The sequence below is a fragment of the Varanus komodoensis genome, unplaced genomic scaffold (assembly GCF_004798865.1).
Source record: "Varanus komodoensis strain SLA01 unplaced genomic scaffold, ASM479886v1 scaffold45, whole genome shotgun sequence".
NCBI classification, from domain to species: Eukaryota; Metazoa; Chordata; class Lepidosauria; order Squamata; family Varanidae; genus Varanus; species Varanus komodoensis.
The window spans coordinates 1,946,136-2,089,822 of record NW_025336011.1 but is presented as its reverse complement, the minus strand read 5'-3'; the positions used below and the strand labels follow the sequence as shown (position 1 = coordinate 2,089,822).

Sequence of the window (143,687 nt, the reverse complement as noted above, 5' to 3'; positions counted from 1 at the left end):
GTCAAAATTCTAATTATAAGTGTAGATCCAAGTCACAATTGTGGCCACCAGATGTTGTTGGGCTCCAGTTCCCATTAACACTAGTCCTCAGGGGAAGTGGTAAAGAATGATGAGAACTAGAGTCCTACAATATCTGGTGGGCCGCAACTTCAGTGTAGGATAGGTTTGGAAAATTTTCTTTTTTGGACAGAGTTCTTCTGTGTTGACCTTGCTTTAAGCCTGTTACTCTGGCTATCCACAGTATTATGACGACATGTTTCCATCTATGAAAGAACAGAAATGCTTTGAGAAAAATGTCTTCAAGAAAACCCACAAGACTGACAGTGAGTATGTGGCCATCTCAAATGGAGGCGAACAGCAGGACTGTCTCAACTACCACCCTGAGTTTCTTCTTCTCTTTCTCATGCCAGAAAAAGTATGTGAAGCAGCCAGGAGTGCAGAAAGAGAAACACAGACTTAGTTTCTGTACACTGAGAAGCCCCTCTGGGCTTTTCGTCATTGTCGTGGCTGCAGTTCTGAATATTTGAACGGTGGGGATGCCGGGTTTTGTCATATGTGCACCCAGTGCAAGGGGGTTGCTGGTGTAGTTGACAAACCACGCAGAAGCCATGCATGATTTTAGGGCCGCTGGTGCTTTGGCAACCACTCCAACAACTCACCCTTGTCAGGTTTGCTATGGTGTGCCCTGAATATTCAAAATGGAATCCACCAGCACAATGAAAGGTTGCTGGGAAACTCACCCAAGATGGTCTCTCCATACATGGGAAATGGAGCACCTTGGTAAAGGGGCAGGCAAACATCAGTGCTGGGTAATGAAGTGTCAACAGGCTACCTTAAAAGGGGCCATTTTGGAGGGAGGTGAATTTGACCTGCCAGTTCTCAGATCCTTTGCAAAACAAATCTAGGTCTTGATAAAGGATGATGACCTAAATGTTTACCTAGGTCAGTCTTCCCCAACCCAGTGTCCTTCAAATGTAATGGACTGCAATTCTCATCATCTTCCAGATGGCATGGGTGATGATGGGGATTGTAATCAAACATTCCTGCAGGGGAAATGGTTTGCAGTTCCAATGTGTACCAGGGTAGAAATATTGGCTGTGATGCAGTGAGGCAGATATTTTTTACATTTGTCACCTAATCATAAGCTTGTAAGCTGAACACAAATCCCGTTTCCTGCTGCTGCTGGAAACATACTCGAGCTGAGTAAGTTCTTAATAAAATTTGCCAATGGAGTCTGCAGGAAAAGGCTGCCAGGCCCCCCTCTGCCTGCAAACCTTGGCCCTTAGAATTGCTCTGCCTGTGTTGCGGTTTGACCAGGAGCAGCCAAGTAAAGATGACAGGCGCAGCCTAGGTGTGCACCTCCAGGACAGCTTTGCAGGCATCACCACCACCACCACCATCTATACTGTCCAACAGCCAAAGTTCTCTGGGCAGTTTACAACTGCACATAAAGTATAATTAGAATACACTATAAAATACAGGCGGCAATAAAACACGATACAAATTATCATACAAAATTTAAAGCCTAATTTTGAAAACTCAGAAATTACATCACAAGGCTTATTAAGCAGCTGTTATAATGTCCTGATATAATGAGAAAGCTAATTAAATGGCATCTTAGGAAGGCAGTCTTGACTTGGTCCTGAAAAGTTGGTCCTACATAGGCTTCTATGGGAAGCTTGTTCCATCATGGGGGGCTACCACTAAGAAGACCCTTGTCCTTGTCACCACCAGGATGGTAGTCAGAGGCAGACCCCATACCTGGATCTTAGTGTCCAGGTAGATTGTAGTGGGGAGAGGGATCCCATCAGGTATGTGGTCCCAAGCTGCAATAAAGGCAAACAAGCCCTCCCCGCTCCCCTGTGCCTGCAGCCAGTCTGAAAAGATGTGGCTTACTCTACTTTTACCTGCTTATAGGCTTGGGTAGAGCTGAATAGTCAGAAATCACAAGGGCATCCAATGAGAAAAATGGTTATCAACCCAGCAGCTAGTTCATATGCAAAGGAGACAAGCTTGATGAGTTCTTCAAGACATGCCCCCCCTCCCCCCAATAATTCTACCTTTCTCTCTCTTCCTTTCTCCTCAGGCGAGATCGCTTTCTTGGAAGGCCTGACCATTGTCTATAAAAGCAGCATTGATCTTTTTTTTTACGTGGTGGGAAGTCCCCATGAAAATGAGGTAAGCCTTTCCCCTTTTCACCAACAGGTAAATGAGCAAAAGTGGAGCAGAAAGATATCACTACTTTGTGCTTTTGTTGCATTGGATTCCTGGTTGAACCTCGCTTGCACTTTTGGGAATTCAACAGTAAAGCCATGACCATGTTGAGCAGGAAGCTGTTCAAGGCAGAAACCACAAGGTTCCAGTTAACGTTGCCCACAATCTTTAGCAACCAGGACTAGAATAAGCATTACAAGAGCATCTGATACAGCAGGAGTGCAGAAGATCTTTTGGGCTGAATTCCCGGAGATGCTCCTGGGCGCGGCATCCACTGGTGAGAAGGGCAGAAAGGAAAAGGGTGAAGCCAAAATGGCAACGGTACCAGCATACTTCACTTAGAGTTCTTTCTGTCAGTCACTGGCATTTCTGTGTTTCCAAATGGGAAAAAATTGCACAAAAGCCAGGGAACCACCCAGGGAGTGTGGTTGAGGGAAAGGAGGTCAGGCCAGGTGAATGGGGTGGGCCCATTTGGGGAACCCCTGAAGGGCTGGATTTGGCTAGTAGACCGGAGGTTCTAAACCCCCCTTGTACAGAGAGATGCTTCCTGCCAAGTAATATACTGTAGCAGTGCATTCATTCTTTTGAGCCATTCTGATCGAGTTGCCAGCTGATTTCGGAAAAGCAGTTCCTCAGCAGGACTGTGTGGCTCTTGCATAAAAGCAATCTGTATCCCATCTGTTCGGCGCAAAGCAGTTAATTGCTGCTCTACATTTGGTTTTGTCACAGCACTGCATTCTGAGCTCTACCCAAAAAGCTCTTCTTTTCCTGTTTTTCCATGCTACAACCTCTAGCTGGATCTGTACTATTGAGGAATAGCAAAAGTACACCAGAAGCAAGAGCACGGTTTTCCCCATTTTAATTTAATACCTCATTTTCCCCATTCTAACGACAAGAAAAAAAGAGGTAGTGCTCTTAAGAAAACAGAAAAGTAAGGATGTCATCCAAAGAGCCCTTAAGCAACCATGAAGAAGGAAGCATGAGCATACAATAAATGCCTTGTGTAGCGTGCAGTCAAGGAGAAACACATTTTTAGCAGCAATAGAAGATGCCTTAATTTTGTCTTTGTTGATATTAACTTTCTTTTGTCACCTCCCTTTACTTCCAGCTGATGCTGATGTCAGTTCTCACCTGCCTCTTTGAAACCCTCAACCACATGCTGAGGTGAGTATCACTGCAAATCAGATCAAGGATCTCCTCACCCACATTCAAAATCACAGATTGGGAGGGTGGAGGAGGAGTCAACATTCGGCCTCCCTTGCCCAAAGGTAGGGTGTAATCCAGACTAGGGTGGGCATTTAATTGATTAACTAAATAAGTCTGCAAACAGAAATTGAGAAAAGGCTGCCTGGAGAACGAAGAATGTCAGATAGCTCAAGTAAGCAAGTCAAATTTCATGCATCAAAGGAAGGCAAAGCTGCTTGGGAAGCTGTGCTCTTCAGCAGCCCCCCTTCCCCAGATTTTTTTCAATGGGGTTGGCACAGGAGAATGTTTTGGGGAATTGTGCCTCTTGTGATAGCACATTATCTGCACCTCCAAACCTGCAGTGCCTCCTGCTGTCTTGAATAGCTTCCATTGCGGAGGTCACTTTGTGCAGCTCTCCAGATGTTTTAGCTCGCAACTCCATTATCCCTTGCCATTGCCTATGCCAGATAGGCCTGGAGGAAGTTGTGGGCCAACACATCTGGAGGGCCACTAGTTGTCCCCCTTCTGCCCTTTGTCGGCCAGACACCTTTTCCCTCTTCAAAACACTTTGCTCAATATACAAAGCTGCTGGACCAGCTTGTCTTTTATCATTCCGCCCATGCACAGGGATTTATGCCTGAATCTCCAGGTGCTCCCACTATCAGCAATATCAGGGCTTTTTTTTTGTCATCGAACACACTGGAACGATGTTCCGGCACCTTTTTTTCCAATGGATTTTACGAAGTGATTTTGAATCGCTTGTCAGCATAGCAGGTCAGCAGCAAACATCATTAACATAGTGCCTGCGGGCTGCTTTTGTTTCCACGCCGCCTGGCTTGGGATTGGTGTGTGTGGTCACATGCCAGCAGCAACGTGAGTTCCACCACCTTTTTTTTTTTTTTTTAAACAAAAAAAGCACTGAGCAATATTATCTGTTTATGCATTCAAATTAATATACCACTTCCTACAAAGATATCAGAGTGGGGAATGCAAACGCAATGACCTAAAAGGACAGTAAATGCAACAATAAAACCAAGACAGTGCATATGGATCTGGAATGAGACTGTTCACTCTGCTGTGGGCTACAAACCGTAGCTGGCGGGATCACACTTCGGGAAAAAGACGAGTTTTCCGGAGTTGTCTGAACTGTGCCGGCCTGCCTGTCTGCTTACCATTGGGAAAGCATTCCAGGGCTGGGGGCTGAAGCCCTAAATGTTTGACTGGAAATGTTCTGAGGCAAACCTCTAGAGCATGTGGGACCCACAGACGTGCTCCCTCTGAAGACTGTAGAGCACGGGTCCTCAAACTACGGCCCGTGGGACGGATCCGGCCCGCCGTGCCCATTCGCCATGCAGGCGGGAGGTGGTGGCTTGCTCACTGGGAGATCTCCCAGCAGGTTCAAAACCATCTCTGGGCGAGCAAGGCACTGCCTCCAGCCTGCGCTGCAAGGCAGTGGCGAGTGCGCGTGCACGGGGGGGGGGGGGGGGGCAGGCGGCAGTGGCTTGCTCACTTAGAGATGGTTTTGAACTCACTGGGAGATCTCCAAGTGAGCGAGCTGGGGCTGTGCACGCCCAACGCCACCTCACGTGCGCCCGACGACGCCTCACCGGCCCACATGCCCAGCCCCTGCATCTCACCGGCCCGCAACAGTCACCGCAGCCTTTCAACTGGCCCTCTATTGAAAAAGTTTGAGGACCCCTGCCGTAGAGAGTGGGCAGGCAGGGCTGGTCCCACCATGCATATGGTGGGCATGTCATGAGTGGAGCCAACTGGAGCCGGGGGTCAGACTAGATGGCCCGGGAGACCCCTTCTGACTCGCTCTGTTTCTATGAGGCCAAGTGAGGCAATTGCCTCAGGCAGCAGATCCTGGGAGTGGCAGGAAGGTATTGGGTCTCCAGGCCATGTAGCCTGCTGCCTTGAGGTATTGTGGAGGTTGCTGTTTCATTGATAAAATGAGAGAAGCTGCCATCTTGTCGTTCTTCTCAGGCAGCCAGATGTCTTGGCCTGGTCCAGTGGGCAGTGATAGAAGGGGTGAGGCAGCCCCTAAGGTAACCTGGCCCCAAGCTGTTTAGGGCTTTATGCATTAACAGCAACACCTTGAATGTGGTCCGGCAGGTTATTGGTAGCTGGTGCAGGTTTTGTTTTGTTTTTTAAGTAAGGATACAGTCCGAGATCAGAAGGAGGCCCACTTAGCAGCCTTGGCCCTGCATTCTGCCCTGGCTGCAGCTTCCAGACCATGTCCATCCAGGGTCTACAGATGGTGTACCATCTGACACTGGTAAATGGCACTCCTAGCCACCAAGGCACCCTGAACCTCACGTGAGAAGGGGAAATCCAAGTATATTCCCAAGCTAAGCACTTGCTCCTTCAGACAATCTATGCACCCATTTGAACAGGCAACTGACCTATTTCAAGCTTTATCGGCTCCTATCCAGCCACCCCAGCATCTGAAAACACTGGTCAAAATAAGGTTGGTGGCAACTGGGAAAAGAGTCTTTTTAGTGGTGGGCCCCCTGCCTGCAGAATGCCTTTCCCTGGGGCTTATTTTGCAATAATTTTGGTACCACATGAAGGTCTTTTAACTTTTTCTGAGCCTTTGAAATTCTAATTTAATTGTTTAAGCTGCTATGAGTTTTTATTGTTGCGGGGAGAGGGGGTATTTTTTTAACCAAAAAGGGCACAACAACAAAGCAGCGAGGAGGTCCTGGTTCTATTATGGATGCATTCAGCCTTCAGTTAATTATTTTATTTTATTTTTATTTAAACAACTTATATGCCGCCCCATCGCATAAGCCTCAGGGCAGCTTACAATCATAAAATCCCACATAAAATACAAAAAAAATCATCAAATAAATAAAATACATATACATACATACAAGATAGATAGATATTCTGTTGTAAGCTGTCATGACAATGCCAATTGGCCTTTAGAAGGTGGTGTATAAATTTAATACATACATAGTCTGGGAAGGCAGTTGATAGAAATTCAGCAATCCTACAGCAGCAGAATCTAGCGGACAGATCTCAGCCTTTTATGTCCCTCACTTTGAAGCAGCCCATTTCTTGACTGGGAGCTCCCAAGCCATCAAAGTCAAACCTCCTCCCACCCGCAGCCAAAATGTATCCTTCCTGGGTTAGAACATACAATACGTACAAGCAGAAATCAGGTGTGGTACCAAGCAGTAGCCCCAGCTGAGCCTAGGAAGGGAACCAGGACACACCTTCCCCACTCTCATCCTCTACATCAGGGCAGAAAATAGATCTCTAGAAATTGTGGACACCAGCTTCTGAGATTTCTGAGCATGGGCCAAGGGCAGAGGCTTCTCAAGATCTCCGTCTGCCTATCGCTGCCTTAAATGAGACTGCAATTTGTAATGCATCTTATGTTTAGAATAACATGTCTGTTGCATCCAACACACTTTAGTGTAGTCACTTCCCACCCAGGGTCTTTAAAAAAAAGCTGTGGCTTTCTCCTGGGGTGGGACCACACTACAAATGCATATGGTTTGTATTATCATGTTCCCCCCACCCCACAGAATCCTGGGAGTTGTGTTCTTGTGAGGTGTGGAGAGTGATCTGTTAGCAATCCATAGGCCCACTTGATCGCCTCCCCGAACTACAGTTCCCAAAGTCCTCCATAGAGAGAGATAAACTCTTAACCACTATATATTTGTAGGGCAGGTGAGACATCCTAGTGCTAATGGCTGCCATGTTTTGTCTTGTATTTAGAAAGAACGTGGAGAAGCGAACCTTGGTGGAGAACATGGATGCAGTGTTTCTTGTAGTGGATGAAATCGTTGATGGCGGGTGAGAGTCATGTGGAAGAGGGAAAACATGTCAAAGAGAAAGAGAGAGGGGAAGGGTTTAATACTAGCCACTGAGCCAAGGTTTTTTGTTGACCTACAAAGCTCTGAATTAGTTGAGATCAGGATATTTGATTGAATGCATGCCCTGTACAGATTCAGTGAGCTCCTGAAATCTTCTGAAAAGGCCTTAAGAGTTGTTCCACCATCACTGGAATATTGTCAGATAATACCACTGGTTGCAGCATGCCGGGAGTTGTAGGGCTTTTTTTCTGTCTATACTTGCATAGGATTGTGCCTTATGGTATATAAGCATTTTAAATCAGTAAATAAACAGGTGAAACTACTTACTCAGAGGAAATCATTCAAATCCAGTACATATCAGTGATGCCCAAGAGCCTTTTCTGCTCTGGAATGAGTTTGGTGAGCCTCAGCGGATTGCCCCCTCCTGCACTCTCAATGTTTAACCGACATTTAGAAGTGTTTGCCAGGGCGCCTCAGTTTCATGGGACAAAGACACTCCAGCAATTGCCCCATAAGTCCGTAACTCACACTAAATTCCAGTTAAAATGTTAACCCAGGTAATGAATCCAGCTTAAACTGTGAACACAATTAACTCATGTTTCAAAACACGTTGTTATTTAATCCAAATTGTTTCCCCCCCTACTTGCTGGGACAGTCACGGTGCAGTCCTAGATGAGTGTACTGCGTTCCTAAATCAGTGTGTGCCGTTGGGGTGACCTTTTTTCCTGCCACGGGCCACATTTCCCCCACAATATTTTTTCAGGGACCACATGCTGGCGGTAGGGAGGGCTCTAACCAGTGAAGGGCAGGGCCTGAGCAGAAGTGAGTGGGACCAGCCTTTTTCTATGTCTTCTCGCACTCTCTGTTCTCCCTAACCCTTCCTGCTGACCCAGTGGGTCACAGAAAATCACAGAGGGCTTGCAGAGGACAAGGATTGCATGTGTTGAAATGCTACAGGTCCAATTGCTGAACCTGAACTCAGGGGCAAAGAAAAATCCCCACTTACAGGTGGGAGAATTTCAGTGATGAGTTGCTTCCATGGTTGCAGAAAAAGAAACCAGTTTGTAAAAATAGTAGGATACTGCAGATACAAGAAAGGGGGAACTTTGTGGGGTTTGCTGCATTTGCTTTTAAGGGACATCCTAATTGTGTTCATGCTTCCACCAGGCAGAGCTCAGGTGTAACTTGAGAATAAGTCTTCAAAACTACAAATAAAATAAATGTCATATATAGCCCAAGGAGTACTGCAGTGATAGTCATCATTTCTGATGGCCTAGGCACAGCCCAATAGGTGACTGTGGCATTTCTCAATATAAATTTGTATTTTTAAAATAAGTGCTCTGGACAGAAGCAGGTATTACCTTAGATCATAAGGGAAAATACATTTTCTCTGCAGTTTTCCATATACCTCATAACAGCTGAATAACAACTGCATCATTACTGAGCACAAAAAACAACAAGCTAGTCATGAAGTCCTTTCTTCAGGGCATTTATGGACTGTCCATTACCAGATGTGCAGATTAGGAGACCCCTTCTCCAGGATGTTAATTTCTCTCTCTCTCTCTTTCAAATCTAGCGTGATTCTGGAAAGTGATCCCCAACAAGTCATCCAGAAGTTGAATTTTAGAGTGAGTTGTTACCCTCTCTTCTCTGTTATGCTTTAAAAAAAATTATTGGATCATCTCTGCTTTTAATCCACCTGCTCATGTTTCTCCTGAAACTCTTTCCACCCTCAGATGAACCCTGAGCCGGCAGCCTATGGCTTCGTTCTCTTTGATTACATCACGGGTAACTCAGAACACAGTGAAATTATGTCCGAGAGGTTCTACAAATAGCAGAATATTCTCAAAAATGGGAGGCAGGAGTAAGATATTGCTTATTTCTAAGCATGTTGGTTGCTCAAATGCAGCATGCTGGCAAGCCAGGTTGACACCTTTCCCCCTGGTCAGGGAGATTCCCTCTCCTTGTGGTGAAAAGCCCTCAGGGCAAATGTAGCTGCGAGCAGTCCCAAGAACAGCTAGAGAATTTAGGAACATGGAAAACTGCCTTAATCCGAATTAGAAGCTTGATCCGTCTAGCTCGGTTTCATTTAGGATTGTCCCCAAATGTGAGCAGCATGGGCAGAGGCTGTGTTAAGGGGCAGCCATCTAGGAGTAGAGTTCCATGTCTGTCATTTGGATCCCTGCATCTCAGGGAAACCGTCTGCCTCACACCCTGTTACCCATGGACACTCGCTGCATGAAAGCCCTTGTGATCTGTTGCATCTGATCTCCCTGGATTAGCTGTCTTTCCTCCACACATGCATCACCTCCACCTCTTGAATCTTTCTGGCAGAGGTTTTTTTTCCTGAAATCAGGTGCCTTCCTTTCCCTATGTCCATACATGTCTTTTTCACAAATAGGATTTCTCTTAGGAGTTAGAATCTTTTAATGACACACTCTGGAGATTTTGGAGCATCTTTAAATCAACACACTCGAATTTGTGCATTTTATTATGCTCTGTGGCCTGAGTCCCAGATACTTTTGACATCTAGCACCGCCCTGAGCATATGTTGTAGGTGGCTCACCGTGGTGTAGTGGCTGCAGGGCCAGACTGGATGCACTGCTGGGACTGTCCTGTTGGTGGGGATATGGATGCCACCTGCCTTCCCCCTCGGAACTCCCCGATTCCTCCGAAGTTAGCCGAGCCTTCCTCAACACAGCAGCCTGCATGCTTGACCTGTCCTTGGGGGTGCAACTTGGGGGACTGCTGTGATCAGTGCCTGCCGTTCAGAATTTACCATTACACCCGGGAGGCATGTTTGTGGTCTCTCTAAGTTTCCAAGCATGCTGTGTGAGTTGCAATTTTAAGGCGGAGAACTGAACAGCCAGCTATGACATAGCAAACTATGGGGTCCAGAATTTATCCTATTCAGATCAAACCCATTGAAATCCAAGGAACTTCAGTGAGCTTTGACTAATTTAAGTTCCACTCAGTGGCTTGACTGTGTCTATGACTCAATCCAGATCCAGCCCCATATTCCAATTTAATCAAGATATACAGAGGCTTTCTCTGCTTATAAGGTTGATATGAATGCCCTGCCCCTGACCAAGTATCCTCTTTATCAACAGTATTTGTGCAGGTTTGCTTCTCTGGTAGGGGATTGGAATGAGAGGAGATGGCAGAATTATCCCAGCAGGCTTTGTACCCACTTCCAGTGAGCATGGCGACACCATGTTTATGGTACATTTTAGACAGGACCCCATGTGACTGCAGAGCTCTTAGGGTGATTGCACGGTCTAGTGATCCAAAGCGCTACTAGAGAACTTGGGGACACAGGGAGCTGCCTGAACCCGAATCCTGCCTTTGGTCCACCAGCTCAATATTGCCCAGACCGGGTGTGGAAAATGGGTCCCACCTGACGGTGCTGGAGTACAGTTTGCATTATCCCTGATGCTTAGCTGCACTGCTGTGAACTGGAGTCTGGGAAGGGAGGGCAGGAAGGCTGAGTAAAGCCACCCAACCTCCCTGCAATGTAGACAGGGCACACTCTATCAGTAGTCTCCCCACACTCCTTAATCAGTCATTGCTGTTCAAGGAGGGCAGACCTCAGGCCTCACGGATCTATTGGAAGAATGGAAATAAGGGTTCAGACTGCAGCCCTCCATTACAACCTCCATAGCATGAAACAAATTAAGTAGCCAGTTGCTTGGTCTGTGGCACTGAAGTTAGTGCTGAGTTGAATTGGAAGAAGCCGCACTCAACTGAGCTAATTTAAAAAGTAAAAGATGGGAAGAGAAGAGAGAAGGGATAAAAATACAACGAAAGCTTACACAGATATATTTGGTACAACCCCATCAAGAAAACAACAAAATTACCAATTTACTTACCCAAGCAAGAGGAGCTCTCACAGGATAGATATCCAGCCAGAGTTTAGTTCAGCCTGCAGTTGCAATTAGTTGGCATCACCAGGAAGAGAAACAAAAGACCCCACTCTGGGACCACTCTTGGTAACAGGGCAGATTTGCCTTAGCTAAGCAACTCCCCACCCACCATCAGCCTTGCCTTCTCAGATGTGGGCAGCTTCTGTCTTATTAGGGCCAATTTGGCTGGCTGGCCACACAACCTTGAGCCTGGAACTGCCCAGCACTAACTTGATGAAAAGGTGGTAAAACACCTCCACCTGTTCAGACCCTCCCAAGACAGGTGGCCCAGGACAGGAAAAGACCTTTTGGAGCTTAACCCCTCCTTACCCTCAGGCAGGACTGCACAGAATTCAACAACACTGGGATGGTCGCAGTTTCCCTATAATGGATCCACACTGCGTAGCTGCAGCTCTCTGGGATCAGAGACAAGATTCTTTCTCACACCTCCCTGGAGATGCGGACTGAACCTGGGGGCTTTGCATGCAAATCAGGTGCCTTGCTGCTAAGCAAAAAGCTGCCTTTCTACCCCCCACCACCTGCCTTCTTGCTCAGGCATCGCTGGAGCAAGAATAATCAAGTAGGCAATGTGGTTGAATGTGCATCACTTCAGTCTTAGACTGAACTGTATTTGTCATTTTGTTGCCCATTTGGAGGCATCCTGGTAGAATCCTTCATTGCCTGTTTGCTTGGAGTTCTGCCTTCCTCAGTAATTTGGGCTTGTTTGTCAGTGCTGACAATCTCACTGCTTCCTCCTTCCTCCAGATAATGCATGGATGTTAAATAGCACTCTTCTCAACACAGATGGAGAAATTATATTACCTTGCTTCTCTCCAATGTGAAATCAGTCATTTTATTACCTTGTAGCTCATGTTCTTTTACTAGTTCATGGCTTAAAAAAGAACCTCTTCTATAATTCAACTGGCTCACCACAGCTACATGTTCAATAGCACACTTAAAATAATTCTAAATAGCTCGTGAGGCAGGATTTTTTTTTTTTTTTGCAAAAGCCATGCTGATCTTTTATTAGCAAGGCTTGTTCTTCCATATGTTTAATTATACTAGCTTTAATAATGCTTTCCATCATTTTACCAGGGGCAAACAGACTGGTGGATCTGTAATTTCCTCCCTACCCCAGATCCTCTCTTTAAAATGTATATTACATTGGTTAGAGACCATAAGGAGCCTATGGCTGCATTGCATATTACTGTTATAAGATCCAAATATTTCACATCTAAGTTATTTAGGTCATGGTCTGGGAGGCCACAGGATTTTGCAGAGTCCTGGCTCCAAGCCAGTACCCTGGCCAACTTGCAGCCAATGCAGAAATACTGTGCTAGCGGTCACTGCAAGACTACAACTAGGTTTTGGAGGAGGGAAACAGGAGGTAGACATGGGAGGAGCATGGAGCCAAGGACTGTGCTGATTTCCGTTGGCATCCTAGCTTCCTTCCCTCACCCTCCCCAGTGCTAATGCAGATGGCCAAAAATGGCTGTCCAGATGAAATACCCATTGGGACAGTGTGCATAGGATACACACAGACCTCTGGATTCAGAGGCTTATGTGCATGAAGGGCACAGGACATAGGATTTCATGATTAAAAACTCTTACATAGATGCAAGCCTTGAGGATTTGCTGATTTACAATTTGTCAATTAGCTTTGAAATCCTATCTATTATTATTCCATTTGCCATAGTTCAGTAGGTCCCACCTCCCCCTCGCAAAAAAAAAAAAAAAAAAAAAAAAATCATTTGGCTGTATCTCTGCATTATTTTCATAACTTTTGTCCTCACTCAATCACTGCCTAGTTTCCTGCTTCTCACATTTCTGAAGGAAATTTTGCTGGCTTTATGTTTCAGTAGCTTGCTCCTTGAACACTTTCTTTGCTTGGTTTAATGTCAACTTACATTACTTGTGTTGTTTTAATTATCCCTATTTGACTAAGATTTAACCCCCTTAAGGAAACTTCCCTACTTTTTATGGTTTGACTTAGCCATGGTCCTTCCTCTTCTACTCCTCTCTCCCCCAAGTTATCTTCATCTCCCCTTAGCTATCCTAAGCACTTTCCCCTCTCTTTGTAGGTGGATGACAACTCTTTATCAGAACACACTGTCACTCAGGTAAGTCTGTTCAAATTCTCGAGAGTTTGTCTCAGACTCTCTCAGTCAGTGGCACAATCTTGTTTTTGTGGTCTAGATGACAACATTCCACAGTGTGAGAAGCTGATCTAGTTCAGAGTTTCAGCCTGCCAATAATATTTTTTCTTGAAAGTTCTCCCTTCAGATCCCACCACCCCCTCAGTGTTCTCTCCCCTGCCCCAGCTCAGCATACTGTGGTCACAGGGCATTATCAGTCCAAACTGGATGCTTTTGGGATCCTTCCAGTTGGGTATTTTTCGTGAACCATTTTGTCTGCTATTGCAAACTCTGAGATTCGTAGGGCCTGCTGATATCTTAAGCTTTTGAGCAGGCATAGCTCTATGTTGTTGTTGTTAGTCGCGAAGTCGTGTCCGACCCTTCGCGACCCCATGGACAACACTCCTCCAGGCCTTCTTGTCCTCCACCATCCCCTGGAGTCCACTCAAGCTCACACCAACTGCTTCAGTGACTCCATCTAGCCACTTCATCCCCTGCTGTCCCCTTCTTCTTTTGCCATTTATTGTTTCCACCACATATGAACTATTTGTTTGCCCTTGTAAATATGCAGTTGAAACCCTGGAAAAGACAAAAGTGGGAAAGAGGCTGCAAGAAAAGGGTTGGTTCCCCCTCCCTCTCCTCTTACTTGAAAGCAGATCTTTAAAAACAAGCATGGCATAAGGATTTAAAGGGCCCAATGCCATAACTATTCAGTCAGAAAAAAGGCCTGCAACTCACAGCTTGCTCCAGCCAGTCTTTTGCTGGGAGTTGCAGGCCTTTTTCCTGCCTTCCCAGTTCATAGGATTGAGGCCCCTTCGGTGTATCTGCACAGCAAGTATCCATGAGGGTAAATGCACTCCAGCGCGTGTATAAACAACCTATAGACCGAAGGATACAGAGTGCAAAACAAGCTGTTTGTAACCAGATGCCGTTCAACCAAACAGAGGCTGGAAAGCACTGGGAGTGTTGACAGTGACATAAACGCAGCCAAGGTCTCGTTCTCCAGTTTACCAGCTGCTTTCTTACAAACAAGCTTCTCCGAGTTAATCTTGATGGTCTGTAGCTCAAACAGTGGCTGGCACAGGCCATGATTTCCCTAGCAGGGCCTACTAACAGTCTCCTTTTATCTGTCGCCTTAAGAGTAAGTCGGTGACAATATAAAACTTCTCTGCCTGAGGAGTTGCTGTTAGCCCTGTCCACAAAAGTATTTCCCTCCTGTCTTATTTGAGTTGCCCTGATCTGAATGAGATCTTTCTCTGGAAACAAATTCCCACCTGGGATCAGTTTAATCACCTGTGCAAAAGCCTAACCCCTTATGGTGGGAAAAGAGTGCCTCAGTAATGTGTACCTCACCCCTTGAGCTGACAGACGCAATTCTGAGCGTGGCAAAAAGTACCTAAAATTGCTGCAAGGGCTGATGCAGGAATGTCCAGGCTGATGCATGTCCGGTTGCTGTGTGCAACATACTCATCCCTGGCAAAACATTTTGTCATTGAGGGTGAGCGTACAGCCAGACCTTTTGTCTAAAATCATGAGGTCTGACATGTGGCTGGTTCGGGTTGGATGCCCCTGCGGATAAGCTCCCTCTTCCCCATCCTTGCCAGGGTCACTTTTGGATGAGGTGCAGGTGGTCTCTTCTGAGTGCATCAGTCAACTGTAGGGTGGCCGCTTATGCCTCGGCAAAAAGGTCATACATTGCATGTATAGACAGACCTTTGGAAGCAATTGCTATTTAAAATTTTTTAAATAGGAATACAGTACATATCATAGGGAGGGAGTCTGTGATTTGTGTGCTGGCTCAATCCAAGTCCTCTGGATGCTTTCTCCCATCTTTAAATGGGAATTGGACTGGGAAGGCTTCAAATGGAGGATGACATCAGAGGACTGTCCTCTATCTGAAGGTCTGCCAGAGGACTGTCCTTTATACTGGAGGACACATTGTTACCCAGCTCAACAGGTGAAGGATTTAAAGGTTTGTTTTCAGTGTGTTTTTAAATGAATAAGTAGAGATAGAAGTCATATTTTCTTTAGCATGGGGTGGAGAGTAAACATTTGCTATCTAACCTCAGAGACCTTCCAAATAGGTCAGGATAATATATAATTAGGTAAAGAATTAAAGTAACTAAATTTGAAGAGGGACTCTTGCAGTGAATTAGCTTAGAGAATTGGTTGGAGAATTTTTTTCTATCTGAATATACACCTAAAGTTACCACACAGGTAAACCTGCATTCCATCATCAAGATTTCATGATGAAATTCCCATTCCGAATTCCAAAGGGTGGAGTTGGAGGGCACTTGGCTTTCTTTTGCCCAGTGCCCCACAAACCGCCCCCCCCCACTGCCCCCTCCACTGCCCTCCTCCTAATTTTGCCTTCAGTGAGCTTTCCCCCACCAAATATCTTTCCTTGTCTAAGCCACACATGCCACCTAGTGTCCACTCTGCTGCTCAGTCTTTTTGAGTGTCTCCAAGTATCTTCCCTTTCTGTAAGGCTAATTCAAGGGCTTCATTTGAGCCAGAAGTTCCTAAATTTGGTCCCTGTGCCAAAACTGGTGGCCTGTAGGGAAGTTTGAGCCACAGCAGTTGCAGGTTGCGTGAGCGTCATCTCCATTGCACTGTTGCTGGGATGAATTGTTCTGCAGGCATAATCTGCAGTATGGCTGATTTCTGCTTGGGGAATACCAGTTTGGGCCCTGTGGGACAGGGTGGTAGAACCTCAGGCCCAGGGGACAAAATCCGGTCCTCCAGGCAACACTAGCTGATGCCTCCAGCGGGGCAGTGTAGCCACTCCAGGTTTCAGTCTGAATGTTAAAGAAACTGAACCTATTTTGGGGGGACAGTTCAACACCACGGATAGTCCACAAAACACCATCCTGAAACCAATAGTGGATTCACTGCTCCACTCACATTGGAGCACATTGGCTTCTTGGCTTTTGAGCAGCTGGGGCTTCCTATCAGTTCCAAAAGGCTGAAATGCCTCTTCCAAGGCTTAACTACTGAGAGGAAGAGCTTGAGGCTACACTATGCTGGCATTCTTGGCCCCACTGCTGTTTTCTTCTGCTCCCACTGGAATGCAGCTCTGAAGAGCTTCTTGGAAATGAAGTTCAGGCTCTGCGCTCTTGCTGTAAGATGATCAGTAGGGTGGAGGTAATGCTGGATGGGTCTGAACAGGAAGATCTTTTTGTTGCAAGGAAGTGAACACGTTGGGTGAGGGTCAGTTATAGTTACATAAAACGAGCTGAAATCAGCATAAGAAACAAAGCCCATTGAGTTCAGTAGGTTTACTCTAAGCATGACTAAGTCTGAATCCAACCCACTGGTTCATTTTTATGCTGACCCATCAGCCAACAGGACCTCAAGGCAGAATGAGATTTAAAAAGAATTTCAACAAACATGAGCATGGGTCCATTAGTCAGTTCCTCATACGCACTCCCTGAATGTTGAACTGAACTGCTTTTTTCCAAGTAGATTTTGCAAAGTGGCAATTGTTTTGTAATGCTTCGGCATGAATCTAAAGTCTTGGGCAAAAGAATGGGGAAGAGAAAGAAAAATCGTCCAAAAGTGGGCTGAACCAAAATATTAGGAATTCTTTTTCTGTCTGGACCATCAAAGTAAATGTGTCAGGATGCACTGAAATAAAAAAATCGCATGGTGGTTGGTGCCCACGGGGGTTGGAAGGGTGGAAGACAGGACAGATGCTCAATATTCTGTTGAAGCTGCAAGAGGAGGACAGGAGAAGACCGTGTGTGACATTCAGCAGCTGCGCATGTACCTGACTGCAGTACATCTGCCTCCTGCAAATGAATGGGAGGCAGGTCCCTGCCCACACCTGTGCCCAAGCAGAACTGCCTCTGGTTCAACATGAAGTTGCTTGGGATGAGACTGGAAGGGAAGTCAGTAATCTGTTGACAGGAGGTGGAAGGAATTAACTGTCTAATTTCTTTCTCTCCTTTTTTCTTTCTTCATAGGTTCTGCAATCTGCCAAAGAACAAATTAAGTGGTCCTTACTAAAATAAACACTCAAAACCAATGGCATCACATTAGATCAATGTTGCCTTAACTATTTTTTACGCTGCCCGATTTAAGCCTTTCCCATGTAGGACTAGAACCTGTACAGTGCAGATGTAGAAGACTCCAAAAGGCCAGGCAGCTGTGCTGAGCTCTGTCAAGCAAACCACTTCCAGACAGTTCCATCTCTCCCAGCAGCCATTCTTTTGTAAAGCTAATGTGTCTTAATAGCCCATTGAAAACCAAACCCCAAAACAGGGAGCAATAATATATCATTGCTGGGAAAATTCATTTTTCCCCAGCTACTGTGGGGACTTGCAGCTAAGCTAAGCTCAGAGGGGTGGGCTGGTGGGTGAGGTTTCTCCACAAGTCTGGACTACCCTGACCCAGCTGGGAAAAGACCAGCCTGCCAAAAGCACATCTGTGAACGTTCTTCAAAGTCCGCTATTCTGCAGGGCACTGCTTTTGGGCTGCAGCTATCTCTGGCTGTGCACATATTCTCTGGGGCAGCCTCCCCATGACCTGGTGCCTTCCAGATGTGTAGACAACTCCCATCCTCCCTAGCCAGCATGGCCATTTGGGTGATATTCCAGAATGCCAAATGCCCCTTCCCCAAATTCACAAAAACAGCTGAAAGAAAGATGCTTGTTTGCGTCAGTTACTCCATTTCTAGAAGGATGTGTTTGTTTTCTGCAAGATGTTCTACTGTTGCAATGGAATAAAGGCAAAACATTTTTAAAAAGCCTTCAAGTCTAAAGAGCAACATTTCAAAAATGCCCAATGACTTCAACGGCACCCCATCACCAACAAAACACTTTCTTAGCCTGACCTCTTTTGGGGTAAAATGGCATTGCAGTCTCAAGATAAGCCTGTCTCTTCTTGTTTCCCATTTATTCATATGACACAGAGAGCTTTGCTTTAATAATGTATCCTTGTGTTGAGTGCTGTACGCGAACCCTTGCTTGTAAGCAAGAAGCCACTTGTCCAAAGCAGGACACTGGCTCAGGTCACCCTGTCCTAGCTACCAAACCCTTATACTATAGGGGACTGTGCTGTAGTTAGGGATGTCAAAGAAATTCATAATGGATGCGAATGAATTGGAACTTCTGTAAGTCTAACCCACATATTCCACAGCAGATTCCACTGGCTTCTCCTGAGTTGCACAGTTTTCACTTGCTGAAGTTTCACTCTAAAAAGCATTTTTTTAAAAGCCAGAGTTATGCAAATCTAGTGGAAGGAAAATGCAAAAAAATCCCAAACACTGAAAGAAAATGTACCTCCCCCTGCCCCAAAACTAAAGCATGAAAAAATGCCATTTAGGAAGGATTTGTGCATTTTTGGATGTGCAAGTTAGCACAATTGTGAATGAATGCGAGTCTGAGTAACTGAAAAGAACTGATTCTATCAGTGAGTGGAAGGAACCTGACAATCCATGACACTCAGAACACAATCCATACATCTCTAGTTGCAGTCAATATGATGGTGGGTCATGGTACCAAACTATTGTGAGGCAAGGGATGGGTAATGGAGGATTGACTTACTCACTCTATAATTCTGGCATAACCAGATGCTAATCCTGAGTCCGAAGTTAAGGATTACTTACCAATATGATACTTCTTAGCATATTAGACTATAATGTCCTTTCTCTTTCACCTGCCTGTCTGGTGCAAGCATCACAGTATTTTTATGAATGGGGTGGTGGTGGTCATGGAGATAGACGGCACCTTCACAGTCATCTCAGCAGACAGCACTTCAAAGGCTCACAGGAGCGCATCTGCTTCCCCATAAGGTCAAGCATTCCCTGTGCATCTAGTTCTCCTGCAGCAACCCTGCATTTTCAGCTGCCACAGCAAAATCAGCAGGGCTCACCAAAAAAAAAGAAAAAGCGGGGGGGGGTGGCTGTGGTCTGCATGTTGACCACCCCTGCACTAAATACAGCAGGTCCATTTGGAGAAAGCCGCTTTTCCATGTGGGGAATGTGTTAATTGAGACAATGAATTTATGGCAGGCTTCACCCTCCAGATGTCTTGCTCCACAAATCCTACCATCCCCAGTGAGCACGGCCAATAGGAGGACAGAAATTGTAGCCCTATGCATCTGGAAGACACCTGTCGGTGACGGCTGATTTAAGCCACCCTGTAATCATCTGTTTCACTTTCCAGAAGCTTCAGAGAATTATATTAGACAACCTCCTTCTTGAGCCTGGTGCCCTGCAGATGTGTTGACCACTACTCCCATCGTTCCTGGCTAGTGTGGCCAGTAGCCATTGGCGAGGGGCGAGGGGAGTTTTACACAAACACATCTTGAAGGGACTGAGCTGGAGAATGTCTGCGACGGATCTGAAGCACATCCCTCATGATTAGCTGGCTAGCTTGGTGGAACGGTGGCTCCAGTCTTGCACTGCAGAGATTGCAAAGCATGGTAGCTGCTCAGGCCTGCCACTTTCCTTCCATCAATACTACCTGCCAGGGTTGTGTGAAAGAGGATAAAAAAGATGCCACCTATGTATGTTGCATGCTGGTATCCTCGGAAAATTGACTGTGATTAATAATACCCATATTCAAACATTTGGAAAATGTCCCTCATTATCAATACAACTCAAATTTGCTTTGCTGGAACTGGAATGGATTTTTCTCTTGCTCCTGATTTTTCTCTGCTGTTAAACCAACACTTGGCTTCCTGCCTGCCTGTGGCAGCTTCTTTTTTTAGCTCTTTCAAAACAGTTCTGTCCAGCTTAATCCCTGAGCCTTCAGCCTTGAATTCTGCACACTTACATCACAGTCCTATGTCTATCTAGTAGAAATGGCCCATTAAATTCACTGTGGCTTAATCCTGGCTCAAGTATTGCAGCTTTAATAGCTTTCATTGTTCACCTGGCCTGTGTCCCTCTATTATTTTTTAACTCAGCAAATGCTTCATTCATCCCTTACACACCCCTCCTATAAGGTAGGCGAGTATGGAAAGCAGGGAGTGGAACTGGAGAACTGGAGACTCACTTAAGAGCCCGTGACTTCATCAACCACGTATGATTTGAGCCAAGACCTCCCCAGCTCACAGCTTGCTCTCTTAACCACAATGCCAGACCACCAGTCATGACTTCTACTGCACAGACCACTTTCAGCCCGCCTCAGATCCTGCAGAATGCGATAGACAGAGTCCCATAAGCAGGCTGGGCCACCTCTGCCAGGCTCTCTGTCCAGTTGCTTCCCGCCTTGACTCTGCGGGGGTTGCACCAAGGAAGGCCTCCAAAGAAGAGCGCAGTTCCCACGAAGGCAAGGTCCCCCTTGCTTAACTCCTATGGCTGCAGTGAAGGAAGGAAGATCAGGCTGCATCGCGACCCTAACCAGGCCCCCATCTACTTTTGGCCTTGCACCTCAGACCATTGGACCAGTTTGTAAAGCCGAGCAGAACAGCGGTATTCATCTTGCCCGAGCCACAGGGAATTGTAAGTGAAATCACCATTTCCGCCCCTCCCCGTTAAAAGGCCTGATTTTGGAAAGGTTTATAAGTCATCCAGAAATGATTCCCCAGCTACAGGCTGTGATGCATTTTATTGCACTGAAGTATTTTTCTTTCAGGGGCCGCCATGTGCCCAGCGTGCAGCAAAGGGCCCCGCTTTGTTGTTTTTACAGTAAGATGTGGCCTTGCTCTTTTATTTATAACACTGGTGGTTGCGGATTGAGGTGGGGGAAGGAAATCTAGCATTTGTTTTACATTAGGACCAGAGAGAGAGAGAGTTCACGGCCTGACAGATGTGGAAACTTCCTTATGCATGACTACATGGCTAATGTATGTAAATACACCAGAAGGGGGTCAAGGGGTGCCAGAAATGTCTTTTGATTTGAGAATCACAGGGAACTTAAATGGAGCCATCAAAAGACGCTGGCGAGGGGGGAGGGAATCACAGATGTTAAAATCTGCATCTGTTTTGGCTTTTTGAACATCTGGGTGGCATAATTTATAACAAAAACAGGTGCTAAAACAAAAACTTTTCTAGAAAGCACTCTCTCATCACAGATGTGCAAGGACCATGGGAAGGTGCATAAAACACGGTATCTTTGCACTCTTCTCCAACCAAACCTGCAACTTTCCAAGCATTAAAATAAGTTAAATTTTAGATCTCTGCTGTTTAGTCTAGGGATGGGCACCCAGGTGCCTTCCATATCTTTTGGACCCCAGGCCCCAGAATCCCTCATCACTGGCTTGCTGGGATAATGAGATGTGCAGTGCAATGCATCTTCTTGGATTATAAATTGTCCATCCTTGATCTATTCCATAGATCAGACTGACTGGTTAAAAACGTTTAAACTACAGATTAAACTTTTAAAAAGGAAAGAAACATTAACTGTTACAAACTCCAAACAAGCGCCTCTTTTAAGATGCTGGCTGCTGCTGTGGTTAACCTCCTTCAGATTCAATTTTAGAAAAGTATCATAGAAAAAGCATGGTCTAAGAACACAGGATGTATCCGCCTTACTAACCTAAGCAGTTCTGGGGGTGGTGAATTCCTGGATGGGCAAATGCTGTGGGAAACTCATTTCTGTTCCCCTGGTTTCCATGATGGAAGAAAGGTGGGTTATAAATGTAATTAAGCAGAAAGAATAGCAAGGGTTGGACCCAGATTTATGCTGGATGAATCACACTAACAGAAATGGATTTCACTGCCCCCTCCTTCCCATGACAGCTTCTCCAGCCCCCTGAAAATGTTATACAGAGAGTTAAGAGGCCCTGCTGAAGGGGGTGAGCTGTGGTGAGTAAATGATACTGGAGCCCCCAAAGCATGAAGGGACTTTCCAAGAGTGGGGTCCTTCTTGAAGGCAGATCCCCAACTACCTTAAAAAAGGGATAAAGCCTATAGAATAGATCCAGAGCTTTGAGTTTACAAGAGCTGAGCAAGGCTATGAAGGACAGGGCACTTTGGAGAACATTCATTCATCCGGTAGCCATACGAGTAAATCAGGGAAGACTTGATGGCATGTAACAACAACACAGACACATACCTCATCTCAAAATGAAGTGTGATCTTTTCCCTTGAAAATAGGTTCATACATATGCAAAAACATTAATCATTCAAAACTCAAAGAATTAGGGAGTGATTCTAGGAGAGTGAACGGAGCAGCTTCTCCCCACCCCACCCCCACCTCCTTTAGAATAGAATAGAATAAAAAGTAGAATAGTTGGAAGGGACATATAAGACCATCAAGTCCAACCCACTGCTTGGCTTACATATGTGGTCACCCATCCAGCTACAGGCCTGCACCTTTCCAGCTTAGCAAAACTCAACATGCTACACAGGAGGATCTGTTTTCTTCCTAACCCTCTTCTTCCTTTGCCTTTTCTGCCACCCAGCTTTTTCTTTTGCTTTCAGTGGGACAAAAAATGAGTACCCGGCAGAACTGGCATACTTCCCACCCTTGCCCTTCCTGCCAGTGTCTCAGACTGAGTTGAGGGGGATGTCTTTGGATTGGGTGGGTGCAAACCCTCCCCTGCACCCCTTCTGACATGCCCCTTTTGACTGCCTCCAGCAGGTGGTCCAGGACAGACAGACTCACTCTCCACAGCTAGAACAGGAGCTCAGTATCCTCTGGTGGCCTGCCAGATGCCCAGGCTGGGAGCTTCGGAGTAGTTCACAGGCCAGTTCCTGTGCCCTAGCACTGAGTCTGGGTGCTCAAATGAACCTCTGGGAAGGATTTTAATGAAAAAAATACCACTTGCCTGCTGGAAGGAAGGAGTAAGTAGGGAGTGAGTAGGAAGGAGCTGGATGGGAGAGGAAAGATACTGTAAGACCACAAATGCAGCTGCACTTGATAGATCAGAGGCCCACCTAGTCCAGCTTCCTGTGCCTGATGCCTATGAGAAGACCACAATCCAGAGCACCCTCTGCCTCATGGTTCCCCCTTAGAGTTAGAGGAGGCAACATGGGAGGCGGAGAATGTCAGGAAATGACAAGAAGGACACGAGTGACCCCCAGAGGGGAATGTCATTGTGGACTACGAAGCCAAGATGGGGCAAACAGAGGCGGTGTCACTCCATGAGTCCCAGTCTTGCCTTCTCTTTGTAATTGCCTTTGGAGACAATCTTGTGCCGTGCCTATTTTTCCTAATGCTCTAGGAATTTTTCCTCTTTTGAAGTGCACATGCACTTTTTAGGTGGCTTTTTGCACGTAGTGCTAGTTTCTCTGTCCTTCGTCCAACAAGACTCCCTCTTTCTTAAGTTATGTCCCTTTTACAGAAATGTGCCCACCTAATTTTTCTAAAAGGGCCTCAATCGCATCAGGGAGGCTCATTTGTGATCCTGCATCTCCACCTACTGGCTCTTTTTGGTATTGCATCCACTTTATAGCCACAAAAAATCCACTGGGCTAAACTGAAGGCAGCATTTAGTCCAGGGTTCTGTCTTCAATGCCAGGTCTCACTCTTGGAGCAAATAAATAAGAGTAGCTTTGAGCATGTGCAGAGTGTCTTTCCCTCACCACTGAGCCAGCATTGCAGGCAGCCACACATCTGGGTTTAAGGGAGTAGCAGGGTAGCATCTGAGAAAATGGAATCCAGGCAGATTTTGGCTGTAGCAATTCTCTTTGGAGGAATTATCCAACAGCAGGTTAGGTGGATGGGGATGATGGGATCTGTATATTTCTGGAGGGGATCACACTGAAGAGGGCTTACTAAGGTAAAGTTGTGTGTGGTGGTACATGACAAGTAAAACACTCCAACAGTTGTTTTTCATGAGACACAGTCCATTCCCCAGGCCTTGTGCACTTTCGGTCCTTGGAGAAAGATTGTCCTATCTGATTTATTTACAAATGGAGCAGCATAGAGGCAAACAGGCACTGCGCTCCCATTGATTTCAGTGGAACAAATTAGGCATAGCTTACCTCCCACTGAGTTCAATGGGAACTAAGAATGACTAAGGCTGCACTCCTGGCAGTGCACCCCAAGGCCCTTGGATGGGAAAAATCTTCTCTGCCCAAGGAAAGGAAGATTAAGGAACAAAGAGTTATCCAACCTTACAAGAGTTCTTCTTGTGGGGATAGGACCTTCTACTATGCTCGCTACCCTGCTTCACTGCTTTAGTGACAGGAACAGCAAAAAGGAGGTCTTCTGCAGGTGGAACCCAGGTGGCTTTGGATTCAGAGCCCCCCTTTTCCTGACCACCCCTTCAGTCATATGCTGAGCATATTTCTTTACCTTCCAGTTGGTATGTCCCACCCAATAGATTCTATTTTGCCACCCTGAGCCTGGCAATGCTTTGTCTGAACCCATCCATGCTAACAAACAATGGTTTGCTAACCATGAACAACCCACAGCTCACAATGCAATAACATACTTTTGGTTTATTTAGGGTACAGTCCTATGCATATCGGGGTATGAAAAATATCCTCAAACTCCCAACATTCCCCAACCAGCCATGCTAGATCAGATATGCTGGGATTTTTTTGCCTAAAAATCCTATAGCACAGTTGAATAATGGTGCATAACACAATCCTATGCATGTTTGCATAGAAAGAAATATCTGTCTGAGACTTGATTTTCTGCTTAGAAATTAAGGGTTTTGCAGTCCAACAGTCTGGAGGACAATGAGATGGCGAAAACTGACATAGGTGGAGGCACCACTTATATGGTTCAACAACCAAAGCTCACTGTTTCCCCATCAGATCTCTCAGGAGACTGCCAGGTTCCTAAGATGCTCATGGAGCACAGACTCAGATCTCTGGGATCTGGTTTGCATATAATGTAGCAAGGAACTGACTCACCACATCACATCAGTTTCTACTACCTCTGAATTGCACACCCTTTCCCTGGTAACCTTCTGTTACTCTTTGCTGCCGTGTATCAACTCTGAGCACAGTGCCATGGTGGAAGACAAGGGAAGTGGTGGCTGGCTACTAGCTACTGCAAAGAGGCCACCAGTCACTCTCTTGCGGCAAATGCCATTGTGGGAGAATGGCTGGGCAGGGCACTCCAGAGTGCCAAGTGGAAGCAGGAGCAGAGAAGGAGCAGCGCAATCCATTTTCCCTCCCACAATGCCTCCTGTTCCAGGTGCCTCACACTGCTTTGTAGGAAGGGTGGACTTAGTGCTCACTCATTCCTGCATGACTCAACAGCCCACAAGTTAAACAAGCCATGCTTCATTACATGTGCACCAGTCAGTGGCCCCATTGGCATGATACACTGGGCTCACTGTGGGTTATTTGACCCACAATGACTCACACCATGTGCCAGGCACATTATGAATATGCAACCCCCAATGTGGTTGCAATATATGGTCTGAAGCTAGCCACTGTGGCTTATTTGAAGGCTAACAACCCTTGCATAGCCCTCAGTTTCTTGTAGGGTTATGCAGTGGGTATTAAACCTTCAGACAATCCTGAGAAATGGTCTGGATGACACTGCAATCCTGCTGAGGGTTGTCTTTTCATAATGCAGGCTGCATAAACTTGGCACATGGTATAGATAGAGCCTCATGGGTTAACTAGCCTGCAATAACCAGGATGTGTTATGTGTCTCTGTCTCCGTGTAAACTGTGGCATTTCCCTCCATAGTCATCTCCTGTAACCCAACTGCTGTAGCTGACTAAGGCCATACTAACTCTTAGGAAGGCACATCACCTGGGTTTTATGGGTCACTCTTATCTTAAGTCCTCAGGGCAATTGATATCACACCCACAGAAAACTGATAGGAACATTCCTCTTGCTTTCTCCTGCTGGAGGTTGGACATCATCGCAGCTGGACTGTCTTCAGAGGTACATTTAGTCATGACAAGTATACTCAGAAAATATATTACCATGGTTTTCCATTACCTTCCACATTACAGTATTATGGCCAATTACAATCTTGCCATCAGATTTTCATATGAAAGCCCCATCAGCATCCCTTGCCTTGATTTCTGATTGGTGCTGATACTACTGCTGCCCAAGGTCACATGGAATTTAGAAGGTCCCACGTGTCCTTCATAAACAGAACAGCAGGAAAGGAAATGCTTCTTCTGGGGCACTCAGTTCTCAATTCTTTGGTGAAACCAAAGTCAGTACCACTTTCTCTAGAAGAACACTTAAGGCAGCTTCCTCAGGTGGTGGATGCAGGAAGGGGGGAAGGACAGCTGCAAAGGGTTGGAGGACAGAGCGGTGTGGGCTTCACGACTTGCCCTGTGTTGGTCCCTAAGCTAGATGGCTCCCCTTGGAGACTTTGGAGGAAGTTGTTCATAGGGGAGGGTGGTGGGCCCTACGTCACAGGGACTCCCCATCCAGCACCGCTTTTCCTCGGCGCTTTATAGGAGCTATCCAGGGTGATGATCCTCGGGGTGGGATTTCAGTACCATGGACAGCTCATATAAAGCGTCGAAGGAAGGGCTGCAATGGAGGAAAAACTCCACGGACAGAGGAGTCACCAGCCTCGTTCCAGAATCAGCTGCCTGTTGGGTTAGCTTCTGTATGCAGAATTTAGCAGCACTGAGGTACCACCTCAGGCAGGAAAATCTCTTTGCCAGCAGAAATAGTGAATCGTCATCAATTCTGACTGGCTTTCCAAAAAAGTGAATTTGGCTGCAACTGTGCCTCGCCCTCACAAGGGGGTGGTATTTTAATGGATTAATTGGGGGGTAACAGAAGCATGTGGCATGAACTTGGTGCCTTCCAGATGTGTTAGACAACAACCTCCCACGTGTCTATTATCCTGGGGTGATAGGAGTTTTCCCTGACATACCTAGAAGGCGCCAGGTTGGGAGGAAGCCTGCCAAATAAGTTTAAAAAAAAAAAAAAACGCTTATTGCAAGAGGTTAAAATTCTGGATAAAGCTATTTTTGCTTCCTTCTGGATCTCAGCCTACATCCTCTCACACAGAGGGCAGAACTGTCAGGCAGCCCTACAGGCAACCCAAGTCCCCTCACCTACACAAAGAATTTATAAAATACAGCGCTACTGTTTTCTCAAGCCCAGCTTGCATGTTAAACAGCGCCCCACAGTGTCGGTTTGCGGCACCTACAGGCATTCCATCGTTCTGTTTTAAAATGAGTTTGTTGCATTTTAGAACCTTGCAGTGATGTTGTTCTCTTCTGCTGTCGATTTTGCTCTTTGGTTGTTTTAGTAGGCTTTAGATTAACCAAAAATACATTGGGTTGGTGTATTTATGGCTATAGCATTAATTTGTGAACCACCCAGAGAGATTTGGCTCTTGAGTCACATAGAAATGCAATCCATCAAGACATCAGTGGCAAACGTATTCCATTCCCTGACAACATCTATCATTTGGGGTTGTAGGCACTACCAGCATTCTCTGAAGAAACAATTTCTGGTTAATTTTGGCAGGTACTAGGTCAGGGGCTGGCAGCCTTCAGCAAGAAATGCTGATCTCCAGTTTCTGATAGCTACACTGGGCCTTCTCGCACCTCACAACAGCACACCAGGGGTTAATTTACCCATGGGGCTATACCGTGTGCCGGGAACCTGCAGGCAGTCTGCTGTACAAACCCAGATGGCAGGGGTTGTTTAAGCGATACACAGCTGCAATGAACCCTAAAGTAAGCCCTATCGAAGGGCAAACCAGAGAAACTGAGTACCCAGGAGTACCATGCAAAAATAGTGCTTGCAGGTACTCAGTACAATGCAACAGAGCTCACAGGTGAGGTCCATGACAGTTCACCCAATCTTGGGCATCTGGGAGCTGCAGTCCAAAACATCTGGAGGGCAGGAATTTGGGGAAGGTCGAATTATTATTTGAAAAAGCTATTGCAGCTTCTTGATCCTTTCCCCCTGTCCATTTTAAATTGGTATAATAGATACATACCACACTCAAAAATTTTATATCAGATTGGTACCCCAACTTTAAAACGAAAAAGCTCTCATGAGAACACCATACTACAACCACCAAATAATAGAGCATCAAGAAGATAAGAACTTACTATGTGACCCACACTTACATAATAGGAGAGAGAGAGCTGAATTTACATTTATGTGGGGTAGGGAAAGGCCCTCTTTCCTCATTACTCCCCCAATCTCTGTTGAACCTCATGTCTTTGATGTTAAATTGTTGCAATGCATGCAAGTGAAATCTTTCAGAAATACATTTTCAAAATTTGTGTCATTCATGAGTTTACATCAAATTGTTCAGTTGTATCCAGGAAAGGATTTTAATGTGTATCTTTTCTTTGAAAGGCTGTTTTGGATTTTGTGGATAGAAGGCCTCCCTACTTTCCAGAAAATATTCCAGATTTATGTTCATTGTTCTGGAAACACCTTTACAGTTCTGTCTTGTACATGTCTTATTGATAGGAAGCTCTTCTGAATTTAATAAGGCTGACACCCAGGTAGGAGGATATAATCTTGCAGTCCAAATGTATTTTTATTCAATTAACTCTAAATTTTTTAGAGTTTTTTAGAAAATCCCCCAAACTTGAATATATGAAGAAAATGGCCCCCTTCTGTGAAGTCCTCACCTGCTGCTGTTGGCATTAGAGCTATAAACTGTATAGCATTACATGTGCTACTCTAAAAGAAGCCCCATTTAGTTCAACAGGAAAATGTGCATAGGTCTGAAGCCTTAATGCACATTAAAGTTTGATATTTCTATACTGCCTTTTATTCAAAAGGTTCTCATGGCCATTAAAAATACATATTATGGCGTAAAATGTATAGCAAATGCACACATATTTGACAAAGCTTTGACATTTCAGCTTTGCAAGCCCCTGATTTCCAAATACCCATATGCAGGCATGAGAATATGTGCAAGAAATTCCACTTTTTAAAATCTACACAAACTTTGTTCTCTTCCATCTAATTCATTTTAGAAATTCCAGGAATGGAACTGGAAAGAACTGAAACTTAAGTACCATCAGTCTCTGTTTTTATAATGTCTGACTTGAATCAAGCCTCTGCCATTGGCTAGTCAACTCAGCCACCTTTCACTGATTGGCCCTTGATTTAGACAATGATGGATGACCGGCATTTTGATTGGCTTGCATCACAGCTGGGCTGCTCCTATTGAAGGAGGAACTGATGATTAATTAAGCAGTTTGAAGCCCCTTGAGGAAACCAATAGCCTCATTAGAAAGTTCCCCCTTCCTCCCACCTCATTGGTTTCTGATTCGTGTTCACAAGACAAGGCAACCAGAATGGTATTAAATCAATGGATGGAGTTCTCTAAAGAATAAAGTGTTGGCGGCTGGGCGGGGGGAGATGACCTCTAGTCCCCTTCCTATCTTCAGATCTGAAGCAAATTAGCCTTCCCCAGTTCTCATCCCCAGTGGTTTCTCATTATGTACCTCCTCATCAAAACCAGCACTCCAGAACCCTTTTGTTTCTTAGAGATGATTGCAGTGCATACTCCAAACCAGCAAATCTGGCAAACTTGTGCAGAAAGAGGTTTCTACATCTGGTACTGCTGCCATGGGTGCACACAAAGCTGCAACATGGGAGTAGGTTGCAATTTGATAATATCCACATAATCACACTTTATTTTTCATGTGGAAGTTGTATGAAGGGAAATCACAGTCTTTTGCAGATCAGTTAATATGAAAAAGTTAAATTTTTTGGTTAAGACTTAACTATACCACAGCAATGCATTTTTGGTTCAGTTCTGTGTTCAATTTGGGCCCCCAGTTCCCCAAACTGGATCATGTTATTCTTCATACCAGTTTGCTGTTCTCATACACTTCTCTGCAAGTAATAATGCTCAACTCTGGGTACTAAGCAGTTGTGGTTGCGGGGGGTGGAGTGGGGGTTTAAAATTTCTGTTGCGCAGGGAGCAGAAAGAAGAAGAATTTTCAGTTTGGGTTGGGAGAATTCTTAGCACAGGATTTAAAGGCTTGGTTGCCTCCGATATTAAACATAACATCCTACCCCTTCAAAGTCAATTTATTTGAAGAGCATTTTTGTGGCTACATTCCAATACTTCATGACAGTGAGAGCATCATTCCTTAAGCAAAGGGGTATGTTCTGCACACAGACTAATTGCACTCTTCATAAAAATGATGCATCTAGTGTATAGCTGCAATGACTTGGACAGAGATATAGGTGCCGGGGAGGGGATAATCATTTATGATCAGGGATATAGGACAGTTTCCTCCCCAGACTGTATCCCCTGTATCATGAGCCTTCTCGAATTCCCACAATGTCTGGGTCAGGATCCCAGTGCATCTGGACCTTCTGTGACAGAAGTCAGCTATAATGGAGGACTATTCACTGAGGGATGCAGAGTGAGGGAGTCTTCAGTGGTTTGCCAGATTTTGGGGTGGGGGTGGCATCACCTCAGAACAATCTCTAGTTCTTACAGACTGATACATTCTATTTTATTTGCATGACATTATTTAGAGGTCACCTTTAAAGATAGCTCCTCGTTCTAAAACAAAGCCAGCCCCATCCCAATAAATTCTTTGTAAGCATCATGTAAAAAATAAAAACACTCTGGATTGAATCAAAGCTTATCACACTTTAGCCCCATTGAAACAAATGATACTTAAACTAATCATGACTGAGTTGTCACACTGAATGCAGTGGCATGAAAATGTGATTAATGTAATTGGGATGGAAATGCTGGCCCACAGCACATGAAAGTAGAAATAAAGGACTGGATGTAGATTTAGATTCATGGAGTTGGGCTGGTGGAAACGGAGCTCCCTGCTCTCACTGCCCCAAAGCAGCCCATCCGCCCTGCTGAAGTAGCTTGTAAGAGAGTTGAAAACAATGTGCCGGGTGTCGCCTTCCACAGGGCACTTGTGTATTTCGGCCATCTCACTGTCTCGTCTGATCAAACAGCTTGTGCAGGTTTTTAAAATAATAATAATAATAATAAAAATAATAATAGTAATAATAGTAATAATAGTAATAACTGCTAGTCCTCTCTACCAGAGGCATCTCAGTCCTGTTCGTGGAAACTAAATCAGGGGCTACTACTTAAATGGCTATATGCAAGCATTGTGATCAGAGGCAGTATTTTTCTCTGTCTGAACATGCTTAGGATTGTGCCTTAAGTCTGAAACCAACCACTAGTTCTGCTGTTCCATTGTTACCTCGGATCATGCAGGTTGAATGTGTTTTTGAAACAGTACAGGAACCTGCTTAGTGGAAGCAAACATGAGATGAGTGTTCACACATCAGTAGCAGGCGCACCTCTTTCCAATCACCCTTCAGTCTTCTGAAAAGACCTGTGGCCTATTTCCAGTTGTCCCCTGCATTTCGACTGGACAGATCCCTCTCCAGTTGTGCACCCATGTCCTTAACAGCCACCCATCATGCAGAAATTATGCAACTGGAAGCTTTTTCCTGGCATAGGAGGTGAGCAGCAATAAAAGCTTTACCTAATACAGTTTAGGAGCAGGAACAGTAAAAAAGAAAGAAAAGGGGGAAAGTGGCAATCCACTAGCATGCATTGAATAATATTCCCATCTTTATTTCTAATTCATCTATTCCTTAACTAGGTCCTAGCTAGTATAAAGCCCCAAGGTCTGTGTTTTCCCAGAAACACAACAACAGAACAACACTGTCAATAAAGCATTGGCATTTAGCTTCAATGGCATCTCTGGGTGAGTGATAGTGTTTCCCAGCAGAGGGCAGCAGAAGATAACTACTATCACATCATATTTCTTCAAAACACCCAAATACATGTATAGCAATACAAACAATAAAATGTAGAAACACGGAAACATGATGCGAACAGTAACAACAGAGAAGGATCTGGAATGGGGCAGGAGGAGGCAATAGTCTGAGGTCCTCTGACAACATGGTTCTTATCCAGCTTAGTGTTCCTTGGCCACTATGTGCTTACACACAGATGTGTGCACACACTCACACGCGCGCACACACTCACACAATTGCTAATTTATGTGAATAAAAATAATGTCCAGTCTGGCAGCAGGGGTGCTTCTGGGAAATTTCTAGCATTACCACTTACAAGAAATTTTCTGGTTTTACTTTCGCTCATTGAGTGGTAAGAAATAAGACAGCATGGTAAGAAAGGAGTTTTCACAGTGGTAACAGCCCCCACCCCATCAACACTGCAAAACAAAAGGAGAAGGGAAAGGCTTTTCCAGCCAGTAATAAAAGACAAGATTGATCCAGATTTAGGTGCATGGAACTGGACTGGTGAAAGTGGATTTCCCCACTTTGTCCACAACATGGCAGCCCTTCCAGACTCTGGAACACGCTATATAGAGGGCAACTGATTGGGTCCAATGTTCATGAAATGCTGTTTCCATCACAGGTTAGGTTAGAACCTGAAAGGAGCTATCCATGGTGTCAAAAAGGGTGATGGGGGGGGGGGAGTCCAGAACCAGGGACAGCTCTTTAAAAGTTCTGACTGGTGGATATGCCATCCTGCTGACTCCAGTTTTCAGTCTCTGTGGGCAAGGAACCATACTTAATGGAGTGAATTGGGGTGTGGGGGACGGAGAGAGGGGGCTCCTTTGCCCGATTTGGAATGCCCATCCTTCAGCCATTTGCAGTACAGTTTACCCCATTCGGCAAGAACTCCCACACATTAAGAAGTACTGTACTCCCCAAAGTGGGAAAAGTCTATTTCAATTCTACATGCATGTTAGAAAGAAAAAGCAGTGAACGGATAGCAGGGGTGCAGGAGAAGGTTGTTTCCCTCCCCACATTGACTGAATGTACCTGTATGCAATCCCAGACATAAACATAAGTACACTTTTAAAAATGTTGACATGCTGCCAAATTTACAATCACATTCACAAATGCATATTTTTTAAATGCACATTTTGGAATAGGATTTAAAAAATACTAATTTTCATGCTTTAGTTGGTGGGGAGAAGTGCACAGCTCTGAGAAATAGGCAGAGAAATGCAAATTTTCCTTCTCGGATGGGCTGAAAATAGGCCAAAATGACAATGGGAGCGAACTGAAACAAGCTTCAAAATTATTCTCTGAGAGCTTGAAAATGGATGATTTTCTGTCTCCATTAGGTAGTGCTAGAAGTACCCCCAGATTTCCAGAATCTAGTTATTATTACTCTACTAGTGATCAAAGATTCCCCTATGAGCCTTGGATTGCTTTATTATTGTTATTATTTCAAATATCTTATTAAAATTACCAGAGGTCTCCCAGGTAACAAAAGATCTCATATATTCTCATAATATATTATTGTAATATATTTTACAATTCCTTTAAATCTTTTAACCTTCAGGTAGTTCCACTGAGAGCGGAAAAATGTACCAAGTAGTTAACAGTCTCTTCATAAAAAAATATTAGAATTTTTATGAAATATGCAACTCTTGATTAAGCCAAGGACCATCTAAACTTCAGCTTTCCTGATCCCTGACCTTCCTCCAGATGTTTTGGACTAGAAGGTCTGTAAGCCCCTGCCAGTACGACCTATGGCCAGGTGTGATGGGAGTTTGGAAGATATCCAAAGTGATCCAAAAGGCCAATCTGAACATTGCTACTTAGCAATGTCAAAGCTTGGAAAACCCCATCTGAGTTCAGAGAAAGCACTCCAACCTTGGAAGGGCAAGTCAGAGATTTGCCTCCTTTCCCTGCCACTCACAGCTGGGGGTGGGGACATGCCAGCTAGCCTTCTTGAAAGAAAACAGGGGCTTCCCAGTGGGCACAGAGGGTTGGAAAAAGGAGAGACCAGAATGTGAGATACGAGGATATGAGCTCTACATGTAGGAAATGAACCTGCAACCCACCTTTCCAGATTGCCCTCACTCAATGGGCTGAAAACCCCTCTAACAAAAATTGCTGAAGGTGGAGGAGGGGGAAGCATGGTTGCTTTTGGTATTTCCCCTGCTCTGTTGGTGTCCAAGCAGCAATGACTCAACCAATAGGATTCCATCCTAGTAGTATTAATTTGCACTACTTATTTACCTTCCTACCCCACTGATCCTCTGAGAAGAGGATCAACCTGTCTAGTATGTGCATGCATAAACTTAATGAGTCCTACAAGAGCTTAACAGAACAGATATTGCACATGACTTTTTTTCACTGCCAAGACTATGTCTGCAGCATCAGAAAAAATGACCTAAGGCAATGCCTCCGTACATCTCAGTGTGAGCAAAAATATATTGCTGTACTGCCAGGATTGCTGGGAGGCAAGTCTTCTTGGTGAGGCTGACAGGTGTGAGCCACAAGGCCTCTTTGTGTGCTGAGTCTTCAGAAAAATTTAGAAATTTAACTCAACTGTGAATATTATTTCATGTTCTTGGAGCACACTAAGCCTAATAGTTATGAGTGGAGAATTATCTTTATTAATGAAGTTAATAAATGAAATGCTATTACTTGAAGAAAAGAGTCTTTCTTACCAACTTGGGCTATGCTCTCATTAAGGTATGGTTATGTTAGGAGAGATAATGACTCCAGAGTGATAACTATAGTAAAAACTTTGTATTGGTTGTATGCCAAATTGTCAGGACTCTTCCTAAAGTATTGTAAGAACTGTAGCTGGGGAGGGGGTTATCCAAGGCTGGCCCAAGACAATTAGTCCCTGAGGAAGCAAAAGTAAATTCCATTTAAGAGTGGACAACTTGGGGGGCGGGGGGACTGCAGGGAGCAACCTTGGGAAGCCTAGGGCCAGTGTTTCCTCAAAGTGTTTCCTTTGACACTTTTCTGTCCAGCTGTGCTGCATCTTCAAATGATCCAAATGGCCAAACAGATAGTATTGGTTAACAGCTGGATAGTTGAATATGGAAGGGAAGCTTCAATTGCATAGACTTCATCTGCCTGTTCCAGTGAACTGACAAATCTGGGAGGTAGGTCCACCATCCAGCCCCAAGGTGGAGATGAAGCTGGAAGTAATCACAGCCTAAGATGCCATGTATTGCCTAAATAACACATCTGTTGAGGCCTCAACAGCTGCAGATTCCCAGCATTTTGAGCTTGAGTGAACATGGAAAGCCATTAGCTCAGTATGTTAAAATAAAAGGTTTTTTTTTTTGTTTATTGAATATGGTGCATTATGCTAGCTAATGGAAAAATAATGCACTAATATGCTAAAATGGCTAGTGGTGCAACTGGAGATATTGATAATAGGAGCAGATGACCTGGGTAGTTTGCACAGAGATGCAACATGGCCATCAAATGCCATGTAACTTCCTGGCAATTATTTAGCAACATTAGATGAATATAAGGCTTTGAACATGAAATAATTCAATTTGTTTTCAAAGCCATGGTGCATGGATGGGAAAGATCTGGCTCACATATACCTGTGGGAGGTCTCCATCCAGCCCCCCCCCCCCCAATGGCTTTATCACTGAGTGGAGATCAGGAATTTCCCCTTTCTCTTCCATAGTGCAAGTAAGGTGGGAGATTTCTGATTAGATTATGGAGGGGTCAGCTGCTGAACTTTCCCCTGAAAAATCACCCTTCCCCATTGTATTTAAACTTTAATGTTGTTGCTTTGCAACTATAAACCATTGCAGGGGCATCATTCATGCCACCCACAGAAGCTGTTTAAAAGTCTCAGTGAAGTCTTGTGAGCATGAAGGGGCACAGCTGGGGAGATTAGTTCTATCCCTCCCCTCCACAACATTTAAAATCCTCCACAGTCACCAGTGGAGGATTTTAAAAACCCTGATGCATCTTGGGAGGAGTGATGCCTTGAGTGTAAGGGACTGTTTATCAAAGAACGTGTGTGTGAGTGACTAAACCTGGAGAATCATATTGTAGCTCCATGCCAGAAGTGGGGAGACCTGCCTGGTTTGGAAAGTGGTCCCAACCACTGCTAGCAGAGGGTCCCAGATGTGCTTGCACAGAACCAATGTGGTCCTTGGGCTTTACAATGCCCCCCCCACCCTTTGTGGAGAAAAAGCAGTTATCCGTTTGCCCAGGGCAGGAACAGCATGCTTGTGGGTCTGCACTGGTTCTGCAGCCATGGCCTAGCACTGGCATATCCAGCCACTAAATAATGCTAACAAGAGACAAGCTGAAAACATGCATATTTGCCCATGTGTTGCTGCCTGGGCAGTGGCAACCTCCGAGGGTATTTTCGGACCGAAGACTCCTAGCACTACCCAATCATAGTTCTACTGATGCATGGCAGAAGCATTCATACCCATCCCCCCTTGACTTCTCCACATTTTCCTGTGTTGCAACCTGGAATTAATTGGCTCTGTTACCAAAGTATACTGTATTTATTTATTTTTCTGTCACAAAAGTTAAGTAAACAAAAGCAAAACAAGACGCTGTTGGACTTTGTCCTGAAAAATCACTTTTGTTGGTTGCATAAGTATTCACTCTCCTGAGTCGATACTTGGTACAAGCACCTTACAGCTGCAAGTCTTCTTCTTGGGTAAGTCTCTATCAGCTTTGTGCAATCTTTGCTCATTCTTCCTGGAAAAATTGGTCCAGCTCTGTCAGGTTGAATGGGAACTTTTGGTGAACAGCAACTCTCAAGACCTGCCACAGATTCTCAATAAGACTGAGGTCTAAGCTTTGTCTGGGCCATGCTCAGACGTGCAGGTCCTTCTTTTTAAACCACCTCAGTGTTGCTGGGTGTTTAGGGTCATCGTCCTCCTGGAATGTGAAGCTATGCCCAAGCCCCAGGTGCCTTACAGACTGAAACAGGGCTTCCTCCAGAATTGCTTGATATTTGGCTTCCTCTATCTTATCCTCAATCCTAACCAATTTCCTGTTCACTGCCAAGGAAAAGCATCCCCACAGCATAATGCTGCCACCACTGTACTTCATCATGGGGGTGGTATTCTCAGAGCAATGAGCACTGTTGTCTTTGCAATGCACAAAATGCTTTGCAACAAAGCCAAAATGTCCATTTTTCCCCACATCAGATTTCCACGTGTTTGCTGGGTCTCCAAATGTGCTTTGCTTCAGCAGCAGCTTGCTTCTCACCATTCTTCCATAAAGCCCAGCTTTGTGCAGCACCTGGGTGTTAGCTGTGCCAAACATGGTTTCCCCCATCTTAGCTGCAGCTCTTTCCAGCTTCTTCAGAATTACCATTGGCTTCAAGGTTGCTTCTCTGACTAATACACTCCTTTCCCAGTTACTGAGTTCTAGTGGACAGACTTCACTAGCAGACTCATGGTTGTATTTCCATACTTTCCATTTTGTAATAAAAGATTTAATGGTGCTCTGGGGGATATTTGGGATTTAAAAAATAATCTAACCCTTACTGGTGCATCTGCCTAGCTCTCTCCCAGGGTTACTTTGATAGCTCTTGGGCTTCACAATGTGGTATGTTTAGATATGCTCACCAAGAAATTCTGGGCCTTCCAGAAATAGATATATTTAATCTGAGATCATGTGCACCAGAATTTCACAGAAGCAGACTTAGTCCTCTGGAGGCAGGGGCTTGTACCAGTTTATTCAAGCATGTTGCAGCAGGGGGATGAATTCAACCAACATGTGCTAGTTTTTGTTTACTTAGCTTTTGTGCCACAATAAAATATTTTGCACCTGCATAGTGCTGCATATCTTGCGTACATCTCACAGTAATGGTGACAGTGAAATCTATGTCAATCCTGGTTGTAACACAACAAAATATGGACAAGTCAAAAGGGGGTGAATACTTCTGCAAGACAAAGTATGTGGAAGCTGTAAAAACTCTCAAGCTGCAAGCAAGCAATAATAGCAGAATAGGCTAGACTCGCTTTCTTCACATGGGACAACCCAACATGCTTTTGATGCAAAGTTTTTTTCTGCATGCATCTGTAGGGTTGTGTGTTGCACCCTTCTAGAAACTACAACAAAAGAGAAGCCTGATAACAGAGTATGGAAAGAGGCTTCCACTTTTCCTTTCTGGAAGAAATTCCTTCTCTGGGATACACAAAAACCTTCTCTACCCAGGGACTTCAATGAGGCATCTGTCAGCAATGCTTAAGAGACTTCCCATATAAAAAGCATGTGAAGAACAAAGACTGAACAGGAGCAGGGGGCAGATACCCCAGGGCAATCTCTGTGTAGCTGAAACTTTTTGCTGCTAGCACTGTAACCCAATGTGTGCCTGTCTTTCTCTTGCATCTCATCCTGCCATGCCCTGAGAGCAAGTCCCCCACCCTTTCCTCGACCTCCTCCGCATGACAGGCTGACAAAGACAAAGCTACAGTCAATGGACTCAAGAAAGAGCTATACAAAAGTTGCATCCGACCCATGTGAAACCAAAGAGGGCCTTGGGATAGCAGGGACCCCTTTCTGTCATGTTGAGAGGGACATCATGTTGAGAGGCTTTAATGTATCAAGATGTTAGCTTCCCATGCTTCTGCTTTTGCTCCGCACTCTGCTTTGGGGTATGCAAAGCATCCCCAGATACATTGGATAACTTGGAACATAACAATGGAAATGTTGGATAAAAAAGAAAAAGTCTTGGACTGCAGTAAGGATGAGTTTCCAGCACCACTCAATAACCGGTATCAATACAGGATGCAAAAGCAATACAGAATGTTTGAGCCTTCCCCAGGGGACTGAAGGCTGAGCAAAAAAAAGGAGGAAACTGGACCATTTTAGAAACCAATTTGTCTCCTTTTTTCAAGGGGAATAAATGGGTGTAAATAGTTGTCCTGGCATCTCTTTTTTTAGAAATTATGTCCTGCCATTGCATGATGTTCACCTCTCAGCAATAAATTGCATATTATGTTGACTCTCCCAATATAAATTTTGTAAAAGCAGTCATAGGCCATCCCTCTAACTCAGTTTGGTGAGGTCTGCTGTCTAGACCTGCTAGTATACATGGAGGGGAGCATTTAAGAATTTAAGCCCATACACTTTTCTTCCATGGATAATAACACCTTGAGAGAAATCTGTTTGATTTGACTAGGCATAGGGGTACCCAGTCCAAATCAAGGGGTCCCGGATCTGCTTTTACAAAAAGAAATTACACTGGGAGCTCCAACAGCCCATGTAGTTTGGACCTGAAAGAACAGAGCTAGTTCTTACAAACAGCAGATGAAGTGGTCAGGGCCAGCATCAAGGATAGGAGGAAGTGGACACTTGCTGAGGACCTGCATCCCAGCAAGAGTCCATGGATAAGAGCCCTCCAGACCTCTTTCTCCTCTTCACCTGCCTTGTTCACCTGCCTTGTTCACCTGCCTCTCACTTTGACCCAAACAACAGTGGCAGCGAAAAAGAGCAATAGTAGATGCTACTGGCTGCTTGCTCCCTAGCTCCTGACCTGCTAAGTAAGCAAGTGGTAGTAAAGATGAGGAGGAGGAAGAGGAGTAGTAAAAGCTGGTGGCAATAGTGGAGAGCAGGTAGACTCATTGAGATAGGGGGCCATTGAGGGTGTCTTGCTCAAGAGCCCTCAGAATTCTGGAGCTGGCACTGGAGGCAATAAATTACATCTAAACAGTACTGCTTCAAAAAGTAAATAGGGTAATACAGTTGGATGTCTTCCAAACAAAATGAAATGATTATACATAGACATTCAGGGTTGGTTTTTGTTTTGTTTTGTTTTTACACGAAGCATTTATTTACTTTCATTGTTCCCTACTCATATTTGTTTATTGGTTCTTTAAGTGATGTTGTGATCCTCCAGGTTTGTTTCTGTGCCTTTTGGGGGGGTGTTTTGTTTCCCTTTGTTTTTTGTTTTGTTTTGAGAACAGTAGGGAAAAATGCTACATTTAATCATGAAAGTAAAAGAAGGTGCTATTTTGTCTTGTATATTTGCACTATTCCACAATACCACACTGTCCCCCAAGAGGTTATTTAGCCTGTTATTTAAACATGAGAATGATGAAAATAGATAATAAATTCATCAAATCTTGTTTTCCATGCCTGCCATGTAGTAGCTGTGTGAATCTTCATTTCTGTTACACAGGGGCTGTGATGCAAATTGCCTTCATTTAAGTGGACTCTTGTTTCATACAAATTGCTGGACGTGACATCTGGTGCCACAATGTGCAATTTCAGGTAGCAAGCATCACCTGGACAGCATTTGTGTAGGTCTGAGCCTTAAATAAAAAGAAAGGCAGGCGGGCAGGCGGCCTATTGAGTCATGTTAAATATTCAAAAAACTATTGGTAACCCAACTTTGCACACCTTAATACACATTTGACAGATACAGATCACAAGGTAAGTCATATTAAAGTGCTACAGTAAACACATTTTTCTCTTAGCAGATTCTCAGACTGCCTTTCATAGATTACTGTTGGTCTATAGGCTCCATTCAGGTGATCCACAGAAAGGCTATGAAACATTTGAAAATGTCTGTACTTACTCTTGCACTTGATTATTTTTTCTGATGAAGAAGATAGAAACTGCTTTAACTGGTTTTGGCAATAATATCAGGTCTGGAGAAAAATGTTATATTAAACTATGGTTAATGTTTGTGCCTGACTTGTAGGCAAAAGGAAGTTAGCTGAAATCACCAGCAATTTTCAAGAGGTTTATGAAAAAACAAATTTGTCAATCACTCTCCTCTTCAGTCTTTTCTCATCTGGAAATCTCCATGCACCCACACTTTTCTCTTTATAGGAGAGTGGTTGACAAACTTATTTGTTTATTTAATAAGTACCCCACACAAACACATGAAATGTACATTATGTACATTAATATATCATTTATATAAAAGAAATGTCAAAAGTGATGTACAAAAGCAAGATTTCACACAGAGGACAACATTCCCAGAGATTTTTGAGAATAACTGCTGGAAATGTTTTGTTTGCAGTTACCACCAAAAGTCTAGAAGAAGCTTTGCAAATACCAACAGAAAGACAATCAAGTGGGTCCTACATCAAATCAAGCAGAGCTTTCCCTAGAAGCAAAATGACAGAACTGAGGCTGTCATACTTGGGACACATTATGAGAAGGCAAGACTCACTGGAGAAGACAATCTTGTTAGGGAAAGTTGAAGGCAGAAGATGAAGAGCAAAAAGGAGATGGATTGGATCTATAAAGAAGCCACAGCCTTGAGCTTGGGAGAGTTGAATGGAGCTGTCGGGGATGGGACATTTTGGAGGGCTTTCATTCATAGGGTTTCCATAGGTCAAAGTCTACTTGATGTCACAGAACAACAACTATTTGTGGTTAGGAGTTCCAGAGAGGACACTAAAGGCAGTATTTCAAGCTATGATGTACTGAACTGCCAAAATCTTGGATGCGGTGAGAAGCATATCTCAGGAGTGCAGTATGTTTAGCCTGGAAAAGAGATGAATTAACAGACAAAAGAATATCCATTCTCGAATAGCTTGGAGCTCATAGGTGGAGCAAGCCTTTTTCCCTTGCTCCAGAGTACAGGACCCAAACCAATGGGTTCAATTACAAGAAAAACAATTTTGACTGAAGAATTTCTTAACAGCACAAGCTGTTTCACAATGGAAGAGGTTGCCTCAGTGGGCTCTTCATTAAGCAGAAGCTAGATGGCCACCTATTAGATTTCCAGCATCAGCAGGGGATTGGACTAGTGACAGTTCATATCCCTTTCAACTGTATGAGTCTATAAACCATTGTTCTTGTTTTAAGGGGGGTAAACTATCTGAACCTCTGTGGAAAGACATTGTGCATCATTGCACACTGGCCACTATAGGCACCCAGCAGGGATAGACCATCAGTTTTCTACTTTGAGTGTGAACATCCAAAGATAATCTGCCTATCTTCTACTGGAAACAGAACAGAGAGCTACACGGATCTCATTTTGACTCAGCAAGACAAATCTTATGTATTCGTTCTTCGATGTTCTTTTTTCCAGTTGGATCAGCACTGGGCAAAATAAGAACATGTTGAGCAGTGCTAAATATATGGACTTGCTCTTATAGTTTGCTCCCCACCTCCCTCCCTCCCTACCCACCCTTAGCCCTTTCCTCTCCAAGTCAAATGGAAACTCAAGAGAGGGCCTCAGTAACGTCTCCTAATGAATGCTTGCTCCACATATATGCATTCTGATCATGGGGGCACGAGGGAGGCACGGATGTTGGTGTGTGGCTCTCCGGAGGGGATGAACAGGGGGGATTTGATTATAGCCCAGACCGTATGGCGAGGGCTGCTGAGATGGAGATAATCACTGAGCCAGCGAGACGAGGCACAACGCTGACAGCAGGCGGTCTTGGCAGTCGCTATGGCAACCCGGGCCTACTGGGCCACTCCAGCCTCGGCCTGGCTCCATTTCGGCAACCTAACATCTGCTTTCTCAAGGGCTGCTGGGAGTTGGCGGGGGTGGCGGCAAGGGGGAAATGGGCAAGCATTTCACTTTTGGGAAGGGAGGGGGAATCCAGAGGAGAAACAAATTAGGACACGCATCCAATAAAGGGGAGGGAAATGTATTTATTATCACTAGGGAGAGGTTGTTCCACCAGCTGCATTGATTGATGGGCTGGACTTCATCTTGTCAGACTTTTTTTTGGTCTGGTGGGGGTTGGGGGGAAGAAGAAAGAGTGAGGCAGAGTGGGAAAGCATCGGGGCTGTTTATGCAAGCAGAACGCTTCTTCCCACCCCACCCCTCCACGTTTCCTCCGGCTGCCACACTTGATTGATAGTTTAGACAACAATTGGATGGCGCAAGGGAATGGTTGCTTTATCCAGAGCATCTTCAGCTAGACCTCAACGCACTCAGACAGGAAAGAAAAAAGAAATTATTATAGAGCATGGCGGCTGAGCAGGGAGGAGAAGCAATTAAAGAACAATTATTGTGCAGTGGTGCCGTCTCTACCTGCTGCTTACCTGAATAGCTCTGTGGAGGGAGAGGCAGCTGCAGGGGGAAACACACTCACTGTCCTAATATGAGTCAGTTTTAGTCTTTGCTGGTGGGTCACCTGGGCAAGGTGATAGAAGAAGAAAGGTGCCCCTTTTCCCAACTGAAATATGGTGTAATTCAGAATATGGTATACCATCACCCCACAATCATCCTTCTCGCTCAATCTCTCTCTCTCACACACACACTTGCTCATTCTCTGGTTGGGTTCACACAGTGGCTTCTTTTCCCTGCTCACCACTCACACACTGCATGATTTGCCTAATTGCCCTCACAGGGGATGACTTCTCACATTGTCCTAACCCAGTGAAGTGTGTGGCAGAGCACAACAAGCCATGATTTCTGGGGTGGTTTCTAAACAAGCCCTGCTGCATACCTCGTCTCGCTAGGTTTGGACAACACAGGAAACCACATACCGGGAGGGTAGGTAGGGAAGAAAAGCCACAATGGTTTCCTTTCCTCAAACATTTCTCAGTTTTATTTTTTAAAGTAAGTTTTCAAGGCCCGAGCGCTGCAGGGAAAAGTTTCTGGAAGGACCAGCTTCTATCTGTAATACCGATGCTCCTTTTTCTATGGAAATAATGGGGAGTTGGAAAAGACCAGGAGCAGAGGAGTTGGAGCTCAGTGCTTCCCACACCTATCAGCTCCTTGCTCTGGACTCTCCTTCTGCCACTTGAGAGGCATATGAAATGAATGCAAACTTTGGCCCCAAAGTGGTCCTAGCAATGCAAAAAAAAAGGGTGGGGGGATATCCCCTGGCATTGATTTTCAGGCCAAGAAAATCATCAAGGCCTGGGAGTGCCTGGAGTTTGGTCATTCTTAAGACTTAATTAGAATTACAATTCAGGCCTTGAGCCTGCGTTAAAAATCAGAGCTCAGTCCAGAAGATATGAAAACATAACAAGCACAGCAGCATTCCTGATCTTTTCCAATGTGAATTCTTCACATCATAAACTACCCAGAGCCAGGACAGTCATGTGTTTTTTTCATGGAAGACCTCCTTTATTTATTGACCTAAAGGAACTTGGACTTTGATCCACTTGAAAGGCAAAGAAGCATCAGAAGTAAGCGCTGGGCCTTTACATTGCCCATCAACAGTGAGCAAGTAAACAGCAGACTGAGCAAGCCACACCAGGCACCTGGTCACAGTCGTCCTACTGTGGTGAGAGGTACTTACTAGGTTTGCACATCACTGTAGCATGTCATGGTTTATTTAAGCCATGGTGGGTTACCTTTCAGCCAGCAGCCATTCTGATTATTCAGACCCAGAGGGGGTTTGCTATGGTTTATCTTGTCATCTGAAGTAGGGATTGTTTGAGAATTAAACAACTGCAAATAACCCTACAACAGACCATTTAAAACTAGCTACTCCATCTTTTTTCCTCTTGGTGTTACGAAGAGAGTTTGGCCAGGAATATAAACCTTATGATTTTTATAGATGCTTAAAGCTACCATAGACCTCTCCACTCAAAGCTGACATTTCCCTGCTTTGCAAAATGGTACTAAAGTTACTCACAATTCTCTGCAAAGCAGTTTCTTAGTCATTAGAAGAGGAAACATGCTTTTGATTTTTAAAACAACAACAACAACAACAAGAAACAGGGCTGAATTCACATGCAGTTAGCATCAAGTCCTTTTGTAGAAATAGGTTGCCATTTAGGAGTGTATTTCCATAACAGCCCCCCCCCCCCAATGTCTGTCACACGCACACACAGACACACACACATTTTTTATGAGAGAAATGACATAGAACAATTCCAGGTTCTAGTCGCCACTTGGCTATGAAGCTTACTGGGTTACTCTGGGCCAGTCATTCATTCCACACAGGCTTGTTGAGGATAAAATTATTCGGGTGGGTTTCTCAAAAGAAGGGAAAAGGCAGGATACAAATGCAATGTAGTAACAACTTCTGTAATGTGTAAATAAACAGCTTGAAGGTAAAAGTTCTTGTTCTTTGCCAACAGAGGAATTTGTGCTCCTGCTACGTAACTTATCTCTTGATAACAGAAGTATAGGAGTCAAAGCATTTACAAAGCATAAATGTAAATGTATCTTGTTTGTGTAAACACAAGTCTAATTTTGCTTCTTGGTTAGGCCAGTCTGCCAACATGCTCTTAAATTAGCATTTGGGAAGTGGAAGGCTGAATACATTCTAGCAGAAACTTTCCAAAGTGATGTTGATTTCTACTGTTTATACAGCAATGAATGTTTCTTATAATACATTTGTCCCAAGGTATACCGGGGCATCTGTCGTGCAGTTAAATATTGTTTAACTGAGAGATTTAGAGGCCTTTAAGCAGCTGTATTGTATATGCTTAAGAAAACAAAGGCAGAGAAAATGTTACCGGAGGATGCAAAACAATGGAAATAAACTATGAAAGGTGGGGAAAAGAGGAGATTTGCTCCCCATAAGTGATAGAAGTGCTACAGGAATGGATGTGCCCCTCAGCAGCCTTGCCAACTAGATATGAGTAACTTAATTTTCCAAACAAGGAAATAAATGCACAGAAAACAACCATTTGTAATAACTGGAAACTATTTGTGACATCTACCCATTCTGATAGTTTGTTGGTATTGAAGCTAATTGCTATATATTTTTACCATCCCTTTCTCTTCCATCAACATTGCAGCAAATGCAATGTATCAAAAATAAATCCATTTTAAAAGCGTTTCTAACAAGGACAGAGAATAATGAAGGGAACCTTGCTTTTACGAACATAATTTTCCTGGCATGAGGAAGAGACACATTTATGCAAATAATCAGTTAATGCAGTCCAGAAAACCCTGTGCATTTGTGCACATGCATGCTTGTATGCATGCACATTTGTGTGAGTGTTGGACTTTTTACTCTTTCGAAATATGAGTGGGTCTTCTTGCAAAAACATCATTAAAATGTTGAATAACAGAAACTTCTAAGGGGCAGATCAAGCTTGACAAGGGTTAACTTTACTGGTTATTCTTTGACTTAGCCTAGTAGGGTCAATTGTTGACATCAGAATGGGTGAAGAGAGCTGAAACTGAGGATATTGGACAATATAACAAGTCAAGATAAGGTGGAAGTGTGGTTTTACAACAGAGGTTTAAGAAGATTTGGGGGGACATATCCCAGTGGTGGGTGGGGCAAAAAATGCCTGCATGCTGTGTCTTGAAGCTTTACTCCAATAACTAAACCTTAGGAGAGGCAGTTCAGCCTCAGGGGAAAGAGGTGAGAAGCTGGGAAGGGTGTGTGGTTTTCTTGGGAATTTCAGAGAGATTGTCTTAGAAAGCTAAGTAGGATCCCAAGCCTGATGTTCTGCACCCCTCTTCTTTGGAGGTAGGATGTCTGAGAACCACTGATGTATACAGTACTTACAGAAAGGTACCCCACACCATTGTGACCAAGTCCCTCCCCTAATAAATTGGTAACCATCATGTAGTATATTCTCCATGCAGGGCAAGGAGTGGATGTGCTCCCTTAGAACCCCCAGAATGTACATGCCCACTGAGTAGCAACTCATCCACTGCCCATCTGTACCCAGAGCTGTCCAAGTCTCTTTCTGCTATTGCTTGGTTTTACCTGTTTTATGTTTCTAAACCTTTCATGCTTGTTTTACTTCATATAGTTTATTGTATTTTAATATGTCTGTATTTTGATATTGTATGAATATTAGTATTTTAATATCTATTTTACAGACTGTTGTAAGCTGCCCAGAGAGCTTCAGCTGTGGAACAGTATAGAATAATTATTATTATTATTATTATAATTATAATAATACTGTGCTTCATATACTTCAATAATGCCAATGGCTAACCAATGTTTCAGAGAGAGATTTTTTTTCCAGCCTTGATATGTAAGATCTTTAGTTGGAGGTAATCAGGGACTAAACATGTAAAGCAGAGACTTACTTTTCAGCTAGGCTCAAGAAAAGGCTTGGTAACCCACCTTGGACTGGTTTCTATGCACAGATCTGCTGCAAGCATTTTAAATGTGTGTCACAGCTACCTGCACAGCTTTCTAATGTCGTGACAGTTCTGTGGCTCAAATCCATAGTTAGGAATGCTGTAGACTGGCACTAGCCAATTTTTAGGTGGAAAAGTGATCTGATATAGCAGAGTTGCACTTTAAATTGCCAACACACACAAAAGGTCTCTCTGCATGAGGCATTTAGTGTGAGCCTGTAATTCTTCATTCACAGTAGTTTGCAAATACTTTACACAATGTCATCCTCCTCTAGAAGGAAAGTGTAGCAATATCTGAAAATGGAATGAATCAGAATGAGAAGCTTGTGTATGTTTGTAATTCTGCTATACCACAGAGCCATCTTGTGTGTATAATGGAACATACAGAAAGTCTGAGGGGAGAAAACAAGCAGGGGGAACATGTAAAGGTGCCAAACTTAATCTTGCAAAGAACCCAGAAGCAGAAGGCTCAGTAAAGAAGCTGGTTAAAAGCCTCATGCAGAGAAGCTTATCGAGTGGTGCAGGCATGGGGTGAGGAAGAATTGTATCATTCATTGATAATTAGACCATCAGTACTATCAAGTAGAGTCCTGTGATGTTGGCTCAGTCACATTCCACACAATGTATACAATATTAATGTCCACTTGAACATGGGCATGCATGCGCATTGCATTACCCCAGTGACAAAATATTGCAGTCCAAGGTCTGGAATAATCCCAGCAAAGGCATAACACTACAGGGAGTTACCTGGATTTCTTACAACAACTGACCATTTAATGCATTAAAAAAGAAGATTGTTTGGAAGGCTACCAAGACATAAAGCACTTCCCTTTGAGAGCAGGCTCAAACTTTCAGTTTAGCAGCATGATAGCCCTCCAGGTTTAGCCTTGATCCAGTTTAGCGAGTCTGCTTCTGAGTTTAATGCAAAGTCTGCTTGTGAGGTTTTTTTTTTTTTTAATTAAACAGCTTTTAAAAATCTATTTTAGTTGTCCTGAATAGACATGATCAAGCACTGCCAGTTCTTCTAAGCTAAATGATCAAGGATAAAAGCTATTTCTTTTGAATACAAAACCCTGAGACAAAGATGGAAGAGCACTACACATCTTTCACTCACCCACACAGTGTCAGAGGAAAGGGTAAAAGTAGATACTGCTAGGCGACATTGCATTGAATATCAAGACGGTCAGCTTGAAGGGGGATCTCAATCCCATTGTATTCTGCTGTGTTTAGGCAGCTAATTGTGTGAATTGTTGCTGGGAATGCAATTAGAGGGTTGTGCATGCTCCTTGGCAGGCCTCAACTGAATGGAAAGCCCTTAATTGGTAATTTAATTGCTTCCTAGCAGGTGAAGTTTTACTCTCCTCTGGGGCTGGCAATGTATAGCTACCCATCTCAGAACAGAGGAGAGCCCATTCTTGTTAGCACAGAAAGGAAGAGAAAGTATGTCACTCCTTTTTTTAAAGAAAGATGTACCTGATCCTTAAGCCTATGCAAAGATAAAGACAGTTGCAATAGTTTAGGAGCACTGAAGTTGTTTGGATAATGCCTCTGCTGTCCCATAAAAAACATGCTTTTTTGTCCTTAGGGGGAATTAAATCAAAATCGGTTATACAGGGTTCACAATGGTTCAGTTTCAATGGGAAAATCTGCTTGGGGAGAACATCAGTTGGTTAGTGCTGCTAATATCTCCATCACACATATATCCAAATGGTAGGAGCAGTTTTGCAAGCATCTTTTTTAATGCGTGTGAATTCCTTTTGAAATGTTAACTATGAATGTATCAGGAATACCTGCAGATGTGCTACTGAAAAAAATCAGACGAACTGCTTGATGCATGAGGTAGGACAAGACAGAAGGCTTGTGCTATCTTTGACTTGCTGGCATGTCTGTAATGTAAGTTGCAAAGCGAGACACATGGTATTGTATATGTAAGGACTGCAGCGTGTAGCAGACATCTTCTGAAATATCCACTGTTTATTGGGACAATTCATTGAGAAAACCCAGGACATAAGCCAGGGATGACCAGATGCAAAAGAAAACAATACTTCTTCTGCATTAGCAGTCCTGTAGTTTCAGCAGATGTAGCTTGAGACTGCATAATCTCCTTGAAAACAGAATAATCCTGGACCTAGCTGGACCAATATTAACTCTGAATTAAACTGCATAGGTTTATTTTCCTCCAGGGTAACCAGATGCATAAGAGGAGATGACTTCTGCATCTTTAACAGTTATACAGCATGGGGAATTTAAATAGGTTTAAGTTTGTATGATAAACTACTCCTTTGAGCTTCTGTAGCAAAAGTAAAACCTTTTCTTCCAGTTCATTCATATGACCATTTCATGTGGAGGCCTTCTGGGCTTGCTTCTTAAAAGGGAAGTACATATTAGACACGGGAGAATAAAAACGGTTTTTAGACTCTTATATCTGCTTGAAATCTCATCATCATACTCTTCACCACAGAGTGCATCATTAATGCACTGGAGCTCTTTATGTGGATGAGCGTATTATTCTTTAGCTACTGAAGGTAACCAGAATGAAACATTCATAGAGCAGTGGGAAAACTGTCTGATCCACGCATATAAATCATGTACTATGTAGAGTGGGGTACAGAACCTCTTTTAGCCCAAGGGAGAAGTTCTGGAAGGCTGTGCTGGGTGAGGGTTAAGGCAAAAGTGGCAAGGCCACCAATATCAAAATCGCTAGCCTACAGAGGCTGTGTTTGGAAACTGCCGACTAGGGATGGAGCCAGAACATTTTCATTTGGAGCCCTGAATCTTTCTGGGAGGCCATCTGCCACCCTGCTATCCATGGACACTTGTTGAAATAAGGTACATCAGCCCTGAGGATCTCTGTTGCATCTGATCCTCCTGGATTAGCCTTTTTTGCCACAGGTGCTTCTCTTCCTGTGCCTCCTCTTGAATTTTTCTGCTTATATTTTTGTCCTGAAATAAAATGCTCTCCTCTCCTTCATCCAGTTATCCTTTTTTACAAATAAGGATGTCCTTTGGGGGAAAGGGCCTTTAAAGACACACACACACTTAAGAGCACAGGTAATTAGTATATGCAATTTATCTATACACCTTGGATAGATATTAATGGATTATAATTAGTTTGATATTGTGCTTAGCATGTAATTCCATGCATGTGTAGGCAGCAAAAAGTCTAGAAAACAGAAAACTATTCACCAGGGTTAAACCTTGGAAGATGTTTCCAGTGCCAGCATTGTTCCCTGAAAAGTGTTTCTGAACATGTGCAGAATGCTTTTCTCTCACTCTTTAATAATCACCATTAGTGTTCATACACCCAGAATGAGAAAGAAGGATTCCAGGATAATGGTCATAGCTTCCAGGTAGCCTTGATCCTAAGCCTATTCCTATTTTAGAAGCAGTAAGCCACTGTGACTAGCAGATTTTTTCCCCAAACTTTGTCCATACCTGAAGTCTGGCTGATCCTTGATTCTAAACAGGAACAGTCCCTTCCCTCTCCTGTTCTGTTTCTAAGCTAATGCAGATACCCCAGGAGGCTGCTGGCAATGCCTCTTCCACTTTCTCTTCCATCTTAAATGCTGCTCTTTTACAAAAAGACATGACTGTGTCTTGCATGACTCAGTCACTTATGCCTGAAATTAAATTGAACGCTGGCACATGCTAGCTAGGTGCTTAACAAACCACATTGCTGATCATCCTTCCTCAGAAGCCAATCCATCAGCCAAATCTTGGAAGGGTTGGCCCACTGAAAGGCAATCACCAGAGGCCAGTCCTCCCAGTTGTAAGTTTTAAGCACTCTTCTAGCACATGCTAATGACTCTGAAATGCCTAACACCCCATCACCTCAGCTCCATATTTACAGAATGCATCTCATACAAAAGCGTCCACTTGAGGGGACAGACAAAAATGTCATCTTTTATTATAGATGTTTAGAATTGGAAAGGATCTTCAGAGCTAGCTAGTCCAAACCCTACTCAATGCAGGAAGCTTGCAACTACAAGAGTCTTTAACACATGCATGTACACACTTGTGATATCTCAATAGTTTAAAGGGGTAGCTTAATCCATTCCTAAAAAGTGAGTTTCCAGGTCTCATTTTTACCTTGCGGCCAGGCTCACTGCCCTTGAAATTTGTCCCATAATCCCTGACATGTGGGGGGAGGGATGGTTACTCAGTGACAGGAAATTATCTCTGAACATGTTGAGATGCGTTCTCTTTTTATCATTTTACATGATCCAGCACCAGCAACAAGCACTGAAAACAGGTTTCTGGGCTGAGCCCTGTTACGCCGTGTTGAGATGACATGCTGTCTGTCTGTCTGTGCATGTGCAGAGGTTTGTCCATCTGTCTAAGAGTCCCCCTCACCCTCATGTAAGACATTCTTCCCAGCCATCATCTGTCACTTGCTGCTGGATGTCCCCGGATCAGTCAGCCTTCCGTCCTTGCTGCCCTTTAATGAGATCTCTGCTCAAGAGGGTCAGGTATTTTATTCTGGTTTATCAGGAAGCCACAGCAGTGGCTGGCTGATAACAGTCTGCTGTTCAGACATGCAACTACACCATTCAGATCCTTCAGGACAAAAGCAAAGGGAGGGTCACAGAGAGACAGGATGGGTAAGTGGCCCTGAGCTGTGGGGTGCAGGGAAAGAGAGAGAGCCAGCCAGGCACTGTTCCTGTTCATTTCAAAGAGTTTGGCCAGGGGAATGTCCTGTTGGATACCCGGCCCTGGGTCAGAGCTCTTGGTCCCCCACTCTGTTGCTCCAGTGGTACCCCAAATCCACAGGCCAGGCACAGAAATGCTCTGAAGTTACACCCACAAAACAAACCATTCACACATCATTTATAGGTGTGCTAAAATGTCCCTATGTGTAGGTATGTCTTTAAAGGATCTTGACTCTTATGGTGGCCCCTATTTTTAAAAAAGAATGTATGGAAGGGGAGAGGAGATCATTCGATTTCAGGGGGGAAAACTCAGGGAGCAAAATTCAAGTGAGGTTGGGGTGGCCAGATGGAGGTGAATCACAGGTAGACAAAAAGTTGGTTAATCCAGGGAGATAAGATGCAACAGGGATCATCAAGGCACCTGCACCTTTTTCCCCCGCAGGTGCGCATGGATAGCAGGGTGGTAAGGAAGATGCCCACCCCACAAGATTCAAGATTCAGGGCTCTAAGCGTAGAGGGTTATTCACTAACCCAGCCTTTGCCAAAATCCACTGTGCTTTGCTTCATAAAACAGTTCTGCAGAGACAGAGTAACTAAATGATAATCAGAAGATGGGCTTGACAAATTAGAGAGTTTGTAATGACCTGGAGGAGTAGAATGAAGCAGTCTCTTTAAGGCAAGATTGGCAAATTTCTATATTCTTTATAAACTGCTATTTTAGTCTCAAAACTCTGGAAGTGTATTTCTTTCTCATGCAAACTGATATAGTGTAGTGCTTAAAAGCATAAGCTATGGACGTGGAATTTCCTGATTCAGATCACAAATCAGAGATGCCCTCATTGGGCAGCCTTAGCTAGCCACAAACTCCCCCCCCCCCCGCACACACACACGCACACACTTCCTTCTTGCTCAGAGAAGGCTGGCCCACCTTACAGAAACATTGTTGGGATGTTTCAGATAATGTGTGAGCTTTTAGAAGTGCACATGCACACACATGATAAAAAATATTATGAACCCGAGCCTCTCATTAATTGTCAGGCCATCTTAAGCAAATTGAAGTCACCTAGCAGCAAGGACATTGTAGTTATACATAGCACTTGTATGTTCAGTGATGGGGAAGGGATGTAGAACAACATCCCCTCAGTTCTTCCAGCTGAACATCCAGCTTGTTAGAGCAGCATGACAATGAACCAATTATCTAGGGAAGTTGTGGGCTCTCCCATACTAGAGGCATTCAAGATGTAACTGGACAGCCATCTGAGAGGTCTGTTTAACCTGGAGTCCTGCACTGAGCAGGAGGTTGGACCGGGTGGCTTTCTTGCCCCCTTCCAACTCTTCTAATCCATGATTCTATGATAAGTTGCAGATTGACAGTGTTCCTTTTCAGAACACATCAAAGACTGCAAACCTCAGAGACTGAAAAGTGATATGAAACAAACATGGTATCTCATGGTTTCTAGGTGCAGCTGTCAGCCTGGGCATTATGTGGAAAGGCCAAACAGAAATCATATTAAAGTGTTTAATATTTATCTCACGTAACTTTTAAAAGCAATATCTTTTCCTGGTAAGTGATACTGTTACGGATCACAATTGGACCACACCTTGGGGGAAAAAACCCAACACGGGGACTTGTAACCAAAGTGGTTGCTGAATGGATTACTGTGGTGTCCAATTGCCACACTCAGGGTGGCTTGCTTGCAAACACACACAACACACATTTCCAGTGCGGGTTGTTTAAAATGGTGCCACACCACCAAAATCTTGGCCAACCATTCATCATGATCTTGCGAATGATATCCCCTCTAATTGCACCTTGAAATGACACTAATCAACATAGTCCTCCATTTCATCACCTCCTTAAACAGTGATACTGTTTTCCACATTGTGGACAGTTTGCACAAATGTAATTTTGTTTTTCACCTTTGGGGAGATTTGAACAAATTCGATGTGTTTTTTCAAACCCTCCTTTTCTTGAGATTTTTACAAATAACATCTTTTCAACTTTTCAGAAGGCCTTGCCTTTTTGGATTTCCAGCTAGGATTTCCGACTTGCAGCTGGTGATGCGCACACAGATCTCCCTTCCCCTCTCAGAGCCAGCACAGAAAGAACCATGCCAGATGCTTCTGGGGGCTTTGGGGAGGGGAGGAGACAGGTGCTGCCAGGATACCTGGTATCCTGGTGACCCCTCATCTTTTCATCATGCTCCAAAGCACTGCACTTAGATGGCCAAAATTGGCTGTCTAGGTCCTTGTAGGGCAGGAGAAGCACTGAGACAACCTCCAAGTCTGCACTTCTCCAACCCTCTGTAGGATGCTTGTAATCCTCTGAGTTCAGAGGGTTACCGGCATCCTGACTAGGTTGCACCTGAACTTACTTAATTTTATTTTTTCGGGGAGATTTGTGCAAATCCTCCACTTCCTGTGGAGTAGTCTGCGGAAGTTGGGATAAGATGCCAGGAGCAAGCATGAGAAACAAGCCATGGTAAGTCCCAAAGCACCTGACTGCCTGTCAGGAGGAATGTGGGTTAGTGAGCAAACAACCATCTTTCAGGATGGTGTGTTGTGATGTATCAACTGGCCCATTGTTACATCACAGGTCAGTTCCTGCTAGTGGGTTGCCACATCCTTTGCTGCTCAGGCCTAACTTGTTTGGATTTTCAAATAGGTACACCAGCACTTTGAAGTGTGTGCAGAAGCCACTAGGGAATAGATAGTGCAGGCAAAGTAAACAGCTGTGAGATGCTGCCAGCTTGTGTGGTGCAGGGGAACTACAGAGGACTGTGAGTTGCCTAAAATTTGCATATGCTAATTCACAGGTATAGATACAAATGAAGGAATAATAACAATAATTAAGTAGAACCCAACACATCTCACTATGGAGAGGAAGAATGTGACTGAAGAATGAGCCTGCATAAGCAGTTGTCTAGGTGCCCACTGGAGAAGTAGAACTTCCAGAACCCTGCTTCTTTCTCTTCTTTATAGTTCTTTATATTTAAACCAGGTAAGGACTGGACATCCCTTCAAATAGAGGATGCCTTCAAATAGAGATCTGTCCTCTCTAAAGTAGGCCACTGAGCCCCCTTGGTAACAGAAGTGAAAGAGGTACTTCCAAGTAGAAAGAGAACACTTGATTCGTTATGTGAATAAGGTAGGGAAAGTCTCCATCATTTTTCCTGACTGCATACCAGTTATATAAAGCTTCTCATGATCAGAGTGGCAAGGAGGGGTCTGATAACCCTGGGATGGCATCAGCGCAGCTCCACTTCCCAGGCTATGCCTCCTAAGGCCCCAGGGCCCACCAAGGGTTGGGAGAGTTCGTCATTCTGGCCTATGTAGTCAAGGGACCAAAAACCTACTCCCAGCCAGAGTGAAGGGAGAGAAGATACCCACTCCCCAGAGGAAATGCAGACAGATCAGCTTCTCCCAGGTCTTCTGAGGGGGAGTTTTTGCTTTGCTGGGCGGCGATCTTCTCCATTAGCTCCTCAATCTTGCGAAGATAATGCATTGCCGGCATGCGGCTGTGCGGTTCATTTGGGGAAAGAAGGGAGGGGGGGAGAAGCTGAGAAATGAGGATGGAATGCTAGGTGCTTTGCCGAATGCAAATGAGGACCCAGCAAACAGTGGACCCAGCTGTGGAGAGGCAAAGAGCAGCACCCGTCTTCTCCATGGGTAGCCTGAGGCCTGTGCAAAGGGAGGCTGGGTGGAAAAGCAGGCAGATCCAGGGGTCTGAGTCCCACAGGGCCCACAAATCCCCTCTCCTGTGCATAGCTTGAGAAGTGAAGCCAGAACCTTTCATGTTGGACGCCTTCCTTACAGTGAAAAAATATGTACCTTTGCTTTTTAGTCATATGAAGAGTCTGTTCCAAACTATAAGAAGGAAGGAAGGAAGGAAGGAAGGAAGGAAGGAAGGAAGGAAGGAAGGAAGATTCATCAGAAAGATGCACTTTGGGGAACTGCAAGAGAGTGTCTATTAGTAACAGAAAACAAGGAGAAAAAAACATAAAACTGTGTAGAATTTGAGGGAGGGTGATGATTTATATATACCCCAATTTTCCCTACAAAATACAACTAGAGAAAAATTAGACAAATGGGGCACAAATTATTTGAGGCTTACCAGCACAGCATGTTGGAAATTCTCCTCCTCTGTTGTCTGTTTCCAGGAACTGTTAATCTAAGGTATTCTACCTCTGAACATGCAGGTTCTGTTCATAGTTATCCTGGTTAGTAGACACTGATAGACTTATCTCTACAATAAACATAACTAACACTTTAAAAAAATCTAACACTGGGCACAACTTCATCATTTACTGAGCATGTCAATTCCTCCATTCAAACAACCACTATACAAGTCATTTCTCTCTCCCTCCCTCATATTTCTGAGTCCAGTTCAGAACCATAATTACAGCAAGCTGGAGAAGATACTTATGGATTTATTGTCATTATTGCCCAGTCATGTTTGAGATAATGTTAACGGTGACTGGCATGAGAGCTTGATATTTCACGAGATCGTATCTCATGAGCACAGCTCAGTTATTTTGATAACAGAACCAAACAACATAGTAATAAAATATTTCTTTTCCATCACCCTCCACACCCACCCTCAGTGACAAGTTTGAAGAAAGGAAGAGGGCTAGCAAGTGTGTGCTTTTAGAGTGTATTATGCAAGTAGATAATAATTAGCACTAATAAGACTGTTGAAGAGACATACAGCTTCTTTACATGAGGCAATTAATCTGCTTTTCCAAAACTTCTTCCATTTTCTTTGTGGAAAGAAGAATGTCCTTTTATACGGGGTTGTTTTTTCCAGGGATTTTCCTCGGTCTTTATCTTCCTCAATGTTCCATAACAGAACACAAGGTGGGGCTACAGGTATACAGTGGAGTATAGACTTTATGTGAGGCTTCTGTAGCAAATAATGACATCCAGGAAAATTCTGCATTATCCTTGCTCTAAAATAAGCTGTGGGAAATGTGGGAAAATGGGAGGTGCCCTGGGTGGAGAAGGATGTCCTGTAAAGGACTCACAAAATTTTGTGAGTGAGGGATCACAAGTACATAATAAATATTTCATGTAAAAGAAGCCCGTAAATGGACAGCTCCTACCACCACTGTGTATAGAAAGGCACAGAGAGATGGAATCAGAGACAGAATAGGAAGAATGGACTAGAAAATAGGGATGAGTAGATAAGAAGCATGAGGAAAGGACCAATAAGTGGTTGAAGCCCCATCGGTGAGGGTGTTCAAGGATAGGCTAGACATGCACATGGTAGGTATGTCATGAGCGGAGCTGGTTGGAGCCGGGGGTCAGACTAGATGGCCTGGGAGGCCCCTCCTGACTTGCTTAGTTTCTATGTTTCTAAGGAAAGTTAGGGATAGAAAAACACAAAAGCAGAATGAAGAGTAAATGGGGAGAGAGAAGGAGAAATGTGTAGATAGATAAAAGAGAGAAAGAGAAAGAGAGAGAGATAAAGGGACCATGAGGTGGAATAGGCAGATATACAAAGAGAACAATAATGAAGAGAAAGAAGAAGGAATTTCAGAACAGAAAATGGGATGGCTAGATCCTTTTAAACACAAAGGTAATAAAGAATGGATGGACAAAGATGAGTTGATGTAGGATCAAACTAAATAAGCAGATGAAAAGACTAGAAATGGGATAGTGATAGTTTGTCTGCTGGTGTGCGGATAACAAACGGAAAAGTACAGGTGGGACAGACAAACCATGCAAGGCAAGAAATGCATGGAAGTGGTGGAGGAAGGAAACTTCTCACAAAATATTGGGAGACAGATAAGAGAATAGGTATGAATGGAAAGCAAGCCAAGATAGAAGGTCAGACAGAGGCCCTGATCTGTCACCCTTGGCTCTCACCAACCTATGCCAGTGCACAAAGAGCCTTTTAATTCCCCATTACCACAACACACACAACTCAGCCACCCCCCTTCCTTTTTGGCTGTCGTTTTTCTCCTTGTCAGTCACAGGGCTGACTGACCCTTGTCAGGAAAGCCCTGACCCCTGCCCACCCTGCTCCTCTGAGGTCGCCGCTTGACCTCGTGACTCAAGGAAGAGGCCCAGGTGGAGCAGCTGCAGCACCTCAGGGGCTGGCAATGGCGGCACTGGGTCACAGGAGGTGGCATGCGGGGCTGTGTGAAATTTCCTCTTCACTGTCCCTTTCACAAGCCCAGCAGCTGGGGCTACATTAGTTCCACTGCATGTGAGGAGAAAGGACCTATTATCGATGGGGATGAAACAGTCTTCTAGATTCATGCTTCTTTGGGTTACCATGGAGACCAGGAGGCTCTCCAACCTCACGAAAGGCATTGGGAAAGGGACGAGATGCAACAATGAAACTCCACTCTGTTCTTTGCCCTTTCCAGCACCCTTTAATAGACAATCCAAGCCAGACATGTCGGTCAACCTGTACTGTTATAAAAGCAAAAATCTCAGGCTGGGGCTTATATTTTAAACTAAACAAAATTAATTTGTTTTAAACTGAGTGAACGGGGATTCATAACATGATGCTGAGCCAAGCTGCTTCTATGAGATCCAGCAACATGTCTCATCTATTCTAGCTGTGATGTGGGGCCTTACATTTGTGGTTGAAGGCAATTTATTCTTGGACCTACTGCAAGTTGTTCCAAGAGGTGGGCTGCCTGTTGACTAGAGATACTTTGGTGTTATATTGCTAGAGTTTATCATTGTTTCCTCTGAGAGGCTTAAGAGAGACTGACTGACTGTTTATTGATTTATTACATTTCTATACTGCCCAATAGTTGAAGTTCTCTGGGCAGTTCACAACAATAAAAACCATAAACTGCAATGTGATAAAATGCAGTCTAAAAGTTGAACATCACAGGATAGAAGAAATAAGAAGCAAAACCTAGCAGCAAATTGAAGATTCCAAGAGACATAAACTGTAAAATCTCTTTTGTCTTTCCAGGAATATTCTTAGGGTACAAACCTGGCCACAGAATTCTCCAGAGTGGGAGTCCAGAGGCCAAGCCCCTTTCTGACCCATTGTAGATGGTAGAGAGAGATCCGTGCTGGCCCACCCCAGTCATAACTGGGCCTCAGAAAGTTAAAAAAGGTTATGCCATGGGCCAGGGAGTGGGGGAGATGGGACTGTGGATTCATAATGGTTCCAATTGACATCCCATCCTCCTTTTCTGTCCCTTGCTTTCATTAAATCTAGATCTTTGAAACAGCTGCCTACAGAGAATACCTACTACAGCTTGCACTGGGCATAGGATGCACATAACCCTTCAGGTTGAGAAGCTTGTGCCTTCCATTACGTTTCTGTCCTGCCCTTTCTTGAAAGAGCTCTGGGCAATGTACATGTTGCTCTGCTCCTTTGATCTTCAAAATAATACTGTCGGGTAAGTTAGTATGAGAGACAAATGGTCGGCCAGAGTAGGGATATGGGAAGAAACAGTTGGGAGGGGGGAACTTGTCAAATTCCCTGGGCTCAACTCTCTAGACGCCAGTCCACTTTGCAGTCCAAGTTCCTGCAGCATTCACGGGACACTTGCCAGGAATCAGTCCCCACATGCTGCCCAAGCAGCTTCCCCTTTGTGCCATGTGCAGTCACCATCTGGGCTGCTGCACCTGACGCAGAAGAAAGTTGGTCCTGCTGGGCTCAGGACCTTGCGTGAGCAGCATCTCTCTCCCATGTCACCTGCAGCAGCCTTTCGTTCTATTGCACCAGACACAGATGAAGGTTGCTGATAGCACAACCTTCATTCCACAGACATTTGTGGGCTTCCTCTTGGCTCAGCATACTTTGCAAGTCTGGGCTGAGCATCAGAGAAAGTCCACATATGCTAGAGGGATGGATTCGACTAGGGTTTATCCCAGTCCTAGGCCAGAGGCTCCCAATGAGCGTAAGGTTTTCCATGTCCTAGACCCATGCTGTGATCATGTTGATTCTCAAATAGTTGGGTACCTTTTCAAAAGCCGTATTCTTTCTTGCCCAGTGTGAGGCAGACATTGGCTATCTTCACACATCACAACAAGCAACCTTCCAACATTATCACAGTTCTCAGTTTTTTGCCTGGATGTTCCTGACAGATGATCAGACTCATAGTAGTACCTCTGCTGTATCCCAGGAGACCTTGCAAGAAAGAATGAGGCTCCACTCTTTGATATCTCCGATCATGAGCCATGTTTGACTTACTCACTGCTGCTGTCAAGTACTCTCTGTTGCAGGGACAAGGCTCATGCTGTGAGGGCAGCAAAGAGGAGTTGGGAGGTGATCAGCCACCCTTGCCCCCTGCTCCAGAAAGGACTGCTGGAGCAGAGGCAGGTGTGCCTGATCCACACTTTGGTGAAAGAGGGAGAAGTCAGCTGGGAGATGCTGTAGAAGGGAACGGTCCGTATCCCCTCTTCATCCCCGTTTCCCTCTCCTGCTTACGAGAGAGGCATCCCCAACCCAGCACCATCCTGAGCATGTTTCCTGCAAGCGACAGCAAGGAGAGGCAGGTGGCACAATGTACAGGGTTGGGGACACCTCTCTGGCAGATGGGAGCAAGAGTAGCCCCCAGGTGGGTACCACCACCAAGCTAATTCTCTCCCCTCCAACCCACATGTGTGAAGAGCTTCCCTTAGGCATGCATGCGGCTCAGCAGGAGCCTTAGCTGGATCAGCCCCTAACCAGTCACTGCTGCCCAACTGATTCTCCCCTCCCCAGATGCCTGTGCGAGCAGCTTCCCTCAGGTGTGCATGGAGGGCAGTGGAGGAACCCATTGAGCAGTGCTGCTCCTTTTTATACCACTATCCAGGTGTTACCTACTCCTGCTCCAAAGAAGATGGAGGGCAGCGGGCAGGCGGCGACTGGGAGCAGGGATGCTTCTGACACACAGAACAGCTGCAGTCAGTGGCCCTCCCTGGAAGCTACTTGGCAAGAGCTGCAACAGGCACTCCAGTTCTGGTCCTGGGAGCAGGACGAGTTGTACTTTCTGGGTTCAGATGACACAATAAGACATCACAGTGCTGAGGAACCATAGAGCAGGCCATTGTTTCTGTTGATGCCATGCTGAAATACCACGACAAGATGTGGATGACATGACAGACCAACACCTGTGAAAAACCACTGTGGCTTGTTGTGTCATTTTAACCCGCTTATCAGCAGAGGAGTGAAACAGGAAGGAAAGGTGGTACTTTATTCCCACTAAAATAAGAGGTGAACATTGCAGACACGAAGCACTATCTCAACCAACTTGGTAAGGGAGAAGAATACTACAGTTTGAAAGGGTTGAAGTCATTGCCTTCTGGGTGTTTTACACTTAGCCATGTTTATTACACTTGCCCAATACTAATATTTCAGGCAGTATCGTGGCTTGCACATAACAATAACTCAGGGGTTGCTGGATTCAGGGGTGGCATGATGTGCAAACCAGATGCACTAACAAATGATGGTTTGTAGGCACAGTTGGACCTGAAAGAAAACCTATGATTTATTGCTGGGTTGGTGTATTCTGGGTTGTTTCAATCATAGGTTGTCTGTATGTGTAAACCCAGAACTATGAGATGTATATGGGTTGTTTTGCCAGGCTAAACAGAGGGTAGGCAAGAACCATGCATACTTGCACCCATTCCACATGCTAGTTACAGCACTGCAAATACATTTACGATACAAGGAAGAAGTGGGCAAAGGAGAGATCCAGAGATCGAGAAGGCAAGCTTTGCTTTGTTTGATTGCCTGCCACACAAATACTGGATAGAACAACAAACACAGATTAAATAAGTCATGCATTATTGTTATGACAAACTAGAACAGTCTTGAACCAACCACAATACTTTACTTGTCAAAAAGCATCCAGAATTATGAATTGTTTTAAATATATTTATTTTTATAGGTAATAAGTATATAAATGTTAATAAGTAAGTAAGTAAATAAATAAATAAATAGTTTACCCCAGTGGTTTTCAACCTTTCCACAGCTGGGGTCTGGCGAAAACGGAAATTACCTCTGGGACTGCTGAGGCAGAAACCAAAAGCACCATACACATAACAGTATTCTGTGAATTAGTTTCCAAACACAATACCAAAAAAAAGAAAATTCTCCAAAGCAACCAGAAACTTGGGAAACCAAAAATGCCAACAGAAGAACAAAATACCAAAATTGGTACAGTGTGGCTCCCACCAAGTCGTCTCTCCCCTCCCTGGATCCCCCCCCCCCCATTGGCGCTGGTGCACCCTTCGCGAACACAATGCCAACTGAGCAAGACGTGGTGGAGCACAGCCAGCCAGCCCCTGCGCTGGTCTGCAGCAAGTGGGATGCAGCCCCCAACATACTGGCAGGAAATCTTCCGTGGAACAGCACCAATGCATAGACCAATGTTTGAAAACCACTGGTTTACCCTATTCCTATAAGACAAATTAAAAACATCAAAATTCTGCACCAAAGTAGCCCAAATTCTAAAACAACAAAGCTGGATTTTATCAACTGGCACATTTGCTACATTTCTTGTGTTATCTTTCCACTGTGGAGGCCTAAATGCTGTACATGGCACTGAACCCACCACCTGGAAATCTTTGAGTGCAATTCTACGTATGTCCACCCTAAGTAAAGCCCATTGAATTCAGTGGGGCTTGCTCCCAGGTAAGTGGGTGGTATAGAATTGCAGCTTTTTCATCAACTTCTCTGGCTCCTGATTTAACTAGGCATTCTCCAAAGAGGTTCAGAATTTATCTTCATAAACATAAGGACTAGAAAGTTGCTTTGCTTTGCTTTGCTTTGCTTTGCTTTTTAATGACAACTCAGTTTTGTAGGAAGCTGAAGAATGCATACAGTAGCAAATTCTGTGGCTTCTCTGGGATCTGGCAGGATCATGGCAGAGAAGCTGTTTAGCACTGCATAGGTGCAGCTGGACAAAGCATGCTTTCTTGCAGAGCTCTCCTGCAATATATCATCTACATGCACAGGTGGAAGTTTGCAAATTTGAATACTCCTACATAAAATATAAGGCTTACATACAGGCTTATTCTCACCAAGGTGGACATTTTACTTTGCAGGCAAGTACTTGCATTACTTTTTTGTACCTCTCCCTCCTGCAAATTTTCTACATAAAGAACACGAACAGTAGACTAAAACTTTATTAGGCTCCCTGACATCCTAGTTTGATATATTCTTCACCCTGAGATTGTATATTGTCATACAGAAATGCAGAGTGTACATGCTCAAAGGAATTTTTATTTCTATAGTACTTAGGGTTACATGTTGCAGCACTGAAAACATCTTGCAGCACTGAGTCTTGGTACTGAAAACAGGTCCCAAGGATAAGAACTGCTGCTGAGCGCTAGAACCTTGCATCACAAATGAGTTCACATTAAGAAAGACAAAGAAAAAAAACTTGCCCCATGTGCAAATACACTCTCACCAAAGACCAAAAATATTCCTTAGCAGGCTTTGGTGATAACAACCCTTATCCCCCAGTGGAGAAAGAAAGAAGCGGTGAACCATTGTCCAAATCTGGCGTTTGCGATCTTGGCCGCAAGACAAGTCCTTGGCAGCAGGCCGAGATCAGCAGAGGCACCTGCAGCCTCGCTCCTCCACCTCCTGCCGAAACCACTCGGTATCCAATGGGTATTTATGAGTGTTTTAAGGAGGAGTGACAAGGCCTTTTAATATCCCTGACAGCCGAGTATGTTTAATAGATTGGGGAGATGGAGAAGAGGAGGGAAAACTGAACTGTCAAAGTCTGCTTTCTCTTACAGTTGCTCCAATCGACAATATGACACAATAAAAGATGGGACACAATCCTTTCTTTTCCTCTTCAGTTTGATGGACTGTCTGTCATCTCTCACTCCCAAACCAGCTCTTTGCCCACCAAGCGCTCCCACCTCTCTTGGTCCAATGAGAGATGCCTGTGGCTTGGCTGAGGGGGAACTCCTTTCTCACACAAATGTGCTTCCTTCACATGGGATTCCCTAACCTTAGTCTAAGAACCTGTCAGTGTGAACTGGCATGTACAACTGACGAATCAGACATTCTGCATAAATATCTGTATCCACGTGTTTTACATAACACTGTGTCAAAAATGCCCTCAGTGCACCAGTTTGCCACTGTCTCTTGCTGAAACCATCCTAGATTTTCCGGTCCTTTTCACTCCCTCCTGTCAAGGGTTTGGGTGGCTTTGAAAGAGCCACCAAGCCTCATGCAGTGACGACCACGTTCCTCGCCATTGTACAGCATCACTTCCAAATATGCATCTGTATTTTGACAGCATTTATGGAAGAAAGGCATAACCCACCTGAAAGTTCTCTGCATGCTCCACTGAACTCAGTGAGAACACACACAAACACACATTTCTTTTGGCAAGGAGACATCCAAACTGGGCCTGAAGTCACCAAGGTCTAGTTCTCACAGAGATGGTAAGCTTGCTTCCAGGCAATATCATGTATTACTATAGAGGGACTCACAAGACCAAATACTTCTTCATGCAGTCTGCCCTGAGCATAAAAAGCAAGCATGCCAGGGAGAGAATTCTAGCCTAGTGTCCCCTAACATACCAGTTTTCTATTTCAAATCCTGCAATTCTGCTCCTTTTTCAATAATTTACGGAGACAATTACACTTTGAGAAACAATCAGCACACTGGGCCTTGGCTACTGAACAGAGAAGGCACCACAGCATAGCACCTGTGTGGGCACCCCCGGCACCCCTCCTGGTGTCTGGATTAAAAGATGTTCTGGAGGATGCGAAGAGCAAAAATAAGCCACAGACTGATCTTACCCATGTGGGGGTCCCTGAGCTTTGTTTTAGCCTCCAGAAAGGGAAAACTCAAGTCAGGGTTGTAGACCTCAGGCCAGGGGGGTAATTCTACACCTGTGGGGTACTCTAAAAGATCATGCCTCTTTCCCTTGACCCCATCCCTTTTCCCCAGCTTCCAATGGTGTGGTGGCTTCCAGGTATTGGACAGTTCTACTCCCCCCATTCTAAAAGCTTGAAATACCTTTTCTAAAGTTTCATTAGTGGCAATAAGAATATCAAGTGAAAATATGCTGGTATTGGGAGTGGGGACCACCCCACTTGCCTTTTGGCACTCCACTTGAATGCAGCCCCCAAAATAGAATGGGGGGGTCTGCACCCCTGACCCAAGATGCTGAAAGGATGTTGTCATCTGCATTTACTGCTGTTGTTTGCGTGCATTTAGCTCATCACAGATTATAGTTCTTGCAATTCTTTCCCATTTCATCCCATCATGTATCATTTCTTTTTCTGTAGCAATGTCTGTGTATCATATGTTCCTTATCCATCTATCTATCCATCCTGTGAACCAAGGATAACACATCATGCCACTAATGAAGTGAGCTCTTTGAAAACTTAGGTCAGAATAAATTTGGGCTCTTTAAGATGCTGTAAGATTCTTCGTTGAGGACACAGAGTGCAACCTTTAAATGGCATCATTTTGCTTATGTGTGCTTCAGGGTGCTAGCTAGGGATTTGTGATCTAGATTTTCCCACAATGGGGTCTCTAGATTAACAGCTTTTGTTTAACAGCTTTTGTTAAAACTTTTCTATCTGTGTTTCATGGATTGTCAGGTGTCTTTTGTTCCTTCATCCATCCATAGATAGAACTGGATTTATTTTACCAAAAGTTTGCTTTAGTTATGCCAATTCACAAGTGCATATCACCACTAATGCACACTTGTGTGATTGCAAATTAGTGCACATCTTTCCCTTAGAAGTGAAAAACCACCTCTCAAGCCTGCAGAATCTGTATAACTTGGAAAAAGCTGGTCCACCACAGAATCTGCAGGTTAGAGTCACAGAAGTCTGAATTCATTTGCATCCATTGCTGATTTCTCTAACATCCTATTCTTCACTGGCATGCTAACGTTGCATATGCAGAGCAAGCTGCTGCTGGCCATGCAGAATCTTAAGTAGCAGACTGAGTGAGTATGCAGGTTGTCTTGTAACAGTCCCTCCAAAAAGTTAAACGTATTTCTAGTTGAATTTTAGTAATGTGTTGCAATTTTCCATATAAGTTAGCATATACAAATTTGCATCAATCCATGCCATCTTGAGCGGTTATGAAACCTGGGTCTCCCATATCCCCAGTTCAACACCCCAAAAATTCTGCCACAGCAGGGCTGTGGAATGGCACATTTAGTGCAGCCCAAGAGCCATGCTGGATCTCTGTTTGACTCTAAGGGCAAGGGGTGCCTGAATAGGGCTAATGCCCTTGAGGAAATGTGGAAATTATGACCTCCCTTAGTTAGCAACAAGCCACAGTAACTTCTCTCTGCTACCTCTTGAAACTTGGTGAAAACCAAAACCTGCACACAATGGCAGATCCATAGGAATGGTTTGGCTCATGCTGAGAGGGAGAACAAACAAACTTTCCCCAAGGTCCCATCTGTGTCCAGATGGTTGTGTGAACAGGCCCTTACTAGGCGCTGCAAGGTTCTCTGTTGCGGATCTTGCAGCCTGTGAAGAAAGCGTTAAAGGTGCTGCTTAATTCATCCGTTAATCACAGTTAAGAGGAGTGATGAGTAGCTCTCTGGAGCCTGGGTGTTTCTCCGCAGATTAAACACCAATTTACATAGTGCCTTTATTCATGTTCACCTTCCCCTGCAGTGGCACCATGTCCTTTCAGACACAGCCAAGCAGAGCTCGCGGGAATGTTTGACAAATGGCTTTGCGGTGCTGGAGCTTTTTTCTTTTTCTTTGGGAAGCAGGGGGAGGACGCAAAGGTGTGGACGGTGCACTTGGGAGAAATGGGACGTTTCAGAGACATTTTAATGGATAGCTGAGGTTGGTAAATTGCAGGAAGTTTTCCTCCCCATTTTTTCCACGACACAGCTAAGTTATTCCGCATTCAAACAAATTAGTGCTTCATCTTCCATTACGGTATAAGCAGTACAGAGAAGAAGACTCGCCAACAACAAAATATACAACAGGAACGATTGCCATTTTAATATATGCATTTGCTCACAGCCCTTTGTATGTGTTATCCTTATGCAATCCTTCCCACAACCTCTTCTTATTATTTCCCACCCACCCCCCAAAAAGAGAGAATTGGGGGTTAGGATAGGAAAAAATGGCCTGCATAAGGTCATCTGGTGAGCTTATGGCAGAAGCAAGGTTTGAAGCAGGAACCTCTTGATTTTTAGCTCGGTCTCTTAACTGTATCTAGAACAGAATGTCTTTCTGTGGACAGCTGTATGGGCCCAGCAACTTCCCACCACTGGCTCTACTGCCCACTTGCCAAGGCCACCCAAGACATCAAGATGCCTGAAGCAAGGGCAGTTTGACTGGCAGCTGAAGCTTACTTCACTATTGCCAATGGGACAGGCTCCTACACCACACTTGGGGCAACGGAATAGCTTAGGTGGCCCAGGAGAGGTCCACCCCTCAACTTAGAGGAATTGCTGGCAAGTCCAGGAGGAACTTTCAGGAGACGGTCCCTGCCACTTCTGGCAGTGTTTGTTGCCTCAAGCAATGGCATCAGTCTGCCGAATGCCAAGGCTGGTCCTGCAATTTTCTTCTCTTCTCTCCATGGACTTACGTAGCCCAGCTATCCAGAGCAAAGGCTAGTGGAGGGTGCTGATCCTGAATGCAGGCATTCCTCTGACTCTCTGTGCTGATTGTGTGCTTTCCTTGGGCTTCCCTTTTCAGATGGGGAACAATTGTCATATTCTTTGAACAGAACACAGGTTGTGGTCTTTGTGATTTGTGAACAAAGAGGCTTTCCCAGCCACAAATTCATACACTAGGACGGCTGGCAGCCTTTCACAGCTCTGTGATGAGCACACTTATGTAGGAGCGGCTTGCAAAACCCATGTGTGCTGGATTTGCTCTTCACATTTCAGGGTGTTTGTGTCAAGTATATCAATTGCACATGTAAAATCTTCAAAAGACACAGTATGTGAATTGAGCAAATAATAGCAGTTATTTCTGAGTAGTCATGCATAATATTCTGATATAATGTTATTTAACCATAAAGCAGCATGGCATAGTGGTTAGAGTGTTGCACTAAAAGACTGGGAAGATATGGGCTTTAGTCCTCACTGGGCAAATCTGGACTGGGCACAGACTCTTAAGCTAACCTACTTCACAGAGGATAACATGGAGAGAGTCAGGGACTATGTAAATAGCTTTGAATTCCTTACAAGGAATAGGTGGCATAGAAATATAATAAAGAACAAAAGACAAGGAGCGCAATTCTCAGAAACAAAAATCTCATCTATACATTTCCTTGAAATGAATGGGAAGCATGCAAGAACACCAGAAGGCAGAATGACCCCTGAGGTGCAGGAGCCATAATGGCAACCCTATGAAGGAAAGCCCTCCAAAACATCCTGTCCGTGACAGCCCTGCTCAGCCCTCGGCAGGAACCATCCACCCTGGCCAGTAGCTTACTGTGCAAATGAAGGTAGACCATCAGCATATACTGCCCATCATGGTTATGTGTATTCGTAGCACCGATGCTTCTGGATGGAGGCACTGCCACTCAAAAGATACCATAATTCCTGGCAGTAAGAAAAAAGAAGATGACAGAAGAAGTGGAAGGAAGGCATGGGCAGGTTTCAAATGGGATGCGACACCATCTGGACTCCTGTATGACTCTGTGACTGAGGCACGGCAATAGCGCAACAAAAGCCTCATTGGGAAGCTGCCTGCGTTTTGGTGACTGATGTTCATCAGAGGCTGATGAACTGGTACTGAGTGCTGATCCTTCTCAACTGTCTTTAGAGAACTCCAGCAGTTGGGCAGTATGGACAGGAAGTAAAGAAAGCAAAGCTTTCAATTTTTATAGTGTGCATATGATTGTATGATATCCGTATCATCGAATGATTTACTAAATATCATTCAAAAACTGGATTTTGGAGAGCATAGCTGGAGGGCTGTGCCCACATTATCTTCTCTGTTAAAACATTTGTAGACGTGTCTATCCAATGAAATAATTTCATGTCAAAGAGAGCAGGGGTGTTTTGACCATCTGTGTCACTCATTGCTACAAAGATGCAGCAATGCCCTCTAGAACAAATGACCCTAAAGATGAATTAGATAAACTGACAGAGAATAAAGGATGGTATAAATGAGGGGTGCACATCATCAGTCCAAGGGACCAAATCCAGCTCTCTGGGTGCCCCCACAAGGCTTTGCCCTGGCCGCACCCCTTTCCCCACAACTACTGGACATTTGGTGGTTTCCTGGTTTTTGTGCCGTCATTTCCCCATCTACGCGTAAAAGAGTGAGCTGGCTTCGGCGAATGGGGCGGCATAAAAATGTTTTAATAAATAAATAAATAAATAAACTCTTGTTGAGGTCCTAGCAGTAAGAGTTTTAGGCTAAAAGACAGTGTGGTTTTCGTCGCTGCTGCTGTTGCTGCTGCCCATTTTGCCGCACTGGCACAGGGCTCCCAAAAAGCCTCTCCAAAATGGAATTCATAGCTTGGACTGAAAGAGGCTCTGGTGAGTTGAGATCAAGTGAAGTGAATGTCTGTGTGCCAGGCTTAACCTGTGATGGCACTTCCATCTGTAGGCTTGAAGAATTAGGAAACAAAATATTAGTTTGGGTGCCATCCTATGCCTGCCCACCATTGCCTGGGGGCAGGCACGGGGTTCTTCAGAGTTCCAGCACCAGGGCTGCGTGGCCTCAGAGGTGGGGCAGCCGACCACCACCCTGCCTCCTTGCAGCTGGCAAGGAGAACCCCGTGCTGATTGTGTTTCCATGCCTGCAACTGCATGTTGGAGAGAAGAAAAGGGTGTGGGAGAAAGGGAAGCAGTTGGGGCCTTCGCTGTACTACGCTAATTGCAATCAGTGTCTCAGCCTTCTTTCCTCCCCAGTGCTTAACTAGTTGGCCCAAAATGGGCTAGATGGCTACTGAATGCATACCTCTCCAGCCTCAGAAGCTTACATACACTGAGTGTGGGAGAACTTGTATTTTGCCCTTAAAGGTTTCCAACTGTTTTAATTTGTTAAAATGTCCAGGATGGGTGTGGGTATAGACTGGGTATGAAATCAGATAGGCTGCCTGCAAATCTTTAATGTGAAAGACCTTCTCAGGATTCATAGATAAGTTCCCTTATTATGGATTAGTTGGCCTGTTTTAACATACCCTAACCCTTGATTTGAAATGTCTTAATCACTGGATACAAGAAGATTCTAATTAGTGATTCTGAGTACTAGACCAGAGGGTACTAATTACTCCAAATTAGTTTAGAAAAGTTTAGAAAAAACTGAGTTTAGAAAAGTGGGTGTGATAATGAATGCATTCCCCTAGCCTACTGCTTTTGTTCAAGCAGAGCAACAGCTTCCTGCTGAATAGATGGAAATAAGAATGAGGAAGGGGTGGTTTGGATACTCAGAATGGATAGCCATACCATGGGGATAACTAAGGTCCACATCAAAGCATTAGGAACATGCACAGTTACAGTTGATGAAGCCACCTTCCTAAGGATGTTCTCCAAAACCTGAGCTGGAGCCTTTTTCAGAACTGGTGTAAATCTGTATGCATGCATGCGGGACCAGTGCCAAGTTTAGGTAGGGCCAGGCATCTGCTGATGGCCCAAAGACTAGCTGGGGCTTGTAGCCAAGAGCTGCAGTGCCTCCCCTTCAGCACTGCAACCTGCTTGTTCACCTGCCTCTCACTTTGATCCAGACACTGGTGTTGGTGAGAAAAAGCAGCAGCACGTGGGGGAATGATGAAATGTTATTAACATTCAACAGGCAGTGTAGCAAATGTCACCTGTACTCAAAAGCCAGGAAAGTTTTCTGGACCCTTCTGGCCTTCAGTCTTTTAGGAAGAGCACCAAATAGAATTGCCTTGAAGCTGCTTTCCCCAGGCATATTACTTAGGTAACAAACTCCAAAGCAAGGAGCCTTGGCTGGGCCATACCCCTAGGGATTGCTGCTACATCCCATGGCCTACCAGCTCATTGGCTTTCTGCCTGTCAATCAATCAGGTGGGAGTGGTGATGAGAAAGAGGAGGAGGAGCAATCACAGCAAGTGACAAGGCGTCTCGCTCAAGGGCTCTTAGGCCCTGAAGCTAGTTGGCACAATATGCGTGACTCTAAAAATATTTATATGCCACTGTTTGGTATGACACCTCCCAAGCTAGCTTCCAAAAGTCACAAAAGCAATAAAAACAAATTGTCCATAGAATGCAGTTGGTAAAGATAGCTGTTGTTTGGGGTGCCTAGAGATAAGCAGAAATAAAAATAAGATGACAATGTAGAGGGCTATAATTTGTATTACCTTAGAGGAGAGAGACCATCTGCAGCTGCTGTAAAGGATAATGGTGATGTACCTGTTAGGCTGTTGCGAGGATTATGAGACAATTGGCTGGTTTCAGACATAGAAAGCCACTTTAAAATGGATGGGACCTAAGTTAGTCATGACTCTACTTGGGTTGGATCCAGGATTTGTCCTCTGCAAAAGGATGGGATCCATTCGTGGGAGGTTTCCCTGTCTCCCCCACACTGCAACTCACCCCATTCCCCCAGAGTCAAGAACTCCTTGTGTAGCACTTTTGAGGGACTATGGTGAGAAGGAGGGAATGAAAACTCTACTTTCAACAGTGCAGTTGAGCCAGCAAAAATCTAGATCCAACCCAGAACTAAATCTGGAGCTGTTAAGCATGTATAGTTTTAGATTATTAATAACAGCCACTGTGACAAGCATTTGTTTTCTAGTGCAGCCATTTATAATGTTATTACATGGTGCATTCCCGTGACTCTTCCGCCTTCATATATCACCTCTCATTTGATGATTCTGTAATGAATAATTGCAGCCATGTAAGCATTAAATGTATGTGCTGCTGGGGGTATCTTCTCAATGCAGCATTTCTGAGGTGGAGTTCAAAAAGGCTTGTTGATTTAACGCAGGTTGGACAAGAGAAATAACAGGATGGCTTTGGATGGGAGTTACATTTTTAGTGAGATGTCCAAAGTGATGGAAGACCACCAAGAATGAATGATTAGCATTTTAACTTTAACCAAGATAGAAGTTGGTTCACGATGCAAGAAATCTCAATCCAAATGGAAATATGGAAGAGTTAATAAAACTAACAAATCTGGTGAGAGTTATGACTGATCCTTAATATTTGAAATAGATTGATAGGAGATACACACATGTACACACACACACAATTTGTATCCTTCTGTAAAAATAGTTTCATTGTAGAAATCAAAGAGCTTGAATAACGAAATATATGTGACTCCTACACAAATTTTATTGCTTTATATAATCATTGTAGTAATGCAAAATGATAGAGATGCTAGTATATTTCAAAGTCTGATTTCCTCGTACTTTGAGTTCAGCAGGACATCAACATTTAATGCTCTCTGCATCACATCTTACATTTTTTTGTTTTGCGACTGGCCAAGCTGAGGAGCCAAACGTGTTACCTGAACCCCTTCTTCTGCTTCCCCACAGGAATGTTCATCATCATGGACTCCCCAAAACACTGACATATCTATCCAAGATGGAAGAGCCTTTTTCAGTAGTAGCATTGATGGTGAAACTCCTTCCTGGTGGGGATTCACCTGGTTTCCCCTCTGCCTGTATTTAGACAATTAATATGTCTTTATTCCAGTCATCTTTTAAGATAGGATTTATTATTTATTTAGCTTGCCCTTTCGCGTTAACTTTGGCTTGTCCCTTTTGCTTTTGGCCCCAACCCACTTCCCCAAGCTTCTGCAAAATTGAACTCAGCCCTCAGGAGAAAAGAGGCTTTACGCCCCCTGCTCAGAAACAAAGAGTAGAGGGAAGGGAGTGTGGTTTGTCCAGCTAATCCTCTCCTTCCCACACCTTCTATTAAAGAAGAAAGGCTGACCTACACTGAAATGATGCATTTGTATCATGTCCAGTTTGGCTCTGAGTGTTCTCAACCATCATTATTTTAATGTTTTTGTTTACAATTTTAGTGTTTTCATGGTGTTTGATGTGCATTTAGACTTTCTGCCAGATGCTACTGGTAGTTCTGACAGGAAAAAAAAACCCGAGATTAGTAAAATAAAGCAAACTTTAGGGAGCAGAGGCCTACTGTAAGGTCTGCCGTGAAGTAAACATGGATGTATACCTAAGCCTAGAAGTGCAAACTCAAGGGTGCTTCCAGAGCGAGGGCTCTTACACAGCTATTCCATCTTTTATCTTAGTGGTTTTTCCTTCTGACAGGCAAAAGATGGAAGACACAGCAAAACATGGGAGGGGAAATACTGATGAAAGGTGTCAAAATTCTGTGAGCAGGGCAGTGTGATTGCACAGCAAAAGCTTTGTTTGGAAGCACTGCACACACGGCTTGGTTTTCATCTTTTTCAAGCTTGGTGTTAACCACACAAATCTACACACCATAAACTTGTTTAAAAGTCCTTCTTTTTCTCTCAGGGAGCTCTGGGAGTTATAGTTTCATGAAAGCAGGACTAGTTAAGAGATTGTACTCAGCCACTTCACAGAAGTAAAATTCACAGGATTCTTTTGGAGAGAATGCCTAAGAAATGGTGCCCCAGATACAAAACATCACAGCTAATAAGCTAGCCAGCAGGTGGGTCATAAGGGATTTCACCAGGCTTTGAAGGGCTGGAATATGTCTGCAGTTGTCCAATAGATTTACAGAGAGGGCGTGTCAGAAAGAATGCAACTGGGGGGGATGACAGAATTGACAGACACCTCCTTTTTTGGAGGTGGCGTGAGAGCAGCAATCCCATTAGAAGCTTTGGCTCAAAAATTCTCCCAACCCAGAAGACTTGGCTTTGATGGAAGGGACCAGGGGTCTTCCAACAAACCGTCCAAGTGGGCAGTGCTCTCGCTTGCCTTTTCTCTCCCAGCACCCCACCTCACCCTGAGATGTCCACCTCCATAACCACAAGAGGGTGAAAGCAGGCAGCGTGGGAGGGGCGGCAGAGTCCCGCTTGACATTAATTGATTGGAGCGGCTGTTGGTGCCTTATCTCTCTCCCCTTCTCTGCCGGGTAGCGTGTGTCCGCCAGAGTCCGCGGGGTCGGTGATTAATAGGGCCCATCACTCACTGTCCAGGATGGCTGAAAGGCGGCGTGGGGGGGAGGGGACAGCCCTCCCCCCGCCGCTGAGATAACAAGCAGCAGGAATAATGAACGCTGTCATTCCACTTTTCATTTTGATGGAAAGTCATTACGAGAGTCAACACCACCGACAAAGAGCAATGAATCAACTGCTCTCCTATGAAATTAAAATCGAATCACCTCCCCCCCCAACTGATCACCCTTCTCTTTGCCTCCTCCCCAAATAATTGGAAAAGGGGGGTGGTACGGACTCTTTTGGTATCCTCTGCCAGGATAAGAGACAATGGGTACAGATCTGAGGCCAGACAAGGAACTGCTCATTGGCACCGCTGCCCTCTGTCTTTCATCCACAGCTTCAGGATGCTTTGATCCAACAGCTTCCTGGATGCTAACTGTGGGAGGGACGGACGGACAGACAGACAGACTGGCTCACCACATACCTGGCTACCTTTCTGCTTGTCATTCAAACCCTGGGTTGCTGGTGGGACAAAGTGGAAATGGGATCTCCAACAGTAGCACGTTGGCCCTATTTGCCTAGGAGAGAACAGTGCTAACATTTCACTATTGAGGAAAGGGAGGTCTCTATGCAGGGAACTCTTGCTCCGAGCTACGTAAAGGGTAATTCAGGGAACTCAACAGCCTGCAAAGCTGAAAGTTTATCTTCAGCCTACAGGACAGAGCTAGCATCGCACCAGACAAGTGGGAGTCACTCGAGTCTCCCTGGGAATCTTTCTCACAGCGGAGGTTTTAACCACAGTACTAGAAACCAGTGTAAGAGGAGGCAGAATCAGTGGGCTGGCGCCAGATAAGTCCCACTCATTTAAATGAGTCTAAGTTGGCTTCACATCAAATATAAGGATGAGCAATTCTGGATCAAAACCACTGCTGAACCGGAGATAAGCACGAGACGTCTGTGCTAGAAGTTTCTTCTTCAGGAAAATGGGGGTCAAATAAGTATCCCAAAGAGAGTAGGTGCATTTGTCTGCTAGATGAAACCACAGAATGTGGCCCAACAGTAACAGTGGTATTTCTACCCTAGTTCAAACATCTTCCCCAAAGCAAAAGTAGTACTAATATCTTAGTGGCACTAAGATGTTAAGTCCCCAGCAAGAAACCAGGAAGGAGCCATGTTATACCTTCCACAGTCAAAGGAGATACAAGATGAAGAGAGGACCTCACAAAGGGACAACAGCTTTATTCAACCGTGTGGGGCCTGCTCATTGCTCCACAGAGAATGCAGACAAGGAAGCCCAAAGTCCTGCAGCCTTCTCAGATGGTATCCCTTCTTGTTTCTAAAGCTGCTTCATTCTTCTCCCTCCTCCTCCTTGGCACTGCTCCTCTCCGACTGAGGTCGTGGTTCATACCTTCCTACTCCAACCCCACAAAGGGTGCTTGAGGCAAGCATGATGAGGGGGAGTCAGAGGGAGGTACCCATTAGGTTCACAGGCCGGCCACTGTACCGTTTAGAGATGTCCGCTTCAATCTGAAAGACAGAAGGCTCTCTGTCAGAAGTCCTCTGAAGCCGAATGGCAAGGTTCCTACCTCAAGGATCCTACAGCAAGTTTCCCAGGACAGGCATGTGCCTAGCTGAGCTTTTAAAGACTCTGAGTGGCCCTTACAGCAAGGCCTTGCGAATGGCCAGAGGTCCGTCTAGAAGCTTCTTGTTCTCCACATATTTTTTACTCCATCTGGAAAACCCAAATGGAATCTGCTGATTAAAACAATGCACAGTTCACCAAGAAATGCTCTTGCAGAAGCCACAGCCTAATCTACAGAGAGGACAAGAGAGCCTGGAGGAATGTTGTCCATGGGGTCGTGATGGGTCAGGCATGACTTTGTGACTAAACAAACAAACAAACAAAATCTACAGAGGCTGTGCAACTATTCCCTTGCCTTTTCCCTCAGCATCCTTCTCCCTCCTCCAGCCTTCACCATACTTAAGTGTATGTCTTGAGGCCAGTGGTGGAAAGTAGTTTCCAATCCTGGTTAACCAAAACAAGGAGAATTTGAACATGGGAGCAGCGAGGATCATGCAATTCTGCAGTTTGTTCCTAATCTCTTAACTATGATGAAGGGGCAAGACCATGTTGCATTTACACCAGCCCCAAGGAAAACTGAGCTACAGCTGTAAGGGGCTATCTTAAGTAATGCCACTGGTCCATTTAACACATCTCTTACTGCTGAAACGAGAAGATCTCAGGCAGCGATTTTTCCCAGCCTGGCTCTCTGAGGCCCTTTAACTGTCACAGGCCCTGCTTGCACACAGTAATACTACTATGGCCTGTATGCACTGCCACTAAATTTGCATAGTCTTTAGTAAAAGCAGAATAAATTGTGCAGTGTAGTAACGGGGAAAGGCAAACTCCTATTTAAAATCTTAATGACTCCCCGCGCCCCCCAAAAAAATTTCAAATCTTTATACATTTTGGACTGAGGGGGGAATCAATTTCTGAGGTATCACCAGATATTGCCCATATATAGCTTCAAGCTTATATCCATAGCCATTACAGCCGGAATCTTGCCTTACTTTTACTAAATAGGAACACAGAGATTTTCAAGAACTGGTAACTGATTACTGAAATTTCACTTGCATGGCACCATGAAACATAGAGCCCTAGCCAAAATGTGGACCCCCCGCTGCAGCATCAGCCCCCTCCCTACACCTAAGAAAGGCACAACTTGTATTTTGTGTGTATCTTCAACCCCACCAGGCCTTTCCTGGTTTATTAAATAGAAAAGTTTGAAGTTATACTACATATAAAAGCACATGTAGTAACTATGGGACCTGAAGTGCAGAGAGAGCTTTAGCTTCGGACACTGTGCAGAAGCAGACACCAGAAATTGTGGGAGACCAGAGGTCAAAGTTTTCAGTTTGGTCACTCCCTAGCAAACCAGGAGGGAGTGACATGCTGGAGAATGATGTGGCTTCTTTCTCCCACAGCTGGACGACTCTACCCAGGGGAAGGTTCTGGGTTATCAGCCAAGCAGGAGGAGGCGTCTGCTGGAAAGGGTGTCTCCTTGGCTCCCCATCAGCAGAAGAGGGCAGGGCAGAAATGGCCAGTCAGGTATTTGGGCAGGAGAACAGCAAACTAGAACAGGAAAGGGCTCTGCCTTAACATTTTTCAAGGTTTTTCTTAAAACCTATTTTTTGAAGGGGCAAAAAGAGGAGAGTTTCAGAGATGACACTGGAGACCCCTGTTCCACCGCCCTCTATTTTGGCCTGGCTTGTCAACCTAGGGGTTAATATAATGTATTTCTGGAAAAAGCTATTTAACATGTATCTTCTATTCATTATTTATGTATTTATATACAACACAGCTTCTGAAGCTGCAGCTTGAAGCAGAAATCTGATGCAAGATGAATAATATCTTTTTTGACCTGTTGCCATTGTAGCTTTTTCCTTGAAAATTGCCACTGCCCTTCCTCACAATTGTTTTTTTAGCCTGGCAAAATGGTCAGAGGGGAAATAACCTGATTTACAGCAAATTCTGATTACTAAAGAAAGCTAAGGGAATTTGTGAATTGAAAGGGAAGAATGGGGGAAGGGGAAGGATGAGTGAAGGTAATTCTGCAGCATCTTTCCAATCTTTTGAGTAAAGGATATATTTTCCCCAATAGAGGTAAGAACAGCATTAGGGGGCAATATTCAGTTTAAAAAAAAACCACAGCAGAAAGGAAAGCCCAGCTCTTCTCCTGCCCCCAAGTGATCTTTAACTTCAAGCTAATGAAACATTTTCTTAAGAAAAGACTGTAAGAAAATAATCCAGAACTACAGACACACAGTTCCAACCTGAAATTTCATCTTTCAGTTAATGACTCATTTGCAGTCGAATAACCATTAACCTTCCCTGCCTTTCAGATTCACTTACTGGCTCACCAGTCCAACTACTAGGCAGGCCTGGCAGAACATCATCCGGTTTGCAGAGCTTTCCCTATTTTCCCCAGGCATTCCACCATGGGTGGTAGTCTCCTGGGAGGAAAACACAGTTTATGATCACACTGGATCATATTGGAGAACATCTGAAATGGAACTATAAAGATCTTTGCACAGTTGAACTCAGAGGTTGGATGTCCCCAATCTTTGCAGTTTTGACTGCACCCACCAGTTTCTGCAGATCCCTGGTTTTTTGCAGGAGGAGGTCTAGCTTTGGCTCCAGGCTGGCTTGCTCTTCCAATGCCTCCTGCCGCTTCTGAATCATCAGCTCCTTCTTTAGGAGTAGCAGGTCGGCTTGTTTCAATTTCTGGCGGAGGAGCTCAGTCACACGGTCCACATACCTGAATCACAAGTGCATCCATGAGAGACCTGCAAGCAAACTTTGGTCCAAGCACTTGAACCACAAGAGCACCCATGCAAGACCCAGAGATCCTAGGACCACAGCATTAGAAGTGACAGAGATGACTATCTGGTCCAGCCTCCAGCACCATTACTACCTATTAAGGCAGCCATGGGGAACCTTTGGCCTCTGTTCTGCCAACTACTTCCCCCAGGCCTTTGCCTAGCAGGGGAAAGCTCATCCCCAGTAAGGAGAAGGGGCAGGCCTGCAGAGAAAGCTCTGAATGATTCAATCCTGCTTACTTCTGAGTAGACATGCCAAGATTTTCCCTGCTTACATGCTGAGTAGACATGCTCGCTTTCGAATGGTGTCACTGAGCCAGTGTGGTGTAGTGGTTAAGAGCATGGGACTGGGACTCAGAGGATCTGGGTTCTAGTCCCCGCTCAGCCATGGAACCAACTGGGTGACTTTGGGCCAGTCACAGACTCTCAGCCCAACCTACCTCACAGGGTGGTTGTTGTGGGGATAAGGTGGAGGAGGAGAATGATGTGAGCTGCCTTGAGCCCTTTGTAGGAAAAAGGCAGGATATAAATCAAAATAAATAAATCCTAGAAGCCTTGCAAGTTGTTCCGACATGGTCTAATTACAACTTTCACTCAGGCCATAAAATTGTGTCTATTCTCATACAGCAAGGTCCTCCAGAAATCCAATCTATGTGTTGAATTCCAGACTCTAGAAGGCCCCTGCACTGCCAAAGCCTGTGAGCCATGCCACCAGTTCTTCTGACCAATCCTTCCTGTATCTCTCCTCCATTTCAACCAAGTGTGAGATTAATCCTGGGCCCTGCACTGTTAATTGAAACCATCAGAACCTGGCTTGCAAAAGGGACAGTGCCTGCCTCCTCCCTAGCCCTTCTTCACTTGTGCCTCCAAAGGAAAGTGGGGCAGAAGAGGTGAAAAGGAAAACGTCACCAACCTTGGGGAGGCGAGGATCATGAAAAGATGCTGCATTCTCAAGCTGGTCAGCCGGCCAATAAGGTCCTGGATGGTGGCCACCATGGCCTCCAACTTCTCTTTGGTCTGGTCTTGCAGGATGGGTGGCGCCAGCTGGAACTGCGTCACTGAGAGGATGTCTGCTTCTTCACCTGTCTCAACGATGCGCTGGGAGAGGAAGATCTCCAGCTGGGAGAGACAGGACAGTGGTAGGCAGTGGGAAGGCAGAGCAAAGGTGCCTGCCAGGCTCCGCCTCCCCCCTCAGCTGTCACCGCTGCACTGAGAAAGATGGGAAGAGGATGCAGAGCCATTCCACCAGCCCTTAACTTTCTCCTCTTCCCTCTCCTTTCTTTTTCCTCACATGTTGTGCTCTTTAGATTGTAAACCTGTGTGTTGTTTTACTGAATATACTCAAGGAGCTTTGCCGTTTTGGAGCTGGCATCAGACTGAACTCTGAGAGGTTAGATGCTGAGAAACAGGTGCAGATCTGGTGTTATTGTCCTGTCCTGACTAGAAGAGGAAGTCTATGGTGCACAAAAGATGCTTGAAGCAGCACAGCTGGTATGGCCATTCACCATGCTGCCTGGGGATGATGGGCCTTGTGGTTCAACACGTCACTTGTCTAAACTAATTAATTAAGTCTTCCAAGAGCTTGTGAATGCACCCTTCAAACTGCAGGCACAGGCTCCTTCCACAAGGGAAACAAGCTATCATGGGAGGCTCAGCTGAGACCCAGTTTTACCACCTCTGTCAGAACTAGTTCTGTTGTTAGCCCATACAAAAGAAAAAGCAATGATTTTTCTGAGATTGGAGATTGGGGATTGGGGTGAGGGGGGATTTGCTGGCTTTAAGCAGAAAAAATGAGGAATCAGGATTTCTAAGTTTTCTCTAAAGCTGTGCAAGGAAAGAAAACAGTTGGTGAGTTAAATTTGAGAACCAAGACCATCATGTTGTATCTCAAAAGACACTTCACATGATGGAATATGGGTCTCTTCCAATCTGTCACAAGGGGACTGGAGAGAAGGATAAGCTAATGGTTTTAGGTCACAGGGAGAGGAAAGATCTAGTAGAGAGAAAGGGATTAACCTATAGCACCTTTCTCCAACCTAGTGCCCTCCAGATTTTTAAGTCTAAAACAGCCAGCATACCCCAGCCAGTTAGTTATTGATTGTTAAATCAATGTTCTATGTGACCCCTACAGCAACAATAAATAAGACAAAAAAACCAGCTGCACAAGAATAAAATCCATTAATAAAAAAATCTGATGTTCAAGCCAAACAGTCACAATGAAGATACAGCAATAAATTAAAAACCAAATCGGCTACTAAAAACACCTGTTAAATTAAAAAAGTGATGGCACCAGGTGCATTTCCTTGAGGAGGGTGTTCCATAAATGAGGGGCAATCACAGAGAAGGGCCTCCCCTAGCCATTTTCCCCTTCACTTCCCTGGGGGGTGACTCTCAGAAAAGGACCTCCATTGAAGATCTTAGTGGTCTGGTAGGAATATTTGGAGACAGGAGTTCCCTCAGATATCCTGTCCCCAAGCTGTTTAGGGTCTTGTTAGTGCCAGTACTCTGAACTGGGCCCAGACTACAACAGGCAGCCAGCCAACGGAGCTGGCAAAAGCTGTGGTGCAACATACTCAGGGAGCTTTAGTTCAGCACAGCTGAGGGCTGCAGGTTGGGGGAGGCTGAGCTGGTGCATAAAAGTAGCACTGCAGAAGCCGCTCTTACTTCCATGAGCTCATCAATGAATTGGTTCCGGCTCTCTGAGTTCTCCAGGATACTGAGTGCATCAGGTCCTCGCGCGATTCCCTCTGAGGCTAGGGGTGGAGAGGAGAGTAGGGGGAAAGCAGACTTGATTTACGACAAAACACTACAAGTTCTGAGACTCACACTTTCTCCTTCACCTTTTTACTCCCCACCAGACACACAGTCTGTAAAGCCCCCACAATGAAGAGTTCCTGCAAGGTCACAGATCAGTAACAGTCCCACTGGCAGATGGGAACAACTGCATAAGGAGGGGTCTTGGTACCATACAGACCCCCACCCCCAGTGTGTAGCCCTTCTGTCTATTAACATGAGCTGGAATTTATAAGAGAAGTATCTAGTGAATTGAGGAAACCACAGAGTAGGGGAGATGAGAAGGATTTCAGTGGACCAAAGCTCTTCCAACTCCTCTCTACAAGGAGAAACAGAATAAATGATACAACTTAAAGCAAACAGTATGCACAAATGTGCATAATTCTGCATCATGTATACAGGACACAGGATTTAGTTTTACACGACTTAGGATTTAGCCTGATGATGCAGAATTCTGATTTGTTTGTTATTTCAAAGGATGTTTGAAACAGGTTGCTAAAGCAAGGCTGTTTAAAGAGAGCACAATTCATATATAGCAGTGAGGCGATATCACAGAGACATGGTGCTTCCTCCATGCCTTAGTTTCTAAAATTTAGCAATATAAGCCAGGAGCTTTAGCTGTTGCAACTTTCAAGGACTCAAATATGTATTTTTGAGCACTGCATCTTAAAAGGCAGTCACTGTTGGTGCCAATGAGTTTTCTGTATTTTCTGCCCTAAATAGCTCCCTACCCTACTGCCTCATGTGTCAGAGGATGTCAGAGAAAACTTTGGCCTGGAAGTGCAGAATATGGGGACTTCGAGCAAATCCCAGGACCATCTAGAAAGGCTTACAGAGGTCTAAAAATGGGCAGCCTCACCTGGGTCATGTGCTGCAGGTACCAGCCTTGGACACTAACCCTGAGAGGGTATAGACTGCCTTTTCCCCTTTGCTTTCATTTGACAGCTGTCAGAAGGCAAACTGTCAAGTCAAGTCAAAGTCACAAGCAAGCTGCATTTGTGAAAAGGGGACAGGGGGATTTACTCCATTTTGTGATAAAATTTGTTTTGCTTTGTATTTTAGGACTACACTGTCCTAAAAATGCTCTCACTTTTCCACTTGTTCCTAAGACTGTAGGTGCCTGGGAACATGGGAAAAGATGAACTACTCCTTTTTCTAAGGAACTGAAGTTTTGACAGTTAGTTGTTAAACACCAGGGCTTTGTTTGTTTGTATCAGGGATCCACATGTTTTATTACCCATTGGATATATGCAGATGTGAAAGCAGGCATCCCCCTGAAAAATCCACAAGGAGATTTGTCAAGAAAAGCCTTCCCAAAAGGCAAGGAAAATTTGCCACTCCTTCTAAGTTGCTCACTTGCTGGTTCCTGAACCCACAATGGGGTCACCTGGGGTTGGATGGCATGACAACCCATTGTGAGTACAACAATCCCTATAACAATCCATGTGCTGTCAAGGTGGTTTGTTGCCCTCAAGCAAGCCAGCCTGCAAGAATTGGTCTGGGGTTCATATGGCATGACAACCCATTGTGGATAGCAACACATGGTGGGTTGTCATGTTGTGCAAATCCCCTTCTGAGCACTACTGTGCAGCATTGGCTCAGGAAGCCTTCAGTCAAACTCAAGTTCATATCTGCCCGAAGGAAAATTTATGAACCGGCAACAGACTCCAGTTTGCTGTTTTGAAGCCAGCAGCCTGGGAATACTGCAGTTTTTTTCTGGCACACGTATGAGCCACTGATGCACAAAGAGCAAAACTACCAGGACAACAACTGGAAAGGAAATCAAGCAAATGCACCAGGGAACGCAGATTGGGCATGGTACTGATCTGTGGATAAGGATCCCCTGCGAGAGGAAGAAACTCACATCCAACAGCTCCCTCTTGTGTCTGCTCCCTTCCCATTTCTTAGCCAAATAGTCAGATTCTGGACAAATTTACTTATGACATTGCTAAGGAAACACTGATCAGAGAGTAGGGGAAGCTTTAGTGGAGGCAAATCAGGGGAGAGAGAGGCACATAACCCCTTCCACTCCTGCCAATTTTGACATACAAATCACCTTGCCTGGGCAGCTTTTCCCTCAATCAGGCTTGATACTAATTTTAGAGTCCAGCCAGGGTAAACAGTAATTAATATGTATTACTACAGAAGAATCGGTGTGTCCACACATGCATATGTGTGGTGCTGGGAAGAGTAAAACACTTGCATCTTTGGCACTGCATTTAACTACACAAGGAAATTACAGATTTGGAAGCTACATGTTCTTCCTCAGGCCTAGCAGAAAAGCTATTTCTCTACCTTTCAGCATCTCCAGCATCAGATCTTTGCCAATTCAGAATCTCAATGTTGGGCTGAAACAATTTCAGTTCATTCCACCACAGAAATAAATCTGCAGTCTATATAAATAGGCTATTTCTAAGTTATTTAGAGGCTGTACTTTTCTCCCAGAATATTGAGAGAGTTCAGAGAAGGGAAGAAAGTAATAGCAGGATACAAGATTTGGGTAAACGGTAAGAGAAAGCAACAAGAGGCTGGTGGGGGGTGGAGTGGGGAAAGAGACAAAACTGTAAATGGCCCCTCTCAAAAAGATGTAGCCTTGTACAAATATTACACGTAGTTTTTTAATCATAACAGCCCAGACTAAGAGGGCTGGATACTTACTTTCATTTTGATAACAGGATTGAGAAATCATGCAGCAGCAAGCATTTTAAGCTAATTTTCACCTAATTTAAGAAAAATTTTAACCTAAGTAAGTTAATTTTTTAATCTAACTCCAGATTTCACCCTTTTCCCAGTTGCTGGTCCAGGCTTTTCAGCCTCTCTTTGCTGCCCAGAGTTCTTGCACCACACGGTTCCTTCTACTACTAGTCTCTGCTGCACCTCATAGGAACATAACATGATTTTTCACTGGGATAGGTTGTTCCTGCCATCTTCCTGCACAAGTCCCTTAGGAAAGGGCCTATTTGTGGCTGTGCTTGACTCTTTTATCCCAAATGCATATCCTTGAGTAGTTAGTATCAGTAAGACTAGTCAGTAGTTCGTCTTACTGATAAAGTCCACCATAAAATGGTGGCCTACATTTATTACAAGGAATAAGCTGAACACATCTGAGATTAGAAAGCATGCAGCCAGGCCATAATTTGAGCTGGGACTCCTTGCAGCATAGCCACAAATTGCAGAAAGAAGAACACAGTCTGTGCCTGTACAACGTGTATCCAAGGGCTCGCTTCTGTGTCAGAAGACATGGACCCCCCAAATACCCAAGCCCCACAACCTTTCTTTTTGTTAACAGCGTAAGGGGATCACTTCTCTGCTAAAAGCCTGGGATCTCTTCTTTTTTTGCCATTGTCTTGGGTTCACTTGTAGAGTTTATTGTTAACTTTCCAGTGTTGTTGCCCAAAGGATTTTACCCCAGCTCTGTATCACGAGTGTAGCACTTCTTCCCAGAAACAGGGTGTGAAAGCTCTTACCTTCACTGCCAGCCTCCAACAGTGTGATCTGAGATGCATCATCCTTCCCGTCTCCCCAGTCTATGCCTGCAGCACTGCTCTCCTGTGGAAAAGGAAACCCAGGCTACTTCAGAGACTGGCACCTGCAAGCACGGTGAGTCACATGATGGTGGATCTGTGCAGCTGGACTGCATTGTGTGACACGTTGTCCCAGGATCTTAAACTTTATTCCATGCCTATCCAAGTTTCTACTTCATACATTTGCAAAGAAAAAGCCTAGCATTCTTTTGACTGATAAAATGTATGAAATGTTATGACACTGTGACTTTGCATAGGCCACAGCCTAAGACATAGTTTAAATGACCTGGGACAGGGCCTGAAGCTCATACAAGCACTGGCTGAACAGAGGGGCAGGCAGATGTAGAAGACACTCACCTGCATTTCTGACTCCACAGAAATGCCCCAGTCTATCTCCTCACTTGCCTCTTCAACCGAGATACCATAATCTACCTCAGGAGCCGATGCTGACTCTGCTCCAAAGTCACCCCAGTCAATCTGCAACCCAGAAGACAAGCATGGGCCCAGTAACCAACATTTCATTGGAGAATTTTGCAGTTCACGTCTAGGCTGAATCAAAGTAACTTTGCATAGTATTTTCTTCTTCCAAAGAAACACTCCATAATTGGATTCCCATAATCATCCCATTCCTATTTTTATGAACACACCCACATTCCATCTAGTTAGTCCACAGCTTGGATGGGATTTGAACTCAGACCTCAGATCTATGTCCAGCACCCAATCCACCAGACCTCAATGCCTGCAGAACATTTAGGGATCTGAGTTTGTCTAACAGGCCAGGGCTATTCCGCAATTAGGAGCATGCGCCCTGCAAAAGCACAGCAGCACTGCACTTTGGCGGTTCTAAGCAAATACTAGGGCCAAGCAATGGCTTGGATAAAGCCCAGCATTATTCTCCCCACCTCTCCCACTGCAAGTTGTATAAAAACCATGTATATTTCACTGCACCCAATTCGACTCCTTTCGCCACGGGGACATACCACATCCTCCCCCGCTGCTTCCACCGCTTCCTCAGTCTTCGGTCGCTCCACCGAGGTCGGCTTGATGCCCCGCCTCCACTCATAGATGGTCGTGTTGCCCTGAGCCTGCACATGTCGCAATAACGGGACTACCTGCTCTGTGGAGCTAGAATGAAAGGGAAGACGACAGATCAGCAAGCTAAGGCAGACGCATCAAGAAGATGGTTCCTTGTTCAAACGGCCTTCTTGATTGATTGCACCTTGCCAGTTAGTAAATCAAGATTACCTGCTCAGGTCCATAGCATCTGCTACCTAAGTTCTTTGGGGTGCAATCTTACACATGCTTAGAGTGAAACCAAGTCCTACAACTGAGGTGTGCCCCAGCCGACATGGAGTTGTGCAACTTCCTCCTGTCAAACATGCACAGGATTGCACTTTTAGATACCCAAATATGCCTGTGAACCTCCAAGTAATGGAGACCATTTCTTAGGCAGTCGTGTGCACACTTCTGAGTAAGCATATATATAAGATTGCATAGGAAATCCCACTGAAATCAGTGGGACATATGAATAAATATGCCTAGGATCAGGCTGTCAATGATTTTCCCTATTGTAACAGACATGATGTCTAAACAACAACAAAGAAACACAGCGAGTCAGAAGGGGTCTCCCGGGCCATCTAGTCTGACCCCTGGCTCTAGCTGGCTCCGCTCATGACATGCCCACCATGTGCATGTCCAGCTTATCCTTGAACACCCTCACCAATGGGGCTTCAACCACCTCCCATGGAAGCCCATTCCATACCCTAGGAGTCCTAACTGTCAGCAAGTACAAGTCCAAAATTAGTAAAAATATATGTAAACAAAATATAGCACACTATTTTCAAGAAGCATACTAAAAAGCAGCAAGAGCAAAAAACCACATACAAAACACACCTCTGCAAACAAGAAAAGCTATTTGTAATAAAATATCTTGACTTGCCAGCAGAAAGAACTAAGAAATGGAGTCTGGTGGATCTCCATGGGAGCAAGTTCTAGTCCCCAGTGCTGGGTCTCAGCCTTTCAAGCGAGATCCAACATACCTGGGGCTCCTGATCCAGCCTTCCCTACCCCATTTTCCTGACCACAGATCATCCAGTGGTCTCCCAGCTTTGGAGCACTTTTCTCCCCATTCTAAAAGCTGGAAATACTTCTGTTAATGGCTTAGTCGCAGGCAGGAAATGCTTTACACTGAAATATGCTTTTTTAAAAAAATTGGCCATGCCCCTTTGGCCCCAACCAAAGCCCCAACCAAAGGGAGACCCCCCCCCCCCAAGAGCTTCTCCAAAATGGAATTCATCCCTCAAAAGAAAGAGATTCAGTATCCCTGTGCAGGCACCAGAATACATGAAATGACTGTGCTGATCAAGTCATTGGTCCATCCAGCCCTAAGGTGGCTACAGCAACAGTTCTCCAAGGCCAGGGCCTTCCTCAGGGTCTGTTAGCAGTCCCTCTTGTAAGCAGAGATCCTGGAGATCGTACCTGGGATCTCTGGTGTGCAGATTCTGTGCTGTACCACTGAGCAATGCAGAACCAAACTAATGGAAAAGAGGAGCCAGATTCCAGAGCCTTTCCAGCTTATGAGCACCTACCCATCACACACAAACTGGACGCAGGCCTGGTACAGGTCAATGGCTTCCAAAAGCCCCTTGGCACCAGCTCCAATATCATCAAGCTGGGATGGCAAGTCCTTCACCAAGGCCAGCAGTTCCCGGCGGACATCATCCCCCTGAGAAGATTAGAGACAGGGCCTTCTAAGACTGGGCTGGCACTGTTCACATTTCCCAAGAATCTTGAAGAGCTTTCTCTTGGAAGTACCTCTGCACCCTCAGAATGCCCTCCACAATATATAGAAAACTGTAGAATAAAACCAATGAATGTTTACACCCTTGGTAACATAGATTAAGAGAAGTCTGACAAGCAAAAGGTCAATAAGGCAGACATTTATGTTGAACACATTTTATGCACATAAAATTAAAATAAGGTGGGCTTGATAACACTGGGAGAGAATGAAAGGCAGTACTGTCAATCTTCTGAGATTCTGTGCATGCACATTTCTGCACTCTGCTATGTTTAGATTTCTAAAAAGTGAAATCATTCCTTAATTTGTCCTTCTGAAACAGCTGTTCCTCACCAGCGGGTGAACATTCTGTCTGAAACACAGGCAATGTCTACCAGAAGCTTTGGCACCTGAGGGCTGGAGTTGATATGCCTATGACCTATTGACCACCCCTTCCAACTCCAAATGGTGAATTTGTAGCCTTGAAAATGTTGGACTCCAGCTCCCAACAGCCCCAACCAGCACAGATAATAGTCAGGGAGGGTGGTAGGTGCAGCCGGCAACACTTGCAGAGCCAAAGGTTCCCCAACGCTGGTGCACTGAAACACATGACTTTGATTGCTATGTTTGCATTTTCAGCAACTGCTTAGTTTATAATAATATTACACTTGCTTCTTCTATGAGAGAGAAAGAGAAAGCGAGGACACGTGCGTATACAGGTGCATGAAAAGAAAGAGCAAGAGAGAGAGGTGAGCCCGTTTGCACATAACAGTGGCACATCTTAAGTAAATTTGATTTGTAAAGTAAATTTGCCATGATTTGCCATAGCATGTTCCACCATTATGTTGAATATGCAAGTTCCAATAGATTATTTCATGATGTGTGAGCCCAGCGACAAATTGTAGTTAATCTACCATTAGTTCTGATTACCCCAGAGTGTCTGGGTGGAGTCACAAAAGGTTGTGGGTGACAAATTATTTAGGTGATTTAAAAAATAAGCTGAGGATGACAGCTTGAGAATGCAAGGTTTCCCCAAGAGATTGGGGGGTGGGGGGCAGAGCAGCTCAAAGAGACTGAGCAAAGAGTAAAAGGCAGTCACACTTGGTACCGTAATTCCATACTGTTTGCAGGAGGCATAGAAACGCTCTCTCATTTCAGTGGCTGCCAGCTGGTACTCTTCCTCCTTACGGGTGTATTCCTGTTGCAGTTGCTGACACTTGCTAATCTGCTTCTTGAGAGAAGGGATCTCGTAGCTGACATTCCGTACCAGAAGGCTGGCCAATTCCACTGTGGGAGGAAAGAATTTTCAACTTACCCTGCTATATTGCAACAGGCAAGCTACACGCAACATGAAAAGCAGTGGGAAACTGCCCCTGCCCCGCTATATAGGTGATACATTAGCCAATGGTTTTTTTAAGCTAAATGCCCCTTCTAAAATTGGATCTGATGGGTATTTTAAAAGCAACAACTCTTGTTGATAAATTTTACAAGTCATCCTTTCACAAAGGGCCAGCAAAGCATGCAGCTACATTTCCTTGTAGCTGATATTTCCTGACACTGGAATGACAAAAGGATAAGCTCATTACCTTCCTTTCTTGCTATTTCCAAACTCCTAAGAGTCACCTGAAATGTCTATCTCACATCAGAAAAAGGCAATCATGGGGAAGAAAATAATGTTAGGGAAAGTTAAAGGCAGAAAAAAAGGAAGACCAAACAAGAGATGGATTGACTGCATAAGGGAAGCCACAACCTTGAATTTAAAACAGCTAAGCAGGCATGTTATGAACAGGATATTTTGGAGGGCTTCCATTCAAAGGTCTGCCATAAATTGGAGATGATTTGATGATGCATAACAACAACATACGCTACCTTGGGTTGCTGACCTCCTGTGCTTAATTATATTAACCTATAATTAGTTAACTTTTAGAGAGATGCTGCCTAGGTATCCTTGGCCTATTCAGAGATTTGGTCTGGATTATTTTAGTGATGTCTATGATAGTTGCCAACGTATTGCATTTATGGAGTGTGTCACAGAACCAATTTATTTCTTCCTAAAATACATGTGGTAGCCTCTTTGGAGTGTACCACTTTAGAATGCAAGTGGGGGAGTACACGTTTGAATGCTATCACATAGTCTGTGTGTAGAAAAACAGTACACTGAAGAGAACCCTTTTCTCTGACATGCTTGCTTTCCACAGGCAGGGAATCTCTGATGTGGAGAAGTATCCAGTCTTAATATCTATTCACATAGGAAGAATTTACAGCTCAAGTCCCAGAATGTGGAGATCACTGCTAGAGCAGATGGAATAAACACATTAACCAAAAATAGGCTACTAACCATCACAGCTAACCCCCCCACCCCATTTCAGGAGCTCGAAATCTGCCGTTTCAGGCCTTTACTGTGCCTCCCCAAGGGGTGCCTTGAGCAATTTCCCCTGCTGTCTGCATTCTCCATGCCCATCCCTTATGAGCCACTCTTTCCCTGCCAGCATCAAGCAGCAAGGAAAGAACAAACTGGTCCAGGACTTCTGAAGGGAGTGTCCACATGGCCCTGACTCCTGAGACAGCATCAAAATGGATCCTTGGTCAGATCCAGGAATGTGATTCCCATGAGTCAAGATGAGAAAGCTGCGTTCCGGGCGGGGGCCATTGCAGGATATCTGGTGGTTCTGGAGCTGTCAAGCACTGAGTACAAGAACCTGCCCACAAAAATTAGCCATCCTTGTTTCACTGTTACACCTGTGTGGCGTCTCTGAGCCACATGCCAAGATTGCCTCACCCAAGAAAGTGTTGTCCTTTTCATACAGCAATACAATTTCTTGCCAGTCCTGGGAAGGGAGACAGAAGAGAGAGCAGGTGAGAACATTACAAAGCTCAACAGCTCTAAAGGTTGCAGGCTGGGAGTCAGTGGAAGGGGGAAAAAACCTTCAGGGTGAGGAGGAAGATATCCTGGAATGGCTTACACCCAGTCCCACTTCATGACCCTGTGTGTGAAAGAGAATCACACACATGGAAGGAAGCATCTACAGCAGAAAATAGGGCAGCAAGAAAAACTTAGTTTCCAGAATGAAAAAATGCAGCAGAATTGTGAAAATGAAAGATGCTTGTATTCCGTCATTTTTCCCCAAAGTGGAGACCAGACCAGACCGAGCTCTATGCAACTTGTGGTCCTCCAGATGTTGCGGCCTACAGACTACCCACCCCTGCTCTGGGGGTGTATTGGTCCATCTGTTTATTTTGCTCTAGGCAGGCCGGCTATCAGTGAAACTTCAATTTTCTTCCCTTCTTCAGGGATCACATTGCCAGTCATGTGCTTTAAGATTATCTGATGCCCTGGAAAGAAAAAGTGAAACGCTCTCCAGGTTTACTTATCATTCAAACCTGGAGGAATCTTTGCTCCTGATCTTCAGACATGGTACCATCAGGACTCTTCCTATGAGCGATGGTAGGGTCAAAATCCACACTAGATGGCACCTTGGTCTCTTAGTATAGCAGCCTCTGGAGGACCAGTAATGGAAGGGACTGTGATCCTTAGAAAAGAGGCTTGGACCAAATATGGGCTTTACCTTACATTTTGAAATGCTAGAGATGAACCTCTTCCTCTCCATGTTCACCCACCTTCATACGCTGAGAAGAGTAGCGGCCAAAGATGTTTTTAGTGGAAGCTTCTGTCCCTTTAAGGAGCTCCACAATCCGGAGGCAGTGAAAATAGTGAATATCTAGAATCAGAGAGAGATTCTTAGATTTTGATCAGCTCTGTTTCTTTCTGCAAGTCCCATTTCTTTTCCCCATTAAGGCTGGTTAAAATCTCAGGTATCTGGATAGGTTAGTGAAAAGAAGAACACTGGGATGCATCCAAAATGCATTCAGGAATTATCCAATCGCTAGATTTTGGAAAAATAGCTTAGTCTTTTAAAAAGCTTAATGTGTTTTGGTCTGATATATTATTTAGTGTCTTCAGGGGAATTCTTAAGTTTTCAAAGAACTCTGTCAGGTCTGTCTCATATTTGAGATATTGTCCTATTTTCAATTATATGAGACAGTCCTGCAGAGTTTTCTGAAGACCTTTCAAGATTTCCCTTAAGAATGGAACGACCTTAAATAATACACTGGACTGAAACTCCTATTTTTCCAGCAATCTTGAGACTGGCTCTCTCCTGTATCAGGTTGGGCACATCAGGCACCTAGCAATATGATCCGAAATATCTCCAGTTACGAGCCTCTAGAAACACTCACAGGAACCAGCAAGAAGCTGCTTGATCTCCTCATTCTCAGGCATGTCTTGGATGGCTGTGGCAATCTTTTCACGGACAGCGTGGACCTGGCCCTTCCATTTCAGGCTACAATGTCGTCTGTCCACAAGCCAGTCTGCAAAAGGAAGGTACCTACATTAAACATATGCCAGAAGGAGCACTTCCTATCCCAAAAGATATTTAGACTTGGGGGTTGTGGGAACATTTTCACTCAACAGTGAAAGCTATAAAATAAAGCTCCATCCTTAAGGTGATTCCCAGCCAGCCTAATATGCAACTACATTCCCATCTGCCTGGAAAAAAAGAGACACATACCAAGCAGCTTGCTGGTCTGTATGTCAATCGGCAAGTTCTGATACTCCTGTTGAAATAAAAACAGAGACTGAGAAGCCCCAAGGAAGACAAACCTGACCCAGTCATTTCATTATTAATTTGTTTCCCTTACTTGCTCATACCACACCTGGAAACTACCACTACTGCTTAATTCTGGCTCCTGTTATGAAAGATCAGGGATAAGATCATGGCTGCAAAGAGCTGTACTCTAAGTATGAAAAGACTGGAATATCTAATTAAAATGGCTTATGGATTTAAGAAGTTACAGTGGGACAGAGGATATGAGTTGTCAGGTCTGTCATGCCCAAGTAAGTTAGGGCTTGACTAGTCAAAACCAAGAGGCCTTCTGCTGATTCTGGACAAGGTGTAGGGAACCTGTGGCCGTCCTGCTGCTGTTGGACTCTGTGACAAACCAGTACATTTCTTTCCAGACCTCAGATTCCCTCAGTCCCATCCAGTATCTCCAGTGGTCAGGGATAATGGGAATTGTACTCCAACAACAGCTGAAAGTCCATTGATTGGTCTGTTCTACACGGCTGAAGATGTAATTGTTCACCCATGACTCTTAGCATCTGGAATTCATCTGAGATATTGGTAAGAGATTCCATAGAAATGGGCACATTTGACATGCTCTGGAGAACTGCAGTTGCCTGTGACCATTGCATATTTACTTATCTCATCATCTCTTTCACATATTGCCATGTTTACTATGTGAACATGCTAAAAGCACATCAGCAGCACAAAATGTGAAGCATCCCTTAAAACAGGCAATTCTGACTGACACAATCTTTTTACAATGGGAAGGATACAATGTTTACTTATTAATTTTAAAAAATAAAAACAAAAAGAACTACATTTAGAATACAAACATAAAAATACAATAAAAATATTTATTACATTACTGTGTACCCTCCCCCCAAACAAAAATGCATCTCATGATTAAAAGAAAAAATAAACCTTAAAATACTTCAGGAAATTCCCCCCTTCCATAATTGTAATGATTCCTTTGACAACTCAAATCCTTTTCTTTTCCTTAAAACATAATCAATGAATATACCCCAAATCTCATTAAACTTATTTTTCTTTATGTGACCTTTTCTCAATTTAATATTGCTTGTTAATTTGACATAAGTATAGAGAAGTCCAGAATATAGCTATCAGACAATTGGTAATCATATTTTGTTTTGCAAGTCTTAGCTATAATTGATCTTGCTGCAATCATCAAATTTGTTAGTAATTCTTTGTTATTCCAATTCCATTGTTGTTGTTTTTTAATCAAGCCTTGAAAGTAATGCAATCTCGGGGCATATAACCATATTTAGACTTAATATTTTACTGCACTCTTTATAAACCTCTTTCCAAAATTTTATTATATATTCACATTCCTACCACATATGAAAATACATATCCACTTCATGATTACATCTGCAACATACATTGGAGTATTTGTTATCTATACCATGCAGCTTCGCTGGGATTAGATACTGCTTCTATAAAATTTTGCAGAATTTTTCCTTTTTTCTTACTGGCATAGATCTTAATATCCTCTTCAGGGATGTAATGTTTACAGTACACAGAACAACCCACTATATAGCCAAATTCCTCTCTTACAGAAGGAAAACATGCATTGGCATGAAGTTACCAATTACATTGGGGTGAGGGTGAAAACAAAACATCATTAAGTGGCTTGGAATACACCTAAGGAAGCCTCCAAGGGCTTGGAGAGGCAGCTGTCACCCTCATCAGAGAGATCTTCCTTTTGAAGTCAGCACCTTACTTAATTTGAAATGGAATTCAACTACCAAGACTTTGAAGGGTTTTTGAAAAGGAAGACAGTGCTCCAAGCATGGGCAGAGTCTGCCAATCCGCACATGCCCAGAGACACTCTTCTTTTTTCTCCTCCCTTCCTCCCCCTCTTTAGCATTAAATAACTACATCCTGATTTTCTATAGAATGGAGACTGGATAGAAGAAAGGACTTCCAGGAAAGAGAGCACGGGGGGTGGGGGTGGCATTCCGAAAAGAAGCCTCTCCTAGGAAGAAAGGGGGCAGAGACGCCCTAGCCTAGGACTGCCAAAATCTGCTGAACGACGCAAGAAGCGCATCCGCCCAACCGGCTCCCCAGATTATTAAAAAATCTCCCCCACCTGCATGGTCCCACTGCGCCCGACGTTAAAACAACTTGCTCCTCTTCGAGACTCCGCCCTTCCGCCTCAGCAGCCAATCAGAGTAGACGCAGGCCCAAGCTCTTTCACTGCAGCCAATCAAAACCGTGCGTCCCACCATTCCTTACCCACCCATTTTGCGAAGTGAAACGAGGGAGCTGCAAAAGTCCACGCATCCTTTTGTCTGATTGGCCGAAGACAATTCACCAATAAGAGGGAAAGAGGCAGTGACAGCTATCGGCCGGCAGGTGGAGCCCGAAAACTGCCAGCTTCGTTTCTTCTGAAGTGCGATTTTCTGCAGGCGAGTATTAGTTATGCACGTATGAATCTGCGTGTACAATTAGAGTACAATCAAGAGTCAAATAGAATCGTTTTAGGGCAAGGTCAAAGAGGAATGGATTGGATACAGGTGGACGTTTGAAGTCAAACTTCAATCATTATATTTTTATATAGTAAAAAATCGAATTTCGGTCCTATGTGTAAGGGAGAAATACAACCGTGAAACTTTTGCAATGGAGGAATTTTGCACAAAGTCGTTATTTTGCACACTTTAAAATACGATTTTTGAAAACTTTAAACATTTGTTTGAGAAATGTGACTGAGTGTTACTACTTTGGAGTAGGGGACGAAACCTTAGGGTTTATTGATGAATTGCATGGCAAGACAATGTTAGAGCATTAGTTTTCCATTCAGTTCATTTATTTGTTCAAACCTCAAATCATTACAAAACAAAGGTCGTTCTGAATTATACATACTGAGCAATATCAAAGCTTTACTCAGAAACACTGATTGCATATGTGGGGTTTAAAGACTAAGTGCATTTTAGCTGTCCCAAGTTATTTCAAAAACTCGCCATTCCTTCCCCATCAGGCTATCACCATAGAAAGAAAGGGAGAATTGCTTAAATACCTTGGTGCGTAAAATTCCAGGGAGCTGTTGTGAATAATGCTAAGGAATAAGAAATATATTGGTATAAATTTTAGACTCTAGAAGAGGATTAAAAAAACTTTTCAGAACCACACATTACAACATATGTATGACAATCTGACAAATTCTTTGGGCTAGATCCAAACTTAGCCATATTTGGAGCAGACTCATTGAAATCAGTGGGGAGCATGAGCCAGTGTGGTGCAATGGTGAGAGTATTGGACTGATACACATGCTCTCACTCAGCCACGAAGCTTGCCAGCTGAATTTGAACCACTTACGGACTAATCTACTTCACAGGGTTGTTTTTTGTGAGGATATTATGGAGAGAAGAAGAATCATGTAAGCTACACTGGATTCCTTGAAGGGAGAAAGTGAGCTATAAATGTAATAATAAATAGGCTTATTTGTCACTTTGCAGTGGGCCTGCCCTAAGTATGACTAACTCATTACATTAGATCCAATTCATTACGTCTACTCATTGACTTAAGTCAAGAGAATGTTATGCTTGTGATGAATTTAAGTATGGCTGATATCAACAGAACAGTTGTGTAACTATATTTCTCTGCAACAGGGTATGTTGTGCTTTAAGTGTGAAGGATTTGAGTAACAACCATAATTAGAAATACTGGAATAAAATTCAGACTGGGAGACTATAATTCAGTGCTCAACTTATTTGGGGAAGCTGCCCCTTAACGAATGATCGTACCTTTAGCAACTGTTTTTAGAAATTACAGTGTACAGTGTCGTGGTTTGATAAAACTGTGGAAAGGGGAGAGGATTAAGGGGCTTGTGGATTTTTTTAAGCACATACATTCTCACCCCTGATTCAGTTCCAGAGAATGTGAGAATCTACCACCCACACACTTAATCCCAGTTCCTGTTAGCTCTGCAAAGCATGTTGTCTTTCACTGAGGACAGTGCAATATAATTTGGGTTCACAGATTCCCCCCCCCCCCCAACCACTCCTGTGCCTTCCGGAAGTTTGGGACCACAGCTCCCAACATTTTTTACTGTTGGCTATGTTGGCTGCAGATGGGAGCTGAAGTCCAAAGCATCTGGGGGTTACCAGGTTAGGGAGGCAGGTCTAGAAACAAAGCTGTATTGTCTCTACTTTGAAATGGAAAGGCTAGGTCACCCGGAAAGTAAAAAAGCAACTGGGGAGAAGAACCGGTCTGGCAAGTGGCTGAGCCAGAGTCTAGTCCCACTAATCCTCTCAAAGGAAAGGATAGATTTAAAGGACAATAGTCCAACCTGGCAACTGGAAGCTTGGAGGCTTTAACTCTTTAGTGGCGAAGTCAGAGCAGCAAAGAGATGAATGCGGGCAAGTGCACAGCACCCCATATTCCCACTGGTGGAAACAGTCCAAATATATATGTTAACATATATATATATTATATGTTATATGTTACATACATATATATGTATGTATGTATGTTAACATATATATATGTGTGTGTGTGTGTGTTAAACCCTGAAAGCATAGGTTTGGGCACTATTTCATATTTTTTTTACAGAAATCAAGCAAGTTTGTGTATGATTTATGCAATCCTTCCTTTCCCTCAAGGAGCTCATCTGAAGGTAGTTTAGTTACATGGTTCTCTTCTTTTTCTGCTTTTAACTTTACATGGCTCCCTTTGATCCTCGCAACAATCCTGCAAAGTAGATTAGACTGAAGTTGGTGAATGGCCCACAGTCGCTCAGAAGGTTCTTGGCTGAATGGGGATGGGAATACTGCACTGCCCTAAACTTATCTTTTACACTGTCTTTCTGACCACCACTGTTTTTGCTTTATCAGGGTCCTGGACAGAAATCAAACCTTCCTATAAATTGTTATGCATTTGGGCTACTTTCAGCCAGATGCAGCTAGCTGGGACTCCTCACAGTACAGGAAAAGGTTGTGGTTTCTCTGATTTAAATGGCACAGGATATATAATACAAAATCAGAGCAATTTGTCTGAAATGCTGTCTGATCAGTCCCAGACATTTAGGAAACCTTTTGTGGCACCCTGGTTCAAATTGTTCCCAAACCATGTGGGGCAGAAAGAGCACAAATGTTGTCTAAAGAGGTTGTGATGCAAGCAGCAAGTTTTCTGTCACCAGCAAAGAGGTAATCGAGAGCTGTAAATCTTCAGAAATTAAACTGAAGCCCCATGGCAAGGAAACTTGGATTCTGTGGCCAGAAAAGCTGGCTTTGACATTCTGCACAAAGGAGCCCGACAGTGCAAATGGATGCGGTTTTGCAGAGTTTATTTGGCTTCTGCTCTTCAAGGAAGGGACTACTACTGAGAGATAGGAAACCCCTTCCCTTTCTAGAAATCTCAGCGATGCTTTTGAGGGGTCCAGTGGCTGCTTCCTCATATGTAGAACATAAGCATTTTGGAGAAAAGAGTAGTAAAGATCTATGGTTCTTTGCCGATTTAAGGGTCGTGTACACTGTCTAAACCATAGATAAGCACTCAGGGCTTTTTTACATGAGGCATGGCCTACCTTACTCATGGCTGTTTATGGGTTCCTTAAATGATGTTATGGCCTTCCAGTTTCAGTTCTGTCTCTACCCAGCACAGAACTGGGCTTTTTAGGGCAGGGAATAGGGGTACTTTATTGTGAAAGCAAAGGAAATGGCCATTTCCTCTTGTGTATTTGCACTCTTCTGAAATACCACACTGCCACCTGGAGGTTTAAAGAGGAAAGGAAATGCTCTTTGTGTAAATGCTTGGATCTGCATTAGGATGAAACTGAAAGCAGATGTAAGAGGCCAAGGGATGAGCAACAGCCACCTGTAGAAAAGTTCTAAGGATTGGTCCAGTTATGCAAACATGGGGCTGAGCAGTTTGTTGCCTAAATACAAAAACTTTCATTTTGCCCTGCCCAGGATGAATTGGAAGTGTGACAATCAGACAGGCATGGCGCTTGCTAGCAAAGAGCCCCTAGAGTTAAGGCCTCCAGGGCAAAAAATAAATAAAAATGCAAATTTGCCTATGCTGATTTATATATGCTCTAAAGTCTCTGTGTGTGTCTTTAAAGGACCCCGGCTCCTAAGAACACCCCGATTTTTAAAACTTTAAAATTCCATATGGACAGGGGAAAGGATTTCAGAGAAAACCTCAGGAAGAAAGATTCAAATGCAGGAGCCTGCATAGCAGTGATGCACACATGGACAAAAAGCCAGCTGATCCAGTGGGATTAGATGCCACTGAGAGCCATGCAGTCCTGGCAGCTTTATTGCAGCCAGGACCCACGACAGACCGGAGGGGAGGTGGCATTCCAGGGATTCAGGCTGCAAATGGAGTGCCAGCCCTAGCAGGCTGCTCTCTGATCTGCCATCAGGAAGGCTTCTGGCCTCCTTTTCAAGGCCTGGAGGCGGAGAGGTGCCATTCCAGAAGAAAACAAGTAATAAATATTATCTCTCCAGTGATATGGTTGCCCTCACCTGCCTGATGCAATGCCCTTGAGTCTAGGCAAATCAGGTTGATCTCTCTTTAAGTAGCAGCAACCAATGAATGATGCTGTCCTATCTAGGGGGCATCCTGCATCTCCAAGGATGTTTCTCTTTAAATTTGCTGTATTCCAAGTGAATTCACACCTACATGTTTGTTTATCCTTTTTCCATATCAGTCACCAAGCAGTGAGTTGACCAGTACAAACCAGTCATCCAAGGCCAGGCACTACAGACAAGTCATTACAAAATGAGGTGACAGGTTTTGATGGAGGTCATTCATTCATGTGCATGGGAGTGAGTCACTGGGTGTTAAGCACTGCATGTGTATACCTCAGATTTAAAGCAAGGTAGGGGAACTTCAGACCAGGGCCTGAAAGCTGCTCTCCAATGCCTCCTTTCCCTCAACTACCAATCTTCGGTGGTTTGCCGTCTTTTTGTGCAGTTTTTTCCTCATTCTCAAAGACTGAACAGCTGCCACACCAGTCAATGGTGTTGTGAAGAATAATTTCAACTGGATATGTTTGTGTTCTCATTTCTCTTATGTTCCTGCAATCAGTTTTAGTGCTGTAGTTTTCTCCACCTTTTGATTTGTTTTCATGTGATTGCTAATAACAAGTTTGAAAAAAGAAATGCCTCTCTAAAGGGCTAGCTATTGTCAGCAGGAGCTTTAATCTATGAAATGTTAGTATTTTATATATTTTGGGCCACATCCCATTTGCCTTTGGTCCTGTCTACTCTAATGCACTATCCTCACCCCAAGAGCTTTCTCAAAATTGAAAAGGCCCTTGGGCTGAAAGAGCTTCTTCACTACTGATACGGAAGATAGCAATATGTCCTGGCTAGGATTGAATGGGGGAGCCCCAGTTCAAATTTTGTGATTTAATTTAGGCTGGCTGTGCAACACACATTTCCTCAGAGATGAGTTTAAAATTGCAGCTTCTTAGCACATTCATGAAGCTCAGTGAACTCAGTGACATGCATAGGCTTGGATGGTTTGCAAACAGCAGTCTCCTTGCCCTGCTGGGCACAGCAGTCCTGTGATCCTAGACAGCACCTTGGATTGGTTGGCTTCCCAAGTCTGGGTCAGAAAATCGCTTTGGTCTTGGTGCCAAATGGCTTTTCCAAAGTCACAAAAACAGCCTTGAAGAAGGGTGCTTTGGGGGAGGGGTGGCAGGAAAGGAAGGACACTGGAGCTGCCAGGGGACAGTGTGTCCTGAGCCGCCTCTCCATCGCCTCCAAAACCAGAGTAAGCTACCTGGCTGTTTTGCAGAGCAGGAGGCGCAGAGAGGCAACCTTTGCCCTGTGCTTCTTCCACTTGCCTTGCGACTCCAAGTTCAGGGGATTGCAGGCATCCCCATAGGATTGCCCCCTTATAGGATTGTTCTGAGGATCTTTAAAAAATAATACCTCATCATCTGCTTGCCACCCCATGTGGAAAAAGTGGGGAACTGATGACCAAAGTGACCAATAGCAAGTAGCAGGTAGTTGGCATGCGAAGTTGCAAAACTGGGTTTTACTCCTGGCTGTTTCGCATGTGCACGTTCCTTCATCAGCTGACGACTTCAACATCAATTGATGAAGGTGCACCGTTGATCCCGCTGATCAGATTTTTGTAGTGTTCAGTGTCATCTCAAATGCTTTTCATTGCTGGCTGCCAGCAATCCAGTGACAGGATGCCATGTGATGAACAGGCATAGAGGAAAGGGCCCGAAGATGTGTCATGAATGAGAAGGAGCACTCATGGCTGGTTCTCTCACAGCAGCAAAATGTTACCTTCCCCCCTATGGATATTTACACCTTGAGGCCCCAGACAACACTTAGGTTATGGTGGATCCCTGTGCTGCATCCCAGTATGTCAGGATATGACCTCTGCCATTTCAGTGCCTCGGGTTTCACCTTGTTAACATGGTTTGCATTCCAGCTTCTATATGCATATTATACATAGATATGGCCTGTGGTTTTTTCAGTCAGCATAATGTGTCTGAGGAGGCTGGGTGTATCTGTGAAAGATCTTGCCCCAATAAACTAATCTCTAAAGTGCCACAGGGCTCATCCCTTCCTCCACCCCTTGTTTGCTACAACAGACTAACAGGGGAAAATAACCTTAGCCCTAGCACTAAACTGATCTAGAATTTAACCCCTATTGACTCTAAATGCCCTGCAGCTCCTACTCTCCTCCCCAGATGACATCAAGCAGAGCTGCTCTTAGGCAGCAAAAGGTCTTGGCTTAGATTTCCCCCATCATGAATATTCAGATCCCTCCCAACTTGGCCTCTGTTAGCTCCTGTTTACTTTAAGCAGGAGTGGCTCAGTCTCCGGTTAACCTTGACATACAGAGAGGGAGAGGGAGAGGGAAGGAAGGTGCAGCATGAACAGGTATGTGGCACCTCGGCACACCTGAGATGTGAGAACCACTTTTCTACTGGTTGCAGGAGCCAAACCTGCTAGTTTTGCCACAGAGATCTACCTCATCATCAGGCCTGATCCCGGTCCCATCTCTTCTTCATGTGGGCTTTTGCACGTAACACCTGAACGCACTGTCCAGCGAGGGACGGCATTTTCAAGTCCAAGAGAAGCAGGTATGTGGGTACTGGTACTGTTGGGGGAGATGGGGCAGAGAAACCCGAACGGTTGGCTGGAACGTTGTGCTTGGATACCTCCAGAAAGGGTTAATTGATTGCCGCAACAGATGGAAGCCCACGAAAGCAAGTACTGCAGTGGGCAGTGTTGAGTTTCGATCTTGGAGACGTAAGTGCCCATTCTTGCTTCCTCCCAAAGCTCACTGTGCAGCCTTAGACAAAATGCTGTCTCTTGGCCAAATCTACCTTGCAAGGTCGTTGTGAGGATATAATGAGATGCAGACAATCTATAACTTGCCTTTTCCCATAAAGATGGGAGGGAAAACCAAAACATGCAAATAGTGTTCTTGCACATTCTGCAGCGGCCTTTCTGGTTTTACTTCTAAAAGTAAACTTGACTTGGATATATAGCCAGCCCTGACTCTGTACTATGGATGTTTGAATATATGAATTTTCCCTCACTGGTTCACACATTACACTTTTGCATTACCTTTAAAACTTCTGAAGCAAATGCAGTATTTCAGATGGCTGCCACATTGAGGTGTAGCATTTTGTTTGTTTGCACAGCAAGGGCTGGAGCTTGGATCTGCCTTGCGAGGAAGGGCTCTGCTTGTGAACAGCCTTCCTTTGGGCATTCCCACCACCAGACACAGATGGGCTGCTGTGGGGAGAAAGGACAAGACATTCTACTTGCTGCAATGCATTAGACCCTAAATCTGGCCCAATCCCCAAAGCAGATCTGCTACTCACTTCTAGGAAGAGTTCTAAATGTCTTCTGCAAGATAGCATTTTGGGGCAGACACCTTGCATTTCCTGACCACTAAGATTGCATTCTTTCATCATGGGGAAATGCCGTTTTCTCCACAGTTAGAGGAGATGAACCTTTCATGAAATATTACTTGAAATAACAACCATGATAAGCACTTCGGTTGCTCACCCCCTATTCCAGATGTAGCAATTTCTGACTTAAAAAATAGCACACCCATATGGAGTATATGTATGCAATACCTTTAAAGTGTTCCTTCACCTGTAGGAGAGGGCAGCTTTCCCCCAACTAGGCACCCTTTTGCTTTTCGAACTACAACTTCCCACCCCTCTGGATTGGGGACATCTTCGGCAGGCACCTGAGTGAGGAAGTTTGGTGTAATGCTGACATCATTCCAGTGCTAGAGTCTATAAACAAAGACAGGGCAGCTTTCTTGCAACTGGATCTTTTTCTTTCCTCCTGCTTCCTTTTTTCATAGAATGGATGAGAATGAGGAAGGGAGAGAGGAGGGCAGGAATAAAATGGTTATGTCTATGACAGCTTTCCCCAGCCCTGGAATGTTTTGGACTTCACCTCCTATCAGTCCCAACTAGCATAGTCAGGAATGCTGGGAAATCTAGTAAAACAAATGAAACAACTGGAGGATACCAGGCTGTAGGAAAGTTGATCTATGCTGAAATTTAAATTGGTTTCAGACCTGTTTAAGGGTATAGTCCTGTGTGTGTTTAGATGGAAATGAGTGCTAGGACCCCCAGCATTTGGGAGGCTGTTGGTCTTTGCTTGTCTAAACATGGATAAGGATTGCACTCTAATATTCTTATTTCTCAAGCTCTCAACCCAGGACTCCTAGAAAGTGTGTTTCTGCCAAAAGGAATCTACAAATACATGGCATACATGCAAAACTACCATTTGTATAGTTCCACAGAGCAGGGAGCTATTACACTGGAGCCCATAAAAATTAGCAGCAGGTGTCGGTGTGTGAATAGGAGCAAGGCTTCCTTTCCTATCAGCCTTTGCTCAGAAGCCATTTCTGGTAGAGTAGAGAAGACCTTTGACTGAGCTGTCTTCTCCATTTCAAAGTGACCCTGCCCTCAACAGCAACTCATCAGGGATAACCTTTACGGCGCATCTGCCAGACTGGCATTTCGGTATGGAGGCATTTCCCAGAAGGCCAAGCTGATGTGGCCGAGGAAGACCACGCAGACCAACAGGCCTTGGTGGAACTCAGAGGTGTTGGTGCGGCCTGGCACTCTCTGCTCACCTTGTCTTGCAAGCGGGAAGCCAGCTGTGCCAGCTTCCCGCAGTGTGTGTCAGGGCAGGTGTTAACATGTAGGGTGAACCACAGAAGAGAAAACATACCTCCAAGAAGCAAACACAATGTTTTCATATCCTAATGTGTATGTATAGGTGCAGATTTCAAAATTGTCAGGATCATTTAAATGGATATACAAAAAGTCTCCCCACAGCTGTGAGATGCTTCTGCTCTGTTTACTGCCCAGGTTTTTGGTATGAAGGGCCGATGCCACTGATCATCCCTGGTTGCTCTTTTAATGATTCTTTGCCTTTAAACTGCAGCTGGGTGGAACAGCCCTGCAAATAAAAGGACTAACCTTTGTAAAGTTGCCCAGCTAGCCAGCCAATTTATACATCTGGAAGCCATCATAGGTTAAAGAGGTCTGCTTGTAGATATATGATAAGGATCAGTTATGACTTATGTCAAAATGGTACATCCAACAGTGCTTCCCAAAAGCCAAATTAGCCTACACTGCCTTCAAGGTTGAATAAGCCCACATGAAAAGTGGCAAGCAGCCTTGAGTAATCCTGTGGAGATTATTCGAGAGAGCTTGCTTCATTTCTATATCTACAAAATGCTGTAGATTCTCCTCTATTTAAGGTGTTTTTACCCCACTTATTAGCCAGAAAATCTCCTCAAACAGCTTGCCTGCAATCAATAAAACAAGCTCCTCAAACAGCTCGCCTGCATACAGTCAAAAAAGATACCACACAAAAGGAAAAGTCATGGGGAGGGAAGAGGGGAAATTTCTTCCTGCTTGGAGTGCTTTGACTTCCAAGGAAGGGCCTACAGCCAGCAATCATGGATGCTTTATGTCTCAGGTGTTCAGAGTACATCTGCGGTTTCCCCCTTCCTAGCTTTGTGGAACCTTTTTCACCTGTAAATGTCTGCCAAGGAACAGGTGTGTGTTTTACAGAGAAACTTTTCAGGTTATAGAACAATCTAAGAGATGTGGTAGGGCACAAATGCAGCTCACACAGTCAAGTTGTGCTAGTCAAGTTGTCGTGTCCTGCCTTTGCTCAGGGGTGAAACGCTCCTGCAGTCTCATATGTCTGCACTTTGGAGAGGAAATGGAAAGGTGGCAAGCTAGCTTTTCTTTTTGATTAGGTGTTTGCCATTGCTGATCTCACTGTGGAGAAATCGCTTACAGGATTCCTCTGAAAAACTCTGGATTTGGCTTGCAATTACTGCGTCGGCTTTCCTAAAAAGCAGGTACTTGCAGGAGCAGGCGGCAAACTGTGCCCTGAGAAAGTGAGCAGCTGAGGGAACTGGTGGCATTTTCTTCCCCAAGAAAGGGTTGAAAGGGATGCTCAAGGAGTTTGCATAGTGGATAACCTGTCTACAGATCTTGTTTTTGCGGCAACTAAAGGGCTAAAAGCTAGGCCACTGTCACGTTGTCAGCAATGAGGAATCGTGTGACCAAGAACAGAAGACAGACACGAATGCAGATTGGTGTGACATTTGTAAATGCAATCGTGCACACCCTGATGCAATGCGGAAATAATTCCTCTCAATTCATTTACAACACAGTGAGGGACACTGTGGGGAAGAGTCCTGTTTGCTTTGCTGAGTCAGTGGTCCAGGTGCTTACATCATCTTTTTGAGAAGGCTCCCAAGGAAGTTAAAACTGCTTTAAAACATACCAGAAGGCTGTTCTTTCCAGCTGATTGATGGTCCCTTCAAAAGCAGATGGCAGGAGATCCCCATCCTGGGCTTTTTTCCTATTTTCTTTCAGGACATACACATGGGCACTTTAGAGGGGAACCAGAAGGCCATCAGCAGTAGGCCTTTGACGGCTCTTGGTGACAGGCCTTCCGTTTAGTCTTCAGTTATTTCTTAACTCCTAGATTGGCTATTGAACAACCTAGTACTTTGGAATAATGAGATGCACACAGGTGGCCAGTTATAAATCCCGCAGAGAAGAGGTTTAAGAGGGATAACTGATTTGCTTATATTAATTTGTATATGTAAGTGCACATTTAGAAATAATTATACTTTAAGCAGAAATACAAGACATCTCATCGCTAAGCACCGGCTGATGATGGGCGATAGTACTGAGGCTCTTCCTCTTAAAACTGACATTGACAGATAGAGGATACCTTACCACAGAAGTCAGTCCTCTGGCAGCCCTTCCACTTAAGGACTGTCCTCTGTGAAAGAGGACACATGGCCACCCTACAAGACCTACAGGCATGTGTACACACCCTCCTTAGCCCTGCCATGTGCTTACTGCTTGTTCAGTTCCTGACTGGAACATAGGGTTGCTTGTAAACAGAGTAAGGCAACAGGGACACCTTCAGCAAATACTCTTTGAAATCCTGATAAAAGCTGCTTCAGTCTAAGACAAAAGCTGACTTAAAACCAAGAAAAACTGCGGTGATTGCAGGGGCCAGGCTGAACTCTGCTGAGGCAGACTCCAATATTGACCTCTCCACTGCTTGACTGTACACATGCTTTGGGCCAAACTGAATGACCATGAGAAGCATCTTCCTGGCTATTTAAAAGCTGCAAGCCACACTGCCCAGAACTGGTGCATATTTTCCAATCACCATATTGTGTTTCCTTCCCTCTACCTTTAATCCAGCATTTATATGGTGCATTCAAGTTCTCAGAGTTTGCCGGAAAATCCTTATACCCATCCTGTGAGTTGGGCCACATGGTTATCCCATATCACAAAGGAGGGAGTGTACTGAGGTGCAAGGAGAACAACTACTAAAAACACATGAGTTAGAGGAGTTTTGGTTAAGGGAGGGGTGGGCAACTGAGGGGGGGGCACATCTGGTCCTGTTGGCACATCACCAAAATTTGGCAGGGCATTAGCAGATCTATTGCTGGCATGCCATTGAGGTTTGGCTGCAAGCCGTGACAAGCTAAATTTGTCCCTTTAAGGTCTCCTTCATAGTTTGCTGTTTTGGTGGTTAACCATGGATTTTTTTGGCTGCTGCCAAATACCAACCTCATGGGGGTACCAGTAGATTCAGCAGAGGCCTTACCAAAGGCCAGGAGGAGATCACAGGTGGCTCAGCCCTGAACTAGGTCCTTTCTGGCTCATAGCTGATGCTTTTAAGGACATGTTGCCTATGCCCCCCCCCCCCCCGGTGGAGGTTTAAAAAACAAGTGGAGAACTGATTATTGACAGCTTTTTCAGAGACATGGGCAGTTGGGTTTGTAATGGGTGTAACAGGAAATAGCTTGTCTGGGGCAAAGACTGGCAATATCACATACTTTCCTGATAGGTTGGAAGATATGCTGAGATGGCTGTAGGCTTAGTGACCAAGGTAGCACCAATGGCTGGGAGAAACATAGTTGTGAGGTCCTGGAAATCAATTTTAGGATGCTGGGCATGGGCTTGAAAGCCAAGACTTCCCAGGTAGCTTTCTCTGAAACTGGCTTGATAGTAACAGATCTATTTTTTCCCTTCCTCAAAGGTGACAAGTTCATTCTCTTGGCCACCATGGCAGAAAATAATTATAGCTGGTGGAAACTGACCTTCCTTCGAAAGAAAAAATCCACCCCAAAAGTTTTATACGAAAGCCCCGATATCTATGCTGTTGCCAACAATGAGAATCAGCAAGAGGAGATACCGGCAGATGGGAGCAGTGCAGGAAGCAGTGACCGGGAATTCAGTGCCCGGCTAGAGAAGATTGTGGACAAAAGCACCAAAGGGAAGCATGTCAAAGTTTCCAATTCAGGGCGCTTCAAGGAAAAGAAGAAAGTACGGGCTACCTTGTCAGAAAACCCCAACTTTTTTGTTGATGGAGAATGGGATGAGAAATGAGGACTGTTTGAAGGAGAGATGCACTTTATAAACACCCACTACTTGAGGACGCTTCTCTGATTGTGAGAAGCCGACTAGGCATTCATTTTGCATTAAGTTTATAAATGAAGTTAATGAGGGGCTATCTGGCTCCAGGATCAGGTCCTGATTTTCACATGAGAAGGATTAACTTTATTGTTGTTGTTCTTTACTTCTTTTTTTAATTTAAGGAATAAAGGTAATAATTTTGATGTGAAGCACAAGCTTGCTGGGAAATCCGGAGAATGGAAAAAATGGGTCCAGCAGAATCTGTGGCACGGAAACACTTATTAAGACTTGTTTGATGCAGATCAGTTGCTCCCAGACCGTTAGCAACCCCGTCATCTTCATAGTGAGAGCAGGTAGTGAGTCTTTGCCACCAAAAGCCACCGTCAGCACTTGGCATTCTTAGGCGGCTTCTGGGAGCTGCTCTGGCAAGAGTCACTGACACGAGGCTGCTTGGGCTACATCAACACGGACAGGTGCGTCCCTCGGCCAGTCCTGGACACCTGCCTTCCCTGGCATCATCAGCTGGACCTGGGAAGCTGTCCACCTTTGGAACGTTCCCACCGTGCCCTAGACTACCCAACATGGCACAACCATGGGGCATTGTGGGAAATTTAAATGGCGGATGGCTTCAAGGTCAGTGGGCTGCTGCCAGGTAAGCCCATTGCTATAAAGGGAGCACCTTGCTGAGAAGGGGTGTATGCACATGTGATCATGACCTGGAACTAGCCCTTCTGCAGGCATCCCTTGCACAGTGACGGCTGCTGAAGTTGGGAGTTCTTGCTCAGTTAGAGAGTGCTAGAAGGGAGCTTGGTTGTTTGGCTTGAAGGCCTATACAACAGTGACTTCTCCCCCCAAGCACAGCCCCACAGAGCCATGGATGTGCCCTGTCAGATAGGCACTAAACCTTCTGTTTTTATAGTCTGGGACATGTAATGAAAACAGAGTCGGTGTGATGTTTAGAGTGTTGGATGGGATCTGGGTTCTAGTCCCCACTTGGCCATGGAGCTCACTGGGTGACTTTGGACCAGTCACACACTGTTGGCCCAACCTACCTCACAGGGTTGTCGTGAGGACAAAATGAAGCTATGTAAGCCCCCTTGGATGCCTCACAACAGGAAAAAAGCAGTGTATGAATAATAATTGAAGTCTTGGTGATCCACACCACTGCAGAAAGCCAGTGGGCCGTGTCCCAGTCTGTGCAGCCTGATGTCCAAATAAAGAAGAGTGAAGTGAGGTGCTTGCTGTGGCTCAGACATCTTCATGAACACTCAGGCCAGCCGTATCATTAGGCCAAGTCAGTCAGCCATCTCAGGCAGCCATCATCCCTGGATGAAGGCAGGCCTTGTGGGCGATACAGCTTGCCCACTGCCTGCGTGGGCCACGGAGCTGCCTCAACGCAGACGCTGCTGCTAGGCGGGTTGCCCCCCATAAGCAGACGTGATGCTGGAGGGCACCATGCTGTCTTTCACTCCAGGCAGCACAAGGGGTTAGCCGAGGGCTGCATACACACACCACATGCTATGTATCTAGTAAGCCCCACATGAAATAGGCTCCTTCATTCAGTGTTAGAGCAGCTGTGCGCCCTCTGGGAGTCCTCTGTTCAAAGGGCTCTCCAGTCCAAATCAGGTATGAAGAGAAGGAAGCGTGTGGAGGCAGAGCTGCGCCCAGCCCTATCATAGCAGCCAGACGGGAGACTAAGCAAACACACAGGCCACTGGTTCAGTTTTCCACACTGTGGGGAGAAGTTCTGCACTTAAATTGAAATAGAATCATTTCTACATTTGGGTCTTTATGTATCAATTACCATATGCTAATTTTATACAAATCACTAGTCTATTAATACTGTGATATCCTGCTTTTTTTTTCTTTTGCAAAGAACCCAAGGTGGCCGACAACAGCCCTGTAAGGTAGGCTAGGCTGAAAGTTCATGACTGGCTCAAAGTCACCCAGTGAGCTTCATGGCCAAGTGGGGCCTGGAACCCAGATCCTCAGGTTGTCAGTTCAACGCAACACACTGTCTCCTGTCCCCTTTTGGTGATGCATTTCCTCTTTTTTTGGCAATGTATCTGTAGCCTTCCTTTTCAGATTTCATCTGATGTGACTGCAAAAGTGGTCCCTTTCTCAACCATCCATCTGTGACCTCCAGTTTTCCCAGTATTCTGCTTCATGTGGAGTAGTAGGACTTAGCTACCATAAAGGGAGGAAGGATGTTGCTTGGTATGGATTAGCAAGGAACTGCAATAATATCGAACTTGGGATGGGTTTTGTTCATGCTCAGGATCTGATTGAGTGCTGTATCAGAAGACATTTCCCTCCAGTTTGGAGTGATCAGTAAACTGCAAAGTGGAGGATTCCCTCCCCTTTTACCATGTAGAGTGACTCACTAGTTTTAGTCATTTGTTTCCTATGGCCACACCTGGCCTCCACTTGTCATGCAAGGTGGTCTGGATTGGGTAAGGCAAAACAGGTGGCAATGGGTTTGTTGGCAGATGGATGCACCTGTCTTATAGGGAGGAATAGGACTAAAGCTGGGTGGGCACCTGTGACCCTGAGGATCTACAGCTCCCATCACCATTCACCATTGGCTATGCTGCCTAGAGCTGATGGGAATTGTAGGCGAAAACATCTGAAGGCCACCGTTTGCTCACCTCCGGAGGATATTTTGGTCATTTGGAAATCTACAACCTTCATGTTCTGATCTCGGGGGCCCTTTCAACACACGAGGGGCTCCTTATGATCCCATCCACAGCTTCTTAGGCTGCCCTTGTTTTGAATCTAGTGGCTTGGTCAAAAGGCAAGCGGAAACGCAATTAAAAGGAAGATTCAGAGACCTTTGCATTGTGCAAGTGTGTGATTGCCTACCCCTGTTCCACTGTCTTTCCATTAAATCAACGGTAAAGGTGAAATCCTAGGCATGTTTAGACAGAAAAAAGTTCTGCAACTCCTTACATGCCACAGCATGGAGTTGTAGGATTTTCCCCCTGTCTAAACATGCCTAGGATTGTGCCCTAATTATTTCCCTTTCCTCCCTCTATTGATGCCCGAGTCCAAGGTTTTTGAAGCATCACAGAAAAGGTGGTAAACATTTGTTCCCATCCTGACCAGAGTAACTTTGACCCATTGCAGGGGTGGGGGAGAGATTTCTAAAAGGGTTGCTTGCTCTGCACCTTGAGTCCAAGGTTGCTCTTTTCCCACATTCGACCCCATTGCCTCCAGGCCAACTCTGCCTGGCAAGCCAGGTGAACTTTAGCTGCAAAGAACTGTAGTAATAGCTCATCCATCAAGCTCATGCTGTGCTGGTAAAGGCTGCGGTTTTACTGAACTGTGCACTCTGGTTCTGCAGGGGACCCTGCAGCAGTTTGCCTGCCTGGCAAGAATGGCCCACTGGAGAATTTGGTCCCAACTGCTGTCCCCTTTCGATTGGGATACTGAGCTTAGCCTTAAAAAATTCTGAAAATTTCTGAAAGAAAGATGCCACCCATCCCAGCCACTCAACCCCAAGAAACTCTTTCCTTAGAACAGGAGTGGGGAACATGTGTCCCTCCAGAAGTTGTTTCCATGTATCGACTGATATTTATTTATATTCCACCTATATGATTGCCTATATGGTATTCCCTCTGTGGCTAATGGGAGCAATGGGGGTGGGGGACAACATTGGAATTAGGGGTTTGGAGTAGGAGGAAAGGGTTCGATCCACTCTTCCCTGTGCCGCACCCTTATCCAAATGGCGGCCAGGCAGGGAGGTTGTTCTTTTAGAAAAATACCATATGGGGACATCCAGTTGCAGGTTTCACCATATTGCATTTCCCTGGCCCTAAGAAGAGCCGCTTTCCCCAACTGGATGTACTCTAGATGTGTTAGCCTGCAGTTCCCACCTCTCCTGCTGTTGGACTCCAATGCCCATCAGCCTCAAGCACCATGCCCAAATGTTAGGAATGAGGACGTTTGCAGTGGAAGGCCACAGGATCATCAGCCCAGATTTAGATGGAAAATAATGGCATTTGTTGATACCTGGATTCTGATGGTGGTGGTGTTGTTATTTAACTTCTATACCACCCAAAAAACTCTCTGGATGGTATATAACAATCCATTAAAATACACCACATTATAAAAACATTGGGTGAAGGGAGAGAGTTGCCATACAAAATTTAAAATAGTATGTAAAAGGCATATAAAATTCCAATAACTTAAACATGATAAAGCCAGTTCGACCCTACTTAAACAGCTGACAAAGCTCCAGTAAACTGATTGCATGCCCTGCAGTAGAGGACAGTCTTAACTTGGTGCCGAAAAGATAGTGAGGCTTGTGCCAGGTGGGCCTCAGTAGGGAACTTGTTCCATAAGGGTGGGGGGGGGCGGCTGAAAAGTCCTTTCTCCTTGTTGCCACCGAGCCTCCCTCAAAGGGGAGGTTGATTGTAGTGTCTGGGTAGATGGTAGCTGGGAAAGGTTACCTCCTTTTGTTCATTTGATTATTTTCATTACCTAATTGTCCCAAGTAGCTTAATTCAACTCAGTCATCAAGTTTTGCATTAAACTTGTTTGGCATACACAAACACCCAGTTCTGGTTTTGAATGGAATGGATTGCTCAGTGCTGGAACATGTGGATATGTGAAGGGTGCTTCTGAGCATATACAGTTATCTTCCCGGACAATAAATGAGCTCACTTGCAAACATCTGAAACAGTGGTGAAGGTCTCCAGGTAGGTTTGAGGACTTGTGCCAGTCTTTTTTCTTTTCTGTAAATTAAACCAAGGCTTGATAGAGTGTTTCCTCATAAAAGATACTCATCACCAGACTTCATTTTGTGCAAAGGTGAAATAAAATTAAGATATTGTCTGAGCATGTACAGAGTGTTCTGACATCAGGGAGCAGCATTCCAAAAAGAAAGCTCTGTTTTTCCAAAATTCACCACACAGGAGGAGGATCAAGGGTGAGGCAAGGGCAACATTGTGTGCACCATTTAGATGTCTCATCTGAGGCATCAAAATCACTTGGCCCAGTCCTCTTTATATTCAGGGTAAAGCTCTTTATAACTATGTATAAACCAGAAGGGGAAGGATAATAAATATGTGGTGATTTCCAGAGGAAACTCCTCTCTTCCCCAGCTTTTTAAATGGGGAGGTAAGCCAGAGATCTGAGATAGTTTGGGCACCTGTTAATATTTGCAGTAGCTGTAACCAGGATTTGATCCAGCAGGTTTTCCTGTGCAGCCATATATATTTACTGTTGTAAACGTAAGTCATTCCACAGGAAGGAGGGACTGGTAGAACTGAACTAACTGCCTTTCTTTGGCCTGTGAGTAAAGTTTGGTGATCTTTCCTGTGGATGATAGTTTGGTAGACAGACATGTCAACAGCCAGGCTTGAAGGGCAAAAAAAGAAAGAGACAAAAAAAGACAAACGAAATGTTTGTTTCAAAATAGCATTAATTTTTTTCTGTATATAGTTTTACATGCTTTTGTTATTGCAGGAATGTCTAGGAAGAATAGCTCCTTAATCATGCTGCCTTTTAAGACATTGATGGATAGCATTTCTGGCAAGCCTTAACTGAAATGCCAGATCAGCTCTGGACCCTAGCTGAATGCAATGGCTCACCAAGGAACATGCAAATCCTACTGGTAAGAGTGCCTCTGAGCACACAGAGTGCCTCCTTCCCCCCTCTTAGTAGCTGTGTGAAACAACCATGACAGGTTCTTGCAAACCATAAAATGGAGGAGGAAAAAAAAACCTGCCATGTGATTTAAGGGAAGGAGTAACTTTACATTAAATGATTAACTAGAGATCTACAGCTCTGCTTGACTATTTTTCACCAAGGTGACAGCTGCCTTCTCCTCTCCCCCTTTCCCCCATTTTCTGCCCACACAGCTTGATCTGTCGCCCCCATCCCACCCATCCCTCCTTCTCCCAAAGGCTTCTGAAGTGGCTGTACTGATTTGCAGCTTTCTTCCCCTTGGCTTTTGAATGGGTTTGCAATGTTCCTGAGCTTGTTATCGTGGACAATCAGCAAACAATCCCCGATGGTCCCTCACCCCACCCCACCCCACCCCACCCCACCCCACCAAAAAATGCTACATTCCCTGCTAGTAGGTGCCCCGCCCCGCCGCCCCAAAGAAAAAGAAGAGCTTGTGTTTTGGTAACAGCTAAACAGGAGCACAGCTGCAGGAAATGCAATCCTTGGGTAGGGTTCCTCGCCTGGGAGGATCTGTCACAAAGCATGCCTCGTCCATACAATATCACCTTTCTTTTCACTGAAATGTCCCTGCTTTAGTTCTGTTGAGCTTCAAATTGGCCACACCCCGTGGCAGGAAGAAAAGGTTCTTTATGGAGAGATTCCTGCTTTCCAATCAGAGGTGACAAAAGGGCTTATTCAGCTGCAAACATGTCAGAGGTATCCCTACCCCTTCCACATGCCTTTATTTCCTCTTTATATTGGTTACTGGCAAGGGGAACCTAGGTGCAAAGAACCCTGACCTTGTTACAGCGAAGTCTTCAAGCCAACATGCGCCACTGTGGGAGTTGGAGGCATTATGGCTGCCCTGCCTGAGCAAAGCCATATCTGTTGGCATCCTTGAGCTTGGCTCCTGCCGTGGTAAAACCTCAGAGCTCCCTGAGGGAGCAGCTTTCCCACTCCCTTCCCCCAGAGGGGTCTGCCCCACAGGAAGGAGAGTGAGCAAGCATGGAAGTTTGTCCTTCAGTCTGCTAAACCGCCCTTGGTTCAGCCTGGCCCAACCTGATGCACCTCTCCTGTTGTGTCAGACTACAATTCCCATAACCCCCAGAAGTGCCCAACACATCTGGAGGAGTACTAAGTTGGGCAAGCCTGCCTTTGTTTGATACATCAAGCACGCCTACACGGTTATCCCCTTAGGTATCGCAAATGTTCTTCATTCTGTTTCTCCTACTACTTCCAGGTTGAAAACAAACTGTACTTGGTATATTCCCGATACTCTGGACTAGTCTTACTGGCTGAGGATGATGGGAGCTGTAGTCCAGCACATCAAGTTGCAGAAGGCTGCCATATGCCAATGTACTGGTGCAACTTAAAGTTTCTTTTAGGGAGCATTTCTCAAACTTGTTCTTAACTCAGACCAACACACTAAGGTTAGCTTGCTCACCCTGCCTCCTGTACTACCAGCTCAACACAAGTTATCATCTGCCAGCCAAGCTGGTTCTGTACATACAGAATAAGGTGATGGCTCACTTAGGTCACAATACTTCAGACTCGCCCATGTATTAAAAGGAAAACCCAGTACCTCAGTTTTCTGCCCCTTCATTCTGCATGGATGCACAGAGCAAGTCTGAAGAGAAGGAAACTCTCGTGTGCCACGGATCCATGCATTCTGCTCTTGCCCACAAGGAACGATGGCTCAAGGTGCCACACAAGATAAAAAGGGAGCACTCACTTCAGCTGAGCTCTCTCACTCAGAGTGATGAAGCCAGCCCTTCCCAACCAGATGCCCTCCATCCAGGAGTTTTGGCCTGCAGCTCCTGACCTGCTGACTAGGATTGATGGGAGCTGAAGTCAAAAGCACCTACAAGCAGCACACTGGGGAAGGCTGTGGAAGGAGATGCCCTTGCTCCTCTGCTTTGTCTTGGATAGTTGAGCAGAAAACCGTGAACCTGGGGGTTGCCATTGCTGCCTCTTTTTTTTTTTTTTTTTTTTTGAAGAGGCGGCTCAGAGCCATCCACATTCTCTCCAAAAGTCTCAAGTATGCCAGGCCAAAGCTCCAAGCTCTGGGCTGTTTAAGCACAGGCATGGAAGCTCCATGCAAATCCAAAATTTGCTGTGTTGCTCTTCTCTGAATATGGTGGCTGATGTTACAGCCAATTTGCTTCTTTGCAAATATCTCTGTGCATAGATTTAAGGACAGGCCAGACTCACAACTAAGGGTCCTCCTTGAATGTCCAAGAGGATTGCCTCCTTTGAGGTGCCCATCCCATCCAAAAGGAAGGTGAAGATGAAGATGTCTCCAAGACAGATAACTTCCCTTCCATTCATTGCTTTCAAACAACAAAGCTGTGGAAAAAGAGAGCATCCAGTAGCTGCTCCTTCCTTTACAGAATCAACTTGGAAGAACCAAAAGGAACCCAATCCAACCTTCTGCCCAGGTTGTAGTGCCATCCTCTTTCAATAAGAATCAAGTTACACTCCAGACCAGCATCTCCCAAATTTGGGCTCTTAGATATTATGAACCACAATTTCATAATATCTAACCATTAACTGATGATGTTGGGAGCTTCAGTCCAACATTAACTGAAAATGTTGAGAGCTTCAGTCCAACATCTGACTGGGAAAGGTTGCCTTCTAGATAGGAACCTGTGACCTTACAGAAGTGCAATTGCCATCAGCCTGGACAGTCCAGCCAATGGTCAGGGATGATGACGGCTGTAATCCAACAATATTGGGAGAGCCTTAAGTTCTCCATGTGGTGTGGCCACAGACTCAAGCAAGATCTTCTTACAGCAGTGGTGGATAAGCTGAGGCCTTCCAGATGTGTTGGATGACAATTTCCATCGTCCCAGCTAGCATCAGAAATACTAAGCGATCATGGGAGTTGTAGATGAAGTATCTGGAGGGCTCTGGCTTGCCTATTCTTGCACAAGATGGTGCAAATTGTTCTGGAGGATCCAAGCTAGTGAGTCTAGCTGACTAGTGACCTGCTGGAATGCAATCAGGCTGGGGAAGAATGTCTAAGCCCCAATAAGTCAAACTGTGAATAACACCCATCCTCTGGGAGTTGGGCTTCTTTCTCCTGCCACAAAATTAATTCTTCTAGGTACTTGTATCTGGGTTTATAATGGACCTCAAGGAGGGAGCCTTGAAAAATGTGTGACACTTCCCCCACCTCTGCCCTTTGCCACTACATGCTCCATGTATTTTCTTCCAGTGATTAGGTAAATTCTTGTGCTGTGTGGTAACACTCTTCTCATTTCTCTCCAGTTTGGGGGATAGTTTTCTATTTTTCCTTCACTAGAAGGGCAACATAATTTGTCAGACAAATTAAATAGAATGGGGAAATACATGTGTGTCAAAAATACTAGGGTCTAAAGAACGCTAAACTAAAAATAAGTAAAATGAACATTGTCATGGTACAAACTTACATTGAACAGCTGCTTTATGGGAAGGCTTCATTTAAAGACAGAGATTTATCTCATAGTGTTTTTTTTTTTTTCCTCTCCTGCTTTCATCTCTCCGAGGTTACAAGAAGGAAAGATAGGCAGGCAGATATAAGGAATTGGAGTCCTGTGACATTCTGTTAGGAAATCATAGTTATGTGGGATCAACAACAAAATGTGCTACAGCATGGAATGCTTTTGCTGAGGATTCCAACTGCATCTGCGGCCTGCCAGGATATTCCAATTCCCAGTTGTTCTTAACATGTTTCAAGAGTAGAGAAACTGGGGCCCCCAGATTTCGAGATGGAAGAGGCTCATCTCAAGACCACCCTCTCCATGTGTTCAGGCAGACCCTGAGAATGGCCACAGTCTGCAACTATCGGGAGGGGATGTGGAAGAGGAGCCAGAAGAGCCCTATATGATCTTTGACCCCATAATGTGACACTGGGAGAAAAGGACTAGCCAGTTGGAGGGGCATCCTGCAGCCAAGAGGCTGACCTATCTCCAGAGAGGCCCTCCCAGAGGGGTAGGGCCCAGGGGTACGCAAAAGGAAGGAAGGTTCTCGGAGGTAGTTTCAAGTGCGGATTCAACAAACTGGTCTGTGCACGCTCAGAGATTCTTTCTTTGCAGATTACAGTTTGCTGGATGCACATCGGAGAATAAAGAGCTTTTGCTAAAGAATGGTCTGTTGTTCTGAAAGGGTGAAGTGGGAAACCTAGCTCCCAACACCTGAACTTCTGCATATCAGGCATATAACCTGACAATTTGCAGAGGTTTCTGTTTTCTTTGTGGAGGAATTGCAGTATCCGTCACACAAAGGTGTTTTCCTCTTTGCCTTTCCATATTCTTTTCTGTATTCCATCACACAGTACAAGATGCACTGCAGTACAAAGCAGAACTGCAAAACAACAACATTTTGCTGTTTCCTGGGACATCCTTTCCTAGAAGTGTTTTTAGGATTGCCTGATCAGACCATTGCATTACCCACATTACATATTGGTAAGAATTTCACCAACTCTTTATTTGCAAGGTTTCACATTTGGTCCTCCTTTCTAAAATGGGCAATGCCGAAGCTAAACTCTCCTAAAGCCACATCTTCCAACCTGAAACCTTGAGCATGATTGCTTCAGGGTGAGGGGTAGGTTTTAGTTGTTCTGGACATGGTCAGGGACACTGTGGTTTTCCTTATTTTACTTTGTATGTAGGATCTGCTTCTGATCTTCAGGCATGATAGTGTTGCCATGAAACCAGACTACAAACAAGGCAAGTGAGCATTCCACAAAAGGGTGTTTTCATTCTAGAGTGTAATCTGGGGACTACCCCAGCCTTTAGGGAATCCCAAAGTCACAGGCAGAATGTCCCAGGAGATCCTGACCCCTCATTAGCAAGCTGGAAGGAACAGTGACTGGGAAGGCAAATATGCACGGAGAGGGCAAAAGGTTATTGCAGCTGCAGTTTCGCTGGGATGCGACCCAAGAGCAGAAAGCAAACCGATACCTGGGCTGCATGCCAGAGAAGGCCACACCTGCTCCTCCTGGTGGCAGAACAGGCACAGCACGCTCCCAGGAATAAAAGGTAAAAGCACAGAGGGGGAAAAAGTCTTCCTCTTAATCTTCAACCAGTGTGGACCCAGAAAAGCACTCTGTAGATCTTTCACAAGTGTGCAGATTTCCTTGCCTGCACAGTAGGGTGCTTGTCAGGCTCCAAATGCCCATGTCCTTGTGCACTGTCCCTCCCAGTCTTTCTCCAGGGTAGATTGAAGAGTGGCAGAGCTAACTGCTTGGCTTTAACTCATCACACTTGTAGTGCAACAGTCAGATGCCTCTTTAGAGCTATTTTGTTGTCCCTGCAGAGGTCCTCTGTTATTTTCAGACAGAGGGTAGTTTTGGTGCAGGTGCTAAGACATCCCAAGTCCTCCTGAGCCTCACAAGGGCCATGAATTTGTGCAACAGCGGCAGCTGGTTTATGCCCACTCAGACAACAGCCTCTTCGGTCCACTGTTGCTTGCCTGGACTGGCAGCAACTGTCCAGGGCTCTCCAGGAGACGTTTCAACAAACAGGTGCTATCTGGACCTTAGGAATATAAAAGGCAGCCCTGCACGGAGTCGCCCCGTGGTCCATTGAGCTCAGTATTGCCGAAACTCCCTGACGGCGGCACCTCTCCTGGGTGTCAGGTGGGGTTCGTTCCTAGCCCTAGTTGGAAATACCAGGGACCGAACCGGGGGCCTCCTACATGCAAAGTGGGGGCTCTACCCTGGAGCCATGGCCCCTCCAGGCAGAGATACCAGGGCTGAACCTGAGGCCTCATGCAGGGGAGCAAGCAGTCTGGCTGAGCTGTGGTTCTTCCCCAAGGAAAGGTGAACATCCATACTTTTTACAAAGAATATAAAATGACTGTGTGTAGTGTAAATACATCCAGAAGGTTGTTTCTGTACTAAGGACAAAATGGCAGAAACTGAATTTTTAACACCAGCTGATTATATTAAAGCCCCAAGAGCCCACCTGCGTACAGAAGATCCATCCCCACGCTGGGAAGGTTGGAGAAAATGGAGTTATTCTGCAGTTTGGGAAAAACAGGACAAAAGTTAATATTAAACCACCTTCACCTTCAACTATCAGCCAGTGGAATTTTATTGTACGAAAGTACACAGACACAGACTTCGTACACAGCAGTGCAGTACACAGAAGTCGGGCTGGCCAGACAAAGCTGCAGCAGATACCAGAGTAGTATCCGTCACATGAACATTTTTTTTAAATAGTAAATGTTTACATGGAATCCACACATTCACATAGTATAACACATACATCTAATCTACCAACAATTTCCAATGATGTACAATTGCAGCTCCAGTTCCTGCTGTGGAAAAACCAGTTATGTTTTTTGAAAACCCACTCCACAAAAACACGATGGTTGCCATATCAAGAGATGCACCTCAAGAACAAAAGAAGGGGCTTGCTTGTTAAAAATCTATTGAAGAGTATGTGCTTTGTGAAGAACCAAACACACACACAGTGCTCAATGTTACAGGTCTCATTTTCCTTTCTATAAACTTAACAGAATCCAGAGTATGGCTTTCCTGCCTTCCACTGGCCTTTGCAGCTCCCTGCAATCCCCCCACCAAAAAAAAATCTGCTCCTGAGATTGAGAAATCCCTAGGAATGGTGTGGGAAACTTCAGATGGAAGAGGGAATTGACAGAAATCACTCTTTATGTGAACAGAAGAGCAACTGGATGTCCAAACTACTGTATCTGTATGTTCCTGGGATGATCAGGTAACTGCAGAGTGCGCGATCCGGGTCAAGCATCCTGAGAAAAATCAACTTTTCCTAAAGGAATTTCTAGCTTTTAAAATACATGAGGGCACTGCTCAGTAAAATGTGAAGCAAAGAGAACAGAGCAGAACTTCCACCTGTTCCCCCAAACTCCTTACTTTCTAGCTTCCAAACATACAGCTTGTTCAACCTCTTACTACTCTGCCTAATGTTGCGTTTAGTTCTGGTCCATGCCCTCCTGTCTTCCATTACCTCCCATCCTTGTCCCAGAATCCACATATAACAAGAGGAAAGGCCTTCTTAGTGTTGGCACCAATTATAGAATACTCACACTCACCAGGAGCTAACACTGTCCTATCTTCAATGCCAGGTAAACACTGCCCTTGACTTCCAGGCATTTAATGGCACTGATTATAGTAGGCTTTAACATGATGATTTTTTTTTTTGGAAATTGTATTTACATAATACTGAGCTTACAGAATTCTGTTTTGAATTTTATATCCTGAAATTTACCGAATACTGCTTAAAATTTTGTATCTTGAAATTTATACTATACTTTATCCAAGGTTTTGAGAATTTCTGGGAAAGACCTAGAAAGATTTGGCTATTGAGTAGTTCAGATACAAAATAAGTACACTGCAATCCATCTGAAATGTGTGCCAGTGTGTTTTATGGGAATATTTTTGCTACGGGGTTTAGAAACATAAGGAGAGCCAGGCTGGATCAAGCCAAAGTCCTACCCTGTCCAGCATCTTGTTTACACAGTAACTAATCAGGTGCCCCTGAAAAGCTAACAAGCTGGATATAAGCAGTCCAGCATCTTCCTACATGAATACAAGCCTGATTTAGAAACATAGAAACAGTGAGTCAGAAGGGGTCTTTCAGGCCATCTAATCTGACCCCTGGCTCCAGCCGGCTCTGCTCATGAAACGCCTAACATTTGAACTTGCTCAAATCAGGGCAATTGAATGCATGGCTGGCTGGGGAGCTGGATGTCTTGTGCACGCAGCCTGTCAAATTTCAGGCATGCTCTTGGAAGGCTCCCTGTGCTGACTACACCAGTGATTCAGATTACAACGAAGAGGCTATTTATGAAATGGTTCAGCCTTCAGCTGCAACTCAATCATCCTGAGACCACAGGAAATTCCAATGGGGGAAGATTAGCCCAGAGGCGGATAGAGGCACCAGTCTACCCAGCAGTGGAAACAGGGAGGAACTAGAACCTGAGGGAGGGGACAATGAGATGAGAAGCCTCTCCCAACAGAGAAGCTCTGCCCCCTGAAATGGTAGGCCTGGTCACTCGTCCTCATCATCACTGGGGGTGGGGGGAAACCCAATCAGGTGCACAAAGGGAGGAGCAGAGGTGCACCTGCCTTCACAGCACCTCTCCCCAGGGGTGAGACACAGATGGGCTCATAAAGAGACCTTTGGGAAATGAATGGTAGAAAGGGTTCAACACTTCACTCTGTGGTAGTGCTCAGAGGTTCAAATGCCGCAATAAAGATCTTTAGCAAAGAAATGGTGTAGCTGATGAAACTGATACTGCTTGGAGGGGGAAGCTCAGCTCATGACACGGTTTCCTATCTAAACAATCACAAGACTGCACCCGTACCGAGAGCAGAACCAGATCATTTTATCTGCCAAGGCAGCCTTTCCCAACAGAGTTAATTCCCCAAGTTATGGGAATTGAGGCCGGAACATCTAGAGGGCATCAAGCTAGGCAAGGAGATGCTACCTGCTTCCAAATTAAGGGTATAATTTTATGTGTGGTTGAACAGATCCTCCCCCCAAAAATCCTCAGATTCCCAGCCAGCCATCTTGTTGTTATAACCCATGTTCTGTCTACACACACATAGGATCGCACCCAAAGGTCGTCTGTCTTGATCTCTCACCACTCCCAGCTGAAATCCCAAGAAGGTCGTTTTAGGAGGGGCATGTTGAAAATTTTATCCTTTTCCCCCAGAAATTTTCAAGTAGTGCTATAGCTTAAGAAGAGTAACATTTAAAGTAGGAAGGAATTTTTAACATTGTATATCTATGCACAAAACACCACTGTGCTCATCATATTTGCCTCCCACCTTTTTGCCAATGAGCTCAGGGTATTTTTCGTAGGAATATCCCATCCTGTATGAGCTTCCTGAATGGCCCAACGTTATCCAAGGCTGGGCAAAGATGTGAACCCAGGTCTTCTGAGTGTGGAGATGAGCGCTGCCCCCTTTAGCTGTTTCAGCTAATGGAGTAAAATCTGCAGGGACTCCTTTCCTTTCCTCCTGAGTGCAGCAGCCAGACTTTGTCCACTGGTTTTTCTTCTGCTCAGTCTCATGGGTGAGAGGAAAACACAGATGGTGGCACAAAGATTTTGAGAACAGGGTGAACCTAGCCTGCTGCTCAAGGAGACAGTCTCTCATAGACCCAGTTGTCCTCTCCTCTGTGGGTCATGGGCCCCAGGGGGACGCTGCTGTCCTGGAGACGCCGGAAGACAATGCGGTCATGCAAACGGTTTGTCTGGCCCTGCCAAAACTCGATGACCTCGGGCTTCAAGACGTACCCACCCCTGGGAAAGCAAGAACAGCTTCATCACAAGAACAGCACCAGCTAGCTTCAAGATGAGGCCCCTGAAAGCCTGGCTCTCTCACCAGCCATTTACTTATTTTATTAGATTTATATCCTGCTTTCCCTTCCACTAAACCAGAAGTGGCTTATAGCATTCTCCTCCTGTTGCACTCAATCTTATCCCCACAACAACAACCCTGTGAGGTAGGTTGGGCTGAGAGTCTGTGACTGGCCCAAAGCCACCCAGGTGGCTCCATGGCTGAGTAAAATTGAATTAATAACTATCTTTCATGTAGACACCTATCATTATTAATTGTTGTTCATTACATTTCTATACTGTCTATGGCTGAAACTCTCTGCGCAGTTCATGACATTAAGTCACCCATCCAGATTTCAACTAGGCTCAACTTTGCTTAACTTCCAAGATTAAGCAGGATCAGGCACTTCAGTCATGGCCTCTTGCTCTGAGAGCCTCTTACTTCTATATTGATTTAAAATTTTATATTGGCATTACTTGTATCAGTATATTGCTTTCAACCACCATCAATGCAAGTGACCACTTTGTTGAGGCAGAAAGCACAGTGTCTGCTGCTGCTTTGCATCCCAAAAGAAACTGTGAGAGACATTTGGTAAGGAGGTAGCCACAAAAGGTTTCTTTTCCAGTTTGATCTCAATATAGCAATGTCAGGTTGCCTGGAAATGTGTTGCTGGCACATTTTTCTCTTACTTTACTGACAGAGAAAAAAACCCTTATCTACAAAATTCCCAGCCAAAACAAAAAGTATAAGAACTTGTACTCAATCGCATTTTGCGTTCTCTCTCCCTTTATTAATTTTTCTCATGCAAGGACAAAATTTAGACTGTAAGCTCCTCAGACCCCATTTTTTTGCTTGCTGGTTTATGTTACTATGTAAATCCAGCCCTGGGCCCGGTGTGGATGGATCTCCAGGCCTCGCATTTTTGGCATGGGGAAAGGGTTATTCATCACTGCTTACTGCCTCCCACTCCAGCCTGTAAAGCCGACGAAAGGAACCTTGTACAATCCGAGCAAGGAGCCTACCAGGATGAGAATGCCTCCCTGCTGCCGCTGCCATACCAAACAAATTAACCCCCAGATCAATTGCCTGACCTACTGCTGGAATTCAAACCCCACACAGGTTTCAACTGAGATAATGCAGACCTTGACAGGGAAAAGGGTTCTCCACCTGAGACAAATAACTCTGAGAGCATAATAGTGTGTGGGCATAAGAGCGTAAATTTATCACCAGCTGAGCCTCACAAAGGCCACCTGAAAGTGTGCGGCAGATGCTAAATGGCACGAGAACCCTGTGATGGAAGGCCTCTCGCAGAGACAGCACCAGGAAGAGGAAGGGAAGAGCAGTCCAGTTATACAGAGGCAGGGCTGAGCAGAGCTGCTGCTGCTTCCTGGTCCTGCGCCCCAGGTTTGGCACACAGCGTTTGGGAAGCAGTCTTTGACGGGCCCTTGTGAGACCAGGCGCAGTCTCTCCAGATAGTTCGGAGGGCGTAGTGGTGAAGGCCTGGGGCATCACCATTAGGGAGGAAGCCTCTCTGTCAGCCTCTGGCAAGGGTATGATGCAGGTACCCATCTCAGAACAAAGGTGCTGCCTAACCATCCCTATTCCGCCAGAGGGTACGGGCAAGAGGAGCAAGAGACTCTTATACGCAGCCATGATGTGGATCAATTACTGCAAGTAGGTCAGCCAGCCCACCGACTGACCCCACTCGCTCTCTGCAAAGTGTGCAGTCAGGGAATCCAGTTGGGCCACAGAGATAGGCTCCTTAGCACATCACTTCCTTCATCTGTTTTCACTTTTTTCCTGGATTCCAAGAACCAGGCACATTTCTGAACCTCAAAAAACACAGAACTGAGATTTTTTGCCCAAACACAGAAAAAGGCCCATTCAGGCAATACCTACTGAAATCTTAGGAGACAGTGAGGTGGCCCTGTAAGAGCTGCAGTGATCAGAGTTGATCTGGGGGTTCCACCTCATGGCTACCAAAACTAGGATAAGAATAATACAAAAAGAGAATTGACAGGCTTATAAAAGTTAAGTTATGCATGCTTCACATAGCTTGCATTGGAGTGGTCCTCAGACTGCACAGACACTGAGTTTTGAGCTTCTCTCTGTAGCCTCTTCAAACACCACATAACCACAGTGGTGCAATTTCCCTTGTAACCTTGTTTTTTGTAAGCTGTCCAGAGACTTTAGTATTTGAGAGGATATAAAAACTTTAAATAAATAATTATAAAATAGAAGTGTCTGGGTGGTGCCATCAGTGGAAAGGGCATGCCAAATGCCAAAAATCCACATGAAGTTCCAACTCACCAATACGCTGGCTTTGGCACCTTGGCTTCTCGGTACACCTCTTCCAGCTCTGCATTCTTCTTCCTTAAGTACTAAAAAGGAAAAGAGCCTATGAAGGCCTCAGGTGAGCAGTTATAAACAAAGCAAACAAGACACATCATACCAGTTCCAAGATGTTATTATCACGTTAGAAATAAGCCTACAGAGGTTACTAGCCTGCAAAGGATTTTTACTAGCCCACAAATTTCCATGCTGGAAGGAAAATCTGGCCCTTAGATCCAGTATGGCTAGCAAGCTTGCAAAAACCAACGCCAAACAGAAAGGTGGTGCAGAATAGAGTTGATCATGCACCTGCATGGAATTCCTGATCATCTATGACAACCAGGTGTGTTGCTAAATATAAACCCTAACAGCACAGGTTTATCTGGGCATCTGAACAGGACTGTGCATATTCTGCATGTTGTGCGGATGGCTAACCCACGGAACTCATTAGTGTATAATTTAGTAGTCGAAGTAGTCAGCCTTGGTGGAATTGGTGCCACATTTTATCATGTATAAACAAAGCTTTCAGTGGTTGGTCACTAACCATTAGTGGGTGCTGGTAGGACTAGTCTAATTCCTCCTGTTCCAGTTTGTAACACGATAATTTATCTCCATATCAAAAATTGTTTCTATGTTCTTAAAATTGTAAACCATCTCAAGATTTTCCATGAAAATAGATGGTATAAAAATGTTTAAACAAACAAACAGATGTTTTTGAAACAGCTGTTAAAAATTAAGCTACACTAAAAACCTAGATACCACTGCCTATTTACTAGACCATGCCCACATTGCAGAGAATTGTTCATCTTTCTTCCAAAACACCACCTTTTACCCCAAGAAGCACTGGGACATGGTAGCTGTCCTTAAAAAAGGAAAAGAAACTCTTGATACCCTCTTACTGGACTTTTGCTACCATCTCTAATACTGTCCCAGGGAGTTCTCTTTGGCTGATTTCAGCCTTATCAGAATTAAGGGAAGCACAGCCGAGAACTCACTGGGATACCTCACATGAATTCACAGAGCCCAGCCAGGCACACGGTCAAACAGATTATCCTGGAGAAGGCGGGGATGGCAGTGTCGCCAAGAAAGGGGAACACCAAGGAATCAGCAGTGCCATTCCTTACCTCTCTATCTGCGATCACTGTACTTTGCTGACTCACAACTGCTCCAATCTGGCTGCCCTTTGGACGTGAGTGGAAGTACTGCTCAGACTTCTGTTCAGAAAGCCTCTCCACAGAGCCCTCAATCCGGACCTGTAAGAAGGAAACAGAGCAAAACAAAATACATATTCCAAGGTGCAAGAGGGAAGACCAGAATGAGAATATGCTTCAGTTAAGGCAGAGGTGTTGAGCCTCAGGTCCATGAAAAGAACCCAACTTTTCTGAGATCCCAATTGGACTCTGTGAGGTTCCCCACAGGATCACCCACTGCTTCCTCCACATTTCATGGTTTCCTACCTTTTGTGCCATTTCCCCCCTATTCCAAAAGACTGAATGCTTCTCCTAAGGCTTAGTTATTGGGCAGTAAGAACTTTAAGCTACAAAAGTTTGGCAATTTTGGTATTTTAATCATGGCCCATTTTGCCTTTGGCCCTGACCATCAATGGATTGTACCCTTCAACCTAAAATCTCCAAAACTGAATTTGGGTTGAAAGAGGTTCAGTGTACCTATGTCAAGGGTTTTTAAATGAAGATCTCCAAATATGACAGGTTTAAATAGAAATGACAGAAACGCCAACCAAACATAAATCAGAGCTTTTTAATGCTTCATTTATTATCACAACTCTTGTTTTTCTCATGGCCCACTTGCTCAGAGACGATGTTGTCCCTTCTGTGTATGGTTTCCTATTAAGAAACTCCTTTGCCACTCACATAAGACCAATACATAGAATATACGCTATCTGTACATGCGTAAGATGACAACGGAGGTTACATGGGGAATGGCTGCATAAACAGATGGGGCCTCACATGAGCCTAAAGCATGTCAGTGCATGTCTAATCACAGCACTCTCCAGAGAAAGTTCCCCTTTGCTAGATGTACTGCTGCAAAGAATGGCAAGGATGTTCTCAGGTGAAAAGCCTGCCACCGAAGAGACTCATCTGCAGGATTAAATGGGCCTACAAGGGAGAAGGGCCCAAATTATTTCAGGCATTATACACGGGCAACAAAACCTTAAAACTAGATTTGGCATCCTAAGGAATGCTACTTCTTGTGTATAAGTAACAAGATTAGAGGCAAAATCTAGCATCAACATTTCCTTCTCCTCTGCACCCAACCAGGAGACAAAGGCATACTTCTTTGACAGAATCAAACCTCAGCTTTCCCGACAGGATTTGTCAGAGGAAAGCAGCAAAATGCCTTGACCAAAGGAGGATTTAGGCTCTTTGTTTACTCAAGCCTTTGGCAGGGTTTGCAATGGGTGAACATCAACTGAGAAAACTGAAGAGAGGAGCAGCAATAACAATTCCCTGAAGCTCCTTTTACCATGTCAATCTGGGCCCCATACAAACTTCCAGTTTAACTACAGCAGGGACAGGCAGGTAGGCAAAAAGTAGGTCTCCAGATGTTTTGGACTTCATTTCCCAGCATTTCTGACCACTAGGTATGTGAGAAGGATCTTCTGGAAGCTCAAGTCCAAAACATCTGGAAAGTTTTTGCTCACCCCTACATTGTAGGAATCTCCCTCCCCTTCAGTGGAAGCAGAGAAGATAACTTACCTGGCGATGGAGGGGATCCCAGTAGAAAACCATTGAGGCAAATGGGTTCGAGTTCTGTGAAAGATGAGGGTAACACCAACAAACCTTTGAAAAACGACAACTAGGACTAATAGTTATTTTTTCTCACTCTGTTTACTATGAGTGTAACATAGGGATGTTCCCCCCCCTTAGTGTCTATCTCTTGGAGTCTTGAAAAGTCTGTTTGCAGCAGGAGGGGGCACCTGCTCCAGCAACCGAAGGATCAGGGAAGTTCTCTTTGGCCAGCTCAGGGGCGACCTGCTTGAGACGGCTTCCGTGGGAAGTCGATTGGCACATCAGGTTCCTTGGCACTAGCTTGCAGGAAGCAGTATGAGCAGTATACCCCCACATCCAGAGCCAAAAGGCAAGGGTGGCATCTTCCCACAGTCAAGAGTGCTGCTCGGGCCTACCCTCTGGCCAAAGTCCAGGGCCCTACAACCAGTTGATCAGACAGAGAACAGCTGGCAATGGGGCAGTGGCAAGCAGACCCAGTATCAGCACCTGGACCACTGCAGACACGCTGGGACCCACCGGATCTGGCACTGCTCCTCACAGCATCATTCTGTCCTTCAACATGTTATAGCCAGGAGGCAGCCAGGCATGCACAGGTATTAATTTCATTTCACTTGATTTTATTTAAAAAAAATAAAAGCATAAAATATTTAGTACCAAGGCAGGAAAAGTGAACTCCATGTTATTCCCGTAGGCATAATGGTGCTATGTTTAAGCAATGTTAAAGTATGAATTGGCACACAGAATAGTTATTTTCTATTAGGTTTGGCAAACAGTTGTTTTTTCTGCTCTAACATCAGGTACATAAAACTGGTTCTTCCAGGTAATTTAGGCTATAATTCTTAGCATTGCTGACTGTTGGCTAAGCGGGCTGAAATGGATGGGAAATAATTCAAATATGTCTGGAGGGCACCAGTTTGGGCAAGACTATTGTAAAGAACAAAATGCAGGAGAGGAGAAAAGAAAGATGTTAATTGTGGATTACGTCAGTTGTGAAGGACACAGTTGGTTCAGACAACAGAATAAGCTACACTCAGAGCTGAGAATGGGTTGAGTGCAGGTTGTTGTTGAAAAGTGGGTAATCATATCTGAACCCGAGATAACAAACCACAATGAACAAGCCACAGTTCATAACCCAACAAACCATGAATTCTTTTCATTGTTAACAAGCCATGATTTGTTACTGCAACTAGGTTCAGGCAACATGATAAGCCATGTTTCAGTAATAATTCAGAGCTCAACAATTCACACTCAACCCATACCTGACCCTTAAATGCAGGTTATTGTGTTGTGTGAATTCAATAACATCAACAACTAATAGTATGGAAACTGTCCCGAGGCTCATGTGAATGGGACGGCATACAAAATCTCCAGATAAATAAATAAATAAATAGATAGTCATGTAACTAAATCCCCCACTCAATCTCCTGGAAAACAATCAAGTTCAGGGTCTAAAATTACTTAAGTGCACTACCATCCATGTCTAACAGAACCAGAATTATGCAAATTAAGAAAATACTTGCAACTTTTCTTGATTTGTATAATTCGTCATTGCTTCCTTTTTGAATAAACCTAGATGGTAGGCAGCAACACAAGGACCCAATCTATGAAGGATCTCTGGTTCTCTCCAAGGATGGCACTCACCAATTCCTTTCCTTTCCGGCTTTCGTGGTTGGTAAAGAAATAAAAGCCTTCTTGGCTAAATTCCTTCAAAAGCAACATTCGAGCAGAAGGCCGCCCATCCCTGGGAAGGGAGAAATGCAGCTAATAGCTAAACAGGCAACACACACACACGAATGAAGGAAGCAGCAAAAATGAAAGTGACCAGACACAGGTTCCTACTTGGTACAGGTGGCCAAACACATGGCATTGACTTCCCCAATAGATGGGCACTTCATAGCTTCTTCAAACCATGCAGCAAACTGCTTAATGGGGTTCAGGGAGACAAGATGTTTTTCTTCAAAAGCCTGAGAAAAATAAAAAACTCTCACCAAAGGCACATATTAGTAACAAGATGGGATGCCTCCTCTTTATATCTTCTTGGACTTCTTCCAAAATTTCATAATTCCTCCATGCTCTTCCTTGGCATCAACTGAAACTCCTAATCATCATAGGACTTTCTCCTCTAATACACATGCATCAGCTTGTTCAGCAGCAACCAAACCTAATCTTAAATTTTATTTAAGTATCACTATATTGTGAGATTCTAATGAGTTCACTGCAAAGTTTGTTGCAAAAACATTTTTATTCATGCAGATATTCATTGTAATACTTTGGGTCATTTTGCTGGTTATTTTCCTATCATATGAATTCATTATATACCAACATGAAATCCAAAGTGATAGATGACTCATAAGCTTTAAAATAAATAATAAACAAGTCACATTTATTGTAACAGAACCTAAATATAATTATTGCGGATTGAATCGAACCCTTTATTTTCAATTCGAAATACTGAGAAGAGTGTTGAGAAAAGGGCTGCTTCTGACCTCAGGGGACAGGTAAGAATTCTATATGTGCTCAGAAGCACCAACTCCCTGGTGTTGACTAAGGGTAGGTGCCGAGACTAAGCTCTGGTTCACCTAACAACTTGTACTCTGCACAAACTCAGAAGCTCTCTCCCCCCTTCGTTTCCTTCCCATGCTAAGCCTCTACTGTGAGAAACGGGTTCTGGGTCTAAATAGTGCTCGCTCACCCCCTCGTCCTCTCCGTATTTCTTCCGAAGGGACCCCAAGTCCATGGCATAAAAGGTTCTTTGAACGTAGACTAAAGCGCGAAGAGCGAACGGATTAAAACTGCGCAGCGCCGCGCTCCCCGCAGCGCCAAGCATGAAGAACGCCTCGTCCCACGAAGCGCGCATGCGCCCAGTCGAACAGAGTAGGCGGAACCAAAAGGCGGATTCCTCTGCCTCCGCCTCATAAGCGACAGCTGGAAGAATTCCCAAACGCCCAATGGAGAAGCGTGACAAAAATCTCTTCGTTCGCCGCTTACCGCCTTTCTCCGTCCACAGCAAATCAAGAGAGGAAAACTTCAATCCGCCAATCAGAAGATGGAAGAGGGGGGGTTCTCTCTCCGTAAACCAATGGAAAGCGGCTTTCCTCCGTTACAAACCGTGGTTGGAAAGGGAGCGAATTTTGCGTGCGTCACCTGTGCGGTCAAAACGTCCCTTCTCGACCAATAAGAAAACGACCCAAGAATGCAAGGGATCGTAGAGATAGAAAAAAGGTAGATTAATATACATCATGATGGAAGAGATGAATTCCACGTTCGGAAAGACGACGTATACATATGTAGCATGGAAGGGGTACGCTTAGCACAATTACAAGGCTTAATTTATGCTTCTACTCGGTGTAGGGGCAGTGTTGGCTTTTACGCCGCTTTCCAGCATGACTGTCCCCGCTTCTCTTATTTCTCAGCTGATAGAGCAACTTGGTTTGTGCATTAGATTCCAAGGCGAGGTACCCGAAGTTCCCGTAGTCGAGGGCCAATGTAATGGGGTGGTTAGAAGGTTGGACTGCGGATACGGATGATCCGGGTTCTAAGTCTCCACGCCGCCATGAAGGTTACTGGGTGACCTTGGGCCAGTCACAGACTCTCAGCTTAACCTACCTTGCTAGGTTGTTGTTCTGAGGATTAAATGGAGCCATGGAAGCTGCCTTGGGTTCCTCACAAAAGGAGGAAGGCTGGATATAAATACTAAGTTGTGACAGTAACAACAACAGTAATATCATTAGTGTTTTCTTTTGGATAGTCTAAGGATACATAATAGGGTGGCCATGTGTCCTCTCTGCAGGGAATAAGCCTCTGTTTGAAGGCCTGGCTCATTTAAAATATAACCATTAGAAGGGAGAACTGGGCCTTGACGTGGCCCAAATCTGCAGACTGAGAAAAGCACACAGGGCACAGTCCTGGTGGGAACTACTGTATTTCCATTTAAATTATATTTTAATTTGCATTTCTGCATATAAATTAATGTGTGTGATTTCTGTTGATGGTGCATTTCCTGTTTTGGCCATTCATAAATGGTTGTGCTAGTGTATGACCAAACGGAACCTTACCTTCTGCTTTCCACCATCTTAGTAGTAGCCTCCCTAAAAGGAGTTTATATACTGATGTGGTGTGCTGTGATTAGGTGCAGACTTGTGCCAAATCCTATCATAAAGTTGAGTTTTGAAAGAAAGGGGTACCTCAGCACTTGGTTGTCCTGACATATAACCTGTATTGTGTATAAGAGGCTAAAGACAGAATATGAAGAAATGGAACCGTTTCCTACAGGTCAAGGCAGCAGAGAAGGGTGTATTTTATCAATCCTACCTGCTCAATCTGTACACAGAACATATCATATGGGAAACTGGATTTGGATCAGAGGGAACCAGTGAAAATTGCTGGAAGATACATCAATTATTTAAGATATGCAAATGATACTGTATTGCTGGCAGAAAGTATCCATTAATTGAAATGACTCCTTATCAAAGTGAAAGTAGAAAGTCCAGAAGCAGGACTGCTGCTGAACATTTTTTAAAAAATCATGACTTCAGAAGAATTACACAACTTTAGGGTCAGCAATAAAAAAAATGAAATTGTAAAAAAAATGTCCAACTTGGCTCAGTCATGCAAAGGGAAACTGTAGCCAAGAAATTCAAAGAAGACCAAGTCTTGGAAGGGCAGCAATGAAGGAACTAGAAAAATCAGAAAGTGTAGGGGTGTTTCACTGGAGGCCGAGGCCAAGGTCACCCACACTATTGTGTTCCTAATCAGTACATATGGGTGTGAAAGCTCGACCGTGAAGACAGCTAACAGGAAGCAAACCGATGTGTTTGAAACATGGTACTGGAGAAGAGCTTTGTGAATGCCCTGGACTTACAGAAAGATGACCAAGTGGGGTCCTAGAGCAAATCAAGCCAGAACTTGCCCTGGAAACAAAAATGGTGAAACTGAAACTCTCTGGGCACATCATGAGAAGGCAAGACTCACTGGAGAAGGCGATACAGAAAGTCAAAAGCAGCTGTAGAAGAAGACCAAGTATGAGATGGATTGATTGCATGAAGCAAGTCACAGAGCTGAGTTTACACCAGGTGAACAGGGCTGTGAAAGATGGGACATTTTGGAGGGCATTCATTCATAGGGTCACCGTAAGTCAGAGACAGCTTGATGACTCATAGCAACAACAGCAGAAACAAAGAAAACAGCAGAAATAAGAAGGTTACAAGTAGAAGCTGATGTCTGGACACGTACCCCTTGCCATAAAATACCATGAATATAGTAGGGCAATGTCACAATAAAAGCCTTTCTGAAAGCAGCTAAATACTATTGAGGGGTTGTGTGCTGCATTCTGCTGTTCATTCAGAACATACCCTTAATGCCTTAAGTATTCCAGTGTGGTGTAGTGGTTAAGAGCATGGGCCTGGGACTCAGACGACCTGGGTTCTAGTCCCCGCTCAGCCATGGAGCCAACTGGGTGACTTTGGGCCAGTCACAGACTCTCAGCCCAACCTACCTCACAGGGTTGTTGTTGTTGTGGGGATAAGATGGAGGAGGAGAATGATGTAAGCTGCCTTGAGCCCTTTGTAGGAAAAAGGCAGGATATAAATTGAAAAAATAAATAAATAAATAAAATATTCCGTTGTCAGTATATCCTGTAATGCCGATCTTCACTCCCATATCAACTTTCCCGTATGTGAACATTGTCTTCTGGGACTCAGCTTTGTGTGTGCCCTCTTCATCTGAAGTTTGGTGAGTGCCAGCATGAACTGGGGTCTTCTTTCCAGTGGCATCAGTGTTGTGAGACTCTCTCCTTAAAGGCTTTAACTATGTTCTTCTTTATTGACATCTTGACATACTTGGTGTTACTCTGATAAGTTCCTTTTCATGTTGCTGGTGTTCTAGTCAATTAGTCTTTACAAGCAAGTCAATAGTGATAAGAACACCAAACTGCCAGAATATTCATTAAAGTTGGATTCATATGATACACAAGTTGTATTTTTTCCAAAGTGTATGATGGGCTCACCCAAACATACCTAAAGTGCACACCTATCACTTTTTAATATTTTCCAGTAACACACACACTGTGGCTGCTTTTGGATTGCACTGAATCTTTATGTGCGTCACCAGAAAATCACATTGATCAGCAACTTTGTATGATACATTAAGTGGATTCCTTACATAACCTTTATCTCACACAGTACTGTTTATAGTATGCAATCAGAATAAAACAAACAGGTATGTAATACATAACAGGTTGAATGAACTAAACACCATAAAAACTAACAATGCCCAGGATTGAACTAGGTTGCTAAGGTAACAGTGACAAATCTTCCATTGTGACACTCCCCACTGTTGGCTCACCTATCAGATGGCCAAAGGTCTTCTCTGAGAGTAAGTGTTTGAAATGTATTGCTCTCAATTTTGTTAGCATTTTCCAATACTGCTATATAGGTATAAGTTGATCATATGCCAGCAGGCTAGGTAGTAACTTTGTTTTCTGATGTCTAAATGTTGCAACACTGGCAGACTCCATAAAATGCAAAGAAGAGCTTATCATTAACTGCTGTCATAAAATGCTCCAAAAAGCTGAACATCTATTTCTGTTCTTAGCTAAGTGCTCAACTCAAGGAGAATGGTTTGAATGACTGTGAAAGAAAAAAGAATCCTGGCCTAATTGCAGGCAACACACAGTTACTCAAAGCTCATGGTATAACGTGGGTTTTTTAGACATGGTCCTGATGCTGTACAGGGACTCTTCAATAAGAAGTGGTTATGTTCATTGAATTGTGGTGTTCATGTCAGATTATTTATTTTATTTTTTATTTATTTATTTTTTGATTTATATCTTGCCTTTTCCTACAAAGGGCTCAAGGCAGCTTACATCATTCTCCTCCATTTTATCCCCACAACAACCACCCTGTGAGGTAGGTTGGGCTGAGTCTATGACTGGCCCAAAGCCATCCAGTTGGCTCCATGGTTGAGTGGGGACTAGAACCCAGATTGTCTGAGTCCCAGTCCCATGCTCTTAACCACTACGCCACACTGCCACACTTATGCATGAGTGGAAAGAGAACCTGTATTTGCTGCCAAATTGTACAGATGCTGTATTAGTAGTTTGTTAAATCTAAATACATGGTTTTTTTCCTAGACTTTGCCCAGGTGACAATGAAGCCCTCTGCAAAATCCACTGGGAAAGAGCGAGACAGTGAGTGAGAGAGGAAAAGTGAGACAGAAAAAATAATACACAGTTTGGCGGTGTAAGCAGGATTTCTTAGTGGCATTTAAATTCAAGTTCAGTCCCTCTCCGGGACACTCAAATTGCACCCCCCACCACCACTTCCCCAGATTTATACTCAGAACATTATGACCATAATGAAAAAGGATTTTGATTATATATTACACAGTTTCAAACATATCTCCTGTCTATGCTTTTAAATATTGGCGTCTAGAGACATTTCGTCTCTATGGGGAGCCTCAATACATCCCATAACCTCCTAAAACTGGAGTCCTCCAGATATGTTGGACTGCAGCTCCCAACATTTTCAGCCAGCATGTACTCTTGACGCATATACTTGAAAAAGACCTTGTAGACAAAATGGAATTCCAGTGGTGACCCATGGTATACCTTGACCTAGTAATTTTTAAAAATGTAAAGACCTGTATGTATGGAATTTTGGTGGCTGTGATATTAAGCTTGAGAAAGCCCTTCTCGTGGTTTGGATTTGAATTACACTATGCTAATCACTGGCCACACTACTTGGGGCTGATGGGAATCAAGAGTTTAACATCTGGATGGCCACTTTGGCTCAGGGGACTGGTGGGTAGTGGATGTTGTTTTCTTAAACCCACAGCAGTTCCAGCTGCTAACAAATTTACCCCATATGTTGATCTTGTTTGTGCCCCCACTGAAATCTGCCCTGCAAATACACAGCCTGCAAACAGGGTGTCAAAATTGAAGATGTTGCCATCTCAGCTTCATGCATTGTATTCGTACTCATTTTGCAATACCTTTAGTAAGCAATCATACCAAAAAGCTGATAACAAGCAAAAGCAGTTTCTAGAAATGTAACAAGTTATTAACACATAACAGTTGGAATCAGATTTAGGTATGTGCAGCTGTACTACCCCAAATGCATTTTCCCAGCCTCTCAGTGACAGACCCTCCAGCTAACAGAAAATGTTATACAGGGGCCCTGCTAGAAGTTTAGGCTGTGATGCAGAGAGCTGAGCAGAAAGCAACCCCCCCCCCAAAAAAAATAGAAGCACCTTCCATGAGCAAGCCCAACTGGTGCTGGATAATAGCAGGAAGGCACAAAGTCCGTTTTTTTGCCACAGAGATTAAGCACGTAGAGAATTTTTCCCCAGAGAGAGATTCCAGTGCAGAGCTACAAACCAGCCAGCAATCTGGATTCTCAGTTACACTTTACAAGATCCCTTTCATCACAAGCAAGTTTATGTAGTGTCCTGCAGTTTGAGGTGACTCAATCTCATTCTTCTCATTCTGTTCTAGGCTGGAAAGTTTGCAGATTGCCATTCAAAAAAGGAATGCCAACGCTGCCCAGAGAAAGAGGGAAGCAGCAGACCCAAAGTGCCCTTCCCAGGGCCTGGCAGTTTGCGGCCTTCCAGAGAGAACAAAACCCAGAGCCTGAATCAGAGTACCAGGGAGTTCCATTGCTGCCTAGAAACTAAGGACATTTCTTTGAAAGAGGCATGAAATATAGACATGTCTTGGAGTTGCTGCAAAGAAGATTCCCCAGATCAGAAACCTCAGCTGATTAATCAACCTAAGTTACCCCCCAAAGTCAAGAGCCGAGAAGCCCAAGGTACAAACACCCCCATTCCTCACTGCTCTTGAACCAAACCTTGTCTTTCCAGGATACACAATCCAGGCACTTCCCTTCCCTTATACAGCCTAAGACAATTTACAATGCTGCAGCTTGCCTCGTGGAACTCCAGAGCTTCCACTGTTGTGTCCACCATGCCCTGAATCTCTCTACCACAAAGGTCTCCACCCTTTTTTGGTTTGGTTGACATATAGGGGGTTTTGAGAGCCTGCGTGGGTGGGTGGCCTCTAGAAAATGGCTGCCATGGTAGGGATGCCCACTCACAAAAGGCTACCATGGTCAGTCACAAAACACATTTCTCAGAAATCAAACTGGTGAGATCAAAAGAAAAGTAATTTGCCTGAGAGCTAGAGTACAAGGGAGAGGTGGGGCCTGAGCAGCAAAACACAAATCTGAACTAAAAGATGGTGCTGAAGGGGAGCCTATTCTTAAGAAACAAATCAGAAAACCTGGTGGGTGCCCACAGAGCTATCTGCACACCATATGGGAGACTTCAGCATACCACAACAGAGCGCTATGGTACAAGGAAGTGCAGACTCTTGGCGTATCCCAAGAAAAGGCTTCTCATGAGCTTGATCTAGTGCTGAGACAGGTGCTCTCTCAGGAAGGTACATACCTTTCTGAGCTAGTTTTGAGGTTTCTTTTTTCCCTGGGAGTGAATTCCTGGCTCTTTCACTGCACCACCAATAATATGATGATTTCCTGGCTTTTCTTCAGTTTTAACTATTAAAAAAAGTCAAAATACCTCTCATGGGGCTTAGTTACCAGCAGGAGGAGCTCTGAGATAACATATGATGGTGTATTCTGAATATTTGTGTTGCCATGTTACCTTTGGTTCCACCCACCACCTACTCCCACCTGAGAGCTTCTTTGAAATGGAGCTTGATGCGCAGCATGAAAGCAGTTCCCCACCTCTGCCCTGGAGGAGAAATTTAACACAGATTAAGTTGCCGAGATTGGCAGGAAGCACTGCTTCCACGAATGTTTCTGTAAATACTGCAGTTTTATACATACTACACCACTGTAGTTTAATACTTAGTACCTATGTGTAAAAACAGAAATAGTGCTTTTGCTTTAAATGAAATGTTGGTGCACAGTCTGGACTAAGACCTTCTAACCCCTCAAAACAGAGTCTTATATGAGTTACTACCATAACTTATGAGCTAAGAGGTATCAACTGAAAATAAGGCTATGTTGTACAGGCTTCAGGCACGCAGCCCTGCTTGTATAGCATCATAACGCATAGCATGTGCAAGCGCAATCTATGGATGTCTGTAAAGGACCCAAACCAATTTACTGTCACCATCTGGCATTCTAGGGCAGCTAGCTATGCTTGCTGAGGCCTCTGCTCTCTGTTCCCAGCAGCCATGGTTGTGGCTAGCATCTTATCTGCCCAAATGTAATAGACTGAAACTTCTGTCATCCCACAGCATTGTGTGTGTCTGAGGTGATGGTGTAGGTGGAGTGAATTGCTACTGTCATGGAAACTTCCACTGCAGCCCTCCTCTGCAGATTAGTGGTTAGGGGGTGGGCAGTGAAGGACTGCTCCATACACATTAATGGGCAGAGCAGAGATGATAGGCAGTGTTCAGGCAAACTGTTCTTCTACCCTGTTCTGCTTGTTCAGGTTCATTCCAGAGGCAGCATAAGGAGAAAATCCATCTCAAAAGTCAAAATGCAGGCAGAGGGCAGAAACCACAGCAGCATGTCCAATAGAAGATTTCTTGCATGGTGCAAGAAACTGGATTGTGTCAGGAAGCCAGAGGTTAGCAGCATGAGAGATTCATCCCAAAAGCATACAGGAAGGCTAGGTCACAATTTGATAGTAGCAGCAGTAATAAACTGCTAATAGTGGATCAAGGCCAAAAGAAGATGCCATGACCACTACCTACTGGGGAAAAAATGGAAGGGCAACTCACAATTAATTTGTACAAGTGATTCTTAAGATACCTTCTAGAAGCTTAGTAAAGTATATCTCTATGTATTTTTCCAGAGGTGGTAGAAATCTTCTGGGGTCTATCAGATGCTTCACCTGATGAACTGAGTATGGTATCTTTAAGCACCCGAAGTTTCTACAGTTGAAAACACACATTCAGTCCCAAGACTGTAAAAAAAAAAAGACTTCCTCAACTGGATGACCTCCAAGATGTTTTGAGCCACAACACCCAGCATGGATCATAAGGAATTAAGATTCAAAATATCTGGAGGAGCATCAGGCTGGGGGAAGCTGACTTAACCCTTCAGTTTTAGCTCAGTCTCCTGACTGGGGAAAATCTGTAAGTGCTCTGCAGTGTTGGTTATTCAGTTGTACCCTCTGCAACTGAGCTGTCCATGGTCCTGCTCTCTCACTTGGTCTTCTGTTAAACTTCGGCAGTACCATCAGCCAACCCAAGGTTGGAACACAATAGTTCAGTCCTGCCTTTCTGCGTGGACTGGAAGCCTTGGCAGTCAGGGGAGAAACATGCCTTGAACCCCACTTATCCAGCTTAGATCAAAGGCCACAGCCCTTGAGTTAACCCTCAAGCAGCTCAAGCCATGTCTGCAAGGCCAACACTTGTATCCACACTGGAAAAATTTCCCAGTCATTCTCTCCGAGGACCATTCCTCCCCCCAGCCATGCCCTTTTCCATTTCCGCCTCACTCAATGGGCTGATGCAGGACAGAAATGTCACTCTTACAAGGAGCCTGAGGTGGTTACTTGATTTTCAAATTAGGCGATTGACTACATCTGGCCATAGCTGCCCACCCAGTTGTATGCTAGGACAATGGGGTGGGCAGCCCTCCCCACCTTTTCTTCACATGCCATTCTTGTAAGGAGGATAGTTTGACCCAAGCCAGGTTTAGTACATTGAATAGTTTGCAGTGCAGGCGGTTTATTTCTTTTATACACTTTTAGACTGCCCAATAGCCGAAGCTCTCTGGGTGGTTAACAAAAGTTAAAATTAAACAAATGTTAAAATGCAGACACAAACAATAATTTAAAGGAATAAAACTGCAATAGCAATAGCAATTTCTATGACTCAGCACAGAAGCGTAGTGGTACAGAATAAAACAGAATATATACAAACAAAGTTTAAAAAGTCAAGCTATTTAAATACTGGGGAAATAAAAAGGTTTTCACTTGGCACCAAAGAGAATACAAAGTAGGCATGAGGCACACCTCTCTAGGGAGCTCATTTTAAAGCCAGGGTGCCGCAGGTGAAAAGGCTTATTCTGATTGGCTAGAGAAATGGGACTTCGCATTGATTTAAATATGTTTTTAAGTTTATTATAAATGGAAAAAGAAAGGTGTGGAGGCTGACCCAGCAGGCCCGATGTTTTTGATGATTGATGTTGTTTTTAGTTTTTCTTTGTTTTTAGGATTATAATTTCAAATAAAACTTGCTATAAAAAAAAGGCTTATTCTGGTACCCTTGCTGTTTTGGCAGTCGCCTACATCCTGAGGCATGAAGAAGATGATGACGAGCAGCCACAAGCATCTTCAGGTCAAGGTTTGTGCACAAAATCAAGAAAATGATGATTGTATAAATAGTTGTATTGTATAAATCATTATTAATTGCCCAGAGACTTTCAGCTATTGGGTGGTATAAACTTGGAAATATTAATCAGCATCATAATAAGTTCTATCCCACCTTTTTTACTCTTGAAAAGAAACCCAAGGTAACTTGCATAGTTCTTCTCCTGCTCTCTGTAGCCTCTTCACAACAACCCTGTGAGGTAGGTTGGGCTGAGAACCCATGACCTAGGGAGCTTCATGGCCAAGTAAAGACTAGGATCTAGATTTCTCAGCTCCAGGGCACCACTCTAATTGCCACACCCACACTGGTCTTCACTGTTAGAACCTGCCAGCTGTGCTATGCAAGGCCCTGCTCCAAGTGCTGAATCCCCAGCACCATGTGTCAAGAAATACTAGACATTCCCGTTGGACTACCCAGGATACACTGTTCCACAGCATATATTCCACCTTTTCTTGCAATGAGATAGTGCTGCTCTGATGCCCTGGCCCCCTGCTATATTAGCCATGGTAGATGCATGGCTTCCAGGCTCTGTGCCAATGCACACCAGAAATTTCTGAAAGGCAAAGAGGTGGCCATGCTGTTAACTCTGTCCACGCTCCCCCTCCCCTGCCTCTCTTGTAAGATGATGATGCTGCACCCTCCACATCAGCCAATGAAGAAACTGATGCAAGAGAGGCAGGGACACAAACCAATCCACACTATTTCATTAGATCACCAGGAAAGGTCACGCTGGATGAGATCCTGCGTGGGATACAGAGGATCCAGGTGACCATGGAGCACATGTGTAAGTGAGGCATTCTTCCCATTTTTAATAATGGCATTATTAAAGCATAAAAAGTGCTTATTGGTTGCGCTGCTAGAAGCATCTGGGGAAATGGAAACTTATTGATGGCTTTTTCCCCGCAATAATGCCTTCTGTGCTCTTTTACCTACTACATTTGCCTTCACAGTTACTAAAACCAACTGCCCTGGTATTTAAGTATTTAAACAGTATGAGCAACAAGGAGTCTTAAGGCACCTTAAACTAGACTTAACACATTTATTATGGTGTACGTTTGCATGGACTGTGTTATTCTAGCTGGCAGGCAAAGGGAAATGACTGACTTTAACATAGCAATTCTTGAACAAAGGAACTTCAAAGGAAGCTGCTGCATTATAACTTAAGAAATTAGATTCTCTTACCAGTGGCCTGATTTGAGATAATAGGTTTTTCTCTCACTATGTAGAATAATTAACTTACTAGTACTAAGATGTTTATGATACTATCAACACTGCTTTGTTAATAGTTACTGTAACAATATTGTCTACTTGTAGGGCATAATCCTTTGCATATTTAGACAGAAATCAGCCTCACTATTCCAACATTCCCTACTCAACATGTCTAGCTGGAGAATGCTGGGAGTTGTAGTACCTTTTTCTGTCTAATCATGCATAGGATTGCACCTTTATAGTTGTAATTACCCCAGTCTATACTTGTGTTTGCATTTCCTTTCTCTCTGCCCACACACCTCCACATTCTTCCTCTTTGCAACTGTGTGTGTGTGAATGAGTGCGTAACAATACACTTATACACACTTCCCTACCTGCCAACTTAAGATTCATGGACTCCAGAAAGCTTGTGTGTGATAACTTTTTAAAGACTTTAAGGTGTCACAAGACTCTGAGACATTGATTGTGTACTTGTAATTTCTTATTAATAGTTCTTTTGATGACATTGAGCTCTTTTCATTTTGGTTGGTTGTTTTTTTAAAGAGTACTTTCCCAGTTTAGAGCAGGGAAAATGGATTATTATTTCTGAAAATCAGAGAAATACTTGGGTTGTATTTGAACTCTTCCATAACTCCAGGTAGAGGTTATGTAGTGGAAAAGAAGGAAACAAAAAGCTCTTTGTGTAGAACTTGGATTTCAGTTCTGTGACAAAACCAAAATAAGAGACAGTGATTAGCATCCCTATGTAGAAAAACTGCCTGTTTTTCTGCTGCATCAGCCTAGTTACCCCTCTGGAAATTGTTCTAAAAATAATTGCTTTGCCTGACTCATGCTTTTCTTTGCAGTGACAGATTTTGAGCAGCGTATCTCCCGCTTGGAGGGGATAGTTTTAAAAATGAGGAATGCATGGATCCATCACAGAACCTGCCATCTAGAGGGTCTGGAATATGATGATGAACAGGGAGATTAATTTTAATGTCTTATAATTTGATTGGTTTTGTAACTGCTTTATAAATGTGTAAACCAATATCCTTTTCCTGCCAATAAAATATTTATTTGTGAATCTGCATGTTTTAATTTTCTGTTCAAAATATTGTTATACTCTATTGGAAATATATATTCTTATATTCAATTGCTAGATTGGATTTATTTGTGAGTTGTGATTACATTTAGCACTTTATGATTCACCAGACTCTAACATTATTATTATGTAATTAAAGATTTGCCCTCAAATCTCAATCTCTCTCTGTGTGCGCGCATGCACACGTATAGAATTCATTGCTCATCCACATGAGCTATCAGCTCTTGGATTGTAGAGCATGTGTTGCTAGGCTGTGTGTACAGGCCTTAGATGGCCCTGGGCCTGCATCACCTTCTTCAAAATGAAAATAATTAAAAGGATTCAGGGAAATAGCAAGCCTGAACCTCTTCTAGTGTAGTAAAATATCCATTACTTCTTGGTTGCTCATTCCATCAAGTAGTCTGTTTACAAACATGACCAAAGTGGGCTTCTGCTTTCTGTGCTTGAATCCAATTTGCCCTGGATCAGCCTTGCTGACAGAAGTGGACTTCTGCTTCTCATGGTAGCTCCTCCAAGTCACACAGGCAGTTGAGAGATCCTACAAAGCAGGGTGAGCTGTAGTGTTGAGAAGAAAGGGGACCTGCCATGATCAGATCTTCTCCTCATGGAAGACAGAACCTGCCCATTTCAGATTCCCAGTTCTGAGAGGAGAGACAGTGCTCTGGTCTTTGAGTTAGGAATCAGAGCCTTGACTGCTCACAGCCAGCATGGAAAGCCCTGCACCAACTGCTCTCCAAGGACAGGGAAGTGACCATGGAGAGGAACAAATGGGGGCATCTCAGGATAGGAAGGGTGGCAGCCTAGAGCAATCAGGATACACAACATCATGAAGCTGCTCCAGGCTTTTTTGCCTTCTCTGAAACATCACCACCAGAGGCACCAGAGGGAATGTGGCTGTCTCATGCAAATGCACCACTGGTGCAGAGAAGAGCTGAACAACAACTTCAGCACTGCTCCTGCTCCACAGTGGATGAGTATGAGCCTCTGAATCCAGGCTTACACTCATCTCCACAGGATTGTGTCCTAAGTGCTGAAGAGGCCCATGATTATCCAAATCCTTTGGTCCAGAAGTCCAGTAAAGATCAGAAGTGGAAGAGTAAAGCAAAGTCAAGATGATATAATAGGGCAGAAACCTCTCGCTGCATAAGCCTTTATAAAGTGGGGGCATCAAAGGGTGGTGAGACTACCCATCTGCCAATCAAATCTTGGTATCTTCTCCAACAACTATGCCATGTTTTATGTTCATGAGTTTTTAAGCATCTCATTAAAAAGTTATTTGAAATTTCTGCAAAATTTCTCATCTCCATGTGTTGGCTAAACTAGAATTTTCCTTCTTTTAAATCATGGTCATATTTGGTCATTATAGGCATCTAGGCCAATGATATAGGACATGATCCTATGCATACTTAAACAGAAATAAGCCTCACAATTCCAACAGTCCTTATCCAGCCATTGTTGAAGTAATTCCTATGATTTTCAAACCAATGTTCTCAGTACCCCCTATCTTGGCAAATGTACTGCACTAGCTCCTTGGCACAGCTTTTTGCACAAAATCAGCACCTGAATTATTAGATTTGTCTCCTGCTTTTTTTCTTACATACTCAAAGCAACCTACATCTTTCTGCTCCTGCTGCTCTCAACCATATCCCCGCAACAGAACCCTGTGGGGTAGGTTGGGCTGAGAGTCTGTGACAGGCCCAGAGTCACCCAGTTGGCTCCATCGCTGAGTATGGACTGGCACCCAGATTACCTGAGACCTAGACCAGCAGTCTTAACCATTAGACTACACTGGCTCTCACTGAAGCTAGTCTTTTTATCTCCTTACCAGGAGCTACCAAGCCTTAAGTTGAAACATAGTTCATTGTGACAGACACCTAGTCTTCCTTTCCTTTTTTTCAATTGCAAGACATGTTAATGAGGGCAAGAGCTGCCTTTAGATTGTATAAGCTGTGAATCACACACACTGGTTCTGCACAGATGTTCAGAATGGGTACCTAAAGATCACACAACAGTAGAGTTGGAAGGAGCCAATGCTCAGTTAAAGCATCCCTAACAGTTGCCTGTCTGGCTACATTTTGAATGCCTCCAGTGTGGGAGAGTCCACAACCTGCCTAGGTAATTGGTTCCATTGCCATACCACTCAGCAGGAATTTGGCTTCCTGCAAACTGAGCCTATTATTCTGTGTCCTTTTTCCTCAGGGCAGAAATGGGCATTTGTTCCCATTAAATGTCATTCTGTTGTTTTCAGCCCATCAACTTATCAAGATCCCCTTGAATCTTGTTTCTGTCTTCCATGTTATTAGTTGTCTCACCCAATTTTATGTCAAGTGCAAATATGATCAGCATTTACAGCACCTCCTTATCCAAATAATTAAGAAGTTGAAGAACACTCACTATTTCTCCCCAGTTTGAGAGGGTGTCACTCTTTGAGTCCAATTCTATAACTAACTGTGGATTCACCTGATAGTTGTTTGATCTTGCCCCATTTTTAGCTACTTTGCTAATCACTATATCTTAGGGCACTTGTCAAAAGAGCCAGATGTTTTGCATTTATAAGATAATCTGTTGTAAGTTGGCAGCAT

The 143,687-nt window shown here is 44.4% G+C and overlaps 4 protein-coding genes across 10 annotated transcripts in view; 2 read left to right on the top strand and 2 right to left on the bottom strand.

Moving 5' to 3' along the window:
* COPZ2 (COPI coat complex subunit zeta 2) overlaps window positions 1–17,303 on the top strand; it is a 22,982-nt gene extending 5,679 nt beyond the window's left edge. The window contains exons 3-10 of one of the 4 annotated variants that reach the window (XR_006416137.1): window positions 242–323; window positions 2,087–2,178; window positions 3,323–3,378; window positions 7,129–7,206; window positions 8,803–8,854; window positions 8,963–9,090; window positions 13,210–13,248; window positions 17,229–17,303. Coding sequence is in view for 3 of the 4 variants with exons in the window: in XM_044444751.1 (XP_044300686.1) it covers window positions 242–323; window positions 2,087–2,178; window positions 3,323–3,378; window positions 7,129–7,206; window positions 8,803–8,854; window positions 8,963–9,014; window positions 11,465–11,637 (585 nt within the window). In the remaining variant the exon portion in view is untranslated. Of the gene's footprint in view, window positions 1–241; window positions 324–2,086; window positions 2,179–3,322; window positions 3,379–7,128; window positions 7,207–8,802; window positions 8,855–8,962; window positions 9,091–11,464; window positions 13,168–13,209; window positions 13,249–17,228 lie in introns of those variants that run through there. The other 3 variants (XM_044444753.1, XM_044444752.1, XM_044444751.1) reach the window with 3 other exon arrangements.
* A 57,291-nt stretch (window positions 17,304–74,594) lies between these two features.
* On the bottom strand, window positions 74,595–93,641 carry CDK5RAP3 (CDK5 regulatory subunit associated protein 3). Of its 2 annotated transcripts, none has more exons than XM_044444709.1 (14): window positions 93,581–93,641; window positions 91,417–91,462; window positions 91,085–91,216; window positions 90,467–90,567; window positions 89,628–89,676; window positions 87,957–88,135; window positions 86,661–86,797; window positions 85,053–85,197; window positions 84,430–84,549; window positions 84,016–84,097; window positions 80,420–80,514; window positions 78,669–78,874; window positions 77,523–77,694; window positions 74,595–74,902 (listed from the first exon to the last, which is right to left on the bottom strand). In XM_044444709.1, exons 1-14 carry the CDS (start codon window positions 93,584–93,586, stop codon window positions 74,837–74,839), a joined length of 1,536 nt encoding a protein of 511 aa, XP_044300644.1. In that variant the 5' UTR covers window positions 93,587–93,641; the 3' UTR covers window positions 74,595–74,836. The 2 variants fall into 2 exon arrangements, with proteins under 2 accessions (XP_044300644.1, XP_044300645.1); XM_044444710.1 differs by having other exon boundaries at window positions 80,420–80,508.
* A 6,736-nt stretch (window positions 93,642–100,377) lies between these two features.
* On the top strand, window positions 100,378–106,591 carry PRR15L (proline rich 15 like). The gene is made up of 2 exons (XM_044444724.1): window positions 100,378–100,546; window positions 106,035–106,591. The coding sequence occupies exon 2, from the start codon at window positions 106,061–106,063 to the stop codon at window positions 106,382–106,384; it is 324 nt and encodes a 107-aa protein (XP_044300659.1). The 5' UTR covers window positions 100,378–100,546; window positions 106,035–106,060; the 3' UTR covers window positions 106,385–106,591.
* Window positions 106,592–118,140: 11,549 nt separating this feature from the next.
* Window positions 118,141–129,479, bottom strand: PNPO (pyridoxamine 5'-phosphate oxidase). 3 transcript variants are annotated; one of them, XM_044444664.1, is made up of 8 exons: window positions 129,165–129,351; window positions 128,312–128,436; window positions 128,114–128,213; window positions 126,440–126,493; window positions 124,847–124,975; window positions 123,702–123,772; window positions 123,291–123,376; window positions 121,285–121,354 (listed from the first exon to the last, which is right to left on the bottom strand). In XM_044444664.1, the coding sequence occupies exons 1-7, from the start codon at window positions 129,327–129,329 to the stop codon at window positions 123,337–123,339; spliced, it is 684 nt and encodes a 227-aa protein (XP_044300599.1). In that variant the 5' UTR covers window positions 129,330–129,351; the 3' UTR covers window positions 121,285–121,354; window positions 123,291–123,336. The 3 variants fall into 3 exon arrangements, with proteins under 3 accessions (XP_044300600.1, XP_044300598.1, XP_044300599.1); XM_044444665.1 differs by lacking the exons at window positions 123,291–123,376; window positions 129,165–129,351 and adding an exon at window positions 129,461–129,479 and having other exon boundaries at window positions 118,141–121,354; XM_044444663.1 differs by lacking the exon at window positions 123,291–123,376 and having other exon boundaries at window positions 118,141–121,354; window positions 129,165–129,344.
* Between the last annotated feature and the right edge of the window lie 14,208 nt (window positions 129,480–143,687).

Coding starts and splice junctions, on each gene's coding strand:
- CDK5RAP3 (XM_044444709.1), bottom strand. Junction 86,798..87,956: donor GCAAACAGTATGGAATTACG/GTACCAAGTGTG, acceptor TAATCTTCTCAG/GGGGATGATGTCCGCCGGGA. Junction 84,550..85,052: donor AAGCAGCGGGGGAGGATGTG/GTATGTCCCCGT, acceptor TCTGGGTTGCAG/ATTGACTGGGGTGACTTTGG.
- PRR15L (XM_044444724.1), top strand. CDS start 106,061: ATGGCAGAAAATAATTATAGCTGGTGGAAACTGACCTTCCTTCGAAAG.
- PNPO (XM_044444663.1), bottom strand. CDS start 129,329: ATGCGCGCTTCGTGGGACGAGGCGTTCTTCATGCTTGGCGCTGCGGGG. Junction 128,437..129,164: donor AATACGGAGAGGACGAGGGG/GTGAGCGAGCAC, acceptor TATTTTTCTCAG/GCTTTTGAAGAAAAACATCT. Junction 123,773..124,846: donor CAGTGATCGCAGATAGAGAG/GTAAGGAATGGC, acceptor TTTCCTTTTTAG/TACTTAAGGAAGAAGAATGC.